Source organism: Anastrepha obliqua, chromosome 2 (genome assembly GCF_027943255.1).
Source record: "Anastrepha obliqua isolate idAnaObli1 chromosome 2, idAnaObli1_1.0, whole genome shotgun sequence".
Classification (NCBI taxonomy): domain Eukaryota; kingdom Metazoa; phylum Arthropoda; class Insecta; order Diptera; family Tephritidae; genus Anastrepha; species Anastrepha obliqua.
The window spans coordinates 38,136,275-38,280,453 of NC_072893.1; the positions used below are offsets into that span (position 1 = coordinate 38,136,275).

At 38.0% G+C, this 144,179-nt stretch overlaps 1 protein-coding gene across 1 annotated transcript; it reads right to left on the reverse strand.

Annotated features, from left to right (window-relative positions):
- Positions 1 to 18,364: 18,364 nt before the first annotated feature.
- LOC129238782 (uncharacterized) lies at positions 18,365 to 97,218 on the reverse strand. The gene is made up of 7 exons (XM_054873959.1): positions 96,936 to 97,218; positions 80,573 to 80,666; positions 68,056 to 68,426; positions 65,466 to 65,713; positions 63,716 to 63,818; positions 32,501 to 32,590; positions 18,365 to 19,538 (listed from the first exon to the last, which is right to left on the reverse strand). The coding sequence occupies exons 1-7, from the start codon at positions 97,053 to 97,055 to the stop codon at positions 18,558 to 18,560; spliced, it is 2,007 nt and encodes a 668-aa protein (XP_054729934.1). The 5' UTR covers positions 97,056 to 97,218; the 3' UTR covers positions 18,365 to 18,557.
- Positions 97,219 to 144,179: the final 46,961 nt, after the last annotated feature.

Here is a 144,179-nt window from a genome sequence, read left to right on the forward strand (position 1 = left end):
TGTGCTTAACATTAGTAGGTCTTATTTTGCCCATCCTCTATAAGAAATACTTTAATTTACGTTCTGAAAATTGTTTGACATATTCTTAAAGGATTATATTAACATTTTATAAAAAAAAATTTTTTTTTTTTGAAATTTGTGTGTATGGTATGTGTCCCCTTAATAAAATAGTTTCGTTTTAAACTCCTATCCGAAGACTCGAATGCTCTACAAAACTGCAAATATTTATCTTTATGAGTGATGGAGTGTAATAACTTAAACTTTGTGAAATATTTTTTTTTTCTTAGTACTCTATTACTAGTTTTATTTATTACAGGATATATTTTTCTCATATATCATTTATCTTAAGCTTAAAAATAGCAAAAAAGGTGGCAGCTTCAGCCCTAATAATTATAGAATCCCAATCTAGAATGTCAGTTATGAATTCCCATTATTTTATTTTTTATTTTTATTATGTGTTATGTTATGTTTATTATATTTATTGAATTATCTGTTTGCTATCACTTTTTTGAGCCAAGCGTGGCAAAGTTTTTATCGCAGTTATGTCCCAAGATATATTCACTTTCTGCCAATCCTACTCTATTCAATTTGTTTAATATCTTCACACTACCTTACAATTTTTTTTCTACGTTTTATTTTTCAAATTATTACCAGAATTGCGTTTTTCGAACCCAACCACTCGATGCTATTAAAATTCAATCAGAAGTACGTATTTGCATGGCCCTAAACCTTGGTTCAGCTTTTGAACGCGTTTATATTTATATTTTTTTCATATTGTGGGTGTGTTCCAGTTATAATCGAAGGTCTACCAATTTGTGTGTTCGCTGCCCCAATAATGACTGAAATGCCAAAAATTACCAAAAAAGTTATTAATATGCATGCGGCAATAACAACTTGTCAAATAGTGTTTGTTGTTTTTTTACTTATTACACATTTTATTTATTAGCCATATTAATATGAACAGCCGACACATTAACTATTAGCAAACTGAAAGATATTTTGCCTTTGCTGTTTATCACCGCGGGCTCGGGGAGAAAATGTGATAAGTTTCTTGGTTTTGTTCCACGATGGAAAAAATACTGAGATGACGCCTATCGTGGTCCCGTTACTTTGATTTCAGCGAATTTTTTAATTCGAGAGACGTCACCCTAGCACAATTGCTGATCAGTGTGACCAGATTACCATTTTCGTAACTTGATTTAGTATTTTTTTGTTCTCTAGTTTCGGAGATTTTATTTATTTTCTTTATTTAATTTAGTCAAAAAACCTAAAAGTTCTTATTGACTATTGATTACTGCTAATATAAACAATATTTTTAACAGAATAACGAGCTAAAACTATAATACAAGTCGACTAAAAAGAAGATGATTATATTAGCGAATTAAATGATGAAAGAAGAAAATTGATTTCTGGTTATTGTAAAACCTAACGTCATGGAATTCGAGATCGCATTAAATTCGCGTAAAGTAAGAGCTTTGTAAAGTTCTCACCGGGATAAGAAAGTTAATGCGTTGCAAAAGAAACGCCCAATCAATGACACCTTGATTTAAATTAAACACAAAAGAAAGCAATATCAACGACTTTCTGCACCAAACCGACTTTAACACGTTCCCGCCGGCGACCGAATTTGTTGTTCTCGGCATCTGACGGCTCTGTAACTCCAAGATTGTTTCATCGGACGGTGCTGTTGTAACCGTAATTCCAAATCGCTGCGTTAGATGTAAACTATTTCTCCCTTTTTTGCTCAGAAAACTGAATGGAATATGGAAGTAAGCCCTAATAAATCGGAGATGATGGTCTTAAGAAGAGCTGGACGACTTTTCCAGGCAGAAAAATGGTAGTGCCAAGGTGAAGAAATTAAATTGCTGTCATTTTCTCACCCAAATATCATCCGGCAAGCACTTAGAAGCCAGAAATACTTCAGCAAAAGCTAGTATTAATTGCACATGGAACGATTTTTTAGCGAAGCCATTAATTTCATTAAAATCCAAATGGAAGCTGTTCCAAGTGGTTTGCAGCGCCATACAAACCTACGCAGCGCAAGTTTGGAGGTATGCCTTATTCGATGAAGTAAATAAACTTCAACGTTACTTCATTCAAAGAATTTTTAAACTAGCCGAGTACACTCCGAATTATGCATTAACACTAGAAACTAATATAATTTGGAAGATAGCCACATTTAGTCTTTAGAAGTACACATGAAGTACATCTGGAAAACTATTTATAAATACAATTGCAAGAGACTCACCCACACACCACACAGACTAATACAAGGCATCTTAAGTAAAAAAGTGTTTTGGCTTAAACATATGAACGCCATGGGAGTGGAGTTCGGTCTGAAGTTTGAAGAAAACATCACCGCTATAGACTGGCACGATCGCTGTGTGCAACTTCTTACCAAAATGAAAATAAAATATTTCAACATGGCAAGGCAAAAAGCTCAGTCAAACGCGACGCGAAAATATAAACAGTTAGACTATTCAAAAGGGGAATCATATATTAAGGAAGATATGCGACTAGCCGACATTACAACAATTTTCAAAGCAAGATGTAGTTTACTAAAGCGAAATGCAACAACGTATAGAAATACTCAGAAAATATGCACCCTCTGCAATTTATACGAGGAAGAAGATATGCAGCACTTCTTAGGAAGCTGTCCGGTACGGACGGATATTAGTATAAGACACTTAAACACAGCGAAGCTAAATGAAGCAGAAGTAATAGATATACTTAATGGACACAATTGGAAAAGACTAACTTGCTTTAAATACTCAGCCTTGCGCTACAGAAATTTTCTTATTGCAGAGTTTAATTTTTGATTAAGTTTTGAGCTGTTATTGCCACAAACTTACTATTTCTTTTTTATGTATTTATATATAATATTTAAATGAATCATTTTGCTAGCCTCTTGTAATAAAAATGTGTTGCTTATAGTTATGCAAAATATAAATTTTTTTATAAATTGGTGCAAGAACTCACTTTCTATTTATTTTTATTTCTATTTGGTTTTACTTTCTTTATCATCTGGTACCGTGACCAGCAATTGCTATTATTGTTCGTGTTGGTGATAATTTGTGTGTTATTTCTATGTCTGTTAAGGGGACCTGTAAATTTCGAAAACAATTTTGTTTTTTTTTTTTGTTTCATAAAATGTTAATAGTTATAATCCTATAAGAATATGTCAAAAACATTTTTAGAACGTAAATTGAAGTATTTCTTATATTATAGATCGTCAACCGTGACGACTCTATTCTTTGCGTTCGAGCGCTTGGAGGGGAGAGGTATAGTTACGTTGCCGACTTTAGACGCGTTTTTCGCAAAACTATATTTTTTGAATTGGCGTACACGATAACTCCAAAAGTTATTGACCGATCTCCCTGAAATTTTGTACACATCTTTTTTATGATATTACTTTCTATGTGAGTTTACAATTCGAAAATTCCTCGAAAAAATAATTTTTTCGAAGCAAAAATTGTAGGAAAATTCGCCCCAAAAATTTTTTTTTCTGAAGCATTTTATTCCGAATTTTTTTTCCATTTTTGTTTAATTCATATAGAAATAATGACATTAAGAGGGGGGTTAATTCCACTAAAAATATGCACTTATTTATGAATTTTTTTGGAAAGATGATTCATGTAAATTTATTTATCCAATTAGTATACTGTAAACTCATATTTGAAAAATATTTTCAAAAATTTTCACAAGAAAATATACAAAGTTGAGCCGTTGACAGCAGATCTACGCAGACGTCTCGAAAAAAAGGCAATTTGCCGTGGACAGTTTTTCTCAGCATTGGATAATCTGAAATCAAAAAATCAAAGAGTTTTCATTAGGTAATCAATTGTCTGAGGTAACCCTGTCAAGTTTTTATTAAAAAAAAAAATTTTTAATAAACAAAATAATTTTAGGTTTTTTTTATTCAGGTCACTGACGCCGAAGCTACAATACACGCCGATTGAGAAGCCCCGCTGCGACCTTCCGGGAAGAATTGAGGCGGATGTACGCCATTTTAAATGATTAAAATAAAAAAATAAAAATTTTGTATTATTTTAATGTATAAATAAACTGTATGCCAATTTTCAAAAAAATATGTTGACTTCTTCATTTTAAGTAATTTTAATGAAAATCAAGGAAAATATGGCTGTTTACAGGTATCTGTCTCCTTAAATGAATACATTTTCAATAGTAATGAAATCTTCTCAGAGTGGCTTGTTTTAACCTTTTTTTAATGATGCAATTTTTTTTAACTTACAATTTTGGTAGCTTCAAACGAAGAAGAAACAAGCGCCAAACTCAAAAATTTTCAAAGATTTGGCAACACTGCCCACCTATGCTAGGGTGACGTCACGGCACTCTCTAATGGGTGCAATCTTGTTTCTATCATTCTTGGTTTTGTACTAGCTGTGCTTCAGTGGTGAAATGCGGTTTGCTGACACGTTCATGCAAATGCGCACATTTGATTTACATTCTTCCGCTTTTGACTTTGTTTTGTTTACTCATTTCATTTTGTTTTTTTTTTTTTCAAATTCTTTCTTAATATTCAGTTTCTGTTGCTATTTTTATCTTTGATATCGTAAGTACTTACTTTTTTTTTATTTTTCAAAGGCGGTAGCTCGATTTTAGAGAACGATCGAACATCGATTTTTAAGGCCCAACTAAATGGAAACGAAATTCGGCCAACTGTAGCCGAAAAGTCGCAACGAACATTTTCAATTATCTAAGAGATAAATATTAATGACTTTGAATTAATAAAAAAAAAAAAAAATTAGTAGTTGAATTAGTCAAAAAAATACAAGTAAGTACGTAAGTCTCAATCACAGGCATTTTAGCTCATAATATCTTCATATTTATGCTTTTAAATACCCTAAAAAAAATGCTTATTTCTGCATCTGTTCATGTGTATTAATGATATATGAATAATTTGATATTGTAATGATAATTTTTTTTATATTGTAATGCACAAACAATAGCTCAGCAACCTTGCTAGGCGCACTTTCTACCCGCATAGAGCTGACTTGCAGCACTTGACAACTGCTCACTAGCCGCACTCGATGGAGGAGCAGGAGATATTGCAAAGCAATAAAAAAAAAACAAAGTCGGGCTTTGATTGCAGTCTTCAACGAATTAAAAATGAAAACCTAAATTGGTATACAAAAAAATTAAAGAAATATTTGCCCAAAGTTCGCTTTTTTTTGGCTGAAGTCGTACCGAAATGGAACAGAAATTTTGTTGCCCGAATCTGAAGTCGAAGCCGAAGTTCGGTTGTGCGCTACTCATTTTTGTATACTTATTTTGCTCTTCTTTATGGCTAAGCAATTTGCATGCGTTTATGTGTATATGTGTATGTGTATTTGTTTATGTGTATGTGTATGTATGTATGTGAATTTGTGTATGTGCATGTACTCTTTTGGTCAGTCGTTATCATAATTATTATGAGTTTATTATCGGCTTTCGGCACGTGATCTGAGTATGAAGAACTCCGATATTTTAATTTATAACTGATATTTTGCATATATGGATCTATTTATAGCGCTTCTTTTATCAATATTTACATGTGTAAATATTTTGTTCACACATTCATGAGCATGCGTGTAAGCAATAACTAAAAATAGTAATGATTTGGTTAGAAAATTTAAAGTTTTGTATAATTTTGATATTATTTTAAGGGGACAGATACCTGCAAAAGTTCGAAAAAAATGTTAATATAATCCTTTAAGAATATGTCAAAAAAAAATTTTAGAACGAAAATTTAAGTATTTCTTATATTATAGATCGTCAACCGTGACTGGAGCTATGTCCCGTACTAGAATAAAATAAAAAATTTGAGAAAATAGCGCGGTTTTGAATTTGACACTCTAAAAATCGCTTTTTTACAGTGTTTTAAATACGAAATATTTGAAATAATGATGTGATTCTAGTACGGGCGATAGCCATTTATGTTGTCTACAATATATTAAAATTTCAGGCGATTCAGTTCAATAGTTTTTTTCTTTGACAACACCAGGCCGAAAAAAAGTAGTTTCGAGATAAATGAGTTTAAAGTTTGAGGTACAAGAGCGCGCGGACCGCTCTCTACCTAGTTAATGTGCTGTAGAAGATGTAATATTGGGAATTTCTGCAAGTCACATTCGGACAGCTTGCGATTCGTTTCTGGACCATTTCAAGATCATAGTCAAGGCAAAAGGTGGTCATATCGAGAAAAAGTAAATTGATTTTTAATTTTGAATTATTTTGACAAATTTTTTACTTTGAATTGAATAAAAGTAATTTTCCAAACTAAATTTACGGCCTTTTTAATTGATTACACTTCGACTGCCGGACCCTGTATGTATCGACTTCGATCGGAACTTACGGAGGCTTCCCTCTATACACATGTATACACTCTTGTGCTCGCATTATTAATAATTAAAATATTTGCAATACTGTTGTTGCTAAATTTTTTTTGTTATTTTCTTATAAATCAAGGCCCTAAAAATTTAAAAAAAAATTTACAAAACATTACCAAAGTTTAGCGAATTCTCATCAAGCATATCAAGTATATAAAAGACTTCCGAACATGTGCTTTATGTGAAAGAAAATTCTCCACATCAGACGGAAAGAAAATTGGCAAAAGTCATGCGATTTTTCATTGACTTTAAACTTGTAGTTATTATATATACTAACATTTAATGGGCTATACAAGTGCGTACCTGATTACCTTTTGTTGTACAATGAACTATGGCTTGAAAAAATTATCGAAAAAAAAATAATGCGAATACTGTAAAATTATAAGTAGTAAGTAGAGTTGCTATTTTCCGCAACTTAAGTGTCGCACCTCGTATTGCCTTCAAACGCAAATTTAAAAATATATCCACCAGTCAATTAGAATACTGCAGAAGCGGCAACTTTGCTAGAGCTACAAAAGCTTGTATTAATAAAGTTCAATGAGTTGCTATAATTCAAAACTTTTCGCAGAGAGCTTTTCTACAAGCTTTTCTTCAAGCTCTCTCTTTTTTATATACTCAACAACAACTAACCTTACCGGGAACTTCGGTAAAAAGCTTATCTTAGTTTTAAGCTTTTGCGGCAGTGACTACACTTTCTCCATTACCAAAAATGACTACAGAGGGCGCATGACCACCTGTGATGGTGAAGCTACGGTGTACACGTATGACCACATTCGTTGATTTAAACAAAATTCTACCCACCACAATATTTTCATGGCTTCTTATTTTGGGTATTTATACAAATTTTAATTTTAAGTTTTATATTATATATTTTGTAGAGAATGTTTCAAAGTTAAATTTTGTTTTAAATGTGCATGGATGCACAGACAGGCATGGCTAAAATGAGCATTTCGGAAGTAGTTTTACATGTGAAGACTATTAAGAAGAAGAAGAGTTTTTGTAATTTTTTATAAATTATTTCATATTTAAATGTTAATAGTTCATAAATAACTCAGCAACACTTGAAATTAATTGTTATTTTTCTTATAAACTTAACTGTATTTAAAAAAATCAGAGTTCAATGACAAAATAATAATATTGATGATGCAGCCGATGTAGCAGAAGCTTTCAAAAAATTCCACCGGGCATCCGTCAACCAATATCTGCCTTGTGTTATTGTGGTTAACTCGCATGGCTTTGGTCTTAGCGATGTTGATCTCCAGTCCGAAAGTACGTGCCAGCGCGACTAGTCTGCCCATCTTCGCTTGCATGTCAGAGAGTTTGTGAGAGAGGAGGCAGATGTTATCGGTGAAGTCCTCAAGATGTCTGGTGAAACTCCATACTATGCCTTTTTTGTGCAGGGTCAGTTGACTCATGACATCATCAAGGACGACAGGGGACAACCTTGCCTTACGCTTACGTTGGTAGTGAATGGATCGTTGATATCACCTTCGTGAAGCACTACCAGTACGGGCTTCTCATGAAGAGCTTTGAAGAGGCGCATTATCTTGGCGGGAGCTTCGTTTCTACGCACTGCCAGCCATATTCCGTTTCGTTTGATAGTGTCGAACTCCTTCTTAAAGTCTACGAACAGCATGTAGAGCGGGGAGGTCCACTCAACTGATTGTTCTACTATAATCCTAAGCGTGTTGGCTTAGTCAACATACTTATATACATATAGCCTATAAGTCAGCGTTCACCTTACAAAAGCAAAAGAAAATACTAAGATTTCTCACTTCATTCTTTACTTAAAGGTAAGTAATTACAGCCATTGCCTTTATGCGCTATTTGTATATATAATATATTATATATAAAATGAGAGAACATCCTTCCTACTTCGCACCGGGTATTATCGCGCTTCTATGGCAAAACAACAACATAAGCGGTAATACCAAATTAGGAATATTTAAAATCTATGTTAAATCTATGTTGCCATATGCGTATACCACGTGCCACTTGTACCAAATTTATAGTGGTAATCACAAAACGTCTCCAAACTTTCACCAACCGTTGCCTCCGACGCATACTACGAATTTTCTGGCTCCGAAAAATAAGCAATTCCAAGTGGCTTACTGGAACTAATAAGCTCGAGATTGCCAGTGAAGTGCGAAGAAGGAAATGCCAATTGATTGCCCACATACTTTGAAAGGATGATAACAGCATGACCAAACAAGCGTTACGGTGGAACCCGTTCCAACAAGTAGGGCGTACAGTTGGAATACCTCGTTGATCTGGCGAAGATCAACCGAATTCGAAATGGCAACTCTGGGTTTATCATGGAGTGAATTGAGTGTCATAGTGCAAAATCATATCCGATCGCGTTCTGGAGTAGTTTACGCCCTCTGCTCCACTAAGAGTTAAAGGAAAATATATACATATATGTATGTCGATTGGTATTTCATGGACGGAGATTCGAATTTGTGCACTTCGGAATGTTAGACACGCATTAACCCATTTGGCTACGGCGACCGCCAATGTTCTCTCATTATTGCTAGAAAATAATTATTCTGCGTGCGTCGATAAGAGGCATCGTCCACAAAATTTGTTTACCTTGGACTATTTGCAAAAAAACAAAAAAATGGCCCAATTATTCCACTGCTTGACAATACACACCAAACCGTCACTTTGGGACTGTGAAGTTGCTGTTGGTGTTCTAATTGTAGGACACCAATAACTGCAATTTTGTGATTTACATTTCCATTTAAATGAAAGTGGGTATTATCACTCAAAAGTATTCACTGTACGAAACGGCTCTAACATTGTCAATTTTTGAGCAAATTATAGTTGTAGAGCTTGTACGATTTGAACTGAGAAAGAGTGAATTCTAAGATCATGTCAGCAATGAAATCCAACAGAGAATCTCTCTTGCTAAAAGGTGTTTCTTTGGACTAAGTAGGAAATTGAATAGTAAAGTCCTCTCTTGATGAACAAAACTAACACTCTACTAGGTTCTCATCATGCCCGTCCTTACGTAAGGCACAGAAGCTTGGATGATGATAATATTCGATGAGGTGTTACTTGGAGTGTTTGAGAGAAAGATTCTGCCGAAGATTTTTGGATTTTTGAATACCGCAGGCGATTGAGCAATGAGCTATATGAGCTTTAACCCTTTCAATACTGCGGGGATATATAAGCCGCAGAGAATGTTCAAAAATTACTGGACCGAAAAATATTCACTTTAAAAGCGCTGGGATGGGATTAAACCGTAGGTTGTAGTCAATACTTCACAGCACGTGCTTCGGTTAACATAACTTAACTAATTTGTATAAGTGTAAGAGTGTTCTTCGTGCATACACGTGAAAGCAATATTTTTAGTTTTTTCTACGTGTTTAAGTGAACAATTTTTCTGTTTCTCATTACGAAAGGAAAAGGTAAATTGCATGTCACATTTACATATATAAGAATAAATTGATCTGTATGCATTTACCTGGTTTTTGTTGCATTGGGGCATATGCATCCCTGCAGTGCTATAGTGTGGGATGTAATTGTCCCAGCAGTTTTCTATCAAACGATTTTAGTTTTTGTTATTGAAATAATTTTAGGATGAATCGAACACTGACTAACGAAGAAATTGAGGACGAGCTTGATAATTCATCTGATGTGGAGGTGGATCCTTAACACGACAGTGACGATAGCAGTGACACAGATTATAAAGACTCTGATGCCTCCATATCATCTGAAGTAGATGGCGCGCATTCTTCAGATGATGAAGATATCCAGATGCATGAAAATGTGCAAATGGTAAATTAATATAGTGCTAACAACTCTGAAGATGTAAATTTCACTGATACAGCTCCTGCACAATCAACAAGCAATGGTAAGTTTATTTGGCACGGCGGTATTGATTATATTTCCCCAAAAATGTCATTGCCTCAAGAGGACAAGCCAATTATAATGGTTAACCTAACCAGAAGTTCCACCAAGCTTGATTGTTTTTATAAACTTTTTCCAAAGAGTCTCTTAATGCAGATAAGTCAAAATTATTCTGGGCTGTTCATTGATAATGTCATATAATCGTGCACCACGAATGTATCAGTATTGGTCTCGCCACAAATCCCTCCGGAACGCAGCAATATCAGAATGCATTTCCCGAGATCGTTTTATGCTACTGATATCAAAATTGTATCTCTGTGAGCCCAAAAAACTCCAGATGCATTAAAAACGTATTACAGTTAAGAAGTTTTATCCTGTTTGAAATTTACATTTTTGAAAGCGAGAACTGACAGCACATTTCAATCCATTGATGACGAAATTCAAAGGGAAGTCCAGTGTGAAACATTATTTCCCTCTAAAACCTGTCAAAAGAAGCATCAAACTTTGGACTTTGTGCCCCCGGCTAGCTGTCGATTGCTTGCCACTTATAAGCGAATGAAATCTTCGTGACAATCTTCGACATTTACGAATATTGTAACGTGAACGAAATCTACGACAAGCAATTGCACATGAATCATTAGCCTGGAATTACGCTTCGATTGCAAACGCACTACGTCCACTGCGCCAGAATAACAAAGCTAACGCTGATGCGCTCAGAGGTTAGAGAGAAACTTTAAATTTAAAACCTAATTCTGCTACCGGACACAAAATTCTAAAAAAGTTCCTACCTTTTTTTCAGAACTTACGGCGATCTTCTGAGTATACAGTTTTATATCCCATTCCATTTTTATAGAACAAAGTGGCAGTTCGACGTGTGTCAAAAATGGAATTAATTTGTGGCAATTTTTTTGCCTAGAGTATTGAATTTTTTCTCCATATACAAAATATGTTTCATATGGAAGAAATTGCAATACGACCAATAGAAAAAGTTATTGAAAATCAATTCGATTTTCGTTGCACTTCAAACTTTTACTTTATTACACCAAAATTGAATGGGCTATAAAACTGCATTCTAAGGGGTGGTTAAGTTTCAAGGGCCGGTGTTGATTTTAAATAAGAAACAATTTTTTTAGGAAATTATTATCAGTTCTCTTTATTATGATAATATTGGAACCAATTGGCACATTATTACGTATGGAATAAAATATTGGCCAAATGGTTGCCGAGGCCTCGGCGGCACACCTCCATCCGATGGTCCAAATTTTCGATGACGCTGAGGCATAATTGAGGTTCTATGCCGTTAATGTGCCGAATTATCTCATCCTTTAGCTCTTGAATTGTTGCTGGCTTATCGACGTACACATTTTCTTTCAAATAACCCCAAAGATGGACTTATTTCTTATTCGGTGTCAAATCACATGATCTTGGCGGCCAATTGACATCCCCGTGACGTGAGATTATTCGGCCATCAAATTTTTCGCGTAAAGGAGCCATTATTTCGTTAGCAGTGGGACAAGTAGCACCGTCCTGTTGAAACCACATATCGTCCATATCCATATCTTCCAATTCAGTAACTGCCTGACCAGCCTCATTTTAGAAAAAATACAGCCCAATGATGCCGCCGGCCCATAAACCGCACCAAACAGTCACTCTTTGTGGGTGCATTGGTTTTTCGGCAATCACTCTTGGATTATCATTCGCCCAAATGCGGCAATTCTGCTTATTGACGAATCCACTGACGTGAAAATGTGCCTCATCACTGAAGATGATTTTCTTCGATATGCATTTTAATTTGAACGCCCGTTTTCATAATAAGCCTGAAAACCTTTAACGCGTTGCTCGGTTATGTATCTTTCCATGATTCAAATTGAGTTAATCTGAAATTAAAAAATGTCAAATAAAATGCAGAAAAAAACTTGACGTTTAGATGTGGTTTACATTCAACATCGGTCCTTGAAATTTAACAACCCTTTACAAAGTTTTTTTTTTAATTCAGATTCAAAAGTTGAGAATTTCAATGAATTTTTCAAATTTCGTACGAAGTTGGGAACCTTGATTCGTAAAAAATTTTTTTTAAGGGATGTACTATTACCCCCATTGAAAATTAATCAAAACTAAATTAAAGGAATTATAATAAGAATAATCAAAATTTATTTTCACAGGAACTTGAATGGAATGGATGGCAGAGTTTTTTTCTTCTACTAAATTGATTAGTTATTGGTTTCTTACAAAAATAAATCATGCGACGCTTTATTTTACGCTATTTAAGTAAAATTTATCGCATGGCATACAATTACTTACTTAACTCGACGGTAATGAGCAATACATGAGAGAATGTTGGTTGATATGCTTAAGTAAATAAGTAAATATAAATGCAATAAGTACCTATATACATACACACATACATGTAAATACATATACGTATGCATGTATTTTGATTGAAAAATGCAGCCCTTTATGGCCGAGCGCACTGATGAAACCAATAAAATCACATTTTTCAATTCCATCCCAATTCGCGGAAGAACATTATTTCTGCTTTCTTTTGGAAAGCAACGTGTCATTTAATGTTGGTTGGGTCATAATTCACTCAATTCTCCGCTTAATGCATAAATGGTTCAACAGGAATGAATGGAATTATAAGCGTCAAAAGTTTTATTGAATTATTGAGTGACAGCTCAGTAGATGCGCGAGTTGACGAAAAGGCTTATTTGATTGACAATTCGTGGTGGTATGTATGTGTGTGCAGATAATAAAATTATCGTCAGGTGGAAGAGCCTGATACGCATAAGATTTGTTTGTTTAATAAAAGCGCCGAAGAATACCTTAAATTGAAAAGCCAGATTGTGCTGGTTCAAGTATAGTTCTGTGGCTGATTGACTGTCTTTCTCTTTTGATTGAATGCCTGCCAAGTTGAATGACCATTTATGTCTTTTGCAGCCCGTCTGATTGGCTGCTTGTTTGTTGTGCCATTTACTACCCACTCCGAAAAGGGTAAGAGCGTCAATGAAAGCACAAAAGAAATTAAATATTGGAATATGGTTAGCGGTTATTCAAAAGTTTCATTTGTATTGGTAAGATGACAGCTATGAAGTTTACTACAGATGCGTTAATCGCAATGTAACAGAAGTTGAGAAAAGGGAAAGAGAGAGAGAGGGAGGGGAAAGAGTGGGAGGGGTAGAGAGAAGATTGTTACGTTAATCGCAATGTTACAAAAATTAAGCAAAGGGAGACAGAGAGAGCGACGGGAAAGAGAGGGAGGGATAGAGAGAAGGTTGTTATGTTAATCGCAATGTAACAAAGTGAGAGAGAGCGAAAGACGAAGGGGGAGGGGAAAGAAAGAGGTAGAGAAAGAGGGTGGAAGAGGGAGGGTGGCATAGAGAGAGAAAGAGAGAGAGAGAGAGAGATAGAGAGGGAGATATTAAAAGACCCAAAAACGAACAAAAGCCTGAAGAAGGAATATTAAATGAATGTTAATTTTAATTATAAAAGCTGTCAGCTACAAATTCTTTATTTCATTAATATGACAAACTGATGGGGTCAACGGTAAACGTAATTAAAATTTTGTACTTTATGTACGTACAGCAAATCAGAGAGAAACTGGGGCACTAATATTCAAAAAATTCAAATTTGTATAAATAAAAAAATTATGCACAGATTTTTAATGCATTATTTGCCTAGAATATTTTTATTTTTAACTATTGCATATTTGTTGTTTTAATATTAACGGTAACTCCGTTTATTTACCCCTCCGTTGGTCACCCAGGTCTGGCCAGACCCTCTCCGACTTTGGACATGGATTTAACACATTTCTTTTATAGCTAACGACTTGAGATTCCAGGTATATTCCTAATATTAAATTTTTTTAACGATTTGTGGATATAACTTTTTAAAAAGTATCCTCGAACAGCACGAAAAAAAGGATTTAAAAAGTTATACCTTCGCTTGGGCACTTCAGATCTGGCTGAACTCCTATGCATTTTTGTGGCTATATGTGGCAGATGCACACCATTTACAATCCATAGAGTTCAAAGCTGGCATTTGCTTTCTTTTGCTACATATTCAATGCCATGATATTGGCAACGTTTTGTATTTGAAGGCAGTTGATGTGCTCAGAAAAAGTGCTGCGAGACGTAATTGTTTGACGACCTTATCGAACGCATTGGCCCTTGCAAGCATCGGAAATCGTATGAATAATCCAGGCGTTATTTCTCAATTCACTACTGGTTTGGCTTTGGATTCATGTTTCAACAAACCAATTACTCTCCTTGGGAATACTGCAGTGAATAAACCAACCAGAGCTGATACACTCACAGTGAAGTGAGATTGTCGTCTTTGACTACGCAGAGGCGAGTCCAGTATGTCAACAGCACTCAAAAATCTTTTATACATACACGTTTTGTATCCGTATCCATATCTTTCGAATTTTACCATAAATAGCTTTGTAATCTACTTTTTTTCTTCAACATTCTTCGAAATTAATCAAAATAAAGAAAAAACAAAAAATTATTTTTTTCACAATCCAAAACCAATGAAAAAGGTGAGAAATTAAAAATTTATACCTGCATACTTAAAATTGAATTATAAATGTGGCGCATTTGCCACAAATTCTCATAGAAATGGTGCCCAACCGAAGGTTTTAAAAAAAGTGTCCCAGTGTCTCAATGTCAAATCCTAAGTTTTTAGCACTTTTAAGTAACTTTTTTCATAACGGAACTGTAAAAACTAGTTACATTTCTCATATTTTGCCATTGACGTTGGAAGTTTTTAAAGAAACCGAAATTTTTAAAGAGCCAAAATGTTATTATCACCGACGTATCTAAATTCGACTTATTTGGGTCGAATGGCAGCAGTTTTATCTGGAAAAGGGAACGCTTAACCCGTTTAATGTGGTTGGCACTGCAAAACATGATGTCGTCCATATAATGATTGAGTGAGCACTGACGACAAATGGAGTTTCATTGAAGGTACTACGATTAAAATTAATTAACAAGAAATTTGTAAAGATTGAGTTCGTAAACAAATTTTGCTTTGCTGTTCAGAAAATAAAATTTGCTCACTGTGCACATAAATGAAGTTGTTCGTGGCTATCGCACCTATGACCTATGGAAACGTAGTGCATATCGAGACACAGACCTTAAAATATTTAAAAAAAATTTCGACCTGTTTTCCGTGTCATTTGTAAGAATAATAGAACAGAAGAGTGCGTCTTCCGAATTTGCTGCGACGTCATCGCAAAGGAAGAGATATTACCTGGTTGTGAAGACGAAGAAGAAGTATGGCCCCATATGTATGTAGAAGTCCACGCAAGTGAGGAAAGTCGCTTATTGTCATTCATTTGGGAGCAGTTAGGACGATTCTTCTGAATATGGTCCAATCAGCTCACAACTTCCAGGCTTTGCCCAAGTACCCTCTTGTTAGCTTCCGAACGTCCGTTCGAGAGCGAGCTAATGTGAGAGAGAATCAATCAAGGATATCTGATTGTGCGCTGGGTTTCGGACCCGCCACGTAAAAGTTCCCCTCAATGAAAACGAAAACAAAGCCTCGGACGAGAACTTCCTACACTGATGACGACCGCTGCGAAGAACTAAAAATTACGATTTGAGGGCATGCAGCTGGAATGTCCAGTCTCTTAATGAGGAAGGTGACTCTGCCCATCTGGTTGATGTCCTCAAAAGATCAAAGGCTGACATCAATGTCATCCAAGAGATGCGATGGACGGGGCAAGGCAAGAAAAACATTGGACCTTGCGACGTTTTACACGGCTGCCATGTAAAGGAGCGCAAACTCGGTGTCGGATTTATTGTGGGAGAGAGACTTCGTCACGAAGTACTTTTGTTCACTTCGGTTGTCGAGTGTTTAGCTATTATCCGCATCTCAGTGAGATTCTCGCTCATTTACGCCTACGCTCTGACGAAATAGAAGGACGATGCGGCCGAAGATGCCTTCTATGAGCGCCTCGCACGTTCCTATGAGCTCTGCCCCCTAACGTATGACGCAGAAGCTTGGACGATGCCAATGATGAGGCGTCTGTTAGAGTGTTTGAGAGAAAGATTCTGCAGAAGATTTTTGGACCTTTGCACGTTGGCAACGGCGAATATCGCAGGCGATAGAACAATGAGTTGCAAGAGTTTTACGGCGACACAGACATAGCACAGCGAATAAAGATCCAGCGGCTACGTTGACTGGGTTATGTGGTTTGATTGGATACAAACGCTCCGGCTCTGAAAGTATTCGATACGGTACCAACTAGTGGTGGCCGAGGGAGAGGAAGGCCTCTTCTATGTTGGAAAGATCTGGTGGAGAAGGACATCGTTTCGATTAAAGGTTGCAAATGGCGCCGGTTGGCATTAGAAAGAAACGACTGGTGCGCTTTGTTAAACTCGGCTAAACTCGTCTAAGCGGTTATTGCGCCAATCAAGATGAATAAGAAGAGGAAGAGTAAGCGCTGGCATTATACACAAACAAAGAAGTACAACAAGGATTCTAAACAAAACAAGAGGCTAAAAAGTGGTGTGAATCTGGTTCCTCTTCTCCAAAACGAGTTCGGGTCCAAAAATCGGCCAAGAAAGTGTTAGCACCAGTTTTTTCGGATGTGAAATGCATTTTGTTTGTCGATTAATTGCAAACTGGTCAAAAACTAAATTCTTAATATTATTGTAACCTTTAACACCAACTGACGGCAAAAATTCGTGATAGGAGACCCACTTTGCAAAAGAAAATTATGTAATCAAAGCAGCTGTGGAAGATTTTGCTGCCCTTCCACCTTCTCACTTCAGCGATGGAAGTCATAAGCTGAAATCTAATTGGCACAAGTGCAATGATATTCAGGGAGACTATACTCAATGATGAGGAATGTATTTCAAAGAATAAAATTATGTTTTTCTTATCGAACCGCAAACCTTATTGAATAACCTAGTATTTCGCAGCTGCTTACTGTCCAGTAAGTAGTGAGTATTGAGTTTAATATTGCTCCATCCAACTGATCAGAAACTGGTATGTATCGCAATTATCACGCTAAATGAAATTAAATAAAATTTTTGACAAACAGTTTTCCTGCTTCTTGGTTGTAAATTAGCAAAATAGGGCGAGGCTGATCCTTTCTGCGCGCCTGTTAAGACTATTTCGATTTCATTTTTATTTGCAACTTATGACCTATTTTCAGGAGCAGAATTTGTAGAATATTTGATGAAATTTTTGTTTTTTTGTTGGCTAACGAAAATTTGTCGGACTGTTCGACGCCGGTGAACTTCTGAATTTGTTGAGGAGATATATTTTTGCAGCAGCTGGTGGCCGCCTAATTGTGAGAAGTAGAATTTCGTTCCGTTGGCAAAGCAAATAATTGGAAGACCAAATTATTAGATCAGAAAGTGAAAATTATTGAAATGTTGCTGATTGTTTTGTGCTGTTTTCTTGTGGGAGACTGACAAACTCCGTGCTATAGGAGACTGATACATTTTTTGCTTTGATTGTAAAATTTAACTTTAGACCTTTGCAGTCCAGTATTGCGCACTTGGTGAATTTGTGCGCCATTATTGCCAAATTGAGTTTAGTTCTACTTGGTTCATATAGTGTTTCCTGTTTTCTTTTCTTTGATGTATACTATCTCTGTCAGCTTCTAGGTAGGTAGGTGAAATGGTTGAAGTGCACCTGCCACTCCTCAAGTAGCACTAAAGCACCGTGTTGATACCATTATGGGACCTCCAACAGGCAGATATCTACAGCCAACCAGAGCTGTTGATATAATGGAGAAGATTAATTGGATTTAGGTTGGCGCACTGCCCCAGGTTGTCAAAGAAAGGAGCTCTCAGTGACCTTAGTCGTCATCTAGCTGCCAAACCCGGACATTTACAGAGAAAATGTTCCACAGTCTCCTTCTCTGAAAGGTCCCCATAGCTTCTGCAATAGGGGTTAAATATCTTTTCCGCGTGTGTGCCGATCGTCCAGTGACCGGTAAATACAGCTACGAGTTTGAAAATTGAATGGCGAGGAGTCCAAGGAACTTTCTGAGTCCTTCGTTTATAGTATTGCGGCCAAAGGGTTTTCGAAATAGCACATGTAGAAATGGGGCTCCATCCACTTCTGCACAATAAAAATATTTGATATTAATATATAATTTGTTTCTTTATTTAAATTATTTTATATATATTTTTTTATTGTATGAGGCCTAAATTGTCTGAAGCCATTAAAAGTTCCTTGAAAATATTTATATACCCGTATATGACCTCTTCATAGATATGCTTTAACATGCGACTGTTGGAAGGCAGTAGTTATATCAGTGCTAGCTTCATTTGATTTGGATTTCTGTTGTTCTTTATTAAATTAGTATTCACGTTTCTTTGCCTTTCTTTCTTTGGCTGAATCGGTTGAGTCTCTACGCAATGCCTGGCGCCTTCGGGTTAAATCTATTGAGTCTTTTTTGGCCATCATGGCAGGAGTCATTTGGTATACCTCAAAGGGAGAACTTTCGGATGACTCTGATGGGTCTCTTTCGGAAAATTCTGTTGGCTCATCTTCGGATACCTCCATTGAGACATCTTTAGATGACTCGTTTTTAGGTGACTCGGCTTTAGATGACTCAGCTTTAGGTGACTCGGCTTTAGGTGACTCGGCTTTAGATGCCTCGGCCTTAGCTAACTTGGCTCTACGAGGTATGACAATTTCGATCATCTCAGTTACGGGATCTTCGTCAGAATCTCCTATTGCCACTGTGTACGGAAATGTTGGATGCGTGATCCTTTTTTTAGTTTGTGTTAAACTTATGGATGAATCAGTTATGGAATCTTCCTCATCATATTCTTCTTCGGTTACTTCCATTATAGTATTCTGAGGTACCTCGAGTGGAGCTTTTTTTCTAATTATTACGGCTGTGACACCTTTGGGTGAATTTCTTGTACAACTTTCGTTAGAAGTTTCCGATTCTTCGCTATCGACGACAGAATGCCGGGGTCGGGGATCGGCTTGCAATTGTTCGGGTGTTAACTTGTGTAATTTCACGTCGTCTGGAATACCTCCGGATAAATCGGTTTGGACAATTTGCGACACCATTTTTATGCGTTTTGGACGTCTTGGCGCTTCCTCGGTTGGGGGCCCCGGAACAATAGTAATTTTTGGTATCTTGGGTATTGCACCTGTGGGTTGGGTGAATAAGGTGCGAGCACGGGCTGCGGCAGAAGTTGAGGGGCCTGTGTCCATAACTAACGGCAGGGGTGCAGGTGGTTTATTTGTGCTAACACCAAATTTATAAATAACGACATGCTCGTACTTTTCACCAGGCTTCAACATGATCGATGGAAATGTGTACTGAAAGAAACCGAATGAAGAAATGTTGGAGAATTACTAAAATAGAATATTAATAAATAAATAGAATATTAAAGTGATTAAAAAGTGCCGTAGCATTTTATCTTTCAAAGATGCTGCTGCTTTGCGGAAATTAATATGCATGTTTTTTGTTTATTTGATTGCATCCGAGAGCTAACAATAGCCTCAGCTCTAGACACTATAAAATTCATTTCAGCTGGTAAAGAGCCTCCAAGTTCAAAAGCGGTCGATAAAGCATCAGTCAAGAACAGTGCACATAAAGCATTAAAAGCGTGTAAAACGGAAACGAAAAAAGATTTTTTATTTTTTGATCTATTATTAAAAAATAAAAACTTTTTTCTGGCCATACGAGGTTCGCTCAAAAAGTAGTCAGAGTAGTATCAAAAATACAGAGTATCAAAAATACAGAAAGTATTTTGTTCAGCGTGAATGTCATAATCGTGGAACTGCGATCTTAAAAAACAAAATTTTGACAAAATGGCGGACGTTCAAAGATGAAAACCCGTTTTTTGACCTTTTGTTTTGGTTTTTTTACTTTGAAGTTCCAAAAAAAATACTAAAACTCGTAGTTCACACGATAATGACGTCAATTCTATGCCATTTAGATTTTATTTTATCAAACTTGGTTCAGTAGAACCGGCTATATTTGTGCCTATTGTCCATGTGAAGACATTTTTTCAAGGCTGACAACTTTTTGAACGAACCTCGTATGGCCAAAACAATATTTTTATTTTTTAACAATAAATCTCGAAATAAAATACTGGAAGCAAAAATAAAATTTAACAAAATGGCGGACGTTCAAAGATGAAAAACCGTTTTTTGATCCTTTTTTTGAATTTAAAGGTCCGAAAAATACTAAAAATGTTTTTCCCAAATGATCCTAATTCGCACGATAGCGACATCAATTCTAAGTCATTCAAAAATTTTATTTCATCAAGATCGGTTTTGCAGAAAAGGCTATATCCGATACATTTGAATACATGTACTTAAGCAGAAAATACATCCAGTTTTTTTCGTAAGTACAAATGGCGTGAATGATGGCTTAATCGTGGGATATTTGCTTTAGTGTGTATATATACAGTCACTCACACCTTATTTCATACAGATACGCATTTTTTGTCAAGTGTTTTATGTTTCTCAATATTTTGCAAAAATGGGAAAACAGAGTATGCAGATATTTTATTTTATTTTTTTTTTCGTTTCTCAACATAAAATACAAAACAGTGTCCACTCGTTTCATTGTAATGCAACAACACAAGCAAAAACATATAGAAAATTCACGCCACAGCTTAAATGATGCAACTTAAAAAAGAGCATCTATTTATTTCCAATTTTTTAAATTTTAAGGTATTTTGTACTTTTTTGGGTATCCTTTATTATCAATAACAGCTTGCAGTCTAGGTGGCATGGAGACAATCAATTTTTTTGTGTATTTTGTACTAATTTTGTTCTACTCTTCAAGTATCGCCTTTTTCAGATGAGATTTGTTATGGATGTAAAATTTTCTTATATTTGTCTTTAAAACCAACCACAAATTTTCGATGACGTTCAAGTCCGGTGATTGTGCAGAAGTTTCCGCAATGTGGGGACATTTAAATATTAACTATTAGGTTGGGAAATAAGTTCGTAGCGTTTTTAACGAACACTTTCATTTAAAGAAAAAAAACAATAACTATATCACTAAGTTAATCAATTATGTATTCGCCGTTGCTGTTTACAACTACTTTCCGCCTCTCGACCAATTTGTTGATGTCGTTCCGCCAAAAATCGCCTGGTCTGGTATCAAAGAAGTTGCTGAGCCAGTTTTTTAAGATATCTGTATTACCCTTCATATGATTTGACAAGGAGCGGAGAAAAGATGGTAATCGGTCAGTGTAAGGTCCAGAGAATACGGCCTCTCAACCGAGCTCTTGGAGTGCGACTTTGAAGACTTGTGCAACATGGGGCCTGGCGTTGTCGTGAAGGAGTATGGTTTGGTTATGTCGATCAGGTATTTTCATACGAATAGCCTAATCCACGCGGTATAGCAATGGGCAAATGGGCAATGTAGAGGTGTTTGTTGAGCGTGGCATTCTTTTGGAGCATTTCCCAGTACACCATGTACTCCCAGACCCACCAAACACATATCATGATCTTCTTTGGATGAAGATCTGGCTTGACTCTCGGCTTTGCCGTATCTCCTGGAGCCACCCAGTCCTTTCTTTGCTTCATATGGATGCGCGAGCACCATTTCTCAACTCCCGTGACAATTCGGTACAAAAGCGCTATCTATGATCGCCTGTTGCTCAATAGCGGGCGAGATGCTGAGAAGCGCTTTGAAGGCGACTTTCTTTGTTTTTTCGTTGAGTTTGTGCGGCACTGAGGCTCCCAATTTTTCGGCAAATTCCATTGAATGAAGATGGTTGAGAATCGTTTTTTGATTGCAGTTCATTTTTTCAGCCAATTCAGTACTGATTAGGTGATTGTTCCCCTTGTAAAAATGGCTTGAGACGTTCTTCATCGAATTCAGAAGGTCTACCGCTGCGGGACGTGTCATCGACATCATCGACGTCACAGTCACCATTTTTGAATTTTACAAACCATTTCCTTGCTGAAAACTCGCCTATTATAGCTTCTTCATACACGTCGCAAATGTCCAGGGCTGCTTCGGCAGCTTTTTGATCTCGATGAAAAGCAAAGAAGAGCAGGTGCCGAAAATGTTGATTTTTGCCTCCTGGGTATTTCATTTCTTAGCATCAAAACTAATAAAAAATTAAGTAACTCAAAAAATACAATTAAAATAGTTTTGTACAGCAGAAAGAATTCTGTCGAATGAATACTTACCCTTTGCCTAAGAGCAAACAAGTCGTTGTAAAATAAAAGAAAATATAAAAACGCTATGAACTTATACCCCAACCTAATATATTTGCATTATTTATGATTTTTGCCTAGGGTCGTTATCTTGATAAAAGCGAAAGCCGTCTTCAATTTGTAATTTTCTAGCGCTTTGAACCCAATTTTCTTGCAGAAGTTGTAAATAAACATTTTTCTTCATGATTTATTCGATGAAGGGTATATTTCCGACTCCATTTGAAGATATGAATACCCAAAACCATAAAGTTGCCACCGCCGTATTTTATAGTAGTACGCAAAAATTTTCCATATGGCCATTTAAGTTAACTTTGGAACACTTGTTGCTAGATTTTTCTTCTTCATTTTTTATTTGAAGTCTGTCGTCTCTTATTTCCCATACGATTGTCAAGCATAAGTCGTTGAATAATGTGCTTAACTTTTGACGAACGTAAATATATAATTTCAGCTATTTTACAATGAGACATTCCTTTTCTGAAATGCTTCAAAACTAAGGCCCTTATTATGAGCAACATTCGATCTTCGACTGTAGTTGAAAGTGCTGATCGAACGAATTTTCATTTGGTATTATGGTGCTCATTCGTTGAAGAATAGGACTATTGTGAATTTCGATCGCTGGACGCATTTACAATAGATAATTTTTTCTCAGCCGATGCAGCAAATCAAAATAAAAGAACAGCCGATTGTGTTGAAATTCTTTGCTAACAACATTTTTAAAAGTTAAAAAAAGTATTTTTTGTGAAAATGAGTACAACGGAGTTGTGGTTCGACGATTCATCGGACGATGAAAGACTAGTGGAACTAGCTAGAAGTAGAAAACAGTTGAGGGGCGCATCCAACCCCCTAGAAATGGCTTCCACTGAGTAAGTTCAGAATTTTCAAAATGTGTTGACGTACTTAGTATTACAAAAATTTCCTTACAGATTTTTAAAGAACTTTAGATTATCTAAAGAGGCGTTTATGAACCTACTGTCCAGTACATAAAACCAGTTGCAGCAGTGCACCCGAGCCAAATCCATTCCAAATATGTTAAAGCTAGCCACAGTTCTGCGATTTTGTGCTCAGGGATCGTACCAATTGAGTATTGGTAATGAAGGTATGCTAGGACTTGCTCAACCCACTGTGTACGATGATGCTGAAGATATTGAAGTGGAGTCAAATAACGGAGAAGTAGAAAACATAACAAATGAAATTTTGAGAATATTATAGAAAAATCTAAAAAGTATTAAATAGAAACCTTTACGCCACAGTTTCTGTTTTATTTTTGTTATAAATTTTCTTTATTCAATTATTCGTCATTCGAAAAAATATGTATTTCAGTTCCTCTACGCATTTCAGCCCATACCTACCAAGGGAAAATAAAAATGTATTTCTATAAACATCACAAAAAAAAAAACCATTTTAAGTTTAATCCTTTTTGCTGCCGTTCTCACTGATGGTCCCAAGTAATTCTGCTCCGTTGTAAATTCCTCCTATTTTTTGCTGCTTGAACTTTGGTGCAAATCCCTTTTGCGAATTGTGGGTTCGCCTTTCTAATTGTTGTTTGGTACTCACGACTTTCGACCTGCATAAAATTAACAAAATTAGTACATATTTATTATTTAGTTACTACGAAACCATAAATAATCGCAAACAACTTACACTTTAACAAGTTTTCCCACAATACGCTACACAATCGAAAATTGCATTCGACTCTAAATTCGGTAAACAACGAAAATTTCGATAGGGTTGCACCGCTCATAATACCAAACTGACATTCGATTTTCGATCTTCGACAACCAGCGAAAATCGAAGATCGAATGTAACTCATAATAGGGGCCTAAGTCTCGCTTTTCTATCAAAGTACGCTTTGTTAAGAAAAGAAAAATACGAGCGTACATAAAATTTAATTTTGCTTAATGCCAAACTCACTTTACAAACTCTCGCATACTAAAGATATAATTTTGTTTATTGAAACCTGCGTCAGGAATAACGGTACATTTAACTGTATCATTTCAGTTGTGGCATGAATTATGTGTATGTTTTTGCGTGTTTTTTTGCATTACAATGAAATGAGTGGACACTTTTTGTAATTTGTGTTGAGAAATAAAATCAAATCAAATAAAATAAAATAAAATAAAATAAAATAAAATAAAATAAAATAAAATAAAATAAAATTAAATAAAATAAAATAAAATAAATTAAAATAAAATAATATAAAATAAAAAATAAAATAAAATAAAATAAAATAAAATAAAATAAAATAAAATAAAATAAAATAAAATAAAATAAAATAAAATAAAATAAAATAAAAAATAAAATAAAATAAAATAAAATAAAATAAAATAAAATAAAATAAAATAACTCCTGGCTTATTGAAGTACTTCGTATTTACAACTTCAATTCCAATATCATACTCTTTCTAGAAAAAGTTATGCAACGCTGGAGGACAAGAATAAAAATACCTGGCCCGGAAAGCTCTCAATACACAACCGAAATAAACATTCGAAATGGTATCTTTCAAGGTGACTCGTTGAGTCCGCTCTGGTTTGTTCTCAGCATGAACCCCTTAAGTCACATCCTGAATGAGACATGGGTTTGTATTAAAACACGGACAGTCTGGAAGATTCCGGCTGAGCCATCTTTTTTACGTAGATGATTTGAAACTCTACGCCAGCAATTCCAAACATCTAGATAAGCTTTTGAGATGTGTCGAAACCTTCTCCAATGACATTAAAATGCCTATTGGACTTGATAAATGCCGAAAGATCACAATAATTAAAGGTAAAGTGGTTTCTCGACATATAACTGCGGAAAGTAGCGGACTCGACATAACAGAAATGGAGCCAGGGGAGGTATACAAGTATCTTGGAGTTATGCAAAGCAGCAGCATAAATACAATGCAAATGAGGAAAAATCTGATAGCAGAATTTAAAAGGCGCCTTCACGCTGTCTGTAAAACCCAACTTAATGGGAAAAACCAAATCCAAGCTATTAATTCATTTGTCGTCCCGGTGGTATCGTATAGCTTCGGAATTGTAAAATGGCCATCTACTGAAATAGAAAATCTACAACGAATAATACGTACAATTATGACTAAATACAAGTCACGTCACCCAAAAAGCTCTGTCGTTCGAATGATGCTACCTAGAAAAGCGGGAGGCAGAGGACAGATTGATGTTGGAGCACTGCATGACAAACTTATCTTGAACATAAGAACATACTTCCAACATAAGTGCTCCCATTCCGATCTGCACAAGGCTGCAAGTGCTGCGGATGATAATTACACCCCACTTCGGATGAATCAACCCTACGAAATCAGGAACGCAACCACAATAGATGAAAAAATCCAAAGATGGTCTGAAATGGCTGTCCACGGCGTATATCGAAAAGACTTGCTGAGCCCACATGTCGACCAAAAATTGTCGCACTTATGGCTTACCAACAGGTCGATATTTGCCGAAACGGAGGGTACCATTTTCGCCATACAAGATGGTGTGATTCCAACGAGAAATTACATTAAATACGTAATGCGAGATCCAAATGCCGCTGCAGACAGATGTCGAAGATGCAATAGTCGAAATGAGACATTAGATCACGTGCTAGCGGGATGCACCACACTGGCAAACTCTATGTACCTGAAGCGACATAATGACATCGCGAAAATAATCCATCTAAAACTGACGCAGATGTACAACTTCAATCTAAGCAAAATACCGTACTTCAGATACACCCCAGAACCTGTTCAGGAGGACTCCAACTACCTTCTATATTACGATCGAACAATTTTAACAAATGCCACAAGAGACCACAATAGGCCAGATATTTTCCTTATTGATAAATCTCAAGCGACTGGTTATATAGTTGATATTGCTGTTCCTCTAAACAGAAACATGCAAAAAACATATGCAGAAAAAATATCCAAATATTCTGACTTAGGCATTGATGTCAAACGCCAGTGGAAGCTAAGAAAGGTGCACATACTACCAATTATCATCTCAGCCCACGGACTAGTGCATAAAAACTTAGCAGACAACGTCAAAACTCTTCAACTCCCAGAATATTTAATTTTCGACATGCAGAAAGCAGCTTTACTCAATTCTTGTCATATAGTCCGAAACTTTTTACAGTAAACGTTTTTCTTGTTAGTAAATTTGTTAACTATATAATATAATATTTATATATAATATATATTTAATTGTAATATTTTGTACCTGTTATAATTTATTGGCTTGCAGCTAAGCTGTCGCCAATTAATGTAAAACACTCCTTTTTTGGGATGCAATAAAAAGAAAAAAAATAAAATAAAATAAAAGAAAATAAAATAAAATAAAAAAAGATAAAATAAAATAAAATAAAAAAAGATAAAGTAAAATAAAATAAAATAAACAAAATATCTGCATATCCCGTTTTCCCAAATATTATGAAATATATTCTGTATGAAATAAGTTGTGAGTGACTATATATGTGTGTATGTATGTGTATACATGGTGACTGTTGGTAGTTTTCTGCTTTTAAAATTATTTATTCATGCTTCTGTTTGTCTGTGGCGTTATTGTTCTTCAACTCGATTTGTGACACCTTAGCTTTTTGTCGCTACAAAGCTTCGTTCTTTTCGCCTTCCTCTAGCAGCCTGACTGTTATCAGAACCAGAATGGCTCTTTATAAATATAAAGTTCGGGTTCAGCAGTGCTGCTCTTTTGACTTTTCGCAAACGTTGTTGCGCGCATTTCATTTCTGTATTGCGTGGTTTTTGCCAACAGCATTTGGTAAGGATTTCTTTTAATTTTTCCTCATTTATTCATCCTCTTTATTATTTCATTTATGCAACTGTCACAATCGCGCTGGCCTTTTGTCATGTCACTCTCGGCTACTAGCCATGTCACCATTTGCTCTGGCGCGTATGTAAGGTATGCAATGCGTGTAGTCCATCCGTATATGTATGATACATACCCTGCAGTGAAACACCAAAGTAGTCAGAAAAAATACTAATTTACAAGTTGAATTCCGTGGCTGAAATCGAACTAGTTCGAAAGGGACTTTACTTGCACCGCTTACGAAACGATTTACGCAAGCCTACTTCGCATGAATTCAACACTATTTTTTTTCTCATATGCGGACGTTTATTTGTAATTTCGGCCTTTAAACGCTCAAGTAACGCTATGTAATATTCAATGCTAATGGCATTTCCCTTCTCCAGATAGTCCATGAATATTACACCACGCACATCCCCAAATACCAAGTCCATAACATACAGCCAATTGTCATGATTCCGATCGCTTTGGACGAGGTTCACCAGTTGCTGTTCACTCAGATGATAATCGTTGTGATTCCGGAGTAAAGTGATGGATCCAATTATACCTAACAAGAAGGTTTTCATTTAGGGTTCCTGAATTTATTTTAGTTTTTAGTTTCACTTTGTAATCTCAAACTAGTGATTTTGGACTAGTTTTTTGTCTATTTTGAACTAGCATGAGACTGGTAAAATTCTGACCGTAATCGGAAAATTAGTATCTCGTAAAGCATCTCCATGTTAAAAGTACCAGTTACTTATGTGGGAAAAAGGCATTTGGCTGACTAGTTGGGTCTGCGGCTCCTACTAGTGTAGTGTGAGTTTCGGACTATTGCACATTCTCCGATGTTTCATTCTGCCCACCTCCGCTTTCGAAGACAATGGAAGGAGTGAATACTATCGATGACATAAAGTGTCCAAAGGTGCACTGGAGCGCCACCTGTTTTGCCAATAGACATAAACGCGGCTTAAAGAAATGCTAATGTGGTTCCAGGGTACAAATCAGCCGAGAAGGAGGAATGTTATAGTGTTAGTGGGAGCATAGCCTACATACCATTGGTATGTCGACACCTTTAATATTGTTTCTGACATTTTGATTTCAATCGCCTTACCAAAACAAAAAAAAAGTGTTTGTACACATTCTTACATATATGTATCTACATCTGCCGTCCGGTTTATTTGCTTATTGGCACTAATTTATAATTTTGATGGCAGCAAATGGTTATTAAAGCTACCATATTTGATCTCCAGTAAGACAAGGATTTACTAATTCAAGTGCCTCAGTGCCTGGGGCCTCAGCCCTAGTATGGCCCTCTGGATATACACCCAAATGGTTAAACCAATTATACAGTATGGGGCACTAGTATGGTGGAGCAAACCTATTCCTGAATGAAAAACAGCGGTAACCAAAATGGAAAAAGTACAAAGGCTTGCTTGCCTATGCATCACAGGGGCTACGAGAACTACCCCAACAGCTGACATGAAAGCACTCTTTAATCTCCCATCACTTCATATATCAATCCAAGAGGAAGCAGCTACGCAAGCACTCATGCTACACATGAAAAAAAATTTCAAATTAGGCAACCTCACCGGTCACCTAAGTATCCTAAATAAAGTCAAAAACACTATAAGCATGGCTCAAGTTTCAGACCACATTGACCCAACCCTCTGTTTCACAAAACGATACACAGTTACCTTTCCAGAGGAACGAGTGGCAAACAAACCCAAAATGGATGAATGATGATTCACAAAAATGGTACACTGATGGATCAAAAACACTTTATGGTGTAGGAGCAGGAGTAGTGCAACGTAGAAACCACAAGAGAGTAAAGATCAATCAATACTCTCGGACAGCCAATCAGTTCTAAAAGCTTTAGATGCCTATGCCTACAACCCAAAAACTCTCTTAGAATGCCACAAGGCACTCAATAACCTGGCATCTAAAAACAATGTCTCATTAATTTGGGTACCAGGACATGAGGAATATGACGGCAATGAAAAGGCGGACTTTCAAGCCAAAAAAGGGGCAGATGTAAATTTCATCGGACCTAGTCCCATGTTTGGATTTAACAAAAACAGCCTAAAACAAAAAGTAAAATACTGGGCCAAAACTCTAATAAATCAGCATTGGATCAACGTAGAAGGTCTTAGACACTCCAAAAAGTTCTCAAGTTTCAATGCCAGAAGAGCTAACATGGCCCTCACGTTATACACAAAGAGCATTCGCACTCTCACAGGCGCCCTCACGGGTCACTTCACCTGCAACAAAGACTTAATAAATTAGGCATAACTAACACCAGCACCTGCAGGTTTTGCTGCGAAGATGAGGAGTCTATAGAACAACTTACCATCGAATGTACGGGGTTGACGCATAGAAGGAAAAAGTTTTCAAACAAGTTCATGCTTATAGATGAAGACCTTCAATCACTCCCTCAGAACGAGCTGGTACAATTCATAAGCATACTTAACAGTCAACAGACAGCATAGGGTGCACAATAGATCAATATGGTCGCAGTGCTAAAGGCCCATACCTTAACCCTTTACTACCATCAACCAACCCTTACTAATTCAAGTGAAGACTGTACTTTGCTCGAAAATAAACGAGCATCAAAATATCATTACATCTAAAGGTCATTTGCAGCAATAGAACTTCAGCAGCTGCAATATTGCGTTTGATGTATTGATTCACTTGAATGGCGGCACTAACCAAATAAGAAAAAAATAATATCAAATATAGGAAATGCCGTTTTTTTGCATTTATCATTTAAAGCTGAATAGTTTGTGCTGCCACCCCTTTTATAAATTACTTCGTAAATTCGTTGATGAATGGATTTATACAAATTCTCCAGATAGCCTAATGAAATTTCAGACCAGCCCATTTCAATGATTCGAATTTAAACATTTTGCCTTCAAATTGTTGTCCATTCCCATAAACTTTACGAGCAAGCCATCCTAATAGATTTTTAATAATTTTCAGATCTTGGGAATGCGTTGGTCATACTAACGATTCAACGTTTTGTGACGCAATCCAAGCTTTGAGCACACTTTAAGTGTGTAAAGGTACATTATTCTGTTGAGAGATTCATCTAATAGGCCCAAATATAGGTTGTCAGAAAAGTCTTGCGGTATTTTTATTGAATTTTCAATTGTTCATAAAACTGGTTATAATAATGCGATTTAAGTCAAATATGCGTCGTTTTGTTCGATGACGAGTTCCCAACGAGATGCCAACTTCATAATACCCTTCTTATAGAAGCTCGCTTCCCTATTGTCAAAAAACTCGGAGAGCCAATTTTCACAGGACTCTCTTGTGGACAACTTCCGACTACCAAGCTCGTTCGCCATGAACAGAAATAGGTGGTAATCACTTGGTGCGGGATCCGGACTATACGGTGGATGCAAAAGAACCTCTTATCCGAGCTCCCGGAGCTTCTGGCGCGTCACCAAAGATGTGTGTGGCCTAGCGTTGTCCTGATGGAAGACAATTCGGCCTCTGTTGATCAAAGATGACCTCTTCTGCATGAGTGCTGCAATCAAGCGGTCCAGTTGTTGGCAGTACAGGTCCGAATTGAGCGTTTGGCCATAGGGGAGCAGCTCATAGTGGATGATTCCCTGCCAATCCCACCAAACACACAGAAGAACCTTCCTGGCCGTCAATCCAGGCTTGGCCACCGTCTGGGCAGCTTCACCGCTTTTCGACCACGACCGTTTGCACTTCACGTTGTCGTAAGTGACCCACTTTTCATCGCCACTCACCATCCGCTTCAAAACCGGGTCGATTTTGTTGCGATTCAGAAGCGATTCGCATGCATCCATACGGGCAAAAATGTTTTTTGCGTCAAGTCGTGTGGCACCCATACATCGAGCTTCTTTTTGAATCCAAGCTTCTTCAAATGGTTTATAACGGTTTGATGACTCATGCCCAGCTCTTGGCCGATGCTACGGCTGCTACTATGCCGGTCTCTTTCGATCAATTCAGCGATTTTATCGTAATTTTCGAGGACAGGCCTTCCGGACCGTGGCGCATCCCTCGATCACCTCTGCACCAGAACGAAAACGTTGAAACCATCGTTGTGCGGTGGAAATGGAAACTGTATCGGGTCCATAAACTGCACATATTTTATTGGCAGCATGAGATGCATTTTTGCCTTTATCGTAGTAGTACTGTAAAATATGCCGTATTTTCTCTTTATTTTGCTCCATATTTGGGACGCTATAACTCACGAACGACTAAAAGCAAACAAAAATTAATCAAACACGTGTTAGCACGTGAAAAGAGCTTTCCAAAAAGCTCTAGCGTGAACCGATGCGACGAATACAACTAGAACTACGCGCTTGCAAAGACAAGCTTGCGGAAATACCGCAAGACTTTTCTGACAACCTTATATTTCACGAATCTCGGGAAAAGATGATCCCAACAGATAGCTGCTTCCCGTCATTTTTTAGTCTACAATTTTCAATTCGAACGCGCCATAGTACTCGTACGATATTGCATCTCATACCATAAAACCACCTGTTGTGATGTTGACTCAAGCACCTTTTCTCCTTTCTTAAGTCATGGAAATAGTAATTGTATCCATCCGGCTCATCCATATTAAATCCCTTTTTATTCACCGGATTCGATATTTGTGACAGAACTCCAAGCCATGTGGTTCTTCTCAAAATCAATCCGGCGTTTTTGGCAAAATTTATTCAGAAATCTTTTTTTGTTTGTTATTTTTTATGTTTCAGATGTGGCGCTGTTGGAATAACCCATCATACGTTGGATTTGCTCGCTGCAACATCTGCCATTTCTTTTATTTGTGACGATTTAATGGTGGAATTTGATGCAATCCTACGAATTTTGCGGGTTTCCTTCGGTGTCAAAGCTATCACAGTTCTGCCTTTGTAGTTCTTACCATAGGAGGTACCTCGTTTTAAGCAAAGATCCTCAACGTTTGGACTTCGACCAATGTTTTCAACAATTTGGCACTTTGTAAGTTCCTCGGAGGTCAAGAAATCGATTTGTCTTTTTTCGCGATCTGTTAAACCTGTCTGCTTTCCCATTTTATTAGAATTAAGAAGTCCTCGACCAAACTCAATGAACGCCTAAAAAAACGATGCCTTTTCAAAGCTTTCATACGCAAATAATGCAGGCAAATAGAGTATCTCTATTCAAGTCAAACCATAAATCAAGTAGAACCTCTTAAAAATTGTTGCTTGTAGTCAAGTGAACCGGAGTGTGTGTATTATAAGTAACGTATGTTTGTGTGTGTTATTTTATGTGAAAATCTACGATTAATACTTTACGAGTTCGCTTAATTATAAACGCCATTAAACTCACGTTATGGGGTGCGTCGGCAAATTTTTGGCTCATCATACAGAATCCACCGTGCCTGACGTATCGTGCACTCCCTTTCCCTTTGAGTGGTCTCTGTAAACGAAATTTGAAATTTAGTTTTGTTTTAATTTATGTACTTTTGCTTGTAATTTATTAGTTAAATACATAAAATAAAGCAGTAAAACAGCGCATAAGCGTAACAAACACATTCGTAGACATATTTTATCAGAGAAGGAAATGAAACTCCTAAAAATAAGATAAATATAAATAAATAAAAAATATACAAATTGGATAAATAAAATAATAAATAAAAGAGAAATATCCTGAATCCATGGTAGGATCATAATAGAACTTCCAGATCGCCTGTTAAATAAAGGGTTTTCCAATAAGTGGTATTATTTTGATATTCAAAGAAAAATGCCTTTTTCTAACATAAATGATCGGGTGTTTATTTCATTATAAAGAGGAAGGTATGCCGTTAATAGTGTAAAATAACATCAGGCAAATTACCACCACGACCACGCTTACAGAACAATATCCTTTTCATGAAATTTTCCATAACCGAATTGCAAAGTGGCTGCCCTATGTCCTCGATAGCCTCACGAATTCCATCTTTGACGTCTTAAATCGACCCTGGGCTGTTGGCATAGACCTTCTCTTTCACGTGGCCCCAAAGAAAGTCACAAGGTGCTATATTACAGGATCTCGGTGGCCAATTGTGATCACCTCTTCGAGAGATAACACGGTCCGGAAACTTTTCCCGGAAAAGTTCAATGGTTTCGTTGCTTGTGTGGCACGTAGCGCCGTCTTGTTGAAAATAAACGCTGTCCAGATTAATACCATCCAATTCCAGCCAAAAAAAATCGTTAATCATCTCTCCTGTTTAAAACCCAACACCTGTTATTGGAAAACCCTTTACTTTCATAATAAATATAATAAAAAAACAGTGACTTAAATTTATCAAGAGTTTCTACTGTTGTTGATCTGCTTAGACTTAATAAAGATTATGCACAAGCGAAATATACTTAGTCTTGCCATAAATTCTGTTACCAGTTAAGTCCGTTATAGAAACGAAGTTATATTATTTCTTTATTGAAGTTCGCTTTCTTTAATTATGTAAATATTACAAAAAACAACCAAATGTTTCCCTATACCCTAAACCCCATCTTTGCCGATTCGATTACGCAATCTTTCCGATGTACAAAAAATTCGGATTTTTTTATACGTTTAAGCAAATGCTTCAGTTATTTTTTACTTATTAGTTGATTTTTTCAGTTTCCGTATACATTTTTTTAAATTAGATAGGTTAAGTTAGGTTAGGTTAGCCAGGTTGCTTATCTAAAACATGACAGTCAGTGGCCCTAAGGCCCATTGTGAGGTGTAACTAAGTTGCTTAAACCACTTAGATCTTTTTAAGAAGGTAACTAGTCCCTCCAGTGAGACATTTTGCAAATTTCCCAGGACGACAAAGAAATAATCGCCAAGGTATTTGGCACGGGTTCTTTGAAATGCAGGACATTCACTGATGAAGTGTTGTACGTACTCAATTTCTTCTTCAACTCCTGCAGAAGTCATGCGAGGTACACTCATTTTACCGTGGAGGATGCCGATAGTGCAGTTGATCTGTTGCATCCAAGAAGACATTTTGTCCTTTTAAGGTTCAGTTTTGCCCAGACGCTTTGGAGACCCTGCAGTTAATAATCAGAGACTACCTTCTATTGGTTTTCGCGACTAGGCTCAAGTCAATCGCAGTGTACAGTTCGTTGTGAGGAATATTTATAGCCTCTACCAATCGCTGACGGTCAAGCTCAGAGCATTTCCTTGCTCACTCTTCCGGCCTTTCCTTTCCCTCTATCCCAGAGCAACGCTACGTGGCGGTATGTCCACCAGCACTGTGGAAAAGAATGGCTAACAAAGCCCCCGTGCTCTGGCCAAAATTCATGTCCAAACACCATTTCCGGCGGAACGAAGAAAAATACATATTTTTCATTCAATTGACACCCCCGATCTCTTAGATAGTTTTTCTTTTTACTCAAAAGCTCTCCGAGCATAGCATTTAAAAGCCAAGAGTAAATGCGGATCGAACCCCAAAATATAATATTAAAGGGATCTTTCATAGTTTGCTCTCTTTCCCGGTGCATACTACCACAATTGGTCTAAAACCCCCTAACCAAAATCAATTGGGGAACAAGACAAAGAAATTTTGCTGGCGACATCTAAAGCAATTGATCAGCCGGTTCTGAATTATGCAGCGCTCATGTGGAACTAGTGATTCGCAGTGGGGTAAGCTTCAAACCTATCAGAAGGACAGCCATGGGGGGCGATATCTCCAGAACGGGGCTACTATGCTTTCGGTAAGGAAGCATTTCTTCAACTACACTGACGTTTTCAGGGCTGAACACAACTATGGACCAGGTATTAATCGACATTCATCCGGACCCTCTTATCACCTTCCTAAACTCCCGACCCTTATGAGAAACCTACAAAAAAGTCATATTGCAAGATGGAAACGGGGTGACCACTTGCCAAATCTTGCCATCAATAAAGTGAAGGAAAAGTTGATCAATATTACCAAATTTACTATCAGAGAGCTGGCAGAGAACTCGAACATTGCTTATGGATCCGTTCAGGACTTTGTAATTAATGATCTGGGCTTACGCCGTGTTGCTGTAAAGTTGGCCCCAAAGGACCTGAATTTCATGGTGGGACCGCCTTGATAGAAAGATTTCTTCGAGGTTTGCACTTCGACTCCATGGTCTTTTGTGTCCTCTACTCATCAAAGTACCTCATTCATAGCCAGTTCCCTTATTAAACTCAGGATAGATGTCAATCTTCTGCGCGGTTGGACGCCACATTCAAAGAGAAGGTGAATTGAAGTTTCCTGGGATTGGTCACAGAAATTGCTGATCACAGAAGTAGTGGACCATATCCCGATCATGTGCAGATGATTACGTAGTCTGCAGTGGCCTGTCAGAATGCCCGTGAACATGGTTATAAGGCTTTAAACTTCTTTTGGTTGTACCCTTCCAATAACGATTTTACTTGATTTGGTACCAGCAAAACATGATTTCAAAGTCTGAATAAAATTCAAAATCAAACGCATTATTACTGGAGACGAGACGTAGGTTTATGAGTGGGGCATGTAATACCTCAGTAGCAAGTCCAATCTCCTGCATTGTCAATTATGGCCTGGCACCGTCGGGGCATACTTTCCAGTAGTTTTTCTGCATATTCTACCGAAAAATACCTCCAAATTTTCCGAATTTGTCGAGAAAGTTGATCTAATATAAATTACATGGTTTGCGTCTGCAAAGCTGCATTTTCATCACAGCCCACACATTTTCTATGAGATTTGCATCCGGTGGCCATCTCCAATCTAAAGTGACAACTTCGTTTTGCGTCTTCCACTCGCTACACGCTCGACTCCGATGTTTCGGATCGTTGTCCTCTTGAAAGATCCAGCTTTAATTTTTCTTGATATACCATTGCTTACCAGATGGTAACAAAGCCTTTTGATATATTTTATTAATTTTTTCGGCATTTAAACTCTCGGTAAATAAGAACAAAGTTTCGAAACCTTTGTTTGAGAAGCACCCCCAAAAATGGACCTTGACGGGGTGTTTAACAGTCCGTTGAAGCATCCTACTGGTGAAGGTTGTTGTAGGTGTTTGATGCTCGGAAATGCCCAGAAGGAGGATTCATCAGAAAAAATTACGTTGCTCTAATCGCGGTACATCGCCCATTCCACTTGTTTTTCAACGTGTTTTGCACTCAACATTGGTTTTTCCAAAGTACTGCGATATTTCAGATTATTGGTAAACAAGTGCCTGCGAATCGTTCCGTAAGATATGTCAACATCTTTTGCTTTCAATTTCACAGCAGCTCCACGTAAAGTCAAAGTTGGATCTTTCGAGAACAATGCGTGAATCTTATTTTTGTCTTTTTTTGAGACTTTGCTTGCATTTAACCGACCTTTTTATAGCGATTTATCCACTTGCTAACGAACTGCTTCGACTTTCCCATATATTTCGCAGGAGCAGTTTGCGTTAATTTGGGTCCTTTTTCATACAAACGTAGAAAAATTTCCTCAAAGCGAGAGGCGTAAACAGCACTCATTTCGAAAAACCACTCAATTGAAGACTAAATTTGACAGATACCTGACTTTTTACAAAAAGCATGACGAACTGAGGTCCCGCTCTATATCATAGAAAAAGAAACAGGACGCTCTGATTTTTTATCTACGTGTAACAGTGACCACGCTCTTATGTCACAGGCTGTAAGAACTGTTTTTTGGGCATTATGCGACGTTTACGTAAATAAATTCGCCAAAAAAGAACGGATTTGTGGAAAAACAACTCGTGGATTTTGCAACAGGGTAACTCACCATCACACAGCGCCATCATTATTTGTGGACTTTTGACGAAGAAAGAAACGATTACCCGACACCTGATATGGCTCCCTGCGATTTTTTTCTGTTTGATCGAGACAAAAAACCACTACGGGGTACGCATTGTAACATCCAGAAGAAAGTAATAGAAAATATTTCATCGGCTCTTATGGCTATTCCGAAAATAGAGTTCTAGAAATATTTCGAGTGCTGGATCAAACACTGGCTCAAGTGTGTTGCAGTTGATGGGAAGTACTCTGAAGGTGATAATATAACTTTTGAAGAAAAAACGTCTATGTATTTTAAATCTTCTGAATATATTTCGTGCATTTTTTCATCAGGGTGGTATTGCATTTCAGGAATTTTGTTGAAATAAACTACCATTTATGCATTTTTTCTTTGCCATTGGCTATATTTTGTCAAAAATTCTATTTTGTATGTAAATGAAATGTATTTCCCTTGTTTGACAATAATCGCAAAAAGAAATCAAGTGCGATTAAATAATAAAAACGAAAATAAAATTGTGCAAACTGAGTTACAAATGGCATCATATAACTTTGCAAATTCAAATTTAATACTTTCCGCCTGCAGTTACGGTTTAATATAAATATAATTGCAATAAAGGTATTAACGTGCGTGCGCTTGTATAGGTGAATACATGCAAACAGTGGCACAATTTAAAACTAAAACAGACACTGATACGCCATAACACGTTCGATAAAGCAATCTTTTTGCAATGCATTTAAAATACAATAATATGCACACGCTCGCATAGAGCTACAGACATACTCGCTTGTCTGCACGTATGCATGTGTGTGGGAGTATGCATGCAAGCATGTGAAAGCAATACTCATACGACCCGTTGTGCCGGCCATACAAACTCTCATATATTCTAATATATTTTCATTGTATTGAACGTAGAAGTAAGAAACAACTAGAAAAAATGTTATCAAAAACAAAAACAAAGACAAAACAGATTGAAATTATATGTTTTATATACATACGTACAACGCATACGACACGTAGGCAGCGTGCCTCAGGCGGTGTGGCATACAAATAAATGCACACACAGTCAATGTTATGAGTCACATATGCGGTTAGTGCTCGAATTTGTATTCGTACATACATTTGTACGTATGGAAGGTTGTGTAGTATTTTACTATTATATGCGTATTGCTTGAATCAAATTCTGTGCTCGTCTTATAACTACATACCCTGTAGGGAAGTTCACTAGTATCGAGTATTGGTGCGAATTGCATGGTCTTTCGGTGAATCCTCAAAAAGTACCTTAGTGCTTTTCACTAGGAAACGCAATATGGAAGGCCTGTTACTACCCACATTGAAAGGGGTAACACTGCAACTGTCTTCTGAGGTTAAATATCTAGGAGTAATCCTAGATAGTAAACTTACCTGGAAGAAGCACGTCGAGCAGAAGGTCTTTCGAACTCTAAAAGACTTCTGGCAGTGTAAGAGAATCTTTGGCAAGACATGGGGCCTAAGACCGGCGATAGTACACTGGCTGTACATTACCCTGATTAGACCCATTATTGCATACGCCTCTGTAGTATGGTGGAAAGCCACAATGGTTAATTCCAGAGTAAATCCCCTAAACAGGCTACAGATAAGTGTGTGCTTGGGTATTACAGGTGCCATGAGCTCAACATCTGGTGATGTCCTTAATGCCATTCTGAAATTGCAACCTATAGATCTTAAAACTCGAAAGGAAGCAATGAAGGCGGCGTACAGGCTCAAGTTAAGCGGAGTCTTGGGAAATGAAGTAAGCACTGGCCACTGTCAGATATACCACCAGTTGTCGGAGCGGAAGAGCACACTGTTCTCGATGCCGGTGGACAATCGGATGCCTGTCGTTGGCTTCGGCAAGAAGTATGATGTTTTGATCCCAGATAGAGATTAATGGTTAAGTCCAGAGAACCTATTAACGGGATATCACCAAACTTTCTACACCGACGGATCCAAAATCAGTCATGGAAGCGGATCTGGATGGTACTTAGACGAAAACACTAAGTACGCCTATGCCACAGGACCGATGGCCACGGTATTCCGTAAGAAAGTCTATGCCATCTTGAATGTGACGTACTGGCTGGCATTAACATAAGTGGCGGGAGGGAGTATTGAAATTTGTAGTGACATTCAAGCTGCACTGAAAACCCACGCTGCTCTTCGAAGTTTGTCGGTGAATGTAAGACAAAACTCAACAGTGATGGAAAACACAACAAAGTTAGTCTTATTTGAACCCTGAACCCTTTCTAGGTGTCAATTCCGCATCGATTCAACTATGGACTGAGGACTTCATGAAGTCTACCCACAGAGGTCGTTGGTCTGAGTTGAACTCGTGCAGAGTAGCCAAGTGCTTTGTGAAAGAATCAAACAGGAACACAGCGACCTTTCTCCTAAAACTCAGCAGGAAGGACCTGAGAGTACTGGTGGGTGTAATCACAGGGCACAACGTTTGTGGCCAGCGGAAGGCTACCATGGGGGTCGTGTATAGCTCGATATGCATATCTTGTCTTGAGAATGACGACACTGCAGAGCATTTTCTCTGTAGCTGCCCTGCATTTTCCAAAATCAGACTTAGGATATAGGGATGCCATTATATTCCTCTTCCGGATCTCTTAAAATTCATCAATGAATCCAAGAGATTTGTGGAAGGGTGACCTGAAACTAAATTATCCGTTTTTACCATCCACCTTTTTATCTTTCCTATCTCTATTATTTCTACTGAAATCTATCCGGGTGTAGTGCAAAGGTCTACTGACGGAGTGCTTGCACTTGTCCAGCCCCCCGCAAATCTAATCTAATCTAATCTAATCTAATCTAATCTAATCTAATCTAATCTAATCTAATCTAATCTAATCTAATCTAATCTAATCTAATCTAATCTAATCTAATCTAATCTAATCTAATCTAATCTAATCTAATCTAATCTAATCTAATCTAATCTAATCTAATCTAATCTAATCTAATCTAATCTAATCTAATCTAATCTAATCTAATCTAATCTAATCTAATCTAATCTAATCTAATCTAATCTAATCTAATCTAATCTAATCTAATCTAATCTAATCTAATCTAATCTAATCTAATCTAATCTAATCTAATCTAATCTAATCTAATCTAATCTAATCTAATCTAATCTAATCTAATCTAATCTAATCTAATCTAATCTAATCTAATCTAATCTAATCTAATCTAATCTAATCTAATCTAATCTAATCTAATCTAATCTAATCTAATCTAATCTAATCTAATCTAATCTAATCTAATCTAATCTAATCTAATCTAATCTAATCTAATCTAATCTAATCTAATCTAATCTAATCTAATCTAATCTAATCTAATCTAATCTAATCTAATCTAATCTAATCTAATCTAATCTAATCTAATCTAATCTAATCTAATCTAATCTAATCTAATCTAATCTAATCTAATCTAATCTAATCTAATCTAATCTAATCTAATCTAATCTAATCTAATCTAATCTAATCTAATCTAATCTAATCTAATCTAATCTAATCTAATCTAATCTAATCTAATCTAATCTAATCTAATCTAATCTAATCTAATCTAATCTAATCTAATCTAATCTAATCTAATCTAATCTAATCTAATCTAATCTAATCTAATCTAATCTAATCTAATCTAATCTAATCTAATCTAATCTAATCTAATCTAATCTAATCTAATCTAATCTAATCTAATCTAATCTAATCTAATCTAATCTAATCTAATCTAATCTAATCTAATCTAATCTAATCTAATCTAATCTAATCTAATCTAATCTAATCTAATCTAATCTAATCTAATCTAATCTAATCTAATCTAATCTAATCTAATCTAATCTAATCTAATCTAATCTAATCTAATCTAATCTAATCTAATCTAATCTAATCTAATCTAATCTAATCTAATCTAATCTAATCGAAGGGGCGAAAAGTCTGCATTAATTCATTCGGTACAAAATTTTTTTTCTAATACCGGTCGCCCTTCGTCAGGCAATTCGAGTATATTCCTACCATCAAAAAGCACCTCGTAAACTCGTCGGATAGAAGGTTTAAAAGAAAAAATAATTTATGAGCGAATGTTGAAGATGTATAAGAACTTCTCGCTATCAATTAGTACAGTAGAAAAATGGGTTGCTGAATCTAAACGTGATCGTACAAGTCTTGAAGACGATCCACGCCAAGGCGCCTGAAAACAACAACAACAGTAGAAATCGTAGAAAAAATACAGGATATCGTATTGGAAGGTCGTCGAGTGACTGCATCAGATTGCTTGTAGAAGCCCTAGGCATCTTATTAGGCTTTATATCCAATATTTTGAATCAAGTATTGGGTCTCAGAAAGGTGAATGCACAGTGAGTGCCGCATTCGCTAACAACAGAAATGGAACAAAAACACATTCGAATTGGATTTTCTTAGAAACATTCAGAGCGCTTACGAAAGGATAAAGTGGATCTGGTGCTTCGACTAATCACTATACACCATGAGCGTAAATCAAACAAGAGGCTGAAGAGAGGGTGTGCACCTGCTTCTCTGACCAAGAAGGTGTTAGCATCAGTTGTTTGGGATGCGAAAAGAATTTTGTTCGTGGATTACTTGCAAACTGGTAAAACAATAAATTCTGAATATTATTGTAACCTTTTAGACCAGTTGAAGGAAAAATTCGTGAAAAGATACCCAGCTTGCAAAGGCAAAATATGATGTTGCATCAGGACTAATTGGACAATGGCTAAACCCCATAATTTAGAGTAGGAACTGTTGAAGTATTCACTGTATTCGGTGGATTTGATCCCTCGGAACTTCCCAACATCTCCGAAATCCATTTTTTATTGGGAAATTTTAAGCACAATTTCAATTTTTTTAAAGAGATGAATCGCGAGTTTTGCTTGAGCTTTTGTTGCACATTAAAAAAAAATGCATCATCATCCAGTCTGACTCAAGCAGAAGCTTACTACATCAGAGACCGTATTCAACACATGACTTGACATAATGCGCCAGATGGCTTGGAGTCTCTAAAGATAGATGTTGCCAGTACATTTGTAGTAAAGTGGTTCACAGTGGGCGAAATCGTACTAGTTACGAATCAGAAATCCTTTCCTCTAGTTCAGGATTTTCCTGCAGGCTGTGCAAGTGTGTGTGTAAACGCAAGACACATGTTTTTCTAATGAATGGCTCTGCAGTTAGCAGCAACAGCAACAGCAACAACAACACCAGCGTCAGCAGCACAACAGCAATGGGCAAGCGAAAAACAATACTTTTGGGCACAAAGCAAAAAAAAGAAGAAAAAAAAAGAACGGCAAAAACGGTAAACTTAACAAAAATCATAACAAACGTAAGCACTTGACTCGCTTGCTAGTGTAGTCAGCACTTTTTATTTTTTGCAAGATGCAGCTGAGACTTGCTGCAATTGCTTGTTTGTGCACTTCAGTGCATTTCAGAGTTGCACTTTTTCATTTTGTTTGTATGTTTTTATGTTTGGCTGCTTTTTTGACAAAATCGCTAAGAGCGTAATGTGTAAAAAAAGAATGCAAGGCAGTGGTGAAGAGAGAAATGTAGAGAGCGGCAGCGAGATGGGGTTGGGGCGAACGGGTCACACGCGTTTTTGCATTGCAGCAGAGGCACGTGCCAGTCATAATAATGTCCACTTTTCAGCTAACAAAACCATTTTGCGTTTTGAATGTATAAAACATTTCTGTTGCACACACGCACACACACAAGCGAACTTCAAATATGTACTTACTATAAATTGCAGCGAAAACGGAAATAGTGCAATCATAAAATGCACTGCTGGCCTTCAGGAGTATAAGCAAGTAGTGAAGTACGTGTGCTTTAGCAGTAAAAACGGCAATCAAGGTTAGCATACCAATGAGTAGATTTCCGACTGTCCTTTGGATTTACGCCACTTAATTAATTATTACAGCCAATTAATTTAATTTGCCATAAAACACATTTTAATTGAATTTTAAGGACGTTTTGGTTCAACAAAAAAAAAAAAAAAACAAAAAACATTTGCTCATTTTCAAGACACTTCTTTTTGCTTATGAAGGGTGCTTTTTTAAGAGTTTGGGAACTTAAAATGATAATGCAAAACAGAAAATTTAATGGAATGAATGGTAGTATTTGTTGCAAATAAAAGTAAAATATACAAAATTTGAAATTTATTTATTGTAGTATTAAGAAAAAAAAATATTTACAATAATTTAACGGCAATGGCATGAGCCGTCTGTCGATTTATTTTTCGTGCAAAATAATTATTCGGTTTACGGTTTTTAAAACCAGTTAAACTTTTTTATTAAGCCATCTCTGTACGTAGAGGCATATTTAATGAAACGCAAAAGTTTATCCCAATGATCATTTTCCCCATTGAGAATCTCAATCATTTTGTGAATCATTTAAGGTAAATTTTCCGCAAAATACTTTTCTATATTCTCTTAATATTGGGCAGCGCGCAAGAAAATGTGCTATGTTTTCAAGCAAAGCTACTTAAGGAACAGTTCTAAAGTGAACAAATGATTTTCTTGCATGCTGGTTTCCAAAAAAGTATGTATGTAGGCATATGTGATGATAGCTTCAGAATTCGCTTTACAAAATACTTTTGTAATATATCAACTTGAACGGCAAACTGCAAGAAAATTTTTCCATTTAGCTTCAATTGAAATTTCTTTCTTTTCCAAAAGACAAGTCCACGAAGCATTAATACCAGTTTTTGCTGCAGCTGTTCTGTTTTCAACACGTTTTTAAAAATTCATCTGAGGTGTTATTTCCACTCCTAAGTAAGTATATCGAGACGCAGTCTATATTTCTTTCTTACTATAATACCACCTCTTCTCTTTACTAAGTTTTCCACCTTTTCTGAACACCATTATTTGAGACTTTGAGCGGTTAACTTCAAGGTTCCATAGGTTGCAGTAGCTTCCAAAGTTATTAATCATCTCTTATAGTTTGCCTGGGTGATCAGCTAACAAATGACATCATCCGCATGCATTAGAAGTCTGATAGATATTTTTCCCTTCTATGTTTAATCCTCCTTCTAAGTTTTCATGTAAGTCGTTTATGTAATGAGCAAATAGTATTGGCGACAATAAGCATCCCTATTTGAGCCATTCCATACAACTCTCTTTGTAGCACTGTATATATTCTCTATGATCTTTACTAGCTTTGTTGCAAGACCAATATGGTGCAGCTTATATGTCAAGGCGTTTCTTGATACTCTATCAAACGCCACTTTAAAGTCGAAAAACTACGCGTAAACTTTCTTTTGAATATATTTTCGAATGTGGGGTAATTCTTTCTGAAGCCGGTTTGGTACTCTTTTAAAATACTGTTCCTTTCAGTCCGAGAGGCTATTCTTTCGTTAATTATGCCCATCATAACTTTAGCAATGCAGTTCATGAATGAAATTTCTCTGTAGTTTCCTACTAAGGCAGGAAAAACTACGCTGGCTCTAAAAGCCTCGTCTACTTTGCATTTTTCGTAAAGATTTGTGTAAGCACTTGCCATAGCGGTAATGAAAGTATCGCGGGCATTTTTTAAGAACTCATAAGGAATTCTACCAATCCCTGGAGTTTTGTTTAATTTAACTTTGTTTAGCACAGATCTAACTTCGTCTGGTGAAAAAAACTGACTCAAGCAGATCCTCAGCGGGGAAGTTATGCGCATAAAAAATTTTCTTGTCATTCGCAGTAGGGCTCAGCAGATTTTCAAAATAAACCTTAAACTCAAGCATTGATATGGTGGATTTTATTTCCAAAGCTTAACCCTTTATCTTCTTAACAAACTTCCACCGCCTAGCGCTAACTTTAATGTTGTTGATATTTTCTATAAGCCTGTTATATCATTCTTCTCTATTCCTTTTACATACTTCTTTAAAATATTTATTTGCTTTTAAGTACATATAATAATGGTTAGGTTTCAAGGACCGGTGTTGATTTTGAATAAAATACAAACTTTTTTAAAAAATATTGTCATTTCTCTCTATTATAATAATACTGGTATGGCTCGATTACGTATGGAACAAAATATCGGCCAAATGGCCGATGCGGCACACCTCCATCCGATGGTCCAAATTTTCGATGACGCTGAGCCATAATTGAGGTTCGATGCCATTAATGTGCCGAATTATCTCATCCTTGAGCTCTTGAATTGTTGCTGACTTATCGACGTACACCTTTTCTTTCAAATAACCCCAAAGAAAGAAGTCCAACGGTGTCGTTGACGTTTAGGTGTGGTTCACATGCAACATCGGCCCTTGAAATTTAACCACCCTTTATAACAATTTATTTGTTTCATTATAGCTTTCTCTAAGGGCACTTAATCTTTGAAATGACGAGATTTTTGCTTCCTCACATTCTTTGTTATTATTATTATCTGGTAGATAGTTTCCCGGCATTTATTTTTTGAATTAGATATCCGGGATGTATTCACCGCGGCTACATGTCCCATTCGATCGATCCAATTTTTGACTACTTTTTTCAATAAATCGATGCAATCCGACGCAAAAGATGGTCATTTGGCTTCAATTATTGCACCAACTGTATTTTATAGGCATGTAAGCCAAGTTAGTAAGAGAAAAACCGAAACCTCCATGGTGGCTCGCTGCCATAGCAAACCTCAGAAGGGAAGGCAAAACTAAGTGTAAGGAAGCGAGAAGAATCAACTTTTGGATGGATACAAAAACTGCCAACGCAGATCTAAGTATGCCATTAGGGCAGCAAAAACAGCGTATTCGAGAGACTTCTGCCAAAAGATAGAAAGCGCTTCCGAGACCAATAGACTCCGGAAAGTTATATCAATGAACCCCAACAATTCTAGTTACTTCATGAAAGAGGACGTAAAATGGACAAATAATAGTGAAGAAACACAGGAATTACTAATGCAGACACATTTTCCAGGCAATGAAGGCAGTAGAATCCCCTAATAGATTTCATTGTAAAACGGAGAATGACATAAAATTTGCCATAGGCAGTTTTAAACAAATCAAATCACAGAAGTAAGACGGAATTATCCTCGCTGATCTTTAACATACAATAGATATGATTGCTTCTAGACTCGTCTCATACATACGATGCATACGGCAAAGGTAAATCAGTAGAGACAGCGCTTCACTCGCTAATTGACACAATTAAGAAATCAATTCACTATAAGAATACTCCCTTCCTGTCTTTTTGGACATCGAGGGTGCCTTCAATAACATATATCCAGAAGCAACTACCAAATCGCTAATGGAAAAGGGAGTAAACAGTGCGCTTGTCTCGTTCATAGAACGAATAGTAATCGGGCGACCGATAAGCACAGATTTGGGCGAAATATTCATTATGAAATTTCCGGTCAGGGAAATTTGCCGTTCGGAATGGGCTCAAAACTTTATATACCCCCATTTGTGGAAAAACTCAAGACGGACACCACAAATAGGAGGAGGAGCTCTGCCAAACTCCTATCAGAAGTGTACGCAGCCATTATATATTTTTATTTATTTTTTATTTTTTACTAAGCCAAAATCCTTACGTAAATTTGTTTACGTAGTCGAAGAGCAAGGGCCAAGTACTTGAAAAGGACGACGAACCGACATTCTGGCTTTTTCTCCAACACTGTGCGCTACAGCAGCAATATTTTCTTCGGTACGCACATTTCTTGGAGTGAAGAACGCATGCCAAAGATGTGGAAAATTGGAATAATTTGCCCTCTACATAAAAAAAGAGACATGTTGATCTGTGAAAATCACGGGCCCATAACTCTTTACAGCAGCATCTACAAAATATTGTAAAAATTCTAAATGCTAGACTTAAACCGCATGTTAAACTCATCATTGGTAGCTATCAAGCTGGTTTTCAAGAGATAAGATCAACGATTGAACAAATTTTCGTACTAAGACAGATTTTGGAAAAGCCTGCCGAATACGACATCATCTTTTTATAGACTTTAAAGCAGCTTACGACAGCATAATTAGGAACCAGCTATTCTTAGCAATGGCAGAATTCGGTATTCCCGATAAGTTAATACGTTTAATACGCTCGACTATGCAGAATGTAAGGAACGTAGTAAGAGTTCAGAACAATCCGTCGGGGGAGTTCGCCATCTTGAACGTACTTCGGCAAGGAGATGGGCTCTGATGCCTTCTCTTTAATATTGCCCTTGAAAAGGTTATCAGAGACTTTGCCGTAAACACAAAGGGAACTATTTTGTTTAAATCGGTTAAATTGCTGGCTTACGCGGACGACATAGACATAAGCGATTCCTCGCTGCCGAGTTTGAAAGAAGCCTTAGCAAGTATTGAGAGAACAGCAAAATTTATGGGCTTAGAAATAAACGAAGCCAAAACTAAAGTGCTAGTTTCAACTACATCGGACTCTGTCAGACACAATGTGGGTGAAATACTAAAAATGGGTGACTATGGTTTCGAAGTAGTGAAGGAATTTAAATATCTTGAGGTAATCATTAATCATGACAACAAAAGTTCTGCAGAAATCGGCCACAGAATCCTTATGGCCAACCGTTGCTATTTCTTGCTCTGTCAACACCTAAAGAGTCGCTTCCTAGACTGAAAAACCAAGATTTCACTGCATCGCTCAATTATAGTTTCCATCTTGTTATACGGTAGTTTAACGTGGACACTCAGAGATGCAGTTAAACAGAAGCTACAGATTTTCGAGAGGATAGTTCTGCGAAAAATGTTTGGCGCGATATGCGATAAAGGCGATTTGCGGAAACGCTACAATCAAGAACTCGAAAAACTATATGCGCACCCATCTGTGATAACTACAGTCATGATCAACCGATTGAGACTGGCAAGTCACATATTGCGGGCTAACACGGATTACCCACCTCAACAAATACTCTTCGGTAAATGCCATAGACAGAGAAGAAGGGGTCGCACGCCACTTATATGGATTGAGAGTGTAGAAGAAGACGCAGGCTTATTGGGATTTCGAGCATGAAACCGAGACAATTGGAGGGATATGGTATAGCAGGCGAAGACCAGACCAGAGTTGTTTAGCCAACAATGTTGATGATTTTTTTTTTTTTTTATTATGAATAAATTTTATTTGCAATCTGTCAGTTGACAATCAGCTAATTTTTTTTTAATATAAGAATTATGACAGGATTGATTGCGCTCCATGGAGACCAATCAATATATTGTAAAACAGTTGTATTCGCTACAAATCAATTATGTTTCCTCAAATCTGTTTGGGAGATCCAAAATATGAATTTTTTTATGGCGTTTGACATCCATGCTATTTTGTAGAAGATTTCTTGCTAGTAAGTTTTCATGGCCCGACAGTCTGTTTAGGTATCTTCGAGAGGCTTTGGTGATTTCATTTCTAACATAAAGTACATTTAAGTCTTTGTGAATTTCGAAGTTAGTTATATACCAAGGAGCACCAACAATGCATCGTAAAGTCATAGCCTGATATTTCATTTCTAACATAAGATAATACGTCTTTGTGAATTTCGAAGTTAGTTATATACCAAAGAGCACCAACAATGCTTCGTAAAGTCATAGCCTGGTATCTTTTCAGGATTTCAATGTTTGAGTTACTCGCTGTACCATACTGGCTTTAAGATAGCTTTGTAGAGCAGTACTTTATTTTCGAGACTAAGTTGTGATCGCGAGCTAAGAGCCAGTACATTTTTTTCGTTTTAAACTTAAGTTGTTTCTGTTTCTCTTTAATGTGGGTTTTCCAGGTCATTCTTCGGTGCAAATGTACTCCGAGGTATTTGACAGTTTCACTTTCAGGTATGGTAGAGCCATTCAAAAATACGGGAGGATAATTCCCGGTTCTCAAAGTAAACGTTATCTGAACAGACTTCTGAGTGTTAACCTCCATCTTCAAATTCATTAGCCATTTTTCAACCATGATTAAAAATTGCAAAGGTTTAAATTGCTTGCTCACTAGGCCGATTATGTTGACTGTAAAATGAACAATGAATGCTCTACAAACTTCGCAAACAGTTTTTTTTTTAAGTAAATTTCCACAATGCGGAGGCGCTGTTCTGGCGTTAAACACTTCTTGATAACTTGCCAAACCTTAATGAACAGAAATATCAATCGTTATCGATATCGTTAGTTCTCATGCAGCTAAATAAACACCCCATCTAATTGCACGCAGTTACTTCTCATGCAAGTGCACTTGCCGCGTCCAAGAGCACTAGAAGACTGAAGTGTTTTTTGACTTTTTTGTTTTTGTGCCAAGCACGTACTCACTAGTGGGTAATGCGATTAGTTGGTGTGAATTGGGTAGAAATTAAGTGCGAAATGTCGTACGATGTGAGAAATAGTTTCGGGAAATCCTCAGTGAAGTAGTTATGAGTGTGAAATTGAAAATATTTTGTTTTTTTTTGTTTCTTGTTTGAAGCTCCAGCAATAGTTATCTGAAATTGGTGAATGAAAAAAATCACACCCTCAAGATGGCGCTGGGTTGCTGCTGTTTAGAAAAATCGTATTTGTGTTCCGATTTGGCTGGTACTCAGAACTAAGCTTACTCCGTGTGCATTGATAGGCTTCGTATTTTCTGTTGTTGTATAGTTCGAAATTACAAATGAGTATTGCTGAAATGAGCTTTCACCTTATAAAGCTTAACACTTTAGCGAAAGTTAGTATAAGTTCAGCCTGGAGAAGCTCCTTTTTTTAAAAGGATATAAATCTCTGTTTAAAATGCAAATGTTTCAAGCCTAATGCCAAGCCGTACATTCTATTTGAAGACGTAGATAAGCTCCAACTTTACTTTGTTAAGGAGGGCAGATCCTCCAGCTCCTAGATCACTTTAAAATTTTCCTTTTTTTGCTTTACAAATTCATTTACAATCTAAGTCTAAAAAGTCCTTATAAAACCACTGAAGTGATGAGCATCGAATGAAAAGTTTAATCGCATTTTTCTCGAAATACGTATTTTTCCGCGCTGTCGAATAGAACTCAAAAAGTAATCAAGATATCAACTTAAAATTTTACAGGAATACTCTTTAACATACTGGTTTTTACATGCACCTCAAATTGTATATTAAAAATCACTAAAATATTGCTTTGATCAATTTGTTTATAAAAAAAGTGTAATGTTTTTCTTTTTCACTTCAAATTGTTTCTTTTTTTTTGTTCTTTTGTTGTTTGTTTCTTTTAGTACAAATAGATAAGTGCAAAGCGGAATAATTTATTTTAATGAACAATTTTTGTCTGTTTGTTTTTGGTTGATTACAAGAGACTGTAAATTCCACAGCGCAAATTAAAGGAGCTACGTTTGAGCAGCAGTAGCGCCACCATTTTTTTTATTTCAAAAATATATTTGTATATTCATTAAAGCATTAATATTAATATTATATGTATATATTTTATGATATTAAGTACTTTCAGTTCTTCGCAAAAAATTATTGAACAACTCGTTGTCTGGAGGAGATATAGCCATTTTAGTGACGTAACTTCTACAACAAAACTTAGTTTTCAGGCAATGCTAAGCATGAATATATATTTATATATTGGGTTTGGGATTAAGTTTTTGTCCTCGTAAAAGAGTTATGGCTGCTGACACTGTTTTTGTGTTCGCTCTAATAACACACTGGTGGTTTGAAGGTGTATATGTGAGGTCTTGATCACACTAGTTGACATTCGTTTGAAGCGTAAGGATCCTTCTTTATCTGACGTCAAAATAGTCTACGTTCGTCCCGAAAGAACCGCATTTGCAGGAAGTCATGCTTCATTGCTACCTTTTAAAGAAAAGTGCAGCTGAAACGTGTCGTACATTTATCAATATTTACGGTAATCACGCTCCATAAAATACAACTTGTAAAGAGTGGTTTCGACGCTTCCAAAGTGGTAAATTCGACGTGATAGGTAAAGATCGCGAAGAGGCACCGAAAATATTCAAAGATACTCAACTAAAACAATAATTTGATGAAGACGCATTTCGAACTCTTGATGATATATCTTAAGAGTTGGATATTGACAGATCAACCGTCGGTAAACGTTTGCGCGCGATGGGAATGGCCCAGGGAGCAGGTAACTGGGAGCCACATCAATTGAAGGAGAGGGATATCGAGATACGTTTGTGTGTATGTGTGAGATGTTTCTTAAACGACAGCAAAGAAAAGGTTTTCTACATCGCATCGTCACAGGTTAAGAAAAATTGATCTATTATGATAACCCTAATCAGGTCCATCCACAGTGAAAAAAAACATTCATTATTCAAAGCTGTTGTTGCTCGTCTGGTGGGATCAGAAGGGTCATCTATTATGAACTCCTTAAACCATCACTGGCAATCATTACCGACTGCACCTAATGCGTTTGAATCGAGCTCTCAAAGAAAAGCGGCCGGAATGGGACGGTACGATGGTAGACATGACAAACTGATTTTTCTGCATGACAACGCCATGCCACACGATGGAAAGATAAGGAATAATAAAATTCAAGATGGGAACAATTAGAAAAAAGTGCAAAATAGGGAAAAAATAAATCCCTTATTGTCTAGGTAGATGGCTGTAGTGATCTATATCTCGTAGAGTATCGATGAAACATTTTAAAATTAATATTTTATGTCACCTGGGCATTTCGCACTAAAAAATTCTTTTGCTGTTTTTTTGTTCCTCCCATTCAGTTATGAGTTACAGGGTATTAACAATTCGGTACATTTTTCTTCTTTGATAAAGGCAAAATCGCAAAAATAAAAGCCAGCTGATGTCGCAAATTTACTTCGGTTACTTACCATAACTCAAAGCAATGTGTTTCTCAATACTCATGGAATGTGGCATGGATCCGTTGGGATTCTGACGCTCAAACTCTTTGCCAAGATATTCTTTACGTAATTGCACTTGCTATAGCGCATGAAAGAATAAGGAAAGAAACTACACTAATTGTGAAAGGGCAAGTCATGAGTTCTCTATTGAAGCAGTGGGCCGATTCGTACTGCATGGTCAATCAAGAAGTCTCGAGAGCCAACTAAAACATTTTATAACTATATAACATGCTACTATATTCCATGGATTTTGCGTTGTGCGATTTCTATATTTTCTTTAAAAGAAATATGCAAAAAAATGTTTGAGTGCGTGCAGGAGCTGTGAAAGAGCTGAAAGAAGCAGCACTCTTTGGGGGAATTTAAAATTCATAAGAAGACTTACCGAGGTAGAGGAGGAGTAGATATTGAATGAGATCATAGGTGTGTATGAAATGAAAATAAAAATAAACGGAGGCAATCTCGTAAAAAACATCTGTGGAGTGGTTAGTCGTATATGACCGAATGCACAAAAAAAAAAAAAAGAAAAATAATTATGTAGGAAGTTTTAGTTCTCTAGCTATTTGGCGATAGGGAAATTGAAGTATAGTGAAGGGAAAATGTATTTGGTACATTTACATAAAAGTTGATCGCTTGCCAGCCACAATATCTCTGTGGGCAATGGGCCATCGGTAGCCGGAAAAAAGATTTGCGCGCAAGTGCAATAAAATCGATATGATCTTGATTGAGATCTGATTCAATTCGTTTTGTTTTTCGTCAATACATGGGTGAGCCATGTAAAATTGAATCAGCTATAAATCGGCTATAAAAAAAAATCAATATTTTTTCAAACCTTTTTTTTATTTCGAAGATTGAACATTGTCATTTATGAATAAAAAACAATATCGTTCAAATGACTGCCAATACTGGCTTTACAGTAGGCCATTCGATCAACCCAATTTTTAAGCACATTTTCGATTGTTTTGGCTCCAATTTCATGAATGGCAACTTCGATTTCGTGTTTTAAAGCATCAATCGTTTCTGGATGATTCGCATAGCATTTGTCCTTAACGGCTTCCCACAAAAAATAGTGCAACGGGCTTAAATCATAGCTCCGAGGCGGCCAATTGATATCGGAATTTCGGCTGATTATTCGGTTTTCACAAACGGTAGCCAAAAGTTCGAGTGTAACTTTGGCAGTGTGACAAGTTGCACCGTCCTGTTGAAACCAAATGTCGTCCATGTCATCCTCTTCAATTTTTGGAAACAACTCGTTGAGCATGTCACGGTAACGCTCGCCATTTACTGTAACCGCCGCTCCTCGCTCATTTTCGAAAAAAAAAAATGGCCCGATGATGCCGCCAGACCAAAAACCGCACCAAACAGTGACTCGTTGTGGATGCATTTGCTTCTCTACAGTAACGTGTGAATTTTCTGAGCCCCAAATCCGGTGCTTATTGACGTAGCCACCGATGTGAAAATCAGAAAAGAAGAAGAAGACTCACCGCTTTGGAAACAGGTTTTCAATATTTCCCAATTTTGTTCAAGCGTATAGCGTCCCATTTCGTAAATGTCAAACCTTTAAGTAAATTATGAATACATTTGACATGTCGTTTGTGTTACCATTCTCAAGAAAATAGGTGGTTCAAGGTGGCCCACCCTGTATAAAACCCCCTCAGATAAAGCTGCAGTGGTGATCACAGGCACGACGCCCATCGATATAACGGCGGAAGAGCGAGCGAGAGTGTACATGCATAAAGAGCAGTGTCACACTAATATATCAGGGATTATAGATAAAGAGAAGACTGTGAAAGTACTAAAATGGAGGGGAGCAAAAGGAAGCTGGATCTATGCGGCAATCTCGTACATTGAACGATGGTTCAATCGAAGCTATGGTGAGCTTGACTTTTAGCTAACACCATTCCTGAGAAATCAGGGTTACTTCCAAAAGTACCTATACCGCTTTAAGGTACGCGAGTCGCCTTCTTGTGCAGCAAGCAGTGAAGAGGAAGATGTAATGCATGTGTTTTTTGTACGCCTATGCTTTTCGATTAACAGACGTGATTTGGCTACACTATTAGGAGATGGCCCCAAAGTATGCGTGGCATAGGATTACGTCGGCAATCAGCGTTATGCAACATGCATTAAAGCACGCAGACGTCTACCAGGTCAACGGTAGCTAAACAGAGGAGACTTGATGAAGAATCGGACTCTTAAGTCGACGTGAGACAAGCATAGTGGGAGGTGGAGGACAGGTCCAATTGAGGTAGTTGCGGAAATAAACGAAACAATGGGAGGATTAAAATATATGCAACTTTTGGCAGCCTGCATGTGAAGAGTAATTGACGTAGAGCTTAATGCTCAACCGCGTCCCGATGATTTACGTACCCGGAGGGGATCGGTGCATTGACGGTAGAAGGTTTGCTCCGAGTTAAAGTTCCACACTGACGAGCTAAAGGCTTTCGATGCTTCCTCCTCGTAAAAAACAGAAAAAAAAAACATTTTAGTGCTGTGTTTAAGTTTTATTTATTTGTTTTTTTATTTACTGTTTTTGTTGTATTTATTTACGCATTGAGCACTTTGGTGCATCTAAACCTGAGTCTTTGCTGTAATGATTTATTTTTCTTCTTACTCTTCTCACTCATAAGCCATTTTTGCAGTACTCTCCTGATGTCCATTTTATTTGGTTGGTTTTACTGCTTTTACTTGCTTCAAAGGCTTATTGTTTTAATTTGTATTCGCCAGCAGTAGTGTGAGTTTTAGTTATTGTTGTTCTTCTCTCAATGCGCAAATCAAACAACACTTTATGAAAGTTTTAAACTTTATACCAGCACTCATTCTGCTATCGAAGTGGTCAGCAGCGCTGAGGCACAAACACAATGCACACATACGCGCACATTCACACATACTTGCTAACAAGAAAACGTTTGTTCATAAACTCAGAAATGGTTATGTTCATTTATGCACATTGCCATATACAAACACACATACTCGTCATACAAATACACATACAGAGATACAATGGTACGTGGAGAAGCATGCGGAATACAATAAAGTTGTGCTGTGCTGCAACTCATTTTAAATTTGAGCTTTGAAAAGTTGCTCAATTGCGGTTGCTGCCACATCGTTGGCTAATTGAGTGCGCCACTCAGGCGTGCAATGCATTAATGCATACACATATATATGTATATATTTACTAGGAACGCCAGACCCGGGATCTCGATATCCCGATATACTGGCATCCTGGCATGCCGGTATTTTTCAGGTCTTGGCAATAATGGGATTAGCTGGCATAAGTTCCGGAATACCGAAAATGTTAATATATCGAATTGAAGACAGTAAACCTTGTTTATTACAAAATTTGATTCAAATATTAAAATTTGTCTTATTGATTGTATTGTGAAGATTTTTGCCTCGTAATAAAAATGTTATGTCCCCATTACTTCGTGGACTCAGAAAACACCAACTATGGTTTTTGTATTGGTGCACCCAAAACTTTAAACTTTAGGCCACTTTCGTTATCTGAGCAAGATATTATTAATGGTATTTTATCTTTACAATCTTCGTTGGAAAGAGACATTGATGGAATATCTTTTTTCTTACATAAAACCTGTTGTTATTCCCTTTGTTCACTATTAACCTCCATCTTCAATATTTCACTATCTACTGACGTTTCCATTGACCCTTAGAACTTGGTGTCCATTACTTCAATCTTCAAAACATGTAATAAGAATGAAATAACAAATTACAGACTTCACACTTAGGCTTCCCCAGTCCCGGGCCTAACAAATACAACCTTTTTTTATTTGTTCAAAATTAGTTTAATTCATCAACATAATTTCCATCAAGAACAAGGAAATCATTCCCGCGCCGCTCTAACATTTCAATACCACTTTTGTAGAACGATTTATCTTTTACCTCAAAATATACCTCAGTTTCAGCAATAATCTCTTCATTCGTGCAAAATTTCTTGCCGGCGAGCCTTTCTTTTCGGTGTACCTAGAGCCAGTAGTCGCTGGGCGAATTTGGGGGATGTGAGAGCACTTCGAAGTCTAATTCATACAGTTTTATCATTGATTTGATTGACTTGGGACACGGTGCGCTGTCTTGATGAAACACAATTTTTTACTTTGCCATATGCGGACGTTTATTTGCAATTTCGGCCTTCAAACGCTCCATTAAGGGGGGAGCCTGCCTTAAAGGCTTCAAAAAATCGATTTTTGTTTTTTGCATAAATGTCTTCCCAAATAATCCAAGAATGTGTCCTCAAAATATCAGAAGCAAATTCAAAATATTTTTGTAGTTACAGAAGAAATTGTGAGCAAGCGTAGAGCAGGTATACGAGCGTATATACCTATTCGTTGGCTGCGTCGGTTTGAGCAAAACTATATTTAGCATTCAAGTTCAGTTTTAATTTGTTTTTCGACACGTGCACATCTTGAAATCATGCAGAGCTATCCAAAAGGGAACAAATCTTCAAGTGAACGGACTGGAAAACCACAGAAGCGCGGATTTCACGGCAATTATTTTCATAATGTTTCGCCATCGGACGATGAAGAAGCTAATACTAGCCGATTTTTCGGTTTTTTATTTTTACGTTTTTTCCTAATTGGCGGGAAAGATAGAGAAAAAGTTAAACGTCCTATCAAAACGGGAAAACATTCATTGTATTTGGAATTAAATTCTCTTCTAGTTGAACCTAAAAAACCTTAAGAAAGTTATGATTAATCCACTTTTTAAACAATCTAAAGTGAATTTGTTTTTCCAAAAAAATTAACTCTTTTTTCAATTAGCGAAAAATTCTTGAATTTCTCACTTTTTGTTTAATTTTCTTGGTTTAACTAGAAGCTATACTATACTAAAATAAAAATTTTTTGGGTTTTTGGTTTCAGATTAAAAGTGCGACCTGCATCTTTTCCGCCGCACGACACATGCGCACTCGAGACGCCTCGGCAAAATGCTTGTACCAGGCATAATATAACATATGATATAATAAAAAAATTTGAAATGACTGCTGAAATATATAACAATAAAACCCGAAAGTTTCGTTTCAATCGAATATTTCTTTCCTTCCCAAAAAAATCCGCGAAAAAATCGATTTTTTGAAGCCTCTAAACGAGGCGGGGGGGACCTTAACGCTATGTAATATTCACTATTGATGGTATTTCCCTTTTGAAGATAGTCCATGAATATTACACCACGCACATCCTCAGATACCGAGACCTTAACCAATTGTAGTGATTTCCATCGCTTGGGACGAGGTTCACCAGTTGCTGTCCACTCAGATGATGATCGTTTTGATCTCGGAGTATAGTGATGCATCCATGTTCCATCCATTGTCACATATCGACCCAAACATTTCGGTTTATTTTGTTTAAATGTGGCCAAACACTGCTCGGAATTATCAACATTTTCTTGTTTTTGGACAAGAGTGAGCAAACGCGATACCCACCTTGACCTGAGCTTTCTCATAGTCAAATGCTCATGCAGTATAAAGGAAACAAGTTCCTTTGATATCTTTACGATGTCAGCTAACTCACGTAACTTCACCTTTCGCTCATTCAAAATGATTTTATGGATTTTTTTAATGTTTTCTGGTGTCTCCGCCTCATTTGGACGTCCATTGCGTTATGCATCATCGGTTTTTCTACGATCACGTTTGAAGTCAGCAAACCATCGGTGTGTAATTCTTTCTGATGGAGCGGAGTCCCTGTAACACTATTCAAGCCATTGCTTCAATTGAACGATATTTTTTCCCATCAAGAAGCAGTGTCAAATTAAAGCACAAAATTATTTTCGATCCAATGTTTTGAAAATATCAAAAGTAGCGTCACTCTTAGCGTAGTAACGCAGGAACTAATGAATAGAATATCATGAAATTTCAACAGCTGTCCTTTTAAGATTAGTATTAACTGGAAAAGAGGTGAATGCAATACAACTAGTGCCATCTTCGTGTTAGGCCCGTGGCTTTTCAGCCAATGTGTTATACCTAAATTATCAACTTGTTTCAAACTTCTGCAGAGAGTGGTCAAGAAAGAGCTAGTTTTTGCTATCAAAGGATTAGTTGATCCTTGTCAGCATGGGTTTTTTGGTGGACGATCTACTCTTACAAATTTAGCTCTTTTTTCTCAGTACTCCGTCTCTGAGTTAAAGAGTAGGCCGCATGTTAACACCGCCGATTTTTCGAAAGCATTTGACACGAGTACAAAATTTTCCTCTGGAGACTTGAAAATCTATTCTTTTACTCAATTTTTCTTTTATGGCTCATACCTGTCAAATAAAATCTTATTTGTTAAAATTGGGAATACTAAATCGCATGCATTTGTATCTATTTCTGGGGTACCACAAGCCAGCATTCTTTGTCCAGTCTTGTTTATACTTTTCATTAATGTAAGTATTCGAAATATTTATACTTTGCAGACGACTTGAAACTTTTTCGCAGAATCTCCCCCCTATCGGACACAAAATTAAGACTCACTTTACTTTTGCTCGATATGACCACCTTTTGTCTTGACTATGGCCTTGAGATGGTCCAGAAACGAGTCGTAAGCTGCCCGAATGTGACTTGCGGGTATTTTGATCCACTCGCAGACAATGGCTATTTTTCAGCGCCTCGATACTGGTGACTATTTTTTTCGGAACGTTATTTTTTAGCCATTCTTGGTTCAACCTCCGGAATACTTTCCCGATAATATTTCGCATTTACCTTGATGCCTGGCTCGATGAAGTTGGTTACACTTCTAGTGCCGGACCCTGTAGTGATTTTAAGAGCTCATACACTAGAAAAATCTTCTATAATGCCTTAGTCCTTTCGAAGTTGGAGTACGCTTCCGTCATTTGGTATTCAATGTACAATTTCCTCACATTCTTTTAGAATTGAAAGAGTTCAACGCAAGTTTGTACGTTTAGCTCTTCAAACTTTACACTTTGGCAGTTCCTTGCCATCCCACAGTGCTTCATATCAATGTTTTATCACTTCAGATCTGACGACTTGTTCAAAGCTTAATGTTTATGATATGTACGATATAATATCCGGTACCATTGACTGGTCAAATCTACTCATTTGGCCGATTAGGTTTCAATGATTCTAGTAGAATACTTCGCTCTTATAATCCATTTTATGTTGAAGTTTTGAGATCTAATTACCTTAATTTCGTCGCTCTTACAAGAGGTCCTGATGAGCTTAAACGGCTTCCTAGTAGTCTTGATCTTAAGTTGTTAATGCCAATGTCTGAAGGTCTGTGTTTAAGTCACTTATTGAGTCTTACTGATTTTAGCTCTTAAGTTTTTATTATTTTATCCTATAAATCTAGTCCGTAAAGGTGTTACCATTGACTTGAATAAAGACCGTGACAGAACCCAAGATTTAGGGATTATTTAAAGAATATCCCGAAATCGTGGGAGCAAAATTTTCCGCTAATATCGTCGTCACTAATATTGCATGGCATAGCTACATACATATATAGTACATACGTAAACGTGTATGTTTGTACGAACATGTAAATGAAAAGAACAACAAACAAGGAGCAATAAAAAATTTTAATAACAAACAGGGAAACTGTGTAAAAAACGTACTTAAATAGTTGGTGCTTTTGCTGCCATTTTTACGGGCATTGCTGCTTGTTATGGTTAGCGATTTTTGTACTTTGAGCCGGGCAATTATTTGGTTTCATTGCCTTTTGCATGCATATTTCGTTGCCCATAAAAGTGCCGTTTATAATAACAGCGGACTAACTTCAGAATATTTTTTCTGCGCCAAATATTATATTACGCCAAATAAAACGTTCTACACATTTTCCCCTAAATGTTCTCAATAAAATAGACATATATCACCACATGTAAATCGCATCGGATCCTACTACTTATAGACGGCCGAGTTAAGGATAGTATTATAATACATTGGATGAAAAATCCTGGGCCTACCCCATAGATAACACTAATTTTACTGCATTCAGTTTGAAAAAGATTTCAGTTAGAACTAACCTTAAAAAGACAGCTGTTAAATTTCATGATAGTCTATTCATTAGTTTGTAAGTTATTGTGCTAAGAGTGACGCTACTTTTGATATTTTCAAAACATTGGATCGAAAAGAATTTTGTGTTTTAATTTTACACTGCCTTTTGATTCCTGATGGAAAAAACACCATTCAATGGTTTGAATAGTGTTACAGGGACTCCGCTCCATCAGAATCAACTATAAAACTATGGTATGCTGACTTCACACATGGCCGTAGAGACACCGATGATGCACAACGCGATGGACGTCCAAATGAGGCGGAGACACCAGGAAACATCAAAAAAATCCATAAAATCGTGTTGAATGGGCGAATGGTGAAGTTACATGAGTTAACTGACATCGTAAAGATATCAAAATGTTGTGTTAGCTTTATATTGCATAAGCATTTGGCTGCGAGAAAGCTCAGTTCAAAGTGGGTGTCGCGTTTGCTTACTTACTAAAAAAAGAACGTGTTGAGGATTTCGAGCAGGCCATATTTAAACGTAATGAATCGAAATTTTTGCGTCGATATGCGACAATGGGTGAAACATGAATGCATCACTTCACTCCGGAATCAAAACAATCATCATCCGAGCGGGCAACAACTGGTGAACCTCGTCCAAAACGATCGAAATCACTTCAATTGGTTGGAAAGTTTATGGACTCGGTATTTGGGGATGTGCGTGGTGTAATATTCATGGACTCTCTTGAGAAATACCATCTTTGAATATTACATCGTTTTTGGGACGGTTAAAGGGCGAAATTGCAAATAAACGTCCGTATATGTCAAAGAAAAAAATATTGTTTCATCAAGACAGCGCACCGTGTCACAAGTCAATCAAAACAATGGCAAAGCTGTAGGTATGAATTGAACTTCGAATTGCTCTCACTTCCGCCGTATTCATCAGATTTGGCAGATGATAGATGAGAGTGATGTCTGTCGTGCGTGCTGAGACATTTAATTCTTCTTTGCATTGTCTGACTATTTTTGCATTGGCTGTTGGTGACTTTAAAGCTAAGATGGCTACTTGACTACCTGAAAAAATACGTGCTTGTAGTAGTTGTTGTGAATGATTTCTGATTATTTTGCAGCTTCCCTTATCCTGAGAAATCGCGAAAGGACTTGGAAGTTTCGAGGTTTGTCCAATATACACCAGCGCCGATGACGCAACCCTTCTTAGATCCATCGGTGTAAAGTGCGATGGTATCTTCCTTGACTACTAATTTTAACTCCCATTCCTTTCACGTTGGAAATATTACCTTAAATTCTAGTTTGAAGTCTAGGGTAGCGGTAATATAGTCTGATGGATTGCCGTTTAGCTTTCGACTATCAAGAATTGTAATATGTCGATAAGGCTTCTAAGAGGGCATTATCTTATTCGAAAGCATGCAAATAGACTGGGGTACCACATAATGACATTTATCGAAGCTGTCAAGATACTGAAGAGGAGGAAACCGTCGAACACCTTCTGTGTACATGCTTTGCTCTATATAGAAAAGGGCTTTCTACGCTTGGATTCGCCTTTCTTGACAATATTGAAGAGCTCTCACAAATAAGGTTGCCGAAATTAAAAAAAAAAATCATTAAAGCATTTGCTCATAATGGTATCAGAACGGCGCTTGAGTGCTATTTGAGGAGTACCAAACTGGCACTTCAATCATTTTTCCTAAGGCCATAGATTGGTTCAAAGAAGGCACAGACCACTCAACCTAACCGAACCTAAGCAATTCAAAGTGTAATTGCCAAGTGAATACGAGAGCCAATTGCGCGCCGTGGGCATATAGCATTAATTGGAGTTAGTCTGTTTTTATAATTACCAATATGGGCACAAACAAATACCTTTATTGACTACATTTATTGTTTTTTTTTTCTAAGTAATAAACTGACGTGTTTTCTCTGCTCTTTGTTGTACCTTTAATTAAATCAATTTCACTTATGTTACCCTTCACTTCCTGCAATCACAAAACTATTGCACTCACAAAACCCCCTACGCCACTTTCTTTTCACTGCTATGATTTCGCGGCAGTCCACTGCTGCACTTTTGCAACAGCTGTTGCCACTTCAACTTAACAGCTATGCAGCAATTGCATCGGCATTTTGAGTTCTTTTGTTTTTTCCCCCCATCTCTGCTTGACTGATTCCTCCGGACACGGTACGGAGGCCAGCTAATTGCTTGCTGCTCTTGCTGCGTTCGATTGGAAGATTTCGTTGGTTGAGAGCACAATGAAAGCAAGCAGTAACAATGTGAAGGATGTGGGAAAAATAATGACTGCGGGTAATCTTTTTTAAATACAAGTTAATACGGTTCCTAATACACTGACTATTGTAAATATGCCGACACCGCGCTTCCATAACACGCGCCTAATTAGGTGCAGGAAATTCACCTGCAATGCAATTGACACCCAATGAACTTGCGTAACCGAAGCGCAGCATCAGCAATATGAGGCACACAGAATATATTTAATTCGCAGTGTCAGCAGTACGAGTATACAAATAAGATGTGAAAGGAGAGTGCTGGCATAGCAGCGTCCTTGTATTGCGAAGGGCAGCGGTGGTAGATGTAAAACCGCTTCCATGCCAGCAGTTGGGGTAGTTGTCATGGCCCCTGTTAGAGTTTTTGACGTGAAAATTTCTTTAGAATCGTTGGGAGTGATTTGAGACTCGATGAAACGAAAAAGCGACACTCTTGGCTACGAAGCGTTATATGTTGATATACGTATATGTGTGTGGCTGCGTACTGCTGAGCCACGCTAGTATAGTGAGTATTGTAGTATGTATACTACACTGCCTATTACTTGCTTTGGTGTTTAGTTCAAGCGTCATATATATGTATGTTTGTATGTATGCTATGTATGTGTGCGCGCCTGCGAATTACGGAGCCACGGTGAGCGAGAAGGCATTATGTATACCTATACTACACTACCTAATACTTGCTTAGACCAAGCGCCCTACGAATGTTTGTGTGTATGTTAGTACGTCTGTGTAATATACGAGTTACGACGCTCATAATAGCAACCGCGTGTGCTGTATTGCGTCCGTATTTTTATATTCGTAAATATTTTCATTTTTAAATATTTACCGTAGTTGCAGGGGGTGTTGCAATATACCACAATCAAAATGACGGTGCTCGTATTGTAACTCCACAGATAGATCTGAATGCACATCAACTAGAATCACTGTCTGTTCAGCTCTCTAAAGTGGGAGAAATATGTACATGCGAAACCAGATTGAGCAATGGAAAAACAGTTTTAATTGTGGCAATTTATATTTCACCGAATCAATCAATAAATACCATCACGGAATTCATTCACGAAAATTTAATAAAGTATACACCAGAAGTTTCGCGGATACTTAGAATAAAGTTCCAATGATTTTAAGTGGCGATTTTAACGTAAATTTTGCATTGGACACAGCGGCTCCTTTAATTGACTTTCTCAACAACATTCAATTTAAAAATGTGTAACAATCGCACTGAATCGACAACACGATCAAAAACAACAATTGACGCGGTATTTCAAAGATATGTTGACAACATCGAAACCAAAGCATTTGTATCATATTTTAGCTATCATAAGCTACTCGTAACATTTGTTAAAATTGAAAACATTGAGGATGAATAATAATAAAATGAAGAAAATAAAATATGAACTTTATAGCAATATTATAATGAACCTATAATTATCCCGCTCCTAATGCTGCTTTCGTCTCATTCTCTCTCAGTTTGTTTTACGGAAGGTTTCACTTCTATCGCGTCTAACCGGTAGACTGGTATTTTTTCATCTTACACGATTTTTTAAATTTGTCTAACCCATCCGAAAATTTATCATATGTCGGATGTATTTTTTTACACGATCTTTTTTTGCACGCATTTCTAAGGAACGTATCTACGCGTAGAAACAGATTTGCGTGTATAGAGCGCTTTTATTGCAGACATTTTTTGTTATACTGATATATTCTTAAACTGTTATACTCTTTTAGGGTCATACTGGAAGCTGTTATACTATAATAATGTTGTATTACAAACTGTTATACTATTATAATGTTATACCGCCATACTACTATACTGTTTTACTGCCATACGGTTGTACTGTTATACTATCATATTATACTTGTTCACACTTACCGAGCCCAATTCAGTATTGGGTAAATTGTTGGCGGTGTAGAATTGTAGGCCTGGTTGATTGCTGAAAACTTCCATCCAACGGCCGGATGGTGGATGGACGACTCTAAGAACAAAAAATAAATATACATTAAATTGACTGAAGTCGAAACTCGGTAAGTTTTTAATTAAAAATATTAGTTATTATAAATGTTTAAAATATTATGACAGAAAACATTTAAGTTTTAAATAGTACTAAAGGACGGCCGCCGTAGCCGAATGGGTTGTTGCGTGACTATCATTCGGAATTCATAGAGAGAACGTAGGTTCGAATCTCGGTGAAACACCAAATTAAGAAAAACATTTTTCTAATAGCGGTCGCTGCTCGGCAGGCAATGGCAAACCTCCGAGTGTATTTCTACCATGAAAAAGCTCGTCATAAAAATATCTGCTGTTCGGAGTCGGCTTGAAACTGTAGGTCCCTCCATTTTTGGAACAATATCAAGGCGCACACCATAAATACGAGGAGGAGCTCGGCCAAACACCCAAAAAGGGTGTACGCGCCAATTATATATATATATATATATAAAGGATATGCACATTTGCAGGATAAGAAAATTATAAAGGAATTTAATATACTTGAAATAAGTCAAATATAATTAAATAATATATCTATCACATAAAATTTAATCGGAAAATGTGTTGGTAATCGCATAACTCAACAACGCATGGACAAATCTTAACAACTGTTTTTTTTAAATGTTCCTTGAAGCCCAAGGATGGTTTTTATGGCGAGAAAAATTTTAATAACTTCCGGCAAAGCCCTAAAGCATCCCTGTTCTTTTTACCATACAAATATTTTCTAACTAAATGTAGGGTCGTGCGTGTGCGTGTACTTAGGGGTAATTTTGGACTCCAAACTTGACTGAAAATTAAACATTGAAGAACGGGTAAAGAAACCAGAATTCGCTTGCCTCTAAACTTATGCTAAGAAGAAGATGGGGTCTTCAACCCAAGTATACATTATTGTATAAGGCGGTTATACGACCAATTTCAACGTATGGCTCGGTAGTTTGGTGGAAAGCTCTACAGAGAGAATACAACATCAAATTACTTGGCAGAATACAAAAATCAGGCTGTTCAATAACAGTCGGTGTAATCGGATTATGCCTTAGGAAGGCTCTGAACGCACTGAGACACGTTATTCCGATAGATCTACATATCAAGAGGATGGCAACAATGAGTTCATTTAGGTTAAATTATGCGGGTCGCTGGAAGGAAAAAAATTTGGTGCAATTAAAAAAAAAATCCAACAAAATTGTATCAAAATTTCAAATTTTGGAAAAATTTCTAGCATGTTCCTTTAAAGCCAGTTGAATTTTGGTATAACAGGGTGCGGATTTGAGGTGGTTCGAAAAATGCGTTGATTTTCTATAATCATTTTTTGCAGTGGGTGTAAGGATTGCACGAAAAATGAGTTTTACTTTTAGTAAGGAAGGCTCGAAACATCAGTTTTAGTTAAAAAAAAAAACAAAAAAAAAAAATAAACCGAAAAACAATTCGATATATAATTATATTTTCTGAGCAATGCGAAAGAATTCGGAAATAATAATACTATTTTTTATAGCATTTTTTAAAATATCAAAACATTAATTTAAAATAAATTTTTATATAACTACGGTCCCTACTTAAATTAAAACTTTGCACAACTTTTGTCTTATTTGATATGACATTTCGATAAATTAACATAAATATAAATTTATGGCTAACTGACCTGGCTGCAAGTGTCACTTCGTTAGAGTTATTACCAGTTCGTGACACGCAATAGTTTTGATCGTAACCATCCATAGATTGCGGTAATTCTCGCATACATCTGCCTAAATGCTCTCCGTAGCGAAAATCAAAAGGAGTGTAACGCACTGGAAGAATAATGCCAGTGGGAATCTTTTCGCTGTTTGTTTGGATCATTTCGTTCGCAAGGATCGTGACATGGTGTTGATAGAGGCCCTCTTTGCCAGCAGTCTGTATGCGTTTGTTGTCATTGATAGCATGACAGTAGTTACGGAGAGAATATATGCATGTTCACAAAGACAGAAAGAGAGAGTGCGAGGGTGAGAGAGAGAAAGAGAGAAAATATTATGAATATTATTATATATGTATGTACGTTATAAAAAATTCTCCATGAAGACCGCTTATTTTGAATTTCATGCTAGTTTGATAGCTGTGAGGTATGTAAACTGCTGCCTGAGCGAGTTTTGCCGATGACCTCAACCAAGCGCACTAACCGTTTCTTTCCTGTGGTAACTAACGCCAATTAGGCACACAAAGTCAACACAATTCCTTCACCATTTGCTCTTTTCATCATTTGCCTTTCTCTTCCTCTGCTATTACCATCGACGGCACCGCATTGAATTCTCTATGGGCTGAAGCATTTGAAACATTTGAGAGCAGTCGTAGCCAGTAGCGCGGAACGCCTGAATATTTATTCATAATATAATTCTATGTCACCGAAAGACTCATACATTTCAGCGCTAGTTGCCGGAAATGATCAACAGAATGCTCCTTTTAGTAGGACTCGCAATGCGAGAGTATTTTACTTTATAAGTATTAGTGCATTTTTGGTCGTTGAGTGAGCACTTTACATTTCATTGACTTACTTAGTCTAGGAACTACCCTTGTAAGTGAGTTAGTTTCTTCTTTGGATTTCAAGGTTCACATTTAAATCGATGTTTAAGCTGGCTTCCCAATAAACGAGGTCGGTTAGTACTTTGGAACTGTCGACTTGTATCAACTTTCTTGGTTTATGTTTTTATTTTTTTTTGTAAACATTCGAAAGAAGCGATCTTAATGGCGAGTTTATATCTTAGAAATAAATACACAATTTAATTATTGGGTTTAAAAAGCTACTCTAATAATATTATCTAGTAGTTTGTGTGTATTAGTTTGGGGAAATAGACATTCATTATTCTCTCGGTAGATGGAAGAGAGACGTATTATCCGAAAGAAGAAACGAGAGGCCGAAATACGTGAGTGCGAGGAGCTTGAGATGCTGGCCAATAGAAACAACGCCCGAAAACTATACCAGAAAGTTCGGCGGCTTACAGAAGGTTTTAAGACCGGGGCGTTTTCCTGTAAGAACAAAGACGGCGATCTGGTGACTGACGTACAGAGAAATCTTAAATTATGGAGGGAACACTTCTCGAACCTGTTAAACAGTGACAGCTGCGCATGTCACAGAGAATGTGAAGATACCGACACCCCAATCGTTGACGACGGTATTGTCGTTCCGCTACCCGACCAAGACAAGGTGAGAATAGCGATAACGCGGCTAAAGAACAATAAAGCCGCGAGCGCCGACGGACTGCCGGCTGAGCTATTCAAACATGGCGGCGAGGAGCTGGTAAGATGCATGCATCAGCTCCTATGCAAAATATGGTCGGATGAAAGCATGCCTGCCGATTGGAATTTAAGTGAGCTCTGCCCAATCCATAAAAAGGGCGATCCTGCAATTTGTGTCAATTACTGCGGGATTAGTCTTCTAAATATCACCTTGAAGGTTCTAGCGAGCGTATTGTGTGAAAGGCTGAAGCCCACCGTCAACCAACTGATTGGACCTTATCAGTGTAGCTTTAGACCTGGAAAGTCTACCATCGACCAAATATTCACAATACACCAAATCTTGTAAAAGACCCATGAGAGGAGAATCGACACACATCGTACTTTTGTCGACTTCAAAGCTGAACTCGACAGTACGGAAAGGAGTTACTTGTATGCCCCGATGTCTGAATTTGGGATCCCCACAAAACTAATACGGCTTTGCAAGATGACGTTGCTCAACATCAGCAGCGCCGTCAGAATTGGGAAGGACCTCTCCGAGCCGTTTGAACCAAACAAGGTTTCAGACAAAAGTAAAAATAACGGTACTTTTTTCTGCGAATTTGTTCTCGTCGTACGCATTGTAAAATTTGTCACAGAATTTATGGCAAGACTAAGTACATAGGAGATCTGTAATCCGGATTTATATGGGTTTTGTTAGGCAAGAAGCTGTGCTTAAAAAATAGAAATGAACATTACCAAAAAAAAAAAAAAAAAAAATTAACAAAATAAAATAAGAAAAGTAATCAAAACTGCTCAAAAAGTTGAGGTGTTATCGTTTTGTCGCGCTGTGTTTGCACGTGTCTACGCAGTCACGTTGTCTTTGCGACAAGCGTCACTTATGGTGTACTTGCCCTGAAGCCTTTTTACTCGCTCGCACAAACATACATACCACAAAGCTAAAGATAGGTATGCTCCTTTATCCTTCGTTTTACCTATTAAGCTTAACTAATCCACCCGTTCACCCACTTACTCCGAGGTGTACTCACATGGCCGGCCAGATTAAAATATGTATGGTTTGTCATATTGACCACTGTCGTAATTTTTGTTGTTGCTGTCATATTAATAGCTACGGAACCATTGTCGCTTAGCGAGTAACGTACGGTGCAATATAATTCACCCGGATAGCCCTCGTGACCGTTAGGTGAAATATGAAAAAAAGTGACACCATCGGAATGCGTGTGTAATAGTTTCCAACACATCTTATTGAAACCAGATCTGCCACCGTGCAGATGATGTGGACCAAAATTTCGCGTAAGCCTTATGTGCCTGTTGTAGATGTAGAAATGAGAATTGGAAATGACATTGCACACCCGCCCAATGGTGGCGCCAAAATAATGATTAGGCCCGTCCGTATATTCTAGACGTAGGAAAAAATGAAACATATTTAAATGGCATGAAATCAAATACAAAAGTAAATGCAACTAATTAAAACACAATTAATAAAATAACCAAATGAAATAAAGTGATATCCAAAAATATAACAACATATAATAAATCGTAATGAGTATAATGAAGAAAGTGTATGTAAGGAAGGATATTAAAAAATGAAGTAATAATAATAAATAAATAAAGTAGGCTACATTTGAATAATAAGAGCAACTGCAGGCTAGTTCATGCAGCGTTTGGAATTTGATTTGGCTATAAATAAAAGGCGCAAACATATTTTTCATTGTATAATATTTCTCTTTTCTCTGGAAAGCGTAAATTTTGAATTTAAACACGAAATGCAATTTCCTTCAAATGACTTCCGCAGTTCGCCTTACAGCAGTAGCGCATCTTGTCAAATCCATATTCCAGTAGATTTCCACGGGCCTCGGCGCTTAACGCATCAAATTCAACGTCGGTGTCATCTTTCAACTCTTGAATTGCCTTTGGTTGGATGTGGTATCATTTATTTTGAACGGCGCGCCATAAAAGACGGTGAGTCAAATCGTTGCTTTAGCCGGTCAATGGACATCATTCGATTTTCGAAGGGAGTGCGCAAAACATCAAATGCAAAATTAGCTGTGTAGACCGTAGCGCCATACTGTTGAAAGCAAATGTCGTTTATGTCTCTCTATTCAATGATGATAAATAAAAAATCGCTGTTAACATGGAGCAGTGCCGGCTGGCTCAAGACTAGACGCCAATTCACTGATCGCTATGTTTCGCCTCTGTTCGCTTGACGAAAAATTTACATGTGAAAGCAACAACAAAGTTATCGTGCACGATTCGCCGCTAGTGCGTAAGATTACAGCTAAGGGTTGAATTAGTGGTGCCACAACCATAATCGCAAAAATCGGCTGATCGAATCAACCTATGGGCAACCTTGATTAGAGATGACATGCCATAATGTCGAAGTCATAACCGTTAACGTACAGTTCAATTCAATTTTGGTTTTTCGCCGTAACCGTAAACAGCTGATTTTTGATTTGCCACATTGTGCGACTATAATAATGAATAAATTAATTATTTCCTCGTCAATGCTCCTGTTTTTACCTTCTCTTTAGTTTCTGCATTTTCGAAATGAATAAATGTATGATAATATATATAAATAGCAGCTATGAAAACCACGCCAACGGCGGCGTTGGAAATGATACTCAGCATTCCACCTATTGGTCTTATGGCGGAAAGCCTGGCAGCGAAATCCGCGAGGAGATTAGTGGCTGCTGGAGAATTCACCTGTAGAACGTTCGGACACAGCTCAATAGGAAAGTAGGGTTCAGGTTGCATAGACTACATGACTCCGTACTTTAATTGGGAGAGAAGGTTTCGTACTACAATTGAAGAGGAGAGATGGTACAAAGGCATGAAGCCTGGCCATAGGACTTTTCACATTTCTACAGATGGCTCTAAAACTTTTGACGTAGTGGAAGTGGGCATTTACTGTTCAAAAGGGATAAGGCAGCCTATCCAGCTGTCGGACTACAGCAGTATTTTCCAAGCGGAAGTTTTTGCTGTGGGCCTACACTAGAACTAGAAAGAACTCAACAATTAATATATACGTGGACAGTCAAGCAGAAATAAAAGCAATACGCTCATATTGTATTAAGTCCAAAAACGTCCGACTGAGCAGGGAGGCCATAGAAAGGCTAGCCGCCAATAGTAGGCTGCATATCTATTGGGTACCTGGTCACAACGGCATTATGGGGAACGAAATAGCAGATGAGATAGCAAAAAGCACTGTTAGATTACCTTTTGAACAAGAGAACGACATAACAAAACCGCTAAATACAATATACAACGAAATGGACGACTACATGAAAAGGCTAGTGGAAGCTAGGTGGACTAATCTAACCACATGCAAAATAGCAAAACTTATGTGTAGAACTAACGACAAAAAAATGACTAAATTCGTACTTACGCTCTCGAGAAAGGCCTGTAGAGCTATTATTGATATGCTAACAGGTCATAATCTATTGGCTGCACATGCGTACAAGATAGGGATTGCTAACACGGACAACTGCAGGAAATGCAGAGAGGATGTTGAGGAAACTTTAGAACACCTTCTGTGCGTCTGTCCGGCATTATTAAAAACGTGTTTAAAATGCCTGGAAGCCCCATTGTTTGTATGCCTCAAAAGCGGATCTCCCAGCTCTGCTTAGATTCGCCAAAAGCGCTGACATCCTATATGACGTCTACTTTCAGTATTCATACAGGTCGGTCTCCATCTGATATAGCTAGGGACCAAAACGTTTATTGCCAACCAGGCTAACCTAACTTAACTCTCTCTTTTGATATTTGGCAAGTTTCATTAAACCAGGGAAACTTTTGTTCCTTCCACTTTGCAAATTCTCCTTTGGTGTTCACACACCTTCCAACTGTTAGTTTTTAGTCTACAGTCAACAAGAACATAGAAAAGAGCGCAAACGCAAAGGCTGTTGACAGATCGCGAGTATCGCACGTACGAGCTAAAGAACCAATGTATGTATACGATGACTTTTCACCTTGGGTTTTGTTTTCACATTTTCTTGTAAAGAAGTCGCCGAAAATCTTCCTGCATTCACACGATGACTTTTTGTTTGCGGCTTTCCTTGTGTGTTTTTGAGGTTTAAGCGGACAATTTTCTTTGATAATTCCTTTGCAAAATGCAAAACAAAATATCAAAAAACCCCTCGATATCGCTGATCGTGCGTGCATGCCTACCCGGTTAATTTCTCTACACTTTTTGTCGCTAAGCTCGACATGCCTGACTTTCCACTCAGGGTGCCACTAAGCCCGACATGCCTGACCTTCCACTCAGGGTGAAAAGTCATCGTGTAAATTGGCTTAAAGCAAGCGATGTTTTCCTGTATGAACGAAAAAGAAATCTATATTTTTCTCGGTAGATGGTTGTATTGATCGATCTCTTGTAAATTATCAAACAATTTAAAGTTTATGCTTGTTGTTAAGGTGACATTTTACACAAAAAAAATATTTTTCTGTTTTTTGTTTGTCTCATTAAGTTGTGAGTTATAACTTTGATATAAAAACTCAAACTTGAATCCAACTATAACACTATAAGCATAGCTAACCTTACTGATAGCCAGGCAGCAATCAAGGCGCTCAAGTCTTTTCAGGTTATATGAAAACTGGTGTGACAATGTCTTAACAGTCAGCCAGACCGGCACCTCAACCATTTCACCTATGTCGTAACAGGCCGAGTATCTTAGCCCAGAACAATCGTTTACGTTTTCTATGCATTTCAGGGTGCATAGGAATTACTGGAAATTAAATGGCAAAAGAATTAATATGAAAAGAGGAAAGGATATATTCCCCTCTCTTATTCAGGACATTGAGAAAGGAAATGAAGATCTCATACTGGAATAATTTACCGGCTTCATCGCAATCGAAGACAATCATAAATAGCTTTAACCTAAGCCGATTTAAAGATTATTATTATATTATTTGCGTAAAGTACCGAAACGAATTCATTCCATTGGGATCGATTCCCGGTTATCAGCTGTATTTGCGGCCATGTCCGCGAGTCATCAGCTAGCGTGAATCATCGTACAGGCTGCGTCTTCAAATTATCTTGGGTCGACCTCTACTGCGTTCGCCTTGTGGACTCCAGACAAACAACATTCTGCTGATGTCAGTCGGAAATTTTCGCAAAGTATGACTAATCCATCTCCATTCATGCTCGCAAATTTTAATTTCAACATGCCTTTGCCCACCTCGGGTGAGAAGCTTACATTTGACACCCACTTATCGGGTGCATAGGATGACTCTGAGGCAGCGATGTATGAAAGTCTGAAGCTTTGTTGTTTTTGCACCAGCCACAGACCATTTAAAGATTGTGTGGAATTAAATACGAATACTTTTAGAATCATCACATGAATTCTTACAGAGCGTTGCAGATTAAATTATCGCCTTACAGACCTTGGAATATACTCCAAGGGAAGATGAAAGCGTCAAACATGCGCGGGAATCATGCCCAACACTGATGCATAAGTGGGAGTAACACTTGGGTAAATATACAAGGTGATGTCCAAAATAAACAAGACTGGCGTCATAAAAATGTTTTTGAAGGGGCCATCTTTTTAATGAGTTAGTGCGTTGGAGGTTACATCCCTAGCTGACTTCCAGTTAACCATCAATAACTCACCATATTTGCCTGAAATGGTTCCCTGTGACTTCTACCTATTCGGAAAATTGCATTTAGCCATGAAAGGAAAACGTCATGCGTCCATAGAGGCCATCTAAAAGGCTTGTACCGACATCCTGAAGAACATTCAGGTCAATGACCTGAAACACTTTTTCGAAAAGCTTTTAGAACGCACAAAAGAGTGTATCGAGGCTAGAGAGGACTATTTTGAATAAATAAACTCGAAGTTATCAGAACAAATCTCCTGTCTTTTTTATATTGGACTTCACCTTGTAGTTTACCAGAGGAGGAAGTAAAACTCAATAAAACAAGACAAATACTAAAATTTATCGAGGAAGTTGGGCTCAGAGAAATACTCTGCATATACTTTTCCAGTGCTGCCAACACAATTCATTCATTCAATCCAGTTCATCATCTATTCGCCGCTTGCTAACACTTGACGAATTGAAGGAATCTACTGTAACGCAGTGGTCCAATGATGCAGCGCGACCAAGCAAACCTCATTGTGGGAATGCGCGAGTTCGGTTTGCTAATATGTGTATTTAAACGCCGGGGAGGAAATGAGGTTCATCTGAAAGGATGATTTTCTGGTAGAAATGCTTATTCTCAACCAAACATTCTTTCGCCCACTGATCAAAGTTGATTCAAGCGAAATGTGGCTAATTTTGTAAATGTCTAACCACAAACTAAATTTCTGGTTCAACAAAATCAATTGTTCAAAATCTAAATACCAGTTGGGGCCACCTGCATAAAGAATAGCGTCAGTTTAAAGGAAGTAAAAGCTGACCAACGTCAAAAAAAGTGAAAGAAAATAAAAAATTAAAATAAAAACTCCAACCAAATGCCTCAGTCGTTCAATGTGTTAAGGGTTGTTGTTAGTGGCTTCTAAAAGCGCACAGCAAAGCTGGACCGTTGCTACAGCTGCTGAAGTATGTCAGAATGCGAACGCGCGGGCGCACCCCTGCTATGGCTGTGGCATGCAACAGACCAAACGGAAGTGGCCATAGCATATCAAGTGCCACTGCTCTCATCCGCCATCCAGCATCCGCTGGCACCTTGGACGCCACTGTCACCGGCACGCGTCGTGTCGCGCCACTTGATGTCGGCATTAGTGGCAGCCACTTGTTCCTCTTGGTCACCGGTTCGGTTTAGGTGCCGCCTTTTTTGTATTTTACTCACACTGCTGTTTTCTATGTACTTTATAGCGGCATATTAGAACCGTACGCGCATATGAAGTAACCGAAAATGCAGTGTTCAGTAGCTCAGTGCTCTGACCAGTCCTATGCAGACCACAACATATCCGGTGCATGACCTCATCGCCGCCATTCGCAGACGAGTCACAGTGTAGTTGAGGTCAGTTGAGGTGAAGCATTGCCGGTTTTTGTTTTTGTCTTTCATTTTGTTAGTATGTTTTAATGGACACTGTTGCCATTGTTTGCTCGTTCGTTGTTTTTTTCCGGGTGTGAATTGCGATTTTTGCTTTTGTCTTCCGCTCTGCTGCCGCAACGCGTCAGTTCCGTTTAAGTGGGAAATTTGTTGCCCCTCAAAGTGTTACAAGTGGTAACACCAAATTGGCTCTTGGCAGCAAATCGCCCCGAGTATGTATGGATATGAGCAGCTGCAGCAGCAGTGACTAGGGTGGCACATATGGCAAAATTGGTCGAAAAAAAGGCTTTAGCAAAGCAGACAGCTGCATACGAACACCGACGGATGGAGGAACGGGGCGCACAGTCATCTGTTGGCTCTAGCTGACCGCCGCCACAGATGCCAGAGTGTTTGTTTCTGTATCCGGTAAATCCGTCTGCTTAGTCTCTTCTTTCTCTGTTTTTTTCCGGCTATCCCTCTTGTATTCGCCTGCTCAGCTACTTTGAGGTTGTTATTGGTTGAGCTGTTTGTGTCGCACGCTATTTGGTTGTCTTACCAGTGTCAGTTAAATATTTGTCACATTGTTGAGGGGAAATGTGTTCACGTAAGTACGCGCACGTGCGGCGTAAAGTATGTTTGTGACACCTCTTTGCACATGTGTACGCATGCATTGCTACTAGGAAGAGTGACATCTGTTTTTTTTTTTATATTTTTTCCAGTTCTCATAGGTTTCTGGAATATTTCTCGAATATTTTCTAATCGCCTGCTGGAATTGGGTCATTTCGAAAAAAAAATTTTGTACGAAAATTAAATAATGATATTTCACTCATTTACTTTGCGTGTGTTTAAAAAAATTGGTGCAAGGATACCGTTTTATTTGTGAAAAGTAAGTTCAAGTGTGCTCTCTACCAGCCACATCATGCTTGATGTTGTTGTTGTTGTTGTATTGTAGTAAGAGAGGCCCCGCCATTGTAGAGTATATCATCGGTCGTCTTCGTCTGGCTCATCTAAAGGTAGGCCCAGGAAACATGCTCTTTCGACAGGTTGGGTCCAGAAGGAGAGGGGTGTTAGATGAGTGGGTTTTAAAGGTCATGTGAAAAGGTGGTTGGTGTCGTGCGGGGTGCCTTCACATGCCGGACATAAGTAAGGTATGTCGGGGTCATTTCTGGATAAGTAGAAGTTTCACCTGTTACAATATCCAGAACGTAATTGTGTCAGTGTTACGCGGGTCTCACGGGGAAGCTGGAGCTCTTCCTCTGCTGTAGGTGGTGGTTGGACTCCTATTACGGCATTCACTTGACGGGAGTTTATGAAGGTGGTAACAATCTGCCGGTGAATGTCGTTTAATGTCTGTCTAAACACTGTCTTATCCAGCAGCTCTCTGTTGGTTTTGTCCTGGATCTCGTCGGCGTAGTGTAGTAGGTGTCCTCTGACGTGCTTATTGCCAGCTCTGGCTCAAGCAGTTGTCTGCAAGGGTGAAACCTACGGTAGCACCCCAACAGGAACTGCCTGCTGAGTAGCTTGTTATGCTCTCTGACAGGTAGCATATGGGCCTCGTTGCGAAGGTGTTGTAATGGGGACATCAGGAGGCAGCTCGTCGCTGTCCGAATGGCAGTGTTTTGGTATGTCTGAAGCTTTATCCACTGTGTGTTACTAGTTCCAGGCGGCCAGACAGACGCAGCATAATTCAGAATCGGCCGGCCAATTGCCTTAAATGTCAGTAGCAACAAATCTGTGTCTTTGCCCCAAGTGCTGTCGGCAAGCGATTTGAGGACCTTGTTGCGATGTTGGACTTTAGTGGCAATTGCGGTTGTATGCGCAGGGAAGGAGAGCAAACTGTCGAAGGCTACACCCAAAACTTTGGGATTGTTTACCGTCGGAATTTGTGTGTCATCGACTTTTACCATCAGGGGCAGTTTGACCTCCTTCGTTCACGTGGTAAAAAGGGTCGCCATGGACTTTGGGAGGGAAGGTTGAAGATTCCTCGCGGTGAAAAAGCGAGAAAGGTCAGTGAGGTAGTTGTTCACTTTGGAGCACGGACCATCGATGTCATTTCCCGACGCCATTATCGTGCAGTCGTCAGCGTATGTGTTCGCGGAGACTCCCTCTGGTGGCTGGGGAAGTTTCGAGATGTAGAAGTTAACAGCAAGGGAAAAAGGACACCACCCTGCGGAATATTTTGCTTAATCTTCCTCTGTTTGGAGGTATGGGCGCGAAAAATCACTGACGAGTGTTGACCGCTCAGATAGTTGGCAGACCACTCTTCAGCCCCGGCGGGGGTGTTGGCTGATAAATGTCATCTTGTAGTGTGGAATGGCTGACTGTATCGAAAGCATTCTCCAGGTCCACCGATAGTCCTCTCGCAAGGGCGGTTTTTGTTAAGTCCACGGTTTATCCGAGCGTTTATGACGGTGAGTGCAGTGGTTGTGCTATGCACTCGACGGAAACCATGCTGATGTGGGGCTAGGGCCAAGTGTTTCGTAAAGAGTGGTAGTAGGAGGGCTTCAAGCGTCTTCACTACTGGGGAAAAGAGAGTTATTAAGCGATAAGATTACTCATGCTTGATGTTCCTCTTTGGTTCTTATCTCTTTGTAGAGAACAAAAAGTAATTAAAAGTATTTAACAAAATAAAATCCTTGCTTTATTAATATTTCAATAGTGAATTCTTTCGAAGGTATATTTGAGCTCTACAGGCGTTTTAGCAATTATCGAACGGCTCGAAACTACTTTCTTCTGCTGGCTGAGTATCCGAATAGTCTCACATATTAATATAAATTGAGTGACATACTGATAAAGTCATCACTTATTGATAAACGGGATCAACTTGGTGCAACGCCAATGCAAGATGCAATTCTGAAGGTGAAGCTGATGATAATGGCCTGGTAGTAGTCGATCGGAAACTCGACGACTTAAAGGCAACGATGGCTTAGCAAGGCTAAGTTAGAATTCTTCTTCTTCTTAATTGGCGCGATAACCGCTTACGCGATTTTGGCCGAGATTAACAAAGCGCGCCAGTCGTTTCTTTCTCGTGCTAACCGGCGCCAATTGGACACACCAAGTGAAGCCAAGTCCTTCTCCACCTGATCTTTCCAACGCAGAGGAGGCCTTCCTCTTCCTCTGCTACCACCAGCTGGTACCGCATCGAATACTTTCAAAGCCGGAGCGTTTGTATCCATTCGGACGACATGACCCAGCCAACGAAGCCGCTGGATCTTTATTCGCTGCGCTATGTCGTCGTAAAGCTCATACAGCTCATCGTTCCATCGTCTGCGATATTCGCCGTTGCCAACGTGCAAAGGTCCAAAAATCTTACGCAGAATCTTTCTCTCGAACACTCCAAGCGTCGCTTCATCGGATGTTGTCATCGTCCAAGCTTCTGCGCCATACGTTAGGACGGGCATGATGAGAGTCTTGCAGAGTGTTAGTTTTGTTCGTCGAAAGAGGACTTTACTGCTCAATTGCCTACTTAGTCCAAAGTAGCACTTGTTGGCAAGAGAGATTCTACGTTGGATTTCAAGGCTGACATTGTTATCGGTGTTAATGCTGGTTCCTAAATACACGAAGTCTTTTACAACCTCAAAATTATAACTGTCAACAGTGACGTGGGTGCCGATACGCGAGTGCGCCGACTGTTTGTTTGAAGACAGGAGGTACTTCGTTTTGTCCTCGTTCACCACCAAACCCATTCGCTTTGCCTCTTTATCCAGTTTGGAGAAGGCAGAACTAACAGCGCGGTTGTTAAGGCCGATGATGTCAATATCAAGTTAGAATTAGCAGTTCTAATAAGTGGCGGAGAGTGAAAGTTCATTGCGCTGAACATTGGCGGCGATCAAATCATATTTTGGAATCTGAATCGACACAAAACATTGTCTAAGGCAGCATTTAATAAATGCAAGTTCCAAAGCGACTTATGTGAATGGTGCTCTAGTGCGAACCCTTCCTAATATAGGAGATCGTCCAGCTAATTGCAAGCGACTACTGTCATTGATTGCGGACTCCATAATCCTTCATGCAGCACCCATCTATGCAGGAACCAAAAAGTCCAATCTACGAGAAGTAACACAGGTAAGACGCGCTACGTGTCGCTTGCGCGTATAGAACTGATGACGCAATCTGTGCAATAGCGGAAAGGCTACCGCCGGCTCTAACAACGTGCAAGGAGAGCTCGGCCCACATCAGAACAAAAAGCAGCTGAGTGTTTGCTGACAGTTAGTCTGTGGCAGCAGCGGTGGAATCAGTCACAAAACGAGCGTTGGACCTACAAACTCATTCCACGTCTTGACGAGTAGTTAGGAAGAAAACATGTAGACACAGACTTTATTTCACCTTTCACCAATGCTTCTAAACTTCAAAATCTGCAAAAAACATATATATTTTTTCGTGTAAAGTAGTCGCGCTCGAAGCGTCCTCACGATACTTCTGCTGCGATGAAATTTTCTTCAACAAATGCAGTATATCTTTCAAATAATCGTAAAACTTTAGCAGTTTTGTTTAAAATTATATTAAGTAAACAAGATAGACTTCAGCGTTTTGACTTGCGAGTGGGTTACCTCGGTTTTTCAGATGCTTTTAATTGACGACAAGACTCATTCGACAAGCGCGGTTGTCCCTGAAAGAGCAAAAGTATAATCAATGAGAGCTCTGCACCAGGCCTTTGAAGAAAGGAGCACCCAGTGACCCTAATCGTCTGGTTAGCAAGTCCGGCCATTTACAGAGAATGTGCTTAATAGTCTTCGTCTCTGAAATATCCCCACTGACCCCTAATGGGGATTAAGTGGTAAGCCTAGCTTTTCTACATGTTCGGAAATTCGGTGGGGTGAAGTCCCCTGAACTTCCTTAATTCTCCTTCTTCGGCCTAGGAATTTTCGAAATACGACCCGAAGAAATGAATCTGTGCTTTCCTGAGAAATAAGTTGTGCGATTCCCGTTTAGGTAACCTCTGCAACCAATTTAGTGGACTCCTTTCTGGCAAGCTCACCAGCAAATTCATTTCTGTACACATTTCTATGGCTTTGAACCCAGATCAAAGAAATATTACTTGCACACCCAAAAGATTTGATCTCCTCCTTACAGGAGTTGACCAATTTGGATCTGCATCATGGCATCATCAGAGCTTTGATCGCGGCAAAAAATTTCGATATTTCCCTCGTTCTCGCAATCCCTAAGCATTCTGCATGCCTGTAAAGACTTATGCCTGAAAAACCATCTTGGAGCTGTCAGCGATTTTCCCCTCGTTCCAATACTGCCTAGATTGGATTGCTCTGAAACGACCCTCAAATTCCAGTTTGCGGATAGAGAGAAATATCAAAGTTTAGAGAAATACGGTGTTAACTGCCTAAAAATGTCTTTTGAATGATTGCCTTGAGAGAGCAACCTCATTCAGTCTAATTGCACCTTAAGTAATGATGGAAGTAACGTGAAAGTCGTTGGGAAGTAAGTGCAAAATGACATTAAGGGGAGCACTGGGACAAGCTTTACATGCTCCGGTGATGCCAATACAATCAGTCTTTTGAATTCTCCCCAGTTTATTGATATTGTAGCCCTTTTGAAGAGCTTCCAACCAAACCAAGCATCCGTACGCTCTAATTGGCAGGAGGACTACGTTGTACATCCAAAGATCGACTTGTGGCTTGAGTCTCCATTTTTTGCCGAACACAGATTTGCAGGAGCAAAAAGCTTGCTGGCCTTCTCTACCCGATTTTCAATGTGTAGCTCTGAATGGAGTTGGGAGTCAAGTGTCACTCTTAGATACTTAACTTATTTAATATTTTATCTAAGAAGTATAAAACGAGGAGGTTTAGGTTTTCTGGTCCATAGTGTTTCGTATTTTCTGAGGCCGCAACTTTCAGTCCACCGACTGAGTACAGCTAATGACCTTTCCAAGACCTCAGCCATGACTGAGGAGAACGGTCTCGATATCAACATCGGGGTTGCTAAGTATGACCTTCGTCAATAGCTGACTCCGCCCTAACTTTAAAACGCACAATTTAAGTAGTTCATTAAAAACTAGGTTGTTCAAAAGAAACGACTGGCGCGCTTTGTTAAACTCGGCCAAAATCGCGTAAGTGAATATTGCGCCAATTAAGAGGAAGAATTCTCGGATTGGTCTTTGGGCGGTCGGCTCGTTCTCTATTTTCATATATATGTGTGGTCACATGTATGTCTGTAAGTAATAGAGGACTGTAAATGTAACGAGGAATTATTAACTGTAATTTTCGAATAACGGCACTTTTTCAATGTTTGCTGTGCTTGAGTGAACTCAAACATACTTTTATCACACCACTTTTTTGTTGGTTTGTTAATTTTTTTTGTTATAAAGCAAGCGAAATAATTTAATTTTTATAAATTTATCGGTAAATCTGAGTTCCATAAAAAAATACATAAACAGTTTTTTCAAATATTGTACACCCTCTGGACAATAAGAAATTATGCTGCAGTATACAGGCTGAAGTCATTCAATGTAAGCAACCAATCGATGTATTATAAAAGATTGTAAAGTTTTTCAGGTAAAGCCTCATTTCTAAAATAAATAAGTATAATTATAAAATAAATAAGTATAATTATACACTTACCATTGAGACTGTTATAACCAAGAACAACATCTGTTGGTGTCTTATTAGCAGACGGCATATCTAGGGAGTAGATGCTAGCGCCATAGGATATGACCTGGAATTTTATACATCCATGGTATTTGTTTGTGTATTTGAATTATTAGTTAGTCCAAACACCGATGTCGCCTCAATGAACGTTGATGGTCAGTCATTGTTTTTAAAAGTGTTAAATTAAATGCATTGGCCGGTTCAGCCGATGTCATGCGAGTTAGCCATAAGACCAATGTGAAGTGCAGCAATTGGCAAAATGAAAATGTGGCATGTCCGGGTGTAGTTTTCAGAGCATCGGCATGCAAAAACAGATAGAAAACATTAAAATAAGTGAGAGAAAAAGGAATGCTGTGCAGTTGAAATGAGACATAAATCATAAAAGAAAATACACAGTGACTCACAGCTTATTTGGTGCAGCCAAAAAAAATTATTAAAATATCAAAACTATTTTATGCTATTTCCATTACAGAAAAAAATTTTATATTTTTTATTGTTAAATAACATGTTTTATTAAATAACAAAAAATAGCAAAAAATGTTTCCTCATAAGACAGATATGGCAAATTAAAATAATTCAGTTACAGTTTTGAGGTCACAGCTTAAATGATGCACTATAATAAATTAAAATTATTGAAAAAGCATAAACACTTTAATATTTCGATTTCATGATTACGGCTAATACTTAGTGGGGATTCAGAACAGCTTTTAATCGGGAATTCACAGATTCTATTGTACAAGTTTTGCTGTGTAATCGGAACTAATTGTTTCCCATTCTTCCTGTAGTGGCCGTTTCAGATCAAAAGCATTAGAAATATTGTGGTTTCTTATTTTATTTTCCATAACTGACCACAAATGCTCAACAACATTGAGATCTGGACTCTGTGCAAGTGTCTGTACTGCTTGTGGGCGGTTTCAGATAAGCCAAGATTTTACAATACCAGGCGTATGCTTAGGATCGTTTTCTTGGTAGAACCTAAACGAATCCCTAATGCTAATTTTATCTCTTTATTTATGTTTTCTTCGATAAATGTTAAATGTCGGACACCTGAATAGGACATGCAACCCCATATCATCACACTGCCCCCGCCGTGTTTAAGTGTAGAGCGTAAATTACATGTTTGAAGCGCAGTGTTTGATTTTCTCCAAATACAGGACGTCCAATCAGACCTGAAAAGGTTAAATTTGCTTTCGTTGACAAAAAAAAAAAACAACAGACTTGCAGAACGAAATGTCTTTGTTCAAATGTTGTCTGCAAAATTATATTATTTGTTCTCTATTACGAGCATTAATCAACGGCTTAATTCGGGCAGTTCTTCCATGAATATTTTCTTGCGCAGAACTCTACGAACAGTTTCAGGGTTTTAGATCTTGCCTACGTATTTTTCGACTTTGTTCGTTAATTTTGGAGCGCTTCAATCGGGTTTTTCTTTAACTTTGCGAACAATTCACCTCTTATCTGCATCATTAAATATTTTATTTGGCACAGATTTGCTTTTATCTTCTATCCTGTTTCGTGGCGAAACCTTTCTATAATGTGCTGGAAAGTTGAGGAACTAATAGCATAAATTTTTCCAATTTTTTGCTGGCTTTTGCCCTCTTTATAATGACGAATAACGTCTTCCCTCTCTCAAATGAGGTCCGTTTTCCCATTTTAAAAAATTTAAATTTCTTCAACTTTTCTTTACAAAAAGTTTTTGCGAATGACTTAAGAGGCTAAGCTAAACAGAAAAAAATACATTTCACCGTTATTGCATTCTCAGAGAAAATATAAAGTACACTGCACCATTTGAGCTGTGAGCATATTTTGGTGAGAAAACTATTTGTTTCTATATTTTTTCAGCAAGCTTTGCTTTTGTTCTTTCTGCAGTGGTAAATATAGTTTACAAGTCGAATAAATTTTTTTTATTAAATTTAATAAACATCGAACAATTTTCTATTTTATTATTATTATATATTATACTATTATTAAACCTTTTGGCTTATACAACTAATATTGTACAAAATAGGACCCTTGAGAGTCAATACATCGCTGGTAGCGGTCATTCCACTGCAGGAAACATTTTTTTAACTCATCCGCCGGAATCGCGTTCAATTCGGCTGTCACAGTTTTTTTGATCGCCTCGAAGGAGTAGAAACGCCTCCCCTTCAGCTTTCTTTTCAGGCGCGGGAACAAGAAGAAGTCCGGAGGGGACAGGTCTGGGCTGTAGGGCGGCTGGGGAAGCACCGGAACCCCCATATTGGCCAATGCAGAGGTGTAGAGGAAGGCGGTGTGCGCCAGCGCATTGTCGTGATGAAGGGTCCAATTGTTGACGAGGTCGGGCCGAACCCGGGCGACGCGGTTTTTTCAGCCGAAGGAGCACTTCTTTGTAAAATGCCGTGTTTACAGTGCTTCCTGGAGGTACAAACTCCTTGTGGACGATGCCTCGAGAGTCGAAAAAGATGATGCAAAGTTTGATCAAGTAACGTTGCTCCAACGATAGCTGCATTTTCGCCACTAAAAAGTCCTAACACACTTTTAAAACAGCTTTCACGCACGGAGCGATGTTGACTGTACTGCTGTTGCCAGCGAACTAGGACCGGTTTCTAGTGGAAGGGGAAGGTCCAACGATCATTTTCTCCCACCAGCCGATTCGGTTGATCGCTTGGCAGACGCTCCGCGCGGGAAGGCTCATTACTTTTCTATCAAACCCTGTATATATAATTGGCGCTTATAGTCTTTTCCGGGACCTATAGTACAGCCGACTTCGAACGGCAGATATTTTTATGAAGTGCTTTTTTATGGTAGAAATGCATTCTTAGGTTTGCATTATCGCTATTAGAAAAAACGTGTTCTTCATTTTTGGTGTTTCACAGAGATTCGAACTTACGTACTCCGAAATCCCCACGGTAGTTACGCACCAATCAAGATGATGAAGAGAGCCCTGACGGACTAAACATGCTGATGTTGAAAAAGCTGGAGTAGCATATCTCACCAAGGTCTTCAACTTGTATATGGCCACTCTTATCATTCCTGATAAGTGAAAAGCAGGGAAAAGGGGGCCCACTACTGAAACCTGGGAAACCCGCCAACCAAGGGGAGTCTTATCGCCCGATAACTCTCCTTTCCTCAGTAGTGAAGACTCTTGAAACCCTTCTACTCCCACTCTTTACGAGATACCTGACCCCAGCCTCTCACCAGCATGGTTTCCAAAGAGTGCATAGCACCACCACGGCACTCACCGTCATTAACACCCAGGTAAACCGTGGCCTCAACCAAAACCGCCCCTGCGAGAGGACTGTCTTAGTAGTGTTGGATCTAAAAAAAAACTTTCGATACAGTCAGCCACGCCACGCTACTAGATGACATTATGCAGTCGACACACCCGCCAGGACTGAAGATGTGGACCGCGAACTACCTGAGTGGTCGTCATTCGTCGATTCGAGACCAAACATCTAAACAGAAGAAAATAAAGCAAGGTGTACCGCAGGGTGGTGTCCTTTCACCCTTGCTTTTCAATTTCTATATTTCGAAACTCCGCCAGCTACCAGAGGGAGCCTCCCTGGTCTCATACACCGACGACTGCACGGTAATGGCGTTGGGCAATGACACTGATGGCCTATGCTCCAAGGTAAACGCCAGTCTTTCTCGCTTCTTCATTGCGAGGAATTTACAACACTCCCCTACTAAATCGACGGCGACCCTTTTTATCACGTGGACAAAGGCGGTCAGCTACAACTCAAGGTAAAAGTCGATGATACATAAATTCTGACGGTTAACAACCTCAAACTATTGGGAATTACCTTTGACAGTTTGCTCTCCTTCTCAACGCATACTACCGCTATTGCAACTAAAGTACAGAATCGCAACAAGGTACTCAAATAACTAGCTTGCCGGCAGCACTTGGGACAAAGACAAGGAAATGTTGCTGTCGATTTTTAAAGCAATAGGCCGACCGGTTCTAAACTATGCTGCGCCTGTCTGGTCGCCTGGAACCAGTGATTCGCAGTGTACGAAACTTCAGACCTGTCAAAACACTGCATTAAGGACCGCGACAGGATGTCTTTTGATGTCACCAATTCAACACCTACACGATAAGGCCCATATGCTGCGTGTTAAGGAGCATTACAAATTGCTCAGCAAGCAGTTTCTGCTAGGGTGTTACCGTAGGCCTCACTCATGTAGACACCTGCTCGAGCCTGAGCCATCTCCCAGGCACATCAGGAGGCATTTCCTCAACTACGCGGACGAGATCCAGGACAAAATAAACGGACAACTACTGGACCGGACGCTCACAGACAGTCCATAAACGACATTCATCGGGAGACTCTCAAGGTGGTGAGAGGTCCCGGCCGCCGAATACCGTTATTGGAGTCCAACCACCACCAATCGAAGACGCAGAGCTCCAACTTCCCCGAGAGTCCCGCGTAACACTGGCACAAATACGTTCTGGATACTGTAGCAAGTTAAACTCCTACTTATCCAGAATCGACCCCGACCTATTAAACATATGTCCAGTCTGTGAAGGCACTCCGCACGACACTAACCACCTTTCGCATGCCCCATTAAACCCACTCATCTAACACCCGTCTCCCTCTGGTTCCAACCCGTCGAAACAGCTAGTTTTCTGGGCCTACCGTTAGATGAGGTAGACGAAGACGACCGGTGATTTCGCTACACTGACAGGGCAAATGTACTGCTACACCAACAACAACAGAGAGATAAAAGAATTTCAAAGCAGATTGTAATAAAATCATTTCATAAGAAATTTGGTAAGTAAAAAAGTTATTACATACACGTATGTATGATCAAATTTCCTCCCGACTACTCTGTTTTATGTAGTATAAACATCTATAGTGGAGAAAAAAAAGTTTTGGTAAAGTCGTTGTTTTTAAGAAAATATATACGAAATATCTCGTAAAAACTATTTTGAGCAGCAACTCATACGTAGTTTGTGTCTTTTGTTCGTTTCCCTCTAAATGTGCAAACACATTTTCCACTACTTCATAAGTAATTCAAAACATACCATAACAAAAAGGGGAACAAAAGCGGGGGAAAAGTTAAGGCACTGCAGTGCGTGTAGTCTGTTTCTCCTTACATTACTGTGAACTTCTAATTAGACTGCTTTAAAAATGTTGATTTTGTTTGCGCACCGGATGAAACTTGAGCACAAAAAGTAAAAAAAAAAATAGTGAAACTGGAATTGGAACTGAAATCACTTTTATTTTGTTTTTGTGAAAACTGTAAAAAAATCAAAATCGGCGAAGGACATAAAAAAATATTATAATAATAAAATCTATTAGGATGGGGAATAAGTTCGTAGCGTTTATTCGAAGACTTTTATTTAAACAAAAAAAAAATTATTTAAATGAGCTAATCAATTACATATTCGCCGTTGCTGTTTACAACCTCTTTCCACCTCTCGACCAATTTGTTGATGCTCTTCCGCCAAAAATCGTCTGGTCTGGTGTCAAACAATTTGCTGACCCACTTTTTAAGGACCTCTTTGTTCTCGAAGGTAACGCCCTTCATATGGTTTGATAGGGAGAGGAAAAGATGGTAATCGGTCGGCGCAAGGTTTGGAGAATACGGCGGTTACTGAAGGACCTCCCATTCGAGCTTTTGGAGTGCGGCTTTGACGACTTGTGCAACATGAGGCCTGGCATTGTCGTGAAGGAGTATGGTTTGACCATGTCGATCAGGTCTTTTCAGTTGAATAGTCTCAATCACGCGATGTAGCTGGGCAATGTGGTGCTCTTTGTTGTCCGTGGTGCTCTTTTCGAGCACTTCCCAGTGCACCATGGCCGCCTAGTCCCACCAAACACATATCATGATTTTCTTTGATGCTGAATCTTAAAATCTGTCAGCTCAATAACAAGCTTTATATATTTTTTGACACTCTGCGGCACGAAATAGGTAAGCTTAGGTTAGGGTGAAATGGCTACCCAAAGAGAGAGCACACTTGGACGAAAATCAAGAATTCGTTCCTTGTGATACCAAGGAGATAAGAAGGCTAGAAAAAATAGGTTATTAAGTAAAAAATATTTTTATATTTTTTTTTTCAAAAAAATTAAAAATCGCTAATAGAGTTGTTAGCTGTTAGTTATTTAGACAAAATTAAACCCTTTATTTATTCATTTTCTATTTGTATGTATACTCTGCAAATTGCCAGCCCATATTTTTGTAACGCTTGAAACATTAAAACTTTCCACCACCTTCCAAGAAAATGTGTGCCATTGTCCACCCTTGATTGCTATCCACTTGCTCGCCACACTTGGCCTTGCGCTCATTCGCCTACAATCAACGGATACATTACGGATTAATGTTAAGGATATTCCGGCGAGGCTTAAATAAAATCCTCTCATCTCACGTGCGTTCCAACGGCAACTGACCAACTTAAATGCCGACCAACTTAATGCGTGGCATTGCCTTTCAGAGAGCTTTTGTTGCACGCTTTGCATGTTTTGGTTTGTTGTATTGCTGTTGATATTTTGATGCTTCCCAACGCGCGACCTCAGTCGGTCGTGCATAAAGCGGGGAAGGAAATAAAAGTAAAATCTCGAAAGATAAAAAATGAGCAAAGTGAGCCTCTGTTTTCACCTGCTCTGTTTAAATTTGTTGCAAGCATTCTTAAGTGGTATAAAAACCCAAAACAAAAGATCACAGATTTCGATTTAGTTAAGTTAATTTGTTCATGAAAGTTAATTATTTTTCGGTAGATCTCTGAAACTAACCTCCGCGCTCCTAGAGCTGTCCGACTTCACGTAGTGGAGCTTGAACGGTGTTCGCCTACTTTTCGTCTTTAAATAGTTTTTCGGACTCTGATTGGGATCTTCTAAATTCTGAGATAGTTGCCATATTCCGCTAGCAGAGCGCGTTGACATAAAATTTATAAATTACCTCAATTGAGATGGCGATGTGGATGTAAAATTATCCCCTTGTGGCTTATCTCTAACCGCATGCCTTATAAGAGTAGAGTTTCGATCCCTGTAGTGCACTTTTATTGCGGCTCAGAAAGCCGTGGGTGGGTCCGAAGCAAAATTGTAAGAGTAATTTGGTTACTTGATCGTACAATTGGGCTCGCTTATTTCATACGTATTCTGAGCTCTTTCTATAAGTCGTTCTTCAAATGGCAACGAAGGGGATGTGCTGATTTTGCAAATCTTTATGCGGCCAAACAAATGTGAATCAAGTCACAGGTCTTTCTTTGGATGTATCCAGATGCCTGGATTGATGAGAAGATCTTCGAAAGGGCGACAATATTACTAAACTATTGCAAAGGACTGCATGTAGTGGCATCAACGGAACACTTGCCCCAGTGCTGCTCAGAATTTCGTTTTGCACTTACTTCCCATCGACTTTTATGTTATTTCCATCGTCCCTCAAAGTGCAATCAGGTTAAAGACGGTTGGCCTCTGGAGGGAACCCTTCAAAGGTCATGGTAGCATTTTTTAGCAATTAATAATGTATTTCTCCGAACTTCGAACAGATCTCTCTATCCGTAAACTAGAGTTTGAGAGTCGTACCAGGGCAAACTTTTCATGTAGGCAAGATTACAATGAGAGGAAAATCTGTATCGAGGCAGCTACTTACCTCTTCACAGATGGAAATGGAAGTCGGGGCAGGAGCTATGTTTAAATCAGCCAATCTATTTTCTTACAATTGTCAAATGTTGGTAGTGAGGTAGAAGTCTTTGCGATCCTGCATGCATGCAAAACGTTAGGGAATGAGAGAGCGAGGGAGATATTAACAGTTGATGCTATGATGCAGATCCAAAGTAGTCAACTCCTGTAAGGAGGAGATCAAATATCTTTAGAATGTAGGTAACACTTCTCTGATCTGGGTTCTAGGACATCAAAATATAGAGGCAAATGAAAGTGTTGATGAGCCTGTGAGGAAGGGAACTGAATTGGTCTCAGATACCTCCTACTTGGTCCTCGGCATCCCCTGGCAATTGTTAAAGGGGAACTGCACAACTTATTTTTCAGGAAGGTACAGAAAAGATGGAGCTCCATTTCTTCATGTGCTATTTTTTAAACCATTTGGCACCTTTACAATAGACGGAGGGTTCAGAAAGTGCTGGTGACTCCACAATGTCCAATTCCCAAACTTGTAACTGTGTTCACAGGTCATTGGACGATCGAGACACATGCAGAAAAGCTGTGCTTACCATTTAATCTCCATTACTGAAGCTGTGGGGACCTTTCAGAGAAAGACACTGTTGAGCACTTTCTCTGTAAATAATGTCTCTAAAAAATATCTAAAATGTCTTAACAGCTAGACGATTAAGACCACTGGATGCATCTTTCTTCGACAGCCTGTTGCAGGGAGCCATCCTAAATCTCAACAATCTTCTCACAACACAAACAGCTTTCGCTTTCACTAGATATCTGCATGATGGTATCAAAGCGGCGTTTTAGTGCTACTTTGGGAGTGCCAGAGTGGTACTTCAACGTACATACTTAATGTTAGTTTGTTCCGACCTCTGTTGTAAACAAACCGCTGTCGTATCCCTTATATTATAAGCAAATCAGCTGATTCCACAGGATTGATGTTGGTCACACCTTAACACTTTGGGCATTGGATGGATATCTGTTATTACCCTTTCAAGAGCCATTTAATTTTATTGACAGATTTCATTGATACTTCCATTTCTAAAGTTTATAAGGCCTTTCTCTTCTTCGTGATTGGCGTGATAACCACTTACGCGGGTTTGACCGAGTTTAACAAAGGGCGAAAGTCTTTTCTTTACCATGTTAACCGGCGCCAGTTGGACACACCAAGCGAACCCAAATCCTTCTCCTCCTGCAGAGGGGTGTTAGATGAGTGGGTTGAATAGGGCATGTGAAAAGGTGGTTACTGTCGTGCGGGGTGCCTTAACATGCTGGACATATGTTTAGTATGTTGGGGTCGATTCTGGATAAGTAGGAGTTTAACCTGCTACAATATCCAGAACGTAATTCTTTCAAGGTTACGCGGGACTCTCGGGGAAGTTGCAGCTCTTCGTTTGCGATTGGTGGTGGTTGGACTCCGATAACGGCATTCGGGGGTCGGGAGCTTGAGAAGGTGGTGAGAGTCTCCCGATGAATGTCGTTTATAGCCTGTCTGTACACTGCCCGATCCAGTAACTGTCTGTTTGTTTTGTCTGAGATCTCGTCCGTGTAGTTGAAGAAATGCCTCCTGATGTGCCTGGGAGGTGGCTCAGGCTAAAGCAGGTGTCTGCATGAGTATCTAGTATATCTAGCAGAAACTGCTTACTGAGCAATTTGTAATGCTTCTTAACAGGCAGCATATGGGCCTCATCGTGTAGGTGTTGTATTGGTGACATCATAAGACATCCTTTCGCGGTCCTTAATGCAGTGTTTTGGCAGGTATGAAGCTTCGTCCACTGCGAATCACTGGTTCTAGGCGACCAGCCAGGCGCAGCATAGTTTAGAACCGGTCGGCCTATTGCTTTAAAAGTCGACAGCAACATTTCCATGTCTTTGCTCCAAATGCCGCAATATTTTGGGATTGTTAGCCGTCGGAATTTGTGTATCATCGACTTTCACCTTTAGTTTTAGCTTGACCTCCTTTGTCCAGGTGGTGAAAAGGTTCGCCGTGCATTTAGTGGGGGAAGAGTTGTAAATTCCTCGCAGTGAAGAAGCGAAAAAGTCTGGCAAGGTAGTCGTTTATCAGTGCCTGCAAATTTCGATTGCATAATAAATTTTACCATAACTTGCTGCCAAACTTTTCATCACGCACAACCATTTTTGTCATTATGTCACCTGCAACTCGTTGACCATTTCCTTCCATCAAAGCTATCCAGCCATCAAATCCATTACGCTTGTGATAAAATGAATACTCAATAATTGGGCGTTCATTCCTGGTTATCTCCCATTTGAGTAGTTTACAAGCATAATTCTTGCTGTTTTTCAATATTTTTTTGTCTTTTTTCGATTTCAATGCTGTGCTTAGAAATTTAAAGCGTTTCGGATAAGTTTAACCGATGAACTTTACTTTTAGTGTCAGTATCATTTTCGGATTCTACTCCCAACTCATAGCCTCTCAATTCACCATCATTCATCTCAAATAGCCAATTCACTAATCTTTTCAACTTTCTCACTGCTCCCAAAACTACTTTAACATCTCTTTTAACATGTCCCAATTGTTGTTGCTAATATTAGAAGGTCATTGGACCTTGGTATTGCTGCTGGTTGCTATTGTCTCGGTCATGTGGTTAGAATGGCTTCTTTGCCGTTTTATAGGCTGAGAAGAATGAGAGCAAACCGGAAAAAAGGGTTGCTGATGCTTTCTGCCTGTCCTCGGTTGGTTGTAGAGCCATTGTTAGCCCAGTGTGGCGTTGGTATGAGAATTCTGTAAATGCCCTATGCTGAGGGCGGAAATGGCATTTTGTGTTTATGTCTCTTTTAACTACTTCAGCAGTTGACGGCAACTTTATGACATCAAATTCGTTTGCCTACATGCGCCTAATACTCAATTGTCCAATAAATGTTTGCAAAGAATCGTTAATAGTACATATGTAGATATGTCTAGGCACGTATGTATGTACCTATATTAGGATGGCTCAAAATATAAATATACACATTTTTATTGGTGCTATGCCCTAATTTTGGCGCTATGGCCAAAAAAAAATCACTTGTTTCTTTTATATTTATTCATTACGTCAAAGTTCTCAATATTGCGATTGAATTCCCTTGGGAAAATGCAAAAATCAGGAAGTTATCGCGTACGGCCTTCTATTTTCACTCTGCTCGATTTTCACCGCTGAAGCAACCGCCGTTCAATACTGCGCCAAAAATAAGGGTAAACATATAATTTGCTCCGACAGTTTGTCCTGCTTCCAAGCCATTCAAAACCACAAAAAAATCAAGCAAAATCATCGACTGTATTAAAAACATACTAATAACCCATCGTAGTAGCATCAAAATTATGTGGATACCTGGGCACTCCGGCATCCAGGGTAACACACTGGCAGATACAATTGCCAAGGACATTTCCATTACACCAACAGTGACATCAGAACTCATCCTACTCAGCGACATATACCGACTTATTCATGAACAGAGGCAAACTAAGTTACTTCGTGAATGGTCGTATTATAAACACCATTATTCGAATATTAACCCCAAACGTACAAAACCTGCCTACCCATCATCGGTAACCACCAACCACATTACCCCACACACACGACTCCGTATTGGGCACACCATAATTACTAGCGTACACCTATTACAGGGTAATAAGGTACATCCAACACCTGCCCCTTCTGCCAAGGCACAGTCAGTGTGCATCATCTACTGGTATCCTGCGCAGAACTTGCTTCTCAAAGGCATCACCACTTCAGCAACACAGATCCTCTTCTACTTTTAAAAGATGCCACTGAAGATAACATTAAGGGGGGGGGGGGGGGGGGGTTGGGTCACAAAATCGAAATTTTTTTTCTTCCCTCATCTTATAGTAAATCATTTCAAGAATGTTGTGTCAAAATTTTAAGTGGATCGGAGCAGAACTCTCAAAGTTATAGCCTTTGTAGGCACTCTACCTCGAATGCAGAGCATCGATAATTTCTCAGAGTCATTTTTTCAAACGCGTTTTTCCCGAAACGACTTCTTAAAAGTCGGTGCCAATCACAACTCCGAAACTATTCAACCGATTCTTTTCAAATTTGGCACACGTTTTCTAAATCAAAAATACCTCCCCCCTACACTGTTTTTTTTTTATTTTTTTTTTTAAGGTTGTTTTTCACTTACAAATATGGCGAAATTTTTCGCCAAAAATGCTCGTTTTACGTTTTTTTGCCACCAAAACTATATTACAAAAATGAAAAAAAAAAAATTTATTAATGTAGGGGGGAGCATTACGTCATACTTTAACTGAAAAATTCGACTTTTTTAGTTTCAGATGATTCTACGACGAATGCCGATTGGCACCGCAGAGCACCTCTCGAAAAACATATCTCCAAAAAAACTCTGTCATGGGCTTATTTGTCAATATTTTATTATTAATATTTTTTAAAAACTTATTGAAAAGATGTACAATAACATGTAACTGATTTTATTAAAGTATCTTAAGCCATATTTCTGTAAAAAATTCACAAAAAAAGTGTTTTTTTTTAGCGCTAAACCCTACCTCCCCCTTAAAAAACTTAACAAATTTCTGAAGGACACCGACCTATTCCATCGTATCTGATCCAATACACATCACCAGCCAGGCGAAAGCCTCTGCTGCGCTGCGTTTGCCTAAGTTTACTTATAATTTTATTATTATGTAAGCTTTTAAAAATAAAATTAAATAAATTAAATATTTTATATCTGCTCTTAATTTCTCTTCCCAAATGTAAAGAAAATTATGCAGAAAAAAATCGAGGTAAATTTTGTTTTAATTTTCAACTTGTTTTAGATTTAGGCGTTTTCAATGTCCCTATAAAAAATAGTTGGAATTTTTTGTTCTTTGACGCGAGATGAGAGCGAATTTCATTCAAACGCCAATAATAGTAGACCATTTTGAGCCCGGGATTTGGGTAGTAATCCCGTGAGTCATGGATTCGGCGTAGAATTTTCCCTCACCTTTTTCAATATATGTAAAAATTCAATATATCATTTAATAAAACCATTTGGCGTCTTGGACATTATGTCAGTGTGGACAATCAGTAAATTCCAAGTTGTGAAGGACTTTGCCTGCCTCACGACCAGCATCAACTACAAAAAAGGCGTCAGCCTGGAGATCAAGCGGAGAATAACCCTTGCCCACAGCTGTTACTTCGGGCTTAGTAGACAATTGAGAAGAGCTCTTTCTCGAAGCTCCAAACTGACACTCTAGAAAATGCCCATCATTCCCGTCTTGGTATATGACGCCGAAGTATGGACGATATCAACAGCAGATGAGAAAGTTTTGGGAGCTTTCGAGAGAAAAATTCCCTTTAACATCTTTGGTCTACTCCGCGTTGGTGTGTAATATCGTGTACGTTGGAACAGCGAGCTGTATGCGCTATAAAGGGACATGGATATAGTTATCATTCTTCTTCTTCTTGATTGGCGCTATAACCACTTAAGCGATTTTGGCCGAGTTTAACAAAGCGCGCCATTCGTCCATTCGTTCTCGTGCTAACCGGCGCCAGTTGAACCAACTCCTTGTCCACCTTATCTTTGCAATGCGCAGAAGATCTTTATCTGCACCTATTTGGACGACATGAGCCAGCCAACGAAGCCAATAGATATTTTTTCACCATCGCCTACGATACCCGCCGTCGATAAAGTGTAAATGTTCAGAAATCTTTCTTTCAACCACTGCACTGGATGCCTCATGGATGTTGTCATCGTCCCAGCTTCTGCACTATACGATAGGACGGACATGATTAAGCTGAACGTAATTAAGCTGTAAAAATACAGCGGCTACACTGGCTTAGCCATGTCAGTCGTATGAACGAAGACGTTCTAGCAAGGCGAAGGAAAAATTGGAATTTTGGCAGACATTTTTGCAAAAAAATGAAAATTTCGGTCAAATTTGCTTTAAATAGTTGTAATTGAAAAAAAAAAAAAAACAAAATCCTTCGTTCACGCACGAGTAAATTGTATTTCGAACACCTGAGATGTTGTAGAAATTAATAAGCAAAAAAAAAAAATAAATCGATTTTTTGAACCAACGAAACCCATGTAACTCCTTAAGTAAGTAATAAAAACCATTTAAAGTTTAAGATAAACTGATTTCAAAAATCACATCGTTATTAACTCTTACAAATTATACTTAAACAGACATGTGACTATGGAACGCATACGAGTACTTCAACGCGTTCTCTTGCGGTTCGATAAGGGAACCCGTTGCTAGTAGGTTTAATATTTCTTTGTTATGTTGGCATACTCCTCATATGAATGTACTCGTATGTGAAGTTCCATTCCAATCTGTCAATCAATCGACGTGTCACAGTGTGTTCTACAAAGGAAAAAATCTAGTACGGTGCAGTGGTTGAATTTTTATTTTTGGAAGGCGTAAAAGCAAAGGAAATTTATGAACGAATGTTGAAGATGCACAAGGACTTTTCGCCATTAATTAGTTCAGTTGAAAGATGGGTTGCTGAATTTAAATGTAGTCGTATAAGCCTTGAAGATCATATACGTCAAGGATGTCTAAAAACAGCAAGAACACGAGAAATAGTAGAAAAAATACAGGAATACAGGATATCGTATTGGAGAATTGTCGAATAACTGAAGCAGAGTTAGTAGAAGCCCTAGGCACTTCATTGGGCAGTGTGAGCAATATTTTGACTGAAGTATTGGGTTTCAGAAAGCTCAGTGAGCAATGAATGCTGATGCTTTCCATTTCAATTCAACCGGGCTATTCGGGTCATGTTCTTCGATTTCGATGTAACTCAAATATGTTGGTCTCTGGTCAAAATAATGAGACACGTATTTTTTTGTTCACCCAAAAAATTTTTTTTTCAAGATTTATTGGCAATTTTGTTCTTCGGCTCAAAATCGATTTTTTTCATTATATAAGAATTATTTTTTTTTAAATGCTCATAACTTAGTCAAAAATGAACCAATTTTAATTATTCTGAGTTCAAAATAATCGTCATTACTTACACGAACGACTTCATGTAGAAACAATTACAAACAAGTAGTTAAAAATTTTTTATTTAGCAAAAAACAAAAAGTGCGAAACAGATTTTTTACTCAAAAACAACTCATTTTAGCTACTGGGCATTCAGCTTAATTGAAGTTTGAGGTGCCCTCTTGATTTGGAAAGAGTTATAAAAAACAAAAAAATTACACTTTTTGAATTATTGAATTTCGAAAAAATTTCTATTTTTTGTTTTTTTTTTTTGCTAAATAAAAAAATTTCAACTACTTGTTTGTAATTGTTTCTATACGAAGTCGTTCGTGCAAGTAATGACGATAATTTTGAACCCAGAATTATTAAAATCGGTTCATTTTTGACTAAGTTATGTGCATTTAAGTAAAAATTTTTCTTATATAATTAAAAAAAAATCGATTTTGAGCTGAAAAACAAAATTACCGAAAACTCTTGAAACAATTTTTTTTCGGGCGAACAAAAAAATACGTGTCTCATTATTTTGACCAGAGAGCAACATATTTGAGTTACATCGAAATCGAAGAACATGACCCGAATAGCCCGGTTGAATTGAAATGGAAAGCATCTGCTGAATTCGCTAGCAACAGAAATGGTACAAAAACACATTCGAATGCAAATTTCTCAGCAAGATTTAGAGCATTCTCGAAAAGATAAAGTGGATTTTGTGCGCCGATTCATGTCCATGGATGAAATTCGGGTCTATCACCATGACTCTAAATCAAAACAAGAGGCTAAAGAGTGATGTGAACCTGGTTCTTCGGGTCCGAAACGAGCTCGTGTTCAGAAATCGGCCAAGAAGGTGTTAGCATTTGTTTTTTTTTTTTGGATGCGCAAGGAATTTTTTTCTGGATTATTTCAAAACTGGTGAAAAAATAAATTCTTGATATTATTGTAACCTTTGAGGCCCGTTGAAGGAAAAAGTTCCAGGAAAATGCACAGTTTGCGAAAAAAAACTTTTTTTCATCAGGCGAATGCACCGAGCATTTTGACAATGGCTAAAATCCATGAATTGAAATTCGTGTTGTTGAAGCATCCACCTTATTCACCAGATTTGGTTTCGAGCAACTTCCCTTTGTTTCTAGACCCGAAAATTCATCAAAAGATGAACGGAACGACCCGGCTTTATATCCGGCCAAGGACTGTCAGTGCTACGACAACAACAATGATGAGCTCATAACAGTGTGGAAGCGTTTTTTGCAGCCCTTACAGATTCTCACTTCAGGGATGTAATTCACAAATTAGAATCTCGTTGGTATAAATGTACTGATGTTCAGGTACACTATTCTGAATAATAAAGCTTGAAACCATACATTTTGTTTTTCTTATCGAACCGCAAAACTTGTTGAACAACCTAGTATATTTTTGAATAAGTATTATTAGTGATTTAAATGCGCTGCAGGCGCTTTGTGTTTGCTTCTCACATTAACGCATAATCCACATACTGCTGCAGATGGACAATGAAAATAGGACAATGGATCTGGCTGGCGCGAAGTTTTCGTGTTGTTTACACATTTTTCTACATTGTCAGCCAGTATTGTTATAACCTAGAAAACAAACCAAATACAACTTCAAACCCAAAATTGTTTTAGTCAACCACATCTGCCAAGGTTATGTCAAGGCATGGTTAGTTTGACATAAAGACTGTCACTGCGTTTGTGTAGTTATCATTTGTACATTTGTACCAAGTAATCTTCTAAGCAAAATCAACAAGTGGCAACTTAGTGCACCAGATATTAAATACTTGCGCCATGCAGTCACTACTTACCCTCAAGATCATTTTGCATTTGGCATTATATATAGAGAAGCGATATACATGTGTGAGCAACTTTGTTTGGGGGTCGACGCAACTGCCGATCATATCCGAAGATACATTATTCACACTCATATTTATTAATTTATTTATTTTATTAAATTTAATCTAATTATATTCAGCTACAACAGAAAACACTTGTAATTAAAATTAAATTAAGTTAAAAACTGCCGGTTAACGGTTCCCAAATCGAATCACCGCGCTGCGGGTGGATCTGTACAAAACAAATAATGCAATGGATCTGTTATTTGGCTTGAGTTGAGTTGTTGTGTTAGAGAGAGTAGGCAGCGTGCACTTGAATGTGAGTGAGAGTAATGTAAGCGGTACTACTTGAGTGTTTGTATAGGATTTGTTTTTCCTTTTGGGTGCTCAGGAAGAGCAAATTGCCAATTGTGATTGAATTTTTCGCTTTTTGCAAACAATAACATTGCATAGATTTGTACGAGTATGTATGTATATTAATTTATAGAGCGTGTTTTTTTAAGAGATGGAAACATTTTAACTCACAACACTGCTTTCTGTGATACTTGATTCGCGGTTGTTTTGAGGTTAGCTTGGCCAAAGATAATCTGGTAATATGGAACTATAATTTTTCAACCGAAAGCGGGGCAGAAGTTTTTATGTATTTGATTTCATTTTTAGTCTGCTTACAAGACCGAATTAGTCTTCCACCAGTACATTTGGAAAAATTGAACGATTTTTGCGATTTATTTGCTGGGGGTGGCCATATCTTCATGTGATATGAAATTGAAATGTGAAAAAAGTCGAGCCTGGAAACAGAGAGAGATTTGGTAACTCCTAAAACACTAAGGCTAAAAATGCCATTGTATTTAAAGCTCTAGAAAGTAAAGTAAAAGAAAAGTAAAGCTCTCAAGGAGGATAGGAGAGAGGTAACATAAAGAAAGTAATAGAATAAAATAGAGGCAAAGACATAGCTAGACCTGTGAGAATTTTCCAGATTTTTTATATCATATATACCGTCAGCGTCAAACTAAAGTGTGCACCAGATATTGTGAAATTTTGACTATTTGTTTATTCATTTTATAATTTCAATTATTTGTTTATAAAAATATGGTTCGTAATAAAAAAAACCATATAAACTAAGGTTTCGAACTTAACACAAGTTTTATAACAATTCTATAAACGTTCAGCAAATTTTCATAATTTTTACTAGGAATTCATAGAAAAATTTCAGGTACGCAGTTTTGTATATTATTCAATTTTGGTATACTAAAATACAAAATTGAAGTATTTCAAAAATTGCGTTGATTTTTGATAATTTTTTCTGATGACGGGATAGGATGTTTTTTCCATATACGAAAATTATGTCCAATAGGGAAATGCGCAAGACCGCTACCTAAAAAATTGTGAAAAATCAGTGTAATTTTGAATGTACTTAAAACTTGCACTCTATTAAACCAAAATTAAATGATCTATAAAACTAGATAACCGAAATTTTTCTAAAAATTCTAAATAAAAAGTCTGAAATTCTGATGAAAATTTGCCGAATTTTTACAAGTTTTATACAAAGTTCGAAACTTTAGCTCATATGGCTTTTGTTGTAATTGAACTATACTTAAAAAAAATAATAGAAATTTGAAAATAAATAAATAAATAGTAAAATCTTAACAATATGTGGTGTACACTTTATTTTGACGCCAACTGTATATGTAATTGGCGCTTACACCCTCTTGAGGGGTTTGTCCGAGCTCTTCCTCTGTTTTGTGGCATGCGTCTTGATGTTGTTTCACAAATGAAGGGACCTACAGTTTCAAGCCGACTCCGAATGGCAAATATTTTTTATGAGAAACTTTTCCATGGCAGAAATGCACTCGGAGGTTTGCTATTGCCTGCCCAGGGGCGACCGCTATTAGAAAACACTTTTTCTTCATTTTGGTCTTTCACAGAGATTCGAACCTGCGTGCTTTCGAATGGTAGTCAAGCACTAACTCATTCGACTACGGTGGCTGCTCTTTATGATTGACAAATTATGTAACAACTGACACTTGACAAATGATGTAACAAGCAAGTTACAGGGCTTATACATACCATACATATGAACACACTAAGTACCCTGCAGGAAAAATTTAAATAAAATGTATTTTTAAAAGCACTTAAAAGCAGCAAAAGTATTTAAAAAAACAAGGCACCAATTTGGAAAAAAAATCTTTACGAATAATGTGTGATGAGTTGTTTGCAAGTTTGAAACACAGTGTTGTTATGAGATTTGGTTAGGATGAGTTTATTTAAGTTTCATTTTTCTTGTGATTGGTTCAAGGGGTGATTTTGGTTTTTGGACTAGATAAACTAAAAAGGCACTTTTTGATATTGTGGTAAATCACAAATAAAAGCCCGTTGAAGATATCTACTCACATAGCTTTCGAGAATAAAAAAAAATTTTAAATACGGGTATTTCATAGGTGGATTGCAGGAGACGAAGTAGATTTTAGGTGAATATTTAAAAAGATTTAAAATTTGTATGCATCTGCAACTTGAACTATCTGCCAAATAGTATTTTAGAATATATTTATATTTTAAACATATATTTGCTGCATATATTTTTTTTGGTAGCTGGAGAATTCCGTTGCATATCTTCGTGTTTTATAAAATTAAAAACCTCAATTTTTATGTCGCTTTCGAATGACAGATGATTTTTTGAGAAACACTTTTTCATGGCACAGAGTCAATTGAAGGAAAAATTTAAACAAGAAACAATAAACTGTCGGAAAATTGTATACATATTTGTACTGGAATTGTTTGGATCTAGCTTATACGAGGCCGGTTCAATCAGTACCCGTGTTTGAAGACAGAGGGCGCTCCTGAACGAAGTTGGGATTAACATTGTGTACTGCCATCTATAGAGCAACGGTAAAACAAATTTTGGACTGTTTGATTGATTAGTTTATATTTGGCAGTTATTCGAGTAGACGTGTTTCGTGATTTTGGCCAAGATGGAAAAAGAACAGTATTTTTCGGTAAGTCGCTTTTTATTTTTGGATGGGAAAAAATGCGAGGATATAAAAGCAAAGTTGGATGCTATTTATGGGGACTTTTCGCCATATTTGGCCGCGACTTAATTCTAGCTGATCGACGACCGAAAGTGCGCGAAGTAACAGAGGCGATAGATGTGTTGACCGGAATGGCAATTAATATTTTATAATATTAAGTTGACGATAAAAAATTGTCGGCCCGAAGGGAGTCACGATTACTCACGGTGGGCAACAAGCGGATGTGGCTGTTAACTTCGAAGCAGTGTTTAGAGCAATTTAAGCGGGATCCGAAGGATTTTTAGGCACCATTGGTGCAATCTGGATACATCATTACACACCAGAAACTAAACAACAATCAAAACAATGGATTTATTCAGGTGAAAGGTCATGGTGACGATTTTTTGGTGTGCATCATCCTCATGGATTCTTTGGAAAAAGGAAGAACGATCACTGGACAATACTACAATGAGCTATTGGGCCGCTTTCACAAAAAATTGAAGGAGACACGGAGATGCTGTTTCATCACGATAACCTATCAGCACATTTATCCGGAGTTGTCCCCGTCAAAATGCATGAATCGTGTTAGGAATTGCAGCCGCACCTCCAGTCTTCACCCGAACTGTCTCTCTGCGACTTATTCTTATTTAGTTTAAGCGAGGAAGTCATCGCCGAGACAGAAGTGCGTTTTGGAGACTTCGACACATACTTTTGTTTGGAGGGGTTAAAAAATGGCCGGACCGTTTGGAGAAGTGTAACTTTCTAAAAGGCATCATGTTCATCAGAAATAAAAAAAAAATTAAAACAAATGGTATCTTTATTTCTAACGCGGGTGCTTATTGAACTCCCTCGTATATCTTAGTCCTAGCTTTTAAGCTATTTCTTGATGGTATGTTGTCCAAGGAAAGGGAATAGCTTCCAAAGGAATAGTTTATAGCCAACCATCAGCTTTAGGAGTACCTCATTTTCAATACGTCCCGGGACCCATATAAGCCTGATTCGACTAAACAATCCTAATAAATAAATTTTCTCTATCCGCTCAAGGGCTAGTGACGACTTAACATGGGTCTCAAAATATGGCCTTTTGTGCCGCTTGACTGTCGATCTAAATGGCAATTCAGTTAATCCGGAGATTGCTTTCTAAATTGTGGTCTGCACATCGGCAGATGCTATACACTTGCGCTTAGAAAATTATCGGAAAACTACCAGCTTTGTTTTGGGATCATGTTTGTCAATGCTTAAGCCTCCGGCGTTTTTGAGCCATTTGTATACCAGTGCACGGTGCACCCTTGGAGTTTCCTTTCAACGTTAAGTGACCTCCCATTAGCCTTAGTGCTCAGTTCGATGCTGAATTTTTATTTCATCTCCAAAACTATTTATAACCCTTGTGATATCATTTTTGGGGAGTTGAGATCTCACATAGTAAAATTTCCATTAGGTACAAGTGAAGCGGAAGCTATCGTCGCGAATACTTAATAATTTCCAAAGCCTATAATTAGCCAATTTACTGCAGGACACTTAGAATTATAGCTGGCCAAAGGTTATCAGAGTACCTTAGCGGTATGAAGTGCTCCTGCTAATTGGTGAGAGTATATATGTAAATAAGACAATAGCGCTAATGTGAGAGGGAATGGGAGAGCGGGAGAACACTTGAGGCAATAAAAATTCAAACAGTAAGCAAATTGACTTTTACAAAGGAGTAAGTTGTTGTATGCATGTATGCATATGTATGTATGTGTGTATGTATGTGTGTATGTATGTATATGTATATGCAGCTTTGCTTGATAATATCAATAACGGGAAAGCAATAAAATGTTTGCATGTTTCTCTCAGTGTAAAAGAGAGTTTTGAGATTATTTTGTTAATTTCACGTAGAAGTTCGTTCGTTGATAATTTCTGTATTAATTTTTATAACGGTTATGCAAAATTTTAGAACTACCACTTTGTGCTATATTCTGAGAGAGTTCGCATGTATGTACGCGCATTTGAACATTTATACATTTATATGTAAACTGTAATGCAGTAGCGGAATGTTGGCTGGTAGGATGTAGAATTGGTGGGTTGAAACAACCAAAAGAAAAAAAAATTGCTTTTGCGAAAACTTAATTGCGGCTACTTTAAGAATGTAACGTTTTAAGTAAAATCATGAATCAAAATATTGTACATAAAACGATAAATTTAGCTCAGAATGGTAATTATTTATAGTAAAGAGGACAGGTTATTTTGGCTCCAAATGGTGCAAATTGAAATAAGAAGTCAGAAGGTTACGCAGCACCAGTCCTTCATGTATGTAACCATGTTTTGAATACGTACATACATACATACGTACATTAGGGTGGTCCAAAAATGCATGGGAAATAATTTATATTAAAATTTTTATATTTAATTTTTTATTTTAATTTTTTTCATAAGAGTAATATAAAATATTGTTTTTCGATTTTTTCTTAGATTTTCGTTTTATGGGGCTTTTTGGGGTTCTATAAAAAATAGTTAATACAAAAAAATTAATTATTTCATAATTGGTTGTTATTCCCTGACCAATTATGAAGAGAAACTGAGGTATCCGGTTAAAATATATTCATTTTCCAGGTTTTTACATGAAATCTACGAAAAAGAATTTTTTCCCATGCAAAATACATGGGATATTTCAAAGCCCCGGCGGCACCATTAAATATGGTCTGATTAAAAAAAAAAAAAATACGGGTCTTTTTATTTTTCATTCTTTACCATTATGGGGGGCGGCAGCATACAAATTTTTTTTGGACCACCCTAACGTACATACATAGGTAGACTGATTGGAATTCACCAGTTAGGTTAACATTCGATTATTATTTTTGTTAAAATTTTTTGTTGCTATTAAGCTAAGCGATGATGTATGTGGACACGCGTGGATGTTTGTAAATAAAGAAAACCAAAGTAAGCAAACATGTAAAATCAAAGTGAATATTTGTATGTTTGGATGGGCTACCTATGAATGCATAATAGTGTGCCTAGATGAGCACAGCCGCTGTAGTCCAATGAGTAGTCGCGTGACCACCAATCGGCAGTGACCGTGTTCGACATTTTTTCTTATAGCATTCGCTCCTTGGCAGGCAAAGAGAAACCTCTGAGTTTATTTCTGTCATGAAAAAACTGGTTACAACCTCAAATCATCTGTGTCGTTTGGCACGGCATACATTTTTAGGTCACTCCGTTTGTGGAAATTATCAAGACTTACACCACCAGTAGGAGGAGGAGCTCGGCCAAGTATCCAACAACATATGCACATAATGTGAGTCAAAAAAGTATTGGCGCACTCGAAAAATCAAACTTCTCAGTACTATAACTTTTCTTCTAATGAAAGTATAAAAAAATAGAAAACGATTTTTTCCAAATGTATATATTTACTAGCACACCCGGCCCGCTTCGCTGGGCACACTAAAATAGAATAGATATGGTTTAGAACAGAAAAGATATGGTTTGCATATTATTTATTTCTTTATTCTTTATTCAAGCGCTTTGGCATAAACAATATTTTTTGTTTTTCTATTTGTTTTTGAGTAAATAATTATAAAATATAAATTGAAAATCAGGAAAAAGGAAGATTGTTTTTGAATTTCAAATCAACGCAAATGAATAACTAAGAAACAATCGTGAATTTTTCGTTTCAATTTATATGTTTTATAAGCATTGGAGCTTTTTTAACCATTATCCATTTATATTTTTCAAAAAAATAAAAAAACGAAAAAATTTTTTTTTTCCACGAACACATAATTTCATTTGAACATTCGAACTTCACATTAAATTCTCAAATTTCGTAAGAAATTTTTCACTGTTCCAAAATCCAATCCAAAAAAATTCACAAAGAATTTTTACACTTTGCACTTACGTCTTCTTATGGCATCCAAATCAAAAAGAAATATTGACACATTGTAACTCACACTGTCAATTTGACAGTTCAGTTCCGCCCCAAGCGTTAAAAAAGTAAACGACATTATGGCTGGTTCATAAGAACGCTGCACCCGTTGCCAGTGTTCCGAGTTACAACCAAACTTTACGAAACCCATTTTCAATACTTACTTAACAATGTGTGTAACTTTGGCTTAATTCGGTGTAAAGACACAGCGGGCCCACGTTTTGGCATATATTTGGAGACCCTAGTCATCAATAAGTATTAAAGCACTTATCAACAGCTTTCATTTGATACCCATATTGTACATACACAACCAAAGGTTGCCCGGGTCCACGTTTTGACTTATATCTCGAGACCCCAGTCACGGAGCGGCATGAAAAATACTCTGTACTAAAGCATTCATCAACAGCTTCAATTTGATATCCATATTGTACAAACACACTCTAGGGTCCACGTTTTGGTCTCTATCTCGAGACCCTAGTCACGGAGCGGCATGAAAAATACTCTGAACTAAAGCATTAACTAATAGCTTTCATTTGATACCCATATTGTACATACACATCCGAAAGTTACCCGGGTCCACGTTTTGACCTATATCTCGAAACCCTATCTACCAATAGGTATCCAAACTATACGGAAACCATATTCAATACCTACTTAACAATGTGTGTAAGTTTGGTTTAATTCGGTTCGAAGGCACGGCGGGTCCACGTTGTGGCATATATTTCGAGACCCCAGTCATCAATAGGTATCAAAATTACCCCGTATTAAAGCACTTATCAACAGCTTTCATTTGATAACCATATTGTACATACACAACCAAAGGTTACCGGGGTCCACGTTTTGACCTATATCTCGAGACCCCAGTCACGGAGCGGCATGAAAAATACTCTGTACTAAAGCATTCACCAACAGCTTCAATTTGATATCCATATTGTACAAACACATTCTAGGGTCCACGTTTTGGTCTCTATCTCGAGACCCTAGTCACGGAGCGGCATGAAAAATACTCTGAACTAAAGGATTCACCAACAGCTTCCATTTGATACCCATATTGTACATACACATCCGAAGGTTACCTGGGTCCACGTTTTGACCTACATATATCTCAAACCCTATCCACCAATAGGTACCCTATATTACTTCTATCACCTCCAAAAACATGTGTACAAAGTTTCGTAATAATCGGTTAAGTAGTTTTGGCGTGAAAGCGTAACAAACAAACTTACATTCACATTTATAATATTAGTAGGGAAGTAGGGATTACGTATCTGAACAAAAAAAAAAATTTTCGACTTAGGTTCACAAGGTCCACCTTGAAAGGTAAAATAAGGCACAAATTCATAAATAGAATTACAAATTAGTAGTTCCAAGGCTAAGGTCATTGCATTTATTGTATATAAGTTCAGTTGGTACAGTGGAGCTAAATGATCAATGCGTAATTTCATTAAAAAAAATATTTCAAAGCACAGGGGTCGAGTCTTTTCTTTTTTCACACATTAAAAAAAAAAAAAACTATTACTAATTGAGTATTATAGTAACTGAATATTGTAGAATTTTTAAATTTTAAATCCTAATACAGTAGAAACTCGTTACTTGCACGTAATGAAAACCGGGCTCGGTGAAAGTTTCGAGGTTGTCGCAAGTACTGAGGCTTTTTTAAGTTAGGTTAGGTTGACCTGGCTGGCTGAAAGCCATCACATAGACCTATTGATCCTTAGTGTTACTACATTTAGCTAGACACTTACATTTCTTTGTAGTAGACATCTTGTAGTACGTCTGCGTCTTTTGCGAATCTAAGTAAACTTTGGAGCTCTATCCCCGAGGGGTACTCTAACTTCTCATATTGTAAAGCTCCTAAGCATTTAATCTGGTTCTAGCTAATGCAGGGCAAGAACATAAAAGGTGTTCTTGCGTTTCCTTCTCTTCTAGTTCATTGCAAAATCTGCAGCTATCGTTGTTTGTAATTCCTATCTTGTATGCGAGCGCCGCTAACAAATTGTGGCCTGCAAGTATACCTACAATAGTTCTGCTTTCTTTTCTAGACAGAGCTAGTACGAATCGGAAGTATATATCTGCACTCTGTGGACACATGATTTTGCGGTTTTGCAAGTGGCTATTCTTGGCTGTCAACGTATATATTTATTTTGGAGTTGCTTGATGTCTTTGCGAATGCTATCAGGTCAGCCCATAGGTTCGTGCGCATTTTATCCATAATTTCACTTTTGTGCGATTTTTGCGTACAAAAAATTATTCGCAGATTAGAGCGGAACTATTTATATTTTCTTTGATATATTGCGCATTCAACAAGTGATTTTAATCGCGGATAGGACCACGTGTTGTTAAAAAATAAAATGGAATCTTCACACGCTTATAAGAGGCATATTTTGTATTTTTTATAAAAGTGGTAAAAATGCAACAACTGCTGCTGCAGAAATAAACACTGTTTACGGAGAGGATACCGTCAGTGTAAGGACTGCGCAAAAGTGGTTTTCAAAATTCCAAAGTGGTAACTGCGACGTGGAGGATGCGCCGCGCGCTGGTCGTCCTGAAGTCTTTAACTCAGACGCCTTGCTCGAACTCGTGGAAGCTGAGCCAAATTCGACAGTCGACATGATAGCTCAGAGGTTCAACGCATGGAACATTTCACAGGCACCTGGTCAGTTAAGAAAGGTTTTAAAGCTGGGAAATTGGGTTCCGCATAGACTTTCCGTCGCCAACCTTCAGCAGAGAGTGAATGTGTGTTCTCAGCTGCTGCAACGGCTTGAAAATGAAAGTTTTCTGAACCGCATCGTTACTGGTGATGAGAAATGGGTCCTTTAAAATAATCTTGTTCGCAAACGCCAATGGTTAGATAAAGATGAAACACCAGAACCGACCACTAGAGATGGCCTTCACCCTAAAAAGATTCTTCTGTCCATTTGGTGACGTATGGCCGGTATTGTTTATTATGAACTTCTGGAACCAAACCAGATGATAACTGCTGATTATTATTCCCATCAGCTATCAAACTTGAATGAGGCACTTAAAAAAAATCGACCGTCTTTAGTGAATAGACGCAAAGTTTTGTTTCACCACGACAACGCAAGACCTCATACCGCAAGGCAAACATTAGGCAAACTGAACGAGCTCGGATGGGAGCTAATACCGCATCCACCATACTCTCCGGATATTGCACCTTGTGATTATCACTTTTTCTGTGGACTTCAATCCCATATGAATAACAAGAATTACTCCTCAAAAGAAGCTATAAAAAGGGATATCGAAGTGTATTTTGGCTCCAAGGACAAAAAACTTTTTGAGCAGGGAATTAAAAATTTGCCTAAACGTTTAGAAGACATTGTAAATAATGAAGGATAATATATTATTGATTGGTAAATACTCTAAACATCTTTTTTATTAATTTTAAAACCTCCTTTAAAAAAATTCACGAACTTATGGACTGACCTGATAGTTCCATTTGACTTTCTATCCATATTTTAATCAACAACTGCCGAGACCGAAGAATTTAACTAACACCCTTTTGTGTGGATAACGCTGCCTTTGCAAAGCCTTTTATGATTTAAAATTCCGAGTACTTATTTCATGGTATATAAAATAATTGCGAAGGTGTGGCCCACAACAGGTCTGTACCGAGCTCTCAGCGAATTTAACAGAATCAGCTGATTGGCGGTCGCGAAGCAGTTTGTTGACGAAAAAACTAAACAACGATTGATTGGACGAGCGTGTGAATACATGTGAATTCATCGTGCAGAATTCGGCTACCGAATTCCCCATGTCGTGGCAGTTGAAGTTCCCCTCACAATTTTCTTTCTCTACTTATTGGTCAAACCTGGTAAATCTGAGATGTTGAATTATTTCTTTCTTTATATGTATTGGGTATGTGAATAAGTTTCCGACCTCGTAAAAGAGGTGTCGCTGCTGATACAATTTTTGTGTTCGCTCTAGTAATACACTGGTGATTTGAAGGTGTATACGTGAGGTCTCGATCGCAGTAGTTGACATTAGTTTGAAGCGTAAAGATCCTTTTTTATCTGACGTCAAAAATGTCTATGTTCGTCGCGAAATAACAGTATTTGCATAAAGGTATGCTTCATTATTACCTTTTAAAGAAAAGTGTAGCTGAAATGTGTCGTATATTGATCAATATTTATGGTAATCACGCTCCATCAAATACAACTTATAAAGAGCGTAAAGACCCTTATAAAAGGGACCCCGATGTCTGAAACTAGTTCTGTCGACCTCTTCCTGGCAAGCTCATCGGGAATTTCATTTCCCTCTATATTCCTGTGCCCAGAATAAGGGAGATGTTTGAATTCCTTCTTACAGGAGTTCACCAGAAGAGAACTGCAATACGGCGACGACAGGGCCTTGATCGCAGCTTGGCTATCGGAAAAAATATTAATGTCTCCCTTCCAACAGCGATTCCGAAGCATTTTGCATGCCTGAAGGATCGCGAAGACCTCTGCTTGGAAAACGCTGCTCGTTTCCGGCAGTTTAAAGGAGACCGAAATGCTGGCTGATTTAGAGAAAACCCCCGCTCCCACTCCAGATTCCATCTTGGATCCGTCAGTGAAGACGGAGGTACCTATATCCGTGCCGACTCTCTCCTCCTTCCAGTCTTGCCTGCTCGGAAAGATAGCCCTAGCACAACCCTCAAATCCCAGTTTGCGAATAGAAATCAGTGCGAAGAACAGAGAAGGAAGGGGAGATCTGCTTCAAGATGCTACTATGTCGTACAGGAAATTGTCTCCAGAGGCCAAACTGCTTCAACATAATAGCGCTCTGAGCAGCAACCTGGAATCCACAGGAAGTAAGTGCAGAATAAAGTTGAGCGCAGCAGTGGGACATGTTCTGCAAGCACCAGTGATACCCACATATAAAGTTCTCTGCACTCTCTCTAATTTAGTGGTGTTGTAGCCCTTCTGAAGAGCTACCCACCAAACTAGGCAACCATATGTTAAAATTGGCAGAACCACTGAGTTGTACATCCAAAGTACGGCATGTGACTTGAACCCCATTTTTAGAAAAGGCTATACTGATCCTCTTAGCTCGATTTTCTATGTGTAGCTTCCAGTGGAGCTTGGGGTCAAGTACTACACCAAGCTACCTGACTTCCGATGCGAGTGTAAGACACTGGTTGTTTAGTCTTGCAAGCTTAAAAGGCGGAGGCTTGCATTTCCTGGTGAATAGCATCAACTCCGTTTTGTCAGAGTTGACTCTGAGACCGCAACTGACAGCCCAATTACTGAGTGTAGCCAGTGCACCTTCCAAATTTTCAGCCATTATTGATGGGAAGGGTTCTGAGACCATTAGGACCAAGTCATCGGTATATGCTACTACCTTTACTCCTCCCCTGTTTAAGAGAGTTAAAGCTTCATCAACACATCAGACAATTATGATAAAATAAGTTTTTCTGAACATTTTATACAAACAAATATATGTAAGTATATCCATTACAAAACGAATGAAATTATAATTTCACGCTTCATAATTTACGAGTGTCAAAATGTGCGCAGATATAAAAATAAAAAAAATTGAATAAAATAAATAATTTGCAGGCCACAGATAAGACTTCGTTGGCCTAAATTACCAATTATGATACCGAATTTCAGTTTTGCTTAAAATAATTATTATGTTTTAAATAAATACACGCAGATAAGCTGTTTGTGGGTGATTAAACACGCGCAAATAAATTAAATACTTTTTACAAGTACTAATAATGTCATTGGTTTTTAGGTGAAAAATTTAATTGAAAATGTTTATGTATTGTAGCTAAAATTTGAACTGAAGTGCCTTGAACAGCCTTGGAATTTGAACAGTGAAATTAATTATGAAAATTGGTAGCTGAAATTATAAGTGGAACTGAAATTAAAAATAAAAAAATACGTAAGTGGTTGCTTTTATTATATTTTTGGGAACTAAATTAATTGTTTTTGTATTGAGCATCAAATTTTAATAGCCAAGTGGCTATTAAATTTTTACAATATAAGAGTACCGCCACAAAGTGAGCTGGTGAGTGTAGAAGAGATCTGAATGAGGTAGCCAAATGATGCCTCGTGAATGTAGGACCCAATCAAAATTTTTCAAAATTTACAATTTTTGTTGTTGTAATTTTTCGTGGTCATAGCGACATCACGAAAAAACTATAATTAATTTCGAAAAATTCTGCTAAATATTAGTTTTGTGCAGCGCTTAGATCCACTATAATATATATGAGAATTGAATTTAGAAAATTCAATAAGAATTTCGATTTCGAAAAAGTTAGTAGCAGTTAAAAAAATTAATATAATAAAGGGTGCTTAAATTTTAAGGGCCGATGTTGAATGTGAACCACACCTAAACGTCAAGTTTTTTCTGCAATTCATTTGACATTTTTCAATTTCAGACTAACTCAATTTGAACCATGGAAAGATACACAATCGAGCAACGCGTTAGAGTTATTCAGGCTTATTATGAAAACGGGCGTTCAAATCAAAACGCATATCGCGCACTTCGTGAAGAAAATCATGTTCAGTGATGAGGCACATTTTCACCTCAGTGGATTCGTCAATAAGCAGAATTGCCGCATTTGGGCGAATGATAATCCAGGAGTGATTGCCGAAAAACTAATGCAAACACAAAGAGTGACTGTTTGGTGCGGTTTATGGGCCGGTCAGGCAGTTACTGTGAATAGTGTTCGCTATCGTGAGATGATAACGAACTTTTTATGGCCCGAATTGGAAGATATGGATGTGAACGATATCTGGTTTCAACAGGACGGTGCCACTTGCCACACAGCTAACGAAACAATGGCTCTTTTGCGCGACAAATTTGATGGCGAATAATCTCACGTCGCGGCGATGTCAGGCCGCCAAGATCATGTGATTTGACACCGTTTGACTCCTTTCTTTGGTGTTATTTGAAAGAAAAAGTGTACGTCGATAAGCCAGCAACAATTCAAGAGCTAAAGGTTGAGGTAATTCGGCACATTAACGGCATAGAACCTCAATTATGCCTCATTGAAAATTTGGACCATGGGATGGAGGCCAATGGCCAATGGCCATTTGGCCAATTGTTTATTTCATACGTAATTGAGCCATACCAATATTATTATAATAAAGAGAAATGATAATAATTTCCTAAAAGAAATGTATTTTATTCAAAATCAACACCGACCCTTAAAACTTAACCATCCTTTACAATATATATTGATTTTAATAAAAATAAGTGGTTATTCTCTCACATTATTTTTCTTAATACTGTCTGCTTTAGAATGGCCACTAGTCAACAAAGTGGCAAAACATCGAGGGAAAATCGTTTCAATATTTTCCAAATCCATATTTTCAATCAGCCTCAATTCAGTTTGAGTATTTTTTCACTCAACGCTTTATGTGCCTTTTAGTATATCATTTTGTCGAAACATTTTATTTCACATTTCATTGCCACTGACTACTTTACAATGCAAAACCTCGCAAAGAGCTATAATTTTTCGTACTGCTTTTAAGTGGTGTACTATTAGATAGAAAATAGTGCTTATTTACTGATGGACTATAGTTTTCATATTAATATAGGTTTGTTTTAATTTTATGCAAATTCTCATTTTGTTTCCAAATGACTTATAAGTGTTATTTATGAGAACAGACTGTTCTTGATTAAGTCTGCGATTAGAGAAAACAAAAACATGCCTAATGCTCTCTTACTGATCACCAGAGAACTTGTAAGATCGCTCAATTTTTGTGCAATACAAGTGTGCTCGCGATATTTTCAACTGGTTGGGTTCCCCACTTACCGAGGGGAATTATTTGCATTCACGTGAGAATGAAGTGCTTGAATATGTGAGAATGCCGACCGCTGGTGCCTGGTATTTTTGCTTTCTTTGCGTGAGTGTTAGTGCTTCACGCTTTACAGAGCTTTTTTTTCAGTACTCAACGCCCGGTTATGGATTAAGAGAGGCATTTTGCTCATTGCATGATAAACAAATTAAGAAAGAAACTCAAAAGAGATGTTCAAATCGAATCGCTAAAAGGGGTAAATTTCAAGCTAGACGTCTCTTAATCGTATTATGAGAAATTGATGAATTCGGACTTATGGTCAGCCAATGCAAACATGCAGGATGCCTTATTCTTCAAACAGCGATTTGACGACATACTATAGCTAGTGATCACAATGGTGAGCCTGCCAACAAGAACGTTGCATACTATCGTAATATGAGTGTAACGCGAACAAAATCTGCCTAGTTTTGTCGTGATATAGTATGTCTGTAAGCGATTACGACATTATTGCGTTATCAGAAACGTGGTTTTATGACCACGTTTTTTAATCTGATTTTTTTTCTTTTTCGGTTAAAATTATCCCGTTTATCACTTAGATCGCTGCCCAACAACAACCACTGGCCTTTCTAAAAGAGGTGGAGTCACGGTGAAAAGACTTTTACATTTGTGGCCAATATCAGAACGGTTCTCAGCGAATTTGACAGAATCATCTCATATGCTGACGTAAGAAGAGTTGTGAATCAGTTTGTTTATGAAAGAATTGAGTTCTGCTGGTGATATACAAAAAAAAGGAAACGCAATCTACCCCGTATTGCTTCGCTGCCGTCTGAACAACGAACGATTGTGCGAGTGTGTGAATACGAGCCGAAAGTGCTCGCACAATTTTATTCTTCACCATAGTTAGTGGTCAGACCTGGATGGAATACCGTAGGCTGTGAAAGGCAATTTGTGTAGTAATAATGTTTCTGTAAACTTATTAGTTATTAAGTTTTGCGGTTCGATGTGTGGGAGCTGGCCTCTATTCGGAACCGCTCAACTTATCCAAATCAATTCGACTTCCTGACTATGTCAGCGTTTATCCATTTTATCCAAACTTGTTTCACAGTACAGAGAGGAACTTTAACTGCTTAGTAGCATAGGCTTCAAATTCTACTGAAAGGGGTTCCCGGACATAGGACTATGATTCTAACTCAAAACAAGAGGCTAAAGAATGATGTGAACCTGGTTCTTCGGCTCCGAAACGAGTTCGTGTCCAGAAATCGGCATCAATTTTTTGGTATGCGAAAGGAATTTTGTTTGTGGATTACTTGCAAACTGGTGAAATAATAAATTCTCAATATTATTGTAACCTTTCAAGCCAGCTGAAGGAAAAACTCGTGAAAAATACCGAAAGAAAAAAATTCTTTTTCATCAGGACAATGCACCGAGTAACAAGAGCAGTTCGTCAATGGCTATAATCCATGAATGAAAGTTCGAATTGTTGGAGCATCCAGTAAAATAAAAAAAGTATTAAAAAAAAATATTAAAAAAAAATTAAAAAAAAAAAAATTAAAATAAAAAAAATTTAAAATAAAAAACCGTATTCACCAGATTTGGCCTCTGGCGACTTCTATCTGTTTCCAAGTCTAAAAAATGATGAGGTCATAACAGCTGTGGAAGCATATTTTGCAGCCCTTCCTGCACCAGATTTTCACTTCAGTGATAGAATTCATAAATTGGAGTCTCCTTGGCACAAGTGTATTGGTGCTCAGGGAGACTATACTCAATGATAAAGTGTATTTCAAAGCATGAAACTGTGTTTTTTTATCGAACTGCAAAACTCAGTGAACAGTGTTCTACTTTCAATAGCGGAATTATGGAATTTCGTAAAAATTGACAAAAGTTTCGAACAAAACGGCTTGAATGTGATCGGTAAATCGCAGAATTTTAACTGTCTTAATTTCATCGGCGAAATTAAGTGAAAAAATTTCGACAACTTTTTATTTGACCTCATTGGGTATTTATGAGAATATCAATTTTAGCGAACTATTTGTCAGCTACTTAACGTTTTAGATCACCCTATATGCACACCTTACACTCAACTAGCACAACTCCACTTATGAGCACCTCTCTAGGGTTTAATTAGCAAAACACGGAATTAAGCGCTAATTTGATATGAGAATGAAGGTATGCAGAAACGACCTACACACAAAGCATTTCCGCGGCGTACTTTTACGCAAATATTATAGCGCTAAAGGGAATTTCTTATAGACTTACAATGCAATAAACGGAAATAGTAATACTCGTAGTTTAGTGTAAGAAAGAGGGCGGAATTTCAGCTAAAATTAAGTACTGCCCTACAAAGATTCAGTATTCAATTAATTGGAAGGTCTCTACTGGCCTTTGGCCACAATTATTATGGTGTTGTTGTTGTTTTTGCGTTTAAGCAAGGGAGGGAATAAATACTTACATGCAGTAACTTCCGGCGATTTTGGTTGTTTGCTTCAAGTATAAGTGGTACTCATCTAAATTTGTTTTTATTTGTCTCTTTAATGTTCCGTTCAATTAGTCAGTGTCTCGTAGAATTTCTTAGGCTGAATGCCATTTTTTGCACAAATCAGACATAAAAACTTAATTCCACGATAATTCGTTGTTGAGTGCACTGTTGCAGACGAAAAAAGAATCCGCGGTCTAGTAAATTCTGTCGCTTACGAGAAAATCTATTTTTAAATCAGATTTTTTCTCTAAAACTATTGAAAACATGGTTTTAATTTCACGCAGTATACAGCTATGGGCCGAGGCAAAAAGTCATAGCAATGGAACAAAAGTCATTACAATTTTCTTTGAAGAAATACGAAACGAAAGGATGCCTGATAACTGGCATCTGGCCCATAAGTGAGCAAGCAACCAAAGTAGATATCCCTGCCACAGTTGTAATCAACCAGAGAAAGAGGAAGGTAAAGGGTTTTCCAATAAGAGGTGTTATTCCCATAAAAGTTCAATCGTTCCGTTGCTTTTGTGGCACATAGCGCCGTATTGTTGAAAATAAACGTTGTCCAGATCAATACCATCCAATTTCGGCCATAAAAAATTATTAACCAATAAATCTCGATATCGCAATCCATTCACCGTAACTGTTGCTCCAGCTTCATTTTCGAAAAAGTAAGGTCCAATAACTTCGCTGGACCAGGTAGCCGCGGGAATAGCGCAAGACATTTTAGCAAAGTCCTCAATCATCTGTGCGATCCTTCTGCCAGAAAAATGTCAATCACAGATGGCGCTACAAGCAGTAAGAAGGCGTTGTTGTGGGCATTCACACTACTTAGGACTGGTAACGGCAGGCTAATCACCTATCCTGTCAGAAATCAAATAGATTAACGAAACCAACGCAAGACAAGTTTTGCCGAGGCCCTATGCTCCCGAGAGGTGTGAACAAGGAAAAAAAATAACTGTAGCTATGTCCCGTAAGAGAATAAAAACAAAAAATTTGAGAAAATAGCGCAGTTTTGAATTTGAGACTCTAAAAATCGGGATTTTTTCAGTTAGGCAAAAAAATACGAAATGATTGAAATAATAATATGATTCTAGTACGGGAGATAGCCATTGATGTTGTCATCAATATACATTCAAATTTCGAGCGATTCAGTTGAATAGTTTTTTTTTGTTTTACAACACCAGGCTGAAAAAAGTCATTTCGAGATACATGAGTTTAAAGTTTGCGATATAGGAGCGCGCGGACTACTCTCTAGCTATTAAATAAGCTGCAGAAGCTATAATATTGGGGACTTGCGCTTGGAAATTTCAGAGTATATTCTTAAGTTACTATACTTTCGAAACAGCGAAAAAACAAAATATTGATTTTTTGAAAAATTTCTAGACCGCCGGGTCCCTTAAGATCGCCTAACTCCCCAAACCTTAATCTTCTATGAAGCGCAGTTGAGCGTGAAGCCAATAAGCATTCTCATAAGACTATTTTTTTTTTTTAAGTTAAAAATAATGGCGTTATGGTATGCAATCGTTTCTAGACCCAGATTGAGGGGGTTACTGCAGCTAATGGAAATTTTATTCAGTTAAATAATATCTACAGACTACTCGTCCTAGATTTGGCTGTGTCAAGATTTTTTTTCCATTCCATTCCCCTTTTCATAATAGCCATCTTTTGATAAATATACTCATGCCCCACAAAGTCTGCGTTCACCCGAATAGCCTTCTTAAACTTATTAAAAACAAAATATAATATTATGATTAAATTGAAATCTTTAGAATTTGTTTATTCACTACATTCCCAGCTTTCAAGGGCAAAAACAAAAACAAGATTCCCTACTTCACTTTTTAGATAACGAAAAAATAATTTCAGTAACATGTAAATGTGTCATCAAAAAGTCTGCATTCAGCCTGTTTATTTTAATGATACCGTTAATTTTAAGATATTTTTCCTTGTTTATATTAATTTTTGATTGCGCATTATTTCGACTGAATGTTAACAAAACTTAGTTGAACATTTTATTTATAACTGGAGATAATAAAAGAACATGGAAGGAAAGGGAAAAGAAATAAGGGTTTCTGAGAGGAAAATAATTATAAAAATGTGGAAAGATGGAAAAAGTTTCCGAAATATTGGAAAATCTATTGGGAGAACGTATTCCTCTATTCAGCGAGTTGTAGCAAATTTTCGGCAAACTGGAATTTTTACATCTAAGCCCAGGTCAGGGCGTCCGAGAAGAGCGTTTTATAATCAACTTGGCAAAGGTTAACCCCCGGATTACATCCTCAAAAATAGTTTAGAACAATAATCAAACATTTAAAAAAAGTATTTGCGCTGAAACTGCCAGAAAAGTTCTACGTCAAGCTGGATACCATGGTAGAGTCGCCCGAAGAAAGCCTTTCATTTCTATTGTGAACAGATGTAAACGCATTCAGTTTGCTAATGAGTACATAAATAAGCCTCTCGAGTTCTGGAAAAAAGTAATATTTTCAGACGAAAGTAAATTTTGTATATTCGGAATAAAAGGCCGTCAAATTGTTTGGCAAAAACCTGGAACTGCTCTTGAAAAGCAAAATCTTGTTGGCACGGTTAAGCACGGAGGTGGCGGGGTTATGGTTTGGGGCTGCATGGCGGCAAATGGGGTGGGTCAGTTAGAATTTATTGATTCGACGATGGATAAGTGGGGATACTTGAACATACTAAAATGGAATTTAAAGCAAAGTGCAGAAAATCTCGGCTTATCAAGAACATTTTGGTTTCAACAAGATAATGACCCGAAGCACAAAGCCGAGATCGTTAAGCTTTGGCTCTTGTACAACGCCCCAAAACAGCTTAAAACACCGCCATAGTCCCCAGATCTTAACCCCATCTGTGAGATCTTTGGAAAAAAGAATTCATCAGCAGTGATTACTAGTAAAGAGGTTTTGCGGAGTGTCATGCAGGCAGAATGGGGGAAGATAACAGCAGAGGAAACAGAGAAACTAGTAAGTTCAATGCCAAATAGGCGGAGTGAAGTCCTGAAGCAAGGTGGATATCCAACAAAATATTAGATTTAATTTTTACATATAGCATATTATGTTTTTGTATTAAACTTTAAGACTGAACGCAGACTTTATGGTCGCTTTATTTACTTGTTACAGATTTATTCACCGTTATCTAAAAACTTATGTGAGGAATCTTGAAATTTATTTTTGTTTTTGAAACTTAAACATATAAATAAAAAAAAAATAAATAATTGACGCGTACACTTCTGTTAGGTGTTTGGCCGAGCTCCTCCTCCTATTTGTGGTGTGCGTCTTGGTGTTGTTCCACAAATGGAGGGACCTACAGTTTCAAGCCGACTCCGAACGGCAGATATTTTTATGAGGAGCTTTCTCATGGCAGATATACACTCGGAGGTTTGCCATTGCCTGCCGAGGGGCGACCGCTATTATTATAGAAAAATGCTTTTATTAATTTTGCTTTCACCGAGATTCGAACCAACGACCTCTCAGTGAATTCCGAATGGTGATCACGCACCACCCATTCGGCTACGGCGGCCGCCAACTTAAATATATAATAAACATATAAATATATAATATAATTACAAATTTGTATGTGTATGTTTTTTAGATAAATAAGGGATGATCAGATTGGAGGTACTTTTACCAATAGGGGGTTTTCACAGATTACTACAACAACAACAACAGCATTTACTAATCGTGCAATTGTATTCACTACGAAAAGTGATAAGTTTTAATCGTGCGCTCAGGCCAGATTATGGTGTAGAATGATGAGGCCCATTTTTTGCTTAACGGCTACGTCAATAGACAAAATTGCCATATGTGTGCTGAAGAGCAACCCGAAGTCGTTCAAGTCCATCACATCCATTGAAAGCAACCGTTTGGTGCGGCTATATGACCTATGAGCTGGAGGAATCATCGGTCTATATTTCTTCAAAGACGAAGCTCGCGCCCATGGAAATTACCTTTTTATGCCGGAAATCGAAGCCCGTGATCTTCACAACATTTGGTTCTAACAAGAGAGCACAACTTGCTATACAGCGCGTGAAGCAATGTATTTACTGTGTCGTCGTTTCGTTGAGCAATTTTTCTCTCGTCTCGCACCAATGGATTGGCCACCAAGATCGTGTGATATCACACCTTTGGACTTTTACTTGTGGGGTATGTAAACTCAAAATGCTTTGCGGATAAATTAGCTTCGATTGAGGCATTGCAAGAAAACATAACTGAAGTTACTCTCGAGATATCGACCGAAGTCCTCCAGCGAGTCATTCAAAATTGGTGCTTACAAGTTTGAATTACGGCGCAGTTGCGGCCAATATTAGAAAGGGATTATCTTTAAAAAATAAATGTCATGAATGGTACTACACAAAAACAATAAAGATTGCCTAATTTTCGTTGTTTTATTTCAATTTAAAATCCGATACCTCTAAACTGATTACCCTTTTTATGTATATAGTCTGTAAGGTTCTTGTAATCCTAGACTTAAATAAAAATTAAAATAAAAAAATAAAATAAAACAAAAGAAGGTGTCTTTAAATACTAGAAGTGTCCAAGGCCAGAAATATAAACAGCAGAACTCGAACAATCCACCTTACTCCTCCCGTGATTTCTACCTGTTTCGTGAGCATGCAAATGCATTCAAAGGAACAAGATTTGGGTACATTGAAGCTTCGAAGAGAAAGCGACACGGGTCCAGAAGCAACTACAAAAAAAAAAAAAAACAACAAAAAAACAACAGGTAGTAATATGAAAATTGTGTAATATTTTAATTTAATTACATCATTCATACAGTAGTAAAAATTGCCTTCATCATTTCGTTATTACAAATACAAACTTGAATATGTCGTCTGCGCTTTATTACATTTTCATTTCATTTATTTAATTTCCTGAATTCTTGCGACAAAATTTTATTAATATAAAAATCACAGTTGCGAAATAAATTTTCGTAATGGAGCTGAATGAAAATATTTACCATAAAATAAATTTGCACAGATGCAATAATATGACCACATAACAACATATGCATGTATGCATATGTGTGTGTATGCGTGTGTGTATAAGTGACGAGAATAAACAAGCCAAAGTGCACAAGTGACCCAGCTATTCTGGCTGGCAAGCGGCATATTTACAGATCTACTCGTATGCTTATATTGGTGCGCTGTACATACCCGTCTGTGTGCATGTGTAGGTATGTATCTGTGCATATTTACCGAAGTACACAGATTCAAAGCGCTAACAGCAGAGTAATATTATTAATAAATATGAATACTGACGATTTATATTTACATCCCCGCTGGAGTTTGTATTGTTGGATTCTTTTTTTTTGTTAGAAAAAATAAGCATTTTGTAAATTTCGCTGTAGTTAGTTTTTAAAAATATCTGATTCGTTCGATGTCTGATATTCGCTAGGATATCCGTCATACCAGCAGGTGCAAGCGGATATATATGCTTTTAGAATTTTTGTTTGCGGTACACTGACATCGCCATGAAACATCAAACTATAGAAAAATAGTGAGATGCGACGGCAGTGGTAAACCTCCGAGTGTGTTTTGGCCTCAAAAAACCATCTGCCGTTCGAAGGCAGCATAGGCCCCTCCAACAAGTGCTGGCATTTACCAGTATTAAGAGGTAAGAAGTTCTAATCACACCAAGCTTCCAATCTTGCTAATTCCTGTTGAAGTCATATGCATCATCTAAATATACGCTATAATCTGAAAGTATAGGGAATGTTTAAATAAAACAAAATAGAGTTAAATTTCAGGGAAATTTATTTTATCTCCTTCAAAATATGACTCGTCTGAAGCAACACACGAGTACCAACGTTTAACCCAGTCCTCCATGCACCCCTGGTAGGCCGACGAATGGATCCTTCGTCGCGTTCTATTTGATCTCCGCTATCGACTGAAATCTCCTTCCACGAAGTGGTAACTTCAACTTGGGAAACAAAAAGAAATCGCACGGGGTCATATCAGGTGAATACGGTGCTTGCACGATTGTATTTTCTTGGTGTTTGGTCGAATAATCTAGCAGAATTTGTGATCGGTGCGATGGCGCGTTATCATTATGCAAAATCCAAGAATTGTTTGCCCAGATTTCTGGCCATTTGGACGGACAGCATCTCTCAAACGATCCGATGGCGCTAAAAAGTGACAGATGTGTGTCTTACAGTCCTACCAACATAAGAAAAAAATATAGAGCGGTTCCCACGTGCGCGGTTCGTTTAAATTAAACATTTCCGGTATATACCGGTAGATATAGAATGGAATATAGATAGAAAATGGTTACAAATTTAATCTTCAAAATAATAACCATCTCTAGCGATACATTTTTCCCATCTCTCAGGCAATTTGTGGATGCCGCGCCAAAAAAATTGCCCGTCTTTGGCCGCAAACCAATCATCGAGCCATTTTTTGGCTTCGTCGTGAGAATTGAAGCGCTGCTCGGAAAGTGCGTGGCCCATCGATGCAAACAAATGATAATCGAAAGTCGCCAAGTCTGGTGAGTATCACATGCATCAGCGGTTCCCAATCGTACGTCTCCACCAATTCCCGGGTCGCTCTTGTTCGATGTGGCGGTGCATTGTCACATTGTCAGTTCATGCGGCACCCATTTTCCGACCTTTAAAATCATGCCCATGTCTTTCAAACGTTTGGAAATGGTTTTTTGGGTCACTCCCAACTGCTCTGCCATCATTTCTTGAGTTTGACCATCATCTTCATCAAACAATGCTTGCAATTCGGCGTCCTCAAACTTTTTCGGTGGCCGGCCACGGTCCTCGTTCTCCACGCTAAAATCACCACTTCGGAATTTTTCAAACCACCTGAAGCACTGGGCTCTACTTCGAGCATGTCCACCATAAGCTTCGATAAGCATTTGATGAAAATCAACGATGTCCGCAAATCGAAATTCGAAATTTTTAAGAGCGACAAAAATGCATTGTTGTATGAAACGTAACGAACAATAAACTGAATATTGTTGACAGATGACAGACGAAAAGAACATTTGAACAAGGTTTAAAAATACTCCTAGCGACGTCTATGGACTAATAGCTGAAAGTCTCCCTTTCTGGATGTTTGGCCAAGCTCTTCCTCCTAAGTTGTTCCACAAATGGAGGGACCTACAGTTTCATTCTGATTCCGATCGGCAGATATTTTTTATGAGGAGCTTTTTCATGGCAGAAATACACTCGGAGGTTTGTCATTGCCTGCCGAGGGGCATCCGCTTCATTTGGTGTTTCACCGAGATTCAAACCTACGTTCTCTTTGAATTCCGAATGGTAGTCACGCACCAGCCCATTCGGCTACGGTGGTCGCTGTCCTCTATACGACTGTAAATTTTCAAGTCGTGTGCATGCATCAGACAACATGAACGTCTGAAATATCATTAACAAAGATTACGAACAATAGTGGCCCGAGATAGCGGCTGAGGTCACTTTGATGGCATCAGATTTTACTTTGCTTATATCATACAAACGCACTGAGTTCTGTCTGTGGGATGAGATGCAAACCACTTATGTAAGCTAGGGTGGAATTGAACCCAGCTTTGTAAGTAGGATACTGTGACTGACTCCATTGAACGCCTTTGAAAAGTCGGTGAATATGACATTGCATTGTGGCCTGTTTCAAATTGTTTTAAGTCAAAATTTGCGAATGAACCTAAATTCGTAATAGAAGATCTGCCTTTATGAAAGCCGTTTGATAAGGCGATATGACATCTGGAATTTGGATGAGATTCAAAGCATGAACCAGTTTTTCAAAGAGTTTAGGTATACTATAGATTTTGCTGATCGGGCAATAAATTTGGATATACGACTTGCTTCTAGACTTAGATACGTATCGGTAAGATAAAATATTGTTTCCAATTATGTAGAAATTAATCCGAAGTCAGTGTTTTCTTAATGATAGTTGTTAACTGTTGGTCTAACCATGTGGCAGATTTTTTTAATAATATAGAATAGAGGAGGGAAGATAATTTCTCCAGAAGTTGGGTAATTTTTCAAGGCCGAAATCCCGCTACTACTTCTTTAAGGGGGTGGTAGGGTTTAGCGCTAAAAAAAACACTTTTTTTTTGAATTTTTTACAGAAATATGGCTTAAGATACTTAAGATATAAAATACTTAAGAATAAAATCAGTTGCATGTTATTGTACATCTTTTCAATAAGTTTATAAAAAATATTAATAATAAAATATTGACAAATAAGCCCATGACAGAGTTTTTTTGGAGATACAATATGTTTTTCGAGAGGTGCTCTGCGGTGCCAATCGGCATTCGTCGTAGAATCATCTGAAACTAAAAAAGTCGAATTTTTCAGTTAAAGTATGACGTAATGCTCCCCCCCCCCCCCCCCCCACATGAATAAATTTTTTTTTTTCATTTTTGTAGTTTTGGTGGTAAAAAAACGTAAAACGAGCATTTTTGGCGAAAATTTTCGCCATATTTTGAAGTGAAAAACAACCTTAAAAAAAAACAGTGTGGGGGGAAGTATTTTTGATTTAGAAAACGTGTGCCAAATTTGAAAAGAATCGGTTGAATAGTTTCGGAGTTGTGATTGGCACCGACTTTTAAGAAGTCGTTTCGGGAAAAACGCGTTTGAAAAAATGACTCTGAAAAATTATATATGCTCCGCATTCGAGGTAGAGTGCCTACAAAGGCTATAACTTTGAGAGTTCTGCTCCGATCCACTTAAAATTTTGACACAACATTCTTGAAATGATTTACTATAAGATGAGTGAAGAAAAAAATTTCGATTTTGTGACCCTACCCCCCCCCCCCCCCCCCCCCCCCCCCCTTAAATGAGAGCTGGAAACCTTTAAATGTCGGTGAGTTACGTACGTAGCGGCCTCGGTAGTGCAGCGTAAGTGCACTAGCCTGCCAAGCCAGAGATTGTGGGTTCGAATCCCACCTAAAGCACGGTTCTCGCACTTTTCCAAACTTACCTACCTTCCTAGTTCCTAAACAAAACAAAAAAATTCCATTCCTCAACCCCAAAAACCTTATCCTTCCTATCCTTACTCCCGCACAAAATGTCAGCAAGTTACTTGCATTGCGGCTGCTAAAACAAGCAAAATAACAAAGAAAAAGACACAGTTACACATTTCATCACTGGCGACAGCAAGAGGAAGCGGGCAATCGCGATAATAGCGCAGACACACCAAATTTAGCGAAGCCATCAACCGTCTGTGTGATCCTTCTGCCAGAAAAATGTGACACACAGATGGCGCTTCAAGCAGTAAGCAACGACAGATAGGCATTCCCACTACTTAGGACTGATAGCAGCATGCTAATCACTTACGCTGTCAGAAAGCAAAATAACGGGTGATTTTTTAGATATTATCTTTTTAAACAGTTGGTTTAAAAAGCTGACGCACGTTTCGTGTTTTGTTTCCCTGTCAAACATCTTCAGTATGGTCTATAATTTAACCATGAATCGTGTAACAAACGAACAACGCTTGCAAATCATTGAATTTTATTATAAAAATGCGTGTTCTGTTAAGAAAGTTTGTCGCGCGCTTCCTCCATTTTATGGTCAGTTTAATCGACCCACTGAAGCGGCTATTTAAGCTATTGTGACTAAATGTAGGACCAAATTTACATTATTGGACATCAAACCACCAACACGCTTACGTAGAGTGTTAATGATGACCATCAATTATCGATTGGTCGCCGTTCGCAGCAATTGGGCCTCTGTTACTCAACAGTTTGCAACGTGGAAAATTTTGCGAAAGGATTTAGCTGTGAAGCCCTTCAAAATACAGCTGGTGCAAGAATTGAAGCCGAACGACCTACCGCAACGCAGAATTTTTGGTGAATGGGCTCTTGAAAAGTTGGACAAAGATCCACTTTTTTATCGAAAAATTGTGTTCAGCGACGAAGCTCATTTTTGGATCAATGGGTACGTAAATAGGCAGAATTGTCGATTTTGGAGTGGAGATCAGCCAGAAGAATTGCAAGAGCTACCAATGTATCCAGAAAAGCAGAAAAGGTCACAGTTTGGTGCGGTTTATGGGCTGGAGGTGTCATTGGACCGTACCACTTCAAAGATGCTGCGAATCGTAACGTAACTGTGAATGGTGAGCGCTACCGCGAAATAATATCCAATTTTTTTTCGCCTGAAATGCAAGAGCTTGACTTGCATGACATGTGGTTTCAGCAAGACGGTGCCACATGCCACACAGCACGCGTAACAATGGACTTGTTGAGAGGCGAGTTCGGTGAACATTTTATTTCACGTGCGGGACCTGCCAATTGTCCACCCAGATCGTGCGATATAACGCCTTTAGATTATTTTTTGTGGGGCTATGGTAAAGCTCATGTCTATTCAGACAAACCTGCTTCAATTAACGCATTGGAAGACAACATTAAAGCATTTATATCTGAGATACCGTCAGAAACATTGGAAGGAGTATGCCAAAATTGGACTAAGTGGATGGACCATTTGAAGCGAAGTCGCGGTCAACATTTGCTTGAAATAATCTTCAAACATTAAATTATATGTCCTGTAGTATCGATTTAAATAAAAATTTCATGCATTTTTTTGAATTTTCCGTGTGGTTTTTTGAAAAACTTTCCTATAGCTGTTAAGAAATCACCCTTTAAATTTCCAGCTCGGCCATTTCTCTGTGAGTACATACATTTATATTTAGTTACATATCTGAGCATACCTCCATAAATTTTCATAATAATTTCATGCAATCAGGCTGTCATTTGTATGTATGTATGTCACATGTTTGTATGCATAAGTGCAGGTATTTACAGAGTTGCGTATGTGGATCCAATCTGTGCATTTTGAAAATTGCATGCATGCAGGTGTTCGTTTATTTACACCGTTATGCGGTTACTTAATGGCTGACACTTTTTTCGATATATTTGTGCGAACTCGCATTTTGTAGGGCTGTGTATGTGTGTGTGTATGTATGTAAATACATGGCTAATCTCACTTGTAATAGGTGTCGTTATGATGCTATTTGTAGCCTGCAGTAAATCTATGCGAAGCCACATCGCAAACACTAAAAATATGCCGAAAATAATCAATAGTCATCAAAAAAAGTGCATTAAAAGTAGTGCACCGTAAAGAGATTTCCGGTCAGGGATACACGCCAGAGTGGGGTAATCTCTTTACTTCTTTGGCCCCTTACTGGCAATAATCTTCTCCAGGTACTTGAAAAAATGCGTGGAAAGATAATTGCATACACTGACGATATTGCAATAGCAATCTCGGCTTAACACCTTCCAACCTTGTGAGAGCTTCAACAAAGATCTCTCAAAAAACTTTGGCGCAAAAGTCGAGGAAAAAACAGATCTGATACTGTTTAGCAGCAGTCATCAGATACCTGCTCTTTAACAAATATCCCTAAGGGAAAAACCCCTTAGAATAACAGAATGGGCTAAATATAAAAGCCTTGTACTGCATACGGAGCTAAATTGGCGGCTCACAGCTGCAGTTTTAGCACGCAAGCCAATGATGGCTTTGTAATACTTTTTAGCCTTCCATTGGGGGAAAAATGTGGATTAAAACCCAAAAAAATACATTGACTCTGCACAGTGGTAGGCCAAGCCCCTACTGTGGCATCGCAATATGGTTGAATGCCCTTGAGAACGGTGTGAACATTAAAAAAGTTGACAAAGTTCAAAGAATGCATCTGCTCTCATAACCGGCAGAATGTCAACCCTACCAAAGCATTATATGCGACATTAAATCTTCTTCCAGTAGATCTGCAGGCAAAATATATCGCGCGTAATTCGGCAATAGAGTTGCTACGGTAAAATATTAGCTGTCATTTCGGAGCTTTCCAGACTGGTGGACTATGCACTCCTACCTGCACTTGCAACATTTACGACCCTGCTGCCCTCAAGGGAAGAGTGGGAACGGGACGATGTAAGACAGGGCGACTCCATCCATGTATACACAGTTGGTTCAAAGCTCGACAACACAGCGGGCGAAAGTGTACATTCCGAACATCTTTAGATCTCCGTTTTTTTCTACTCCCCGTCTACTGCTGCGTCTTTCAGTCTGAACTGGTGGCAATAATAAAAGATGATACCTACATTTTCACTGATAGCCAATAGCGGCGATTCATTCACAAAGCAGTCGACAATCTCCAAGGTAGCCATGAAATGCCGCAAGTCTCTTAACGAGATGGCTGAGCCATTTAATTTAAAGTAATATAAGGTTGTCAAAAAAGTCTTGCGGTATTTTTATTGAATTTTCAATTGTTCATAAAATTGGTTATAATAATGCGATTTAAGTCAAATATGCGCCGTTTTGTTCGATGACGAGTTTCCAACGAGATGCCAACTTCATAATGCCCCTCTTATAGAAGCTCGCTTCCCACAAAAAACTCCGAGAGCCAATTTTCACAAGACTCTCTTGTGGACAACTTCCGACTGCCAAGCTCGTTCGCCATGGACAGAAATAGGTGGTAATCACTTGGTGCGAGATCCGGACTATACGGTGGATGCAAAAGAACCTCCCATCCGAGCTCCCGGAGCTTCTGGCGCGTCACCAAATATGTGTGTGGCCTGGCGTTGTCCTGATGGAAGACAATTCGGCCTCTATTGATCAAACATGGCCTCTTCTGCATGAGTGCTGCATTCAAGCGGACCAGTTGTTGGCACTACAGGTCCGAATTGAGCGTTTGGCCATAGGGGAGCAGCTCATAGTGGATGATTCCCTGCCAATCCCACCAAACACACAGAAGAACCTTCCTGGCCGTCAATCCAGGCTTGGCCACCGTCTGGGCAGCTTCACCGCTTTTCGACCACGACCGTTTGCGCTTCACGTTGTCGTAAGTGACCCACTTTTCATCGCCAGTCACCATCCGCTTCAAAAACGGGTCGATTTTGTTGCGATTCAGAAGCGATTCCCATGCATCCATACGGGCAAAAATGGTTTTTTGCGTCAAGTCGTGTGGCACCCATACATCGAGCTTTTTTTTGAATCCAAGCTTCTTCAAATGGTTTATAACGGTTTGATGACTCATGCCCAGCTCTTGGCCGATGCTACGGCTGCTACTATGCCGGTCCCTTTCGATCAGTTCAGCGATTTTATCGCAATTTTCGACGACAGGCCTTCCGGACCGTGGCGCATCTTCGATAACCTCTGCACCCGACCGAAAACGTTGAAACCATCGTTGTGCGGTGGAAATGGAAACTGTATCGGGTCCATAAACTGCACAAATTTTATTGGCAGTATGAGATGCATTTTTGCCTTTATCGTAGTAGTACTGTAAAATATGCCGTATTTTCTCTTTATTTTGCTCCATGTTTGCGACGCTATAACTCACGAACGACTAAAAGCAAACAACAATTAATCAAACACGTGTTAGCACGTGAAAAGAGCTTTCCAAAAAGCTCTAGCGTGAACCGATGCGACGAATACAACTAGAACTACTTGCAAAGACAAGCTTACGGAAATACCTCAGGACTTTTTGGCCAACCTTATATTGGTTTCTGTCCATTACGACATTGAGGGTAACTGTAGAGTCGATGAACTAGCAAGACTCGGCACCAAGTTGACTGATGTGTACACAGTCGATGACATGAGCATACCTTTACAGACATTTAAGCTACTTAATTTTGAGGAAATTGTAAAAGCAGCGAATGAAAGATGTCATATCGAACTCACGTGCAGATTCGTCCGAGTATTGGGGCCGACTTCCAATATTACTCCCACAGAATGTCTGCTAAACCAAAATAAGCTTAGTCTTAGCACACTGATTTCTATTATAACGGGGAAGAGGATGGACGTGCAAACGCATGACTTCTGCAGAAGCTATCTAGATGGGGAGGAGGAAGATACGACCTCCCACCTCCTGTGCCATTGTTCAGCCCTATCCAGACGTAGATTTACCATTTTAGGCAGACAATTTTTGAATGAGTTGGAAGATCGCAGTACTCGGAAATTAGGGATCTTCTAATATTTTCTAGTCTAACTGGGCTATTAGCCTGAGTGCGCCACATAGTGGACAACCGCTTCAACATAACCTAACCTAATATAGATAGTGGTATATTTTCATGAATAACACTGTAGAGAACTAGGCTGGGTATTGGACTAAACCAATTTTTCTAAGAGATTGAGTAATAAGTAAAATCTCCGATTTTCGAAGTTAGCTTTGAAGAGGATTTAATAAAAAATTATTTAAAATTAATTAACTATAAATAACTAAAAAAGTGAAAATATGATCAATTAGGAGTCCAAAAAACAGATGTTCGAAAAATTAAAAACTTTATATTTTAAAAAAAGTTTTGACCGGTTTTTCAGAAATCAGATCATACTTAAACGCTTTTTCTTTGGTATGCAAAATTATTTATATTGGGTATAAAAATTTGAAAAACAGAATTTTTGAACTAAAAAAAAATATTTTTTATAAAAATAAATTTTACAAAAAATAAGTTACTAATAAGTAATACTATTGAGTGCTTTAGTGGTAGTGCCCCTTAATGCCCCGGGTTTTCTAACAACGGTCGCCGTTCAGCAGGCAATTGCAAACCTCCGAGTGTATTTCTGTCATCAAAAAGGTCCTCATGAAAACTACTTGTCATTCGGAGCTGGCATAAATTGGTACTCCCCTTCAATAGCAAAACACACAAAACAAAAACGTGGAAATTCCATATTTTTACGTTTCGGTGAAGCAAAAAAGTCTATACAATCATACCATACAATGTACGAGATGTTCACTTTCTTTTATTATTTTTGAATGTTCCATAGCTAAAAAAGCAGCCATTACAATTTTGTACACATCTATCCCCCTTAACACTCTAGTTTTTCCTCAATTTTGCTATTAATTTTTTATTAATTTTGCCATTTAAATTTTTTTTGTTTTATATCCGCTCACTTGTGGGCTTATAATTGGGTTGATATTAGGGTTGTGTGTAATAGTATAAAGAAATCGAAATAGATATATACATATATATGCACGAATGTTCCGAATGATGCGAGAAGTTGTTAAAGCCATGCCTGGTTATTGTTGTTGTAGCAGTTCAATAAGTCCTGCAGTGCGGTTTAACCACCGGTCGTCACCATCTAACTCATTTAACGCTAGCCGAGGAAACGTCCTGTTTTAACAGGTTGGGTCCAGAAGCAGAAGAGTGCTAAGTGAGTGGGCATGCCTGGCCGTCTGTCTGTTGGCCCGCGCGCACAATAACTCGAGCAAAAATCAATATATTTCTCAATGCAGCGGAGTAGAAATGTTACTCCTTGTCAAAGGTAGTATTAAATATGGGCGAAATCGGTCAATAACCACGCGCTCCTGCCATATTGGAGTAATAGTTTTCGAAAAATAAAAACCTATTATAAACGAAGCTAAAGCATTTAAATTTGAGACAAATAATCAGCCCCAGAAAACAAGCTCGACATAAAAAAAAAGATTGAAAAATTCAGTTTTCGTAAACGCGTTTTGCTTTGGATAAAATCCACTTCCACTGTTCCACTGTTCCTCTGATATTACAGGCTATAACTCCCCTTGCCTATGTGATTTGTGTAATTCCACAAATGAATACCCTGTCTGATTTAAATTTCACTAGAATGTGCGTGCGTAAATAAGGCTCTGATTTGAATTTTAGCTTTCCTGTTGTACCAAAATTTTATTGTATATTTAACTCACTCAAACTTGTTCCGTTTCAAGTTATGGCATTTTTTGTTGGTAGCCATTTGTTGGCTGAAGTATCTGCTGTGGCGCATAAATTTCGCTTTAATAATGTGGGGCGAATTTGGTAATGCAGCGATGTGCCAATCTTTGTACGAGTATTTGTATTTGCTTTCTCATATTTTCTCCTCTTGCTCTGTATTTGTAGGATGTACAACAGCCACTCGATTAAACGAACATTCAAAATAGTGAACAACAACACTTAAGCAAAGTCCCAAAGCGTGGATATAACCAAATTCGATTATGTGAGCAAACGGGGTTCTCATGCATTTTCTTGGGAATTAAATTTTTGAAATTTGGTATTCTCTTGCTATTCTCAGAATAAGCAAACTAAGTGACGATGTTGCTCAGCGCTAAAAAGCTTTTTACATTCTGTTAAAAAAGTGCCAGACATTGTTTAATAAAACGCAAAATAATTGTTTAATCAGCAAACTTTATTTTATCGCCCTCAAAATAGGTTCCATTCGAGGCAATACTCATATGCCAACGATTAGTCCAGTCATCAAAGCACCTTTTAAATGCGTTTGAAGAGAACTTCTTCATCTCCTTCAGCGAATTCTCTTTAATGCCCTCTATCGACTCAAAGCGGCGTCCGCGAAGTGGCAATTGAAGTTTAGGGAAAAGGAAAAAGTCAGAGGGGCTAAGTCCGGAATACGGATACGGAGATTGTTCGTTGATATTATATTTGTCGAGTTTTTGGTCAAAAAAGTGTTCACAATATGAGCCTTGTGAGACTATGCGTTATCTCGCTTCAAGATCTATGAGTTTTCTTCCCACAAAATGGGTCATTTCCAACGCACATGCTTTCCCAATCGTCGCATAACTTCCAAACAATATTCCTTATTTACCGTAGAACCATTTCGAATGAGCTCCGAGTGCACAACTCCAAGATAATCAGAGAAAACGAGTGGCATGACTTTTACTTTTGACCGGCTTTAACATGGGTTTTTGGGTTTCGACTCTTATGGATAGCGCCATTAAGCCACATCAGCCGCCTGTTGACTGGTTTGCTTGTCAAACTAATATAACCACATCTCATCCCTACATATCCACAGCGCATCATAACGCTGGATAAACGTTGCGTCCGAATTCACTTGCTCCAGCATGCCTTCAGCCACTTTCTTCCGATGAATTTTTTGAAAGAAATTCAAATCTCTTGGAACGAGTCGAGCAGCCACGCGTTTCATGCCCAATTGATGGTGTAGAATGTTGCGAATTGATTCGTGAGACACGCTAAGGTTACGAGCAACCTCCTTCAATGATTTGCCATCCCCATTTCCTTGACTTTGTCGGCGTTTGACGTTTTTATCCGTTGACGACGTTGATGGGCGATCAGATCGGGGCAATTCTTCAATGACTTCTCGGCACTTTGCAAAACTTTTATACCTCTCGTAGACCCGTGCTTTTGATAAACCACACTCGCTATAGGCTTTCTGCCACATTTTCAATGATTCAGCACACGAAATCCCGTTCAAAACACAACACACAGACCAATTCTTTGTTCGATACTTTTATCCATAGTGAACACTCCATAGTGAACACACATAGAGCCCATCTTCGGTTGACTGATATAATTAAATGCCAAAAACAAACTAATTGGCAGATCACCCTCCAACTCTGCCACTCTATAGAGGTCAATTGTGCCAGCATTCTAGCAAAAAAAACTTAGTCACACTTGTATGTGTAACGCGCGTTTTTTATATGAACTGTTGGGAGCAGCACCTGATTTACAGGATATAGTTTGAGTATAGGTTAATTGTATAGTTTTTATATCATAATTTAGTATTGTAGTCTAATTTATAACATTGTAATATTTTTTACTCGTTACATCTGGTCACCCCAATTCTTGCACTTATACTTGCATTATATTAATACACATTATCCCATATTTGTCATTTCCTAACGTTCGTATCGACGTACATTCTTATGTACATACGAGTTTATTATATTATATATAAGCTGTGCTAAGCAAACATTTCGAGATTTGAATTTCGACATCAACGGGGATCGGCGAACCTGAGCAATTGTAAAAAAGAATAATAAACACACGATCGCGTAAGTCTTAATTCGAAAAATAAATTATAAAGTAGCATGAAAATAAGGGTGTTTTAATTAATTTAAAAATTAAAAGCTGCCAAAAAAGCTTGGTGGCCGAACATGAACAATTCTCGATATTTTTTTGACTGAATTTATTTTTAATTTTCCGATATAATTTTTTCTTTAGAACACATAGCCCTTTTCCGTTACAAATTTTCTTTATATGAATAAAATTCAAGCTTGTTATTATACTTATATTGTCTGATATCTTTGAATAAATTAATTTCATTTGATATGATGTTTTTGGGTGTTTCTTTAAAAGCGTGTAAAACGGAAACGAAAAAAGAGTTTTTATTTTTGTATTAACTATTTAATTTCTTGATCTACTGGTTAAAAATAAAAAAATTTTTTGGTCATACGAGGTTCGTTCAAAATGTTGAAGTTGAGCCTTGAAAAAATGTCTTCACATGGACAATGGACACGGATGTAGCCGGTCTTACTGAACCGATTTTGATAAAATAAACTCTAAAAGACATAGAATTGATGTTGAGTGTGAATGTCGTCATTGTGTGAACTACGATAATTTGAAAAAAAAAAAAATAGTATTTTTTTCGGACCTTTAAAATCAAAACAAGGCCAAAAACGGTGTTTCATCTTTGAACGTCCACCATTTTGTCAATTGTTTTTTAAGATCATAGTTCCACGATGAATGTCGTCACTGAACAAGAACCTGTTTGCCTTTTTGATTTCAGACATCTGTGAGTACCGGAATCCGTGTCATGCCGTGTTTTGGCAGACCATTTTTTGAAGGCTGACCACTTTTTGAACGAACCTCGTATGGTAAAAAGTTTTTTTTTTTTATTTTTTAATAACGAAAAAAAAAAATAAAAAAATATTTCCGATTTACAAGCTTTTAAAGAAACACCCAAGAAATAAAACCATTTCAAATGAGGTAAGGGCCTTAATTTAAAAAATTCATTTAACATTTTTTTTATCTGAATACAAAAAAAGGTGTAAATAAAAACTTTAGCTCGGTTTGTTTATGTCGTTTACGTCAACAAAATAGGTGGGACTTTCGAAGGTTAAGTTTGTTTTACTTTTTATAAGTAAGGTATCGTAAGAAAACCTAAAAATATCTGCTTATTTTAGGTACTAAAATTTATGAAAGATTTTTATACAAACCCATTTTTCTATGTCCTCGCTAGGTCCTTGTGGTATTATCTATTTTTTACCGATTATCTATTAATTCAATTGCTTATTAACCATTTCCAATTACATTTGACATTTGCAAATAAGAAAACAAATAAATATTTTGTCGCATATTCAAGCTCGTGAGTGCATCGGTACTTTTTAGTATCAGAATTATTATTCGTTAGCTTTTTTATATCCTTCTGTAGTTCGATACTACATTCTATTCGCAGCATTTCGAATTCCCACTTTCCAAATTCTTTCTTTGCTATTCAAATAGAAAACGAACTCCTCATGCAACTGCAAGAGATCTCTCAATTATTGTACTGAATGCATGGCGGTTTGTATTGTGATGGCCTCTTCGTAAGCCACTTCGTATGCACAATTCATCCTATCGGTTTTCGCTATTCATTTGTTGTTATAAGTAGTTGAATCGTGGCTAAAAAAGAGCAGGAAAAAAGTTAAATGTAGTATTTGATATTTTTAGCGTAGATTTTGCAACATGGGTTGCCAAATGTCTGCGCATCAAAGAGGAAAGAAAGCATAAACTAAATTTCAGCAAAAACGTGCACACAGACAAGCGAATAGATTGGCATTTCAAGTTTTTCTTCTTGTTTTCGTGCGTATTGGCATCTAAGCAGACATAGCAGTTGCGGTCATACATGCATACATACATACATACATACATACATACATACGAGCATGTAGAGCTATTCCTTCATTTCGCCTTTGTTGGCTTGGCAGTTGGCAATTTTTATTGCTTTTCGCGTCTGCTTATTGTATTCCATGTATTTGCTGTGCCAACGCGAACTTGCGCTACTTCACGTTTCTTTGGCAAATGGCAAGTGATTGTTGAACAAATTTTTGCATTTCTTGCATATCTCACTTCCCAATTTTCTTCTTTTTTTTTGCGTTTTTGTGTTAACTTCGCCTGTTTACATGGCCGTCAAGCAAGTTTGGTAATTTTCACAATAGGAAAATTGTAAATTGAAAATTGAAAACTTCATTCAACTCACTCAAATCATTTCGTTTGTGTATTGTTGCAAATACCTTCGTCGGCACTTTTCTCTTTTGTGTGTATTGTTTTTTTTTTGCTTTAAAAATTACGCGCTTTCATTCCTCAAATCAGACATATTCTACAGCTGTCTACTTATATGCACATTTACACACACACACACACACACGCACGCCTGTTTGTCTAAGGAGCTACGCCAGCACATATGCATGAGGTAGAGTGCCTTGTGCTTGGGTAGCTCCTTGCCTCAGCCTTAGCTTGGCGTTAACTGATACGCTGAGGTATGTGGGCATACATAGTGATATGTACGTATATATATATTCTGTAGCTCCACATTTTACTCAGCTACCTAATACAACTTATAATCCGCGTTGGCGGTCATGGAATTTATTCTTCGTTTTTCTTTTATTTATTTTCTTACTTTTCATTTTTTCTCTTTCCCCTGAAAGCTTTATTTTCAGACAATCAAAACTGTCACCGAATTTCGACACTTTTCTTTGCTTTTGTGTTTTTTTTTTTCGCTGCAACTTGTCAGACACAGGACACTTACCAGCCAGTGCGCTGTCTGGAAATATGACTCGCTTTGTCATAGACGCCTCCGTGAGCAGTTCAAGGGAACTTGTAGCAGATGCAACCAAGAAAATAGACCATATGCCGACAGACGCCTATTCATTTGCACTTCAATACATACAAATATACATCTAGAAGTATATGTGAATGTACAAACAATCGTGCATAGGCTTCATCCAAAGAATTCGTATCACGAAACTGAAATGAAAATCACATAAACAACTCTTACATTCTTGTGACAAAAACCGCTGAAAAGGCAAAAAAATTGTATATATTTTTGGAGTTATTTAATAAAGACTCTTATTTAAAAAAGAAGAAGTACAGTAGACCTAAGTCTACAAAAACCCCTCCACTGAACCCTCCCCGAGGCTGCCGACTGGTAATAGGTACCACAGTTCTCACTCTGCATTCAGTTGAGAGGTAGCTAGCTAAGGTAAGACTTCACGGATAAGTGTTCGTTACTCTTTAATAGTACAGAGGAATCTAGAGGAAAGGAAGATACACGTAGTGGCCTACGCAGACGATGCTGCAATATTAATAAGAGGGATTTTCTCAGATACCCTCTGCAACATAATGGAAAATGCTTTGAACGATGTAAGCCGGTAGGATGCATCGAGTGGTCCTGGGTTAGATCCCAACAAAACAGAACTAATCATGTTCACCTGAGAATACAGGATACCTGTTCTAAGCCCCTCTACCCTTGAGGGAATCACACTGTCAATTGGGGAGGGGCGAGCTAGCTAGGACTAGTATTAGATAGGAAGCTCTCGTGGAAACATACGATTAATGATAGAGTAAAATAAGCAGCCACAGCACTCTACACATGCAAAATAATTGTGGGGGCAAAATGGGCTCAAACCCCAAAAATAGTACACTGACCATATACAGCAGTGGTACGCCCTATCATGACATACGGTGTTTTAGTCTGGTGGCCAACACTCGAGAAAAGAACAACAGTAAAATGCCTAGAAGGTATTCAAAGGGGTGCTAGCCTCTGCATAAGCGGAGCACTAAAGATCACGCCCACGGAAGCGATGAATGGCATGCTGCAGTTAGTACCGATTGAGGCCTACAGCAAACAGCTGGCGGCGAAATCGGCACTTAGGTTAAGAAAATCTTCTAACCTAGTCACTAAAAGGAGGGGTAACGCAAGAATATTAGACGAATACCCCTTCTTACATCAAACGACAAACTTTTGTTGCTCAGTGGAGTTGCATTTAAATACATCCTTTACCACAAATTTCCCAACGAGGGAAGATTGGGACAATGGGGTAATGGACAATAGAAGCGGAATCACCATCTTTACTGATGGTTCCAAGCTAAATGATGAAGTAGGCGAAGACTTTCATTCTGAAGGAATGAATACCAACACTTCATTCCGGTTACTGGATAACTGCAGTGTATTTCAAACTGAAATTGTAGCTATCAGGGAAGGCCTGCTAATCATATATTCAGACAGCCAATCGGCCCTGAACTATCACAGTACTTTGTAATAAACCTGCTCTGGGTGCCGGGTCATAGAGACATAGGCAACTGAAAAGTAGATGAACTAGCGAGATTGGGTACTACATTACGGATCCAATAAGATAAAGCGAGCATACCTATACCTTTAGCAACTTGTAAGATGATCATAGATAAACACACTATCATTGCTGCCAACAGGCTATGCTCTCAGTCCCTGACCTGGCCGGAATGAAACATGTGCCGCCCAAACCGACTGTTGAAACTAAACAGGAAAAATATGAGAAATCTTCTCGGGGTCCTAACAGGGCATTGTCTGTTTGGTAGGCATGCTAGTAGACTGGGAGCACCCTATAACGACTATTGCAGAAGCTGTAACGGCATTGAAGAAGAAGAGACTATAGAACACTTTCTATGCGGGTGCATGGCTCTGGATAGAGGAAGGTTCAATATTTTAGGAAAAAGCCCCCTGAATAACTTGGCAGTAGTAACCAGTACAAAAATAACAAGTCTTGTTAGATATATCAAAGCCACAGGTTGGCTAAATGAGAACAATGTAGAGTAGGGTGAAGGGAAAGCACTGGTGGTATCACAATGGGCCTACAGCAGGCCTAGGTGTGTCAATAGACAACCGCTATACCTACCTGCCTACAGTAGACCTGGCATGAATGCATCAACGAGCTGAAACTGTTTACGTGGGACCCCTTTTACAATCAAGAGTGGTGCGCACTGGAGATAGAAACAAAAAATAGGTTTAATTGATACATTAATTTTTTTACTTTTATTTTATTATACAATAATTTTATTCGATATTACTGTGATTTCAATTTGCCCGATTTCCAGAGTTTTATGATCTAAGCAAGCGAAAAGTTGATAGTTTAATGTTACCATAACTTTTGTCCCAAACGATTTAATGTGAAAAAACCATTTTTGAAAAAACAATGCACAGGACTTGACATCTTAGTCACATCAACCAAATGTCAAATAAACAATAATGAAAGTTGGTGGTTAGGCGCCCAACACTGGTATACACTAACAGACCCAACAAGCTATTAAGCTCAACTAATAAGCAAGTAAACGGGCTCCCCCTGCTCCCTAAGTTAGTTATTAGCCCTATACAGCAAAGCTGGTTACTTAAGTGATTGCGGTTTTATTGAAGCTTTTCGCTTAATATTCCATGTATGCCTTTTTCCTGAATTTTTTGGAAAATGTTAATCTGCTATGTAAAAGTTACCGAATCTCTAAGCTGTCTTGCACTAAAAAATGTAATTTACTGGCTTGCCTTTGAGAAGTTTTGGTAAACTCCTAAATCTTATATTAGTTTTTACATTTTACTATTATTTTTATTAAATTTCTTTAATACATTTTTTTTCAATTAATTTTTTCTTTTAACTTTCATACCCATGTGCATTTGTGTACTAGGGAATTATAATTCGTTTTTGGTTTGAAGAACAAAATGCTTAAATTTTTAAATTTTATTAATTAAGTTGTTTTCCGTTAAATTTCAACTAAATATTCCAAAAAAAACACAATTATTTAAACACTTTTTTTTATTAACACAAACACACATTTTTATAACCATTTTTTATTTTTGTTGTTTTACAAAAAAACAATCACAAAAATCATGATAACTAAATAATAGCATACATTAATCTAAATAAAAAAAAAACCAAATACATTTTTTCTGTCAAAAAAAATATCGGGAATTGTTCATTGAAAAAGCGCCGTTACACATGCAAGCGTGTCTAAATTTTTTTTGCTGGAATGTGGTACAACTGTCCTCTATGTATAGTGTCGCAGAGTTTGAGGGAGATCTGTCAATTAGCTTGTTTTTGGCATTTAATTATATCAGTCAACCGCAGGTGTGCTCTATGGATAGAAATATCGAACAAAGAATTTGTCTTAGATTTTGTGTTTTGAACGGGATTTCGTGTGCTGAATCATTGAAAGTGTTGCAGCAAGCCTATAGCGAGTGTGGTTTACGGGTCTACAAGAGGTATAAAACTTTTGCAAAGGGCCGAGAAGTCGTGAAAGATTTGCCGCGATCTGGTCGCCCATCAACGTCTTCAAAGGATGAAAACGTCAAACTACGACAAGGTCAAGGAAATGGAGATGGAAAATCATTGAAGGAGGTTGCTCGTGACCTTAGCGTATCTCACGAATCAATTCGCAACATTTTACCAATTTATCAATTGGGCATGAGACGCGTGGCTGCTCGACTTGTTCCAAGAGAGTTGAATTCCTTTTAAAAAATTCCTCGGAAAAAGGTGGCTGAAGGCATGCTGGAGCAAGTGAATTCGGACGCAACGTTTATCCAGTGCATCGTAACAAATAACGAGACGTGGAAATATGAGTTTGACATGCACACTAGTCAACATACAACCAGGCGGATGAAGGCGCTATCCACATGAGTCGAAACCCAACAAACCACGTCAAAGTCGCTCAAAAGTAAAAGTCTGCTACTCGTTTTCTTTGATTATCATGGAATTGTGCACTCGGAATTCATTGCAAATGGTTCTACGCTAAATAAAGAATATTATTTGAAAGTTATGCGACGATTGTGGAAAGAAATCTCATGGCTCTTGCACCATTATAACACACCGTCTCACAGGGCTCATATTGTGAACCCATTTTGGACCAAAACCTCGACAAACGTCATCGAACAACCACCGTATTCACTGGATTTAGCCCCCCGTGACTTTTTCCTTTTCTCAAAACTTTAATTGCTACTTCGCGGACGCTGCTTTGAGTCGGTAGAGGCCATTAAGGAGAATTCGCTGAAGAAGCTGAAGAAGATCTCTTCAAACGCATTTAAAAGGTGCTTGGATGACTGAACTAATAGTTGGCGTAAGTGTATTGCTTCGAATGGCGCCTATTTTGAAGGCGACAAAATAAATTTTGATGATTGAACAATAATTTTGCGTTCATTGAACAATTCCCGGTATTCTTTTGACAGAAATTAGTTTGGGGGGGGAAAATCCCTTATTTTTGGGTAAAATTTTTGCGCAACTAGTTTAAAACGTTTTATGGTCGATCTTTTGCTTCTAGGCGCTGCTACGACTACGAACACGCCGGTCAACTTCGATTATTTCTGTGATTTTATGGACATTTTCTTGAACATTAAAAATATCTGAACGAAATTGTCGAAACCCAAGTGGCTTAGAATTAAATATTACAGCATCGGCACCATAAACAGCATTTACAACTGCAGCGGGTTGGCTTGCATTTTCGCGCTTTCGCCTTTATCAGAGGAGAACTCTAAAGTGCACCGAATTTTCTCTTATGTGACTTCCATGGTTAACACCCTGTAACTCACAACTGAATGGAACAAAGAATAGGCAGAAAAAAAGAATTAAAGTGTGAAATGTCACCTTGACAACCAGTATAAACTCCAAATAGTTTGATCGATGCTGTACGAGATATTGATCCCTGCACCCATCTACCAGGAAAATAATGGACACTTCTTTCCGCAAACCAATATTATAAGTAAACATTAAAAAGCCTTTAGTTTTTATAGCTTTTACTTATCGCCTTGGAAGTAAATGACAGTTGCCGTAAAGTCCTCAAAAGCGCTAACTACAGCGGCTACTAAATGTGCCGCTCCGTAAGCTATGACAAAAGACAGCTCGCCGTATTTTGTTCAAGTGTCAAACGCTGTTTTTTTAAATCTTTTATAAAAGTGGTTTATTGTCCATAATGAAAATTCTGTTGTTGTATTGTTGTTTAGCATTATGCTAAGGTGTTTATTTTGTTGCTAATTTCGCTGGTTTCTCATGCACGTCTATGTATGTGTGTATACAATCAAGTACGTGCCACCTGTTCTGCCATTGAAGTTGCTCATACGCCCGGTGCGCCGCTGAGTGAGCGTAAATTGAATACATCTCCAGGCGAAAGTGTTGACAACGCAAAATACCACAAGAGGAAATAGCAAAAAAATTAACGCAAACTGTAGACTCTTGTTTGGAATTTGTGCAGATTTTATTATTCACGTTCCTTTGACTTTTTTGTTTTTTGCTGTTTTGTTTATTTTTAATTTTATTTTTACATTTTTAACGGGTGAAAATCTCTTGGCGTAACCTGTAAATGCACGCTTGGATTAAAACTTTTTGACATTGTTTGTCAAAATTAAGTGAATTAAAGTGTTGTTAATGAAAAAGTTAATGCTGTTGATGGAGAAAATTTTGCGAGTGTTGGCATATAAAAGGAAATGGTTTTTGTGGTGAAAGTTGAAAGGAAACCCCAACGGATATGCTAAAGAGGATATGGTAAATTTATTTTAGAAATTTTTTGAAATTATAGTGCTTAGATGAGGGTCGCTAAAATATATTGCGTTTTTGTATGTGAGTGTGAAATACGAAATTTTATTTTATGCTTTATTTGTTATAGTCAGGCGTCAACTAAATATTATAAGAAATAATAATAGCTCGAAAATTATGAGTGGGATTTTTTTTGTTTAATCAATTAAATAAAACCAGTAGTTGTCGGGATATTTAAGTTTGAACTAGAAGCTACTCAAAACTTGAGTTAAAAAACAAAATGTTTAATTCTAATGGAAAACTTATGGCTCTTAACACACAATCAGCCGTTAATCGATGCCCGGACAGGTAATCGATACTCCAAACGCTTAGTATTACTAGCCATACTGGATATTAGAAATGCTTTCAACAGTTTAAGTTGGGACAACGTAATTGAAGCCTTAAAGGTAAAATTCAAGATCTTGAATAATCTACCCAAGATCATTCGTAGCTATCTAAGCAATCACGTGCTCTTATACGTAACGCGAGAAGGGTGTAAGACTAAACAAATAACAGCAGGTGCGGCCCAAGGATCAATACTCGGACTTGAACTTTGGAATATAAGATACGATGAAATCCTTCGAATTGAGATGCCTGAGGATGCGCATTTAGTGGGATACGCAGATGACATTGCAGCTATAATAATCGCCTGAAACACTGACGAAGCTAAACGGAAGTTAAATCAGGTGATGATCCGAGTTCAGACATGGCTAGAAGACGTTAATCCTTTTAACGAACAGACGTATCCCATTAGAAGTAGATATACAAGTACTCGATGCCACCGCATGGACAAAAAGAGTGGTCAAGTACCTAGGAGTGCAATTAGACACAAGGCCAACTTACTGTGCGCACATAAACCATGCTGCCACAAGAGCTGCCAAAGTAAGCGGCATGTTAAGTAAGCTCATGGCAAACATTGGAGGTCCAACGTAGAACAAGCGAAAACTTTTAATGGACACGACGAACTCAATTCTCTTATACGGATGCGAAATATGGGCAGATTCGCTAAGGGTGCAATGCCGGCGGAAAACTCTGCAATCTGTGCAACGCACCTGCGCTCTCAGAGTGGCTTCGTCATACAGAACAGTATCTGAAGCAGCAGTGTTAGTTATCAGCGGAACCACCCCTATAGATATTCTAGCACAAGAGCGCAAACGGAAATGGGAGGCAAAAACCACAGGAATCCGTGTACTACGCTTCTCCGATATTAGAATGCAAACGCTCACACTTTGGCAGGCAAGATGGAGCTTTGAACGGTATGGTAGATGGACTGCGAGACTAATACCCGATCTAAAAATGTGGGTAGAAAGAAAGCACGGTGAGGTTAACTATTACCTCACACAGTTTTTGTCCGGACATGGGTCCTTTCTCAAGTATTTGTGGCTTATATGGAGATACTGAGTATGATGATGCGGAGCACACATTCTTTAAATGCGAGAGGTGGAACATAGAGAGTACAGCTCTGCAACGAGCTATTGGTGTATTTGCACCTGAAGAAGTGATCAAGAAAATTATGATAAGCGAAGAAAAATGGAAATCCATCGCAAATTTTGTGGAGGATATTATCTGAGAAAAGAAGCGTGAAATGGAAACTTATGTTGAAGTGCACTGAGCATAGGTTTCTCAAAACAGAAACATGATTTTTTGAAAATTCTCACTGTATACCATATAACCACTTAAAGCGGCCCAATGGTTGAGAGATTCATCAATGTTTAAATAACATTGAATTACAAGGAGCACTCGCGTATTCGCATACTGTTTTCTTGCATTCCGGTTACCACTGACTTTTATGCTCGGCGAATTTACATCTCGACATGCATTATATGATCAGGTGTGAGGCGGTTTTTAGTCGGATACAATAGGCGCCACCATAGCTCTTTGCTTACCAGATCTTTGCAGCGTATTCCAAGCAGAAATTAACCAATTACATATATATTCGCGAGCGAGTATGAAGTGAAATTATTCGAACTCAAAATTCGAAATTTATATCTATGCCTTACTCATTCGTTGGAAAATCAATATTCGATGGGTTATAGCATTGATGCACTACACTTGAGGTGCTCAGTTCAAATCTCGGCACAGACAAGAAAACAAATGTATGCGAAAATACTTTGTTTTCGTTCGAAATGCAATTTTATCACTACCGAAATTTTTAACACTAAATGCTTTTTGAAGTGAAACTTCTTAGGCGTCGATGGACGAGCGAGAATGGAGAGAGTAAAACTTCAAGGCCATGCAACGTTTTGGGCATTTTCGTTCCGCGGGAGAGAAAAAAGGAGAGAGAGAGCTATACCTTATGTATATCTTAGATACATTTTAGGTTATTTTTCCAGGGTGTTTCCTTATGGTTGCCAGTTTCTAGTGAGACATAACACTGCCTACTTTTTGGTGCTTGTTTGTTGGTGCAAACTTGTAGGAAATATATTTTTGGTGGCGTTTTTTGGTTCCAATTTTTTTGGTGTTTTTGTTTGGTGCCTACCTTTTGGCGCTTATTTCCGTTTCCTGGCTAGTGCTTGTGCGTACTATAAAGTGATATCCCTTCCAGCGTCGGATTTATTGGTATTGTCTTGCGGTAATTGGTCCGTTGCTACGGTACTTGAATCGCTGCGTTTGTGCGGGTGATAAGCGCTTGGAATAGTACGCGTTGTTGCCACGGTTTTTGTCCGGCGTTTACCTACACCAGTCGACCCTTCTCCGTTTTTTGTACATTTTGTCTATTTGTATTCTCTGCAAATGTAGTGACTTTATTTAGATATATATTCTTTCTCTCTGTCTCTCTCATTCTTTCTCGGGTCTCTCCCTCTTTCTTTGTCTGCCTTGAAAGTTTCACTTTTGTAATGTGTACTACGCTACACGCACTTTTTTGTTTTATTGAAATATTGTAAGCAACTTCATCCACGTTAAGTGTTCATGCGGTGAGGCTTGGGAATGCTTGAAGTCCGTTCTTCAGAAACTGTGGAAGTTATCTCAGCACCTTTTTCTTGGCTGTCCTGCGCTTTTCAGGCAAAGATTTAGACATCTGGGCTCTCACTCTTTTGCTACACCTGCTGATATTGTGGGTTTAAATACACAGCTGGTGAATGTCATCAGTAGCTTGAAACGGACAATACAAACGTGATTGGCTACCGTTGGTTGTCATCGTCTAATCAAAAGCCTGTTCTTCCTTTTCCCACCTGTTTAGTTCTTTTCTTTCTATTTTCCCATATATGGTGTCTCAATGGACGAATTTTGATTATTTGTCCAAGTGGGTCCGCTCTCATGGGCAGAAATTTATTCCATCCAATCCTAAGTAACTTCATATTTGATTTGAACGAACTCGAACCAGAGCCATCAGGTTCTTAAGCTGTGGTCTTCACATTACGTTATTGTTTTCATATGTGTGTGGGGAATTACTTTCAAATTTCGAAGATGCGATTCGAAATGGTCGAGTTAATACCCAATCTCTTAAAGAGGTGGCTGAGACATTTCATTTAAGGTAACATGGGTTCCTGGCCATTGTGAGATTGAGGGGAGCTGCAGAGCCGATGAGCTAGCGGCACTCGGTAGCAAATTGACTGATGAGTACATAGACAATGCTATACATAGGTATGCCCTTGCAAACATGTAAATTACGTATCCGATAAGAGATTGTAAGAGTAGCGAATGAAAGATGGCGTTATGAAGTCACTTGCAAAATCGCCCGACAGCTGTGGCCGACTCTCAATGCTAAACGCACGGAACTTCTACTTAGAAGAGATAAGCATAGTCTTAACAAACTGATTTCAGTTATTACGGGACACGGCCTAATCGGTAGGCACGCTTAGAAAATGGGTGTGCAAAAACATGACTTCAACAGAAGTTGTCTAGACGAGGAAGAGGAAGAGACGATCCCGCACCTTCTGTGTCA

Bases quoted from the DNA above. Each gene is read 5' to 3' on its own strand.
- LOC129238782 (XM_054873959.1), bottom strand. From the start codon at position 97,055: ATGAGTGTGAATAATGTATCTTCGGATATGATCGGCAGTTGCGTCGAC. The intron at 63,819-65,465 runs GTCAGTTAGCCA...TTTTGTTCTTAG, and splicing joins GAAGTGACACTTGCAGCCAG to AGTCGTCCATCCACCATCCG. The intron at 32,591-63,715 runs GTAAGTGTGAAC...TTTCGTTTACAG, and splicing joins CCAATACTGAATTGGGCTCG to AGACCACTCAAAGGGAAAGG.